We start from the raw sequence: 138062 nt of genomic DNA on the forward strand, positions 1-138062 counted from the left end.
CAGACTTCTCAGAGAAATCCTGCCCTCTATATCACTATATATATATATATATATATATATATATATATTTATATTTATTTATTTATTTTTTTTTTTCTGTAATAAGCAATACATCAGTACTGTTCTTGATTGGCATGTGACTAGAGAGGTACAGTGTGTCCTGTAAGCTTATCAAGATGTGAGCATATACTGTTTAAAAAACTACCATCAACTCCTCCTTATTTGACTTCACATACTGCCATCTAGTGGAATACAATAGAATATTATAAAATGAACAGCTTGGAAATAGAATTAGATGAGTCATGTTTTAAACAATAGCCAAAATACCAAACCTGTCAAATTCTATATTAACTTTTATTTTATTTTTCAGTCACATTAACTAACATAAGAAAAGGCAAAGACAAGGAATGATTGAAATAAATAAATATGTATTTAAATCATTCCTTAGTGAGAAACGCATTCATGAGGGCATTCACATTTTGCTTTGTATCATATAATGTGGCCACTGGAAAAAAATATGTTCATTTACACTGGATGCAAAGTATCCACAGTCTCAGATATCAAGACAAACGTTAACTGTCTTGCCCACATTGCAAAGCTCCAGCTCCTTCAGCATCACTAAGAGTTGGCCCCCGTCCGAGGTCCTTTCACGACGAAGATCTTTGCCTCGTCATCAATCTCGTCCATGATTCTCTCCTGCCTGACTGAGAGAATGGTGTAGCTGACTGATGGAGTGATGTAGTTAAGACCATTACGTCACACAACTGGAGAAGATTAATAATGAATGAATAAACAGACATTTAATAATTGAGTATCTGAAAATGTGCTACTGACATGTTTAACAGAAATATAAATGGATTATGGTGCTGCCATATTTTTTTTTACTGTATGGTACCATGACAATACAATGGTTTTTTGTGTCAAATAAATTTGGGTAAATAATATGGTAATCATTAATTAACATGATATATATCAAAGTACCATAACCATTACTGTCCCCGGGAACTCCTATGAAAAGTCACAATGATAAACAAAGGGCCACCAAAATACCAGTGTTACTGAGGTAAATCATAAATTTATATGGAATGGCCCTCAGGAGTAGGATTAGATATTTTCTGTATTTGTTTTTTTAATTACAGTGTTAGCTAATACTAAGTAAACACGGTTTTACTGTAGTAACGAAGAAACTAAGGTTACCATGTAAAATTTTGTAAGAATACTACAAGTATGACAGTATTCTAAAATAAATAGGAAAGTATGATTGTTATTTTTTATACAGTTTTTTAATTTAATGTGCAAAACGATGTTTATCAACTTATGGAAATAAATCATTTGAGGCTCAGCTGTCATGTTAAGGATACACAGGCCCACAACAAAGGCTCCGATGGTCAGACCCGTGATCAGATTACGGCTTCGGATTTGTTTTGAGTGCCTTTTCCAGTATTCCAGTTCCTGCTGTCTTTTGAGGAGCTGTTTCTGAGCTGCTGTAAGTTGTTTCGGAGCTGTTGAGGACGCGTCCTGAGTCTTTCCCTCCATGTTTGTTCCGTCTTCTGTGACGCTGGACGCTGCACCAATCAAATAATCCATATGCGATACGTCAGGTGTCTCGCTGCGAACAACCAGGAGGTGTCGCTATAACCACGAGGAATGCTAGGACTTTTTAATTCTCTTAGGCCAGCTTTCACCGACAGGGTTTAGATTAAGACAGAAGTAGGCTACTTAAATAGTTAAATTAGGAGATGTAAGTATCTTTTTAAAACGTGCCTTTTAGATTAAAAACAAAACATTACTGGAGTGCATATTGTGACAAAACAATGGCACTGACATATTTTAAGATATGTCAGTGCAAGTTGCTTTCAGTTAAAACAGCTCAAACATGCATTTTAGTCTGGGACTAGCTTAAAGGTTTGAAACAACATGAGGGTGAGTAAATGATGACAGAATTTTCATTTTTGGGTGAGCTATTCCTTTAAGCCTTGTCTGTGAAACTGGGCATTAGTATGACAGAAGTTAAATTAAAACTCCTTAATCTACTACTATTCCATTATGGAGGGCCAAACCCGAAATAAATTATTAATAATTATTTCCTAATGAGAAAATTTAATTATGAGAAAAACAAAATTTAGTTGGAACTTATCCTTCTATTCATTTTCTCTTTCTATGTATTTTATGTGTAAGAATTCCCCTGTATTATTTACTTTTACTACTAGACTATTTAAGACATTTTAGTCCATTAAAAGACTAAATAATTATAAACATAATCATAGATAGTGTAGTGCAGGAAGATATAGGCCCGGTTTCACAGACAGGGCTTAGCCTAAGCCAGGATTAGGCCTTAGTTCAATTAGGGCATTTAAGTAGCTTTTATAAACGTTCACTAGAAAAACACATTACTAGTGTGCATCTTGAGACAAAACAATGGCACTGACATATTTTAAGATATGTAAGTCCGAGTTATTTTACAGCTCAAACATGCATTTTAGTCTAGGACTAGCTTAAGCCTGGTCTGTGAAACTGGGGGATAGTATATTGTAGTGTATATGTAAAAAACAACAACAAAAAAAACTCTTAATGACACATTTTTGACAGTTACAGAAGTACATAACCTTGTTTAAATTCACAAAGTGGTTACTGAAAGCTTGAAAATATTTCAGGGAACAATAAAGAAAGACAGGAGCCGACGAGTGAAAATGAAGGCACCATATTTATTTATAATTTCTCACATTGCATTGATATATAGTCCAGTGATAATATCTGTTCACTATCTTAAATTGATGTACATCTTTTTCATCTGGTTTGCACAATAATTATTGTATATATGCACTCTTGTAATACTAAAAACAACATTTCTTTCTTATATCTTGATATATTTCCTAGATTTCTGTAATTACCAGTGTAACAACTATGCACATATTTGCATAAAATTAAATATGGTGTTTTATTTACAGAATATTTATCTCTGTAATGTAATGAAATTGCCAATTATTTTTTTAACCATATTTTTTTTATAAACATATGTAAAATATGTACAGCTTTAGTCTACATCCACAAACACACAATGCACATCCACATTTTACTTTACTGCATAATGTTCTATTATTCATTATATTCATTTTCATACTTCTGTACATTGTACTGTCAGTACAATGTTTGATCTTAAAGATTAAAGACAGTGAAAAATGTTAGTTCATACAGTTGATCAAAAAAACACTTTTTTTTTTCAGTCTCCTCAGCAATAAGATTCATAGGCCTAGTGCTTCTTCCACATTAGTCATTAAGCACTTTAAAGCCCAGGTTTCATCATCAAGATCTTTGTTCAGAGAAAAATTAAAAATCAAGCAAATGTCCATACCTTAGTAGAGAACCTTTGCTTGTTCATTCAACATCTGCACAGAAATCTCACAGGAAAAAGCTTGTTTGTTTGGCTAATGGAAAAATTTCATTGTTCCACAGGAACCATTTTGGATGAGTAGCAATAATATACAGTATATTATTCAGTAACAAGTACAAGTATGTGCTCTGCTTGTCTAATATCTTCAAAGCAATTGTTGTAAGTTATTTCTTACCGAGGACTCCACAATTGTTTCATCTCAAACATAAAACCTTGACAAATCAGAATTTGTCTTTCTTAATAAGATCGGTTTGATCATATCAACTGATGATCCCTTTGGCTTTCTGTTCTCTTGATTTCAGCAGTACCAAAAACACAGATTGCATTAAGTTTTAAAATGCAGATCCTCTTGATGTTTCACAGGGCACTTATTTGTTGTGATGTTTTGATTAGTTCTAATAAAAAAAATATTGATTGGGACAGTTGATATCGACTCAGTCAGTAACCTAGTTCATTTCTCTGGAGAGATGATGGGAACATCAGAAGATGGTGCTGATGGTTGTATTCTCTTTCCTTTTATTGGGTAATTTCATTTGGTTTTGAAGAGCTCATTGAACTCGTTGAGTACGAGCTCCACAATCTGGTTCTGAAAGACCATGTGCATGGTGATGTTGGACTCCTCCTGCGGTCTCAGCAATGTTGGGCCGAACACGATGGCCATACTTTGGACAGACATGCGGTTCTGCTCACCGTGCTCAATAACCCTGGAGGACAGATGGGTAAATGGATTTAGTACTTCTACAGACTTTCTTGAATTATCTGATCGCTGTTAATACCCGACACGAACAAAACCAACATAAGTGACAAACATGGTCATAATACTACTGACATATACTACAATAAAACTGAGCAAAAAAAAAAAAAAAAAAAAAGGTCCATACTTTCGGAGATGTCTGAAGAGAACCTCCATGGTGTCGTGATTGGGCAAAGGCAAGTTTCTCACCAGATCTCGTATATATGACACTTTCTGGCTGTAGTCACTCATTTCTAGAAAACAAATACAATTCTTGATTTTTATCCTGGTGAATTTTTTTTGTAGATAAAATAATAAAATATTTCAAAAAGAGTCATGAATCATACATTGAGTTCATGATGCAATGCATCATTTAGTAAAGAATCATACCAAATGAAATCGCTGTCAAAGCAAATATACTGTACATCACTAGTTTCCATGTCAAAAATATTATTTTTAGTATCTAACAAAAAACTGATTTATTAGGTATACAATTCATTTGTTCTCTAAAACGGGACAGTTACACTCACGAATGGCAGCGATGAACCTATCAAAAAAGCTGAAGGGGAAAAGAGGCTCAGGAAGTTCACGTAGGAAAAGCTTCAAAGCTCCTGTGATCACATGAATCTCTTCCCACTGCCCATCCTCCAAATCCAGATCCTCTTCTACAGAAAGAAAGGAAAATACAGTTTTGTACTGTCAATAAAACAAAAAACAATACATATACACACACACATATATATATATATAAACTTCATTGTTTGAAGGAGATCTCAAATGAATTTGTTATGATTTTACAGCAGTAACCATTTAAATTTTTACTAATTTATATTTTTACACTTTATTATTTTTTATGTCAGCACATGACTAGAACAGAATAGTTACAGTACAATGACAAACATTTTAAAACAAACTCTTACCACTTCGTAAGAAAACCAACATTTCATCAACATTTGATGAAATTCTTAAACTTTTTAAAAACATTGATTAAATAAAATTAGGAATAAAATCTTTAAAAATATCTGTAGCAATTGTGGTGTTTTGTTTATTTGCAGAGCATTCTATAAATTCACTGTGATATAGTGCACAGCTCAATCCTGAATGGTGGATGTGTTCAGTGAAACGGTTGAAACACAATAAAAGTAATTGCGGTGATCTTTCATGATGTGTCTAGCTCTTGTTTACCATGATCAGCTTTATATCGCAGCTTCTGGATGACAGCCAGGTTCCCGCTCACTCTGTAGATTCCATCTATTTTCAGACCTGTATTTTAACAGACAATGACACTTTAGATGACTTTTCTTAAGGCCCATTTACACCAAGAACGATAATTATATCATATCTTTTTGTTTATTATGAGCGTGCGCTGTAGTTTTATTGTCTGCCTCTTTAAATGCTCGGCCCTTTAAAGCAGAATGGATTCTGATTGGCTGTCAATGTCAATTTATCATTTATCAGCTAGAAAAAAAAGTTGTAAAAAAGTGATTCCAACGATATTGTTTCTCTGTGCTGTAATTGTTATAGTTGTGGTGTGGACTCTGCTGTTCGTTTACATTTAGAACAATTTTTAAAACCATTTCTTTATCGTTATCGTCCTTGGTGTGAACAGGCCTTAACTTAAACTCATTATCAGACACCAAAATGAATGCTTACCCCTTTTCTCAACAGATCTGATGCATTTTTCCATAAACTTGGGCACGGTTGTGTTTTCTCTATGACAGAGGGTGTCTATGTGGCAGCCAAACACATTCTCTGTAAACAAAGTGAAGGAACAAATTGAAAGTTAAAATGATTTACTATATTAAAACAGGAAGTGAATATAAGATAAGATCCAGTCTATGACCGTCAGCTTTTCATTGATACCTGCTTGAATTCTTTGAAACCGAGTCTTCAGTATTCATGGACTGAACAGTATCATTGATTAAATTCATGATGAAAGGCAAACGTTGAAACTAACCTTTGATGTAGCCCTTCTCTTTGACTGACTGCAGGGTGGGCCGCCTCTGGAGGAACTTGCGTAGCTTGGTACGGACACGGCCCTGTTCTATGTCTATGTTACTTGAGGAACTCAGTCTTGTTGCTATAAGAAAAATATGTAAAAACACAAAGATGCTGAATTAAGTCATTTATAACAGTGATGTACTTGATGCTCATCTGATTCAGTTCCTCACATTCAGTCTTCTTCTCTTTATCTGCAGGCAATTTTTCTGGGATGTCTTCCACTTCATCCTCTGAGTAATGGCCATGGTCCTGCTGTGAAAGATAACAACATATTTTAAACATCGTTTTAAGCAAATGTGATTTGGACAACTTCATATTTTCTGTTATACTGTATGTGGCCAGCAGGAGCAGCACTCACCAGCAGTCTGATGGTGTCCAAAATGATCTTGTGCCAGTCATGTATGATGCTGTCTGTGTCATACTGTATCAGATACTCAGAGCCGTGACGTGTCTTGAGCTGCTCAGTGACAGTATTACAGGCTTATTATTAAAAATACTACTACAAGAAAATCTCTAAATGGCAAAAGTCAACAATTATTGCCAGCAAACAATATCAAAGCCACAAATGAACATTTTTGTGCATCAGATAACGTACTTCTTGGCTTTACCACTCCTTACACTGCAGCACATGTTCTTAATAGCGCAAGAGTTTTAGCAGCATTTGTGTTTTATTGCCAAAACAAAGGTAACCAGTCACACTGGCCTATGATGACTAAACTCATCACAATGGAACAGATTTGAATTCAGAGAAACAATTCAGGCAAATTCAGTCTTAATTCGTGGAAAAGCAATGTAATAAATTTCACAGGATGCAAGTCCTTTGTTTATTTATTTTGAGATACTGTACTGCGTCACAGTGATTACCTCTAAAACATTCTTCTTGCTCGACTTTTCTTTAGACGCCCATGATAAAGTCGCTCCTTTCAGTTCCACTGTGTACTCCGGGACAATCTGATTGGACTTGGTCTGCAGGAGTCAACCAATGGCAATCAGTGTATATGAAAGCTGCTTTCTTTAGTAAACTTAATCAAGAAAACGGCCCCTTCCTACATAGGTGCTATGCGATTTCTCTATATCCACATTGTACCAAACTAGGAGTGCCAATAACCAATAAATGGCTGATATTAAATTCTACACTATTTTGTTTAAATAAGCAAATGTTTAAATGGTACAAGTCAATTTAGGCATCACAACATAATAATGTAGAGTATGAAAAATGGATATTCATTTGGAGATCTGATTTCAAGATTTTTTTATTTTTTATTAAATTATCATCTTTTAAAAGATTTAAAGATTATGATAAAGGTAATCTGTATGTGAAAATAGAGTAAATGAGCATGTAGAGATGAATATAAACAAGTATATCCAATATAGTCTAATATGATAATTAAAAAAACAAAAACAATATTAGCTGATAAGTGATATGTTACCGATCTATTGTGTATCCCAAATTATTAAGTAAACAGATTAGGTGAACTTACAGACATCCCAGCAGGTGTAAATTTTGGGTCTTTGTGGAAAGTGAGTATGCCATCATGAAGAACAGTCCACGACTGCGCCCAGTTCTTCCTGCAAAGACAGCAGCAGAGATTTCAGAGCAGAGAGACTTGGTAAAACACTTTAAAGATCACATTCTCTTTAATACTCTATTTACTCTATTCTCAGAATCTGAGCAACATATATGAAAGGGAATCTTTATGTAAACTCTCTGTGGCGTGAAGCAGGGCGGGGCCGAGAGCCGTGGGAGCGGATGTTAATGAGCGACACCTGGTATCGAGTCCCGGGGTGGAGCTCCGGAAGGATAAAAGGAGGAGTGACGACAGTGCAAGACGAGAGAGGACTAGGTCTGGGACTTTTGCTAAATTCGGAACCGCATACTAGCATACTTCTCTTACTATTTTTCCATCTCTTTCTATGGCAGGAGGAGTAAGAGTAGCATGCTAGTATGCGGATCCAAATTCAGCATGTTGTGTTATATGTGGCAGTCGTCCATGAGGGGGTGCCGCTTCCTTTCGTTTTGTTGTTAATGTTTGTTTTGCTATTAAAATTATGCTGAACGTTCACGGGTTACCGCTTCCTCCTTCCCTGAGCCTTGAACATTGTTACACTCTCATTAGCCAGAAGTGCATAAAGAAAAGCATGGTTTCCCAAGCTGGGTTTGTGACTTGATGAGAAGTTAATAATTAATTAAATAATAAAAACGGAAAAAACAACAACAACAAACAAAAAAAAGATGAAATATTTTATTTGTTAACCTGCATGTCAAAGTACCATAAACATGCAAACGTGTTGTCAAATTATTAAAATATTTACTGAAATAAATATTAATATTACTACTGAAATTAATATTAAATATTAAGTAAATACTTTAGGTCAAAGGGGTTCCGTTGACAGAAATGTTTGGGAATTCAAATCTAGGGTAAATCATAAAAACTAAGGATATGTTTACACGACAACGATGTACTAAAAACAGAAACTTTTTTTGCGTTTTTCGCGTACGGACAACAACGTTGTCAAAACTATCCCCGTTCACATGGATCCACAAAAACGACTAAAAACACTGTATTATGCTGCCAGTACAGTATTTGGTGGCCATTTTGTAAAGAAACACTACACGCCTATAGACTAAATACATATGCGCATGACGTCAAAGTTTTCACAAATTCGTGTTTTTGTATCTTACACAGAGACAATATATTTTTCAAAAACTTGCACTTTGAAACCCATTTTCAAAAGTTAGCATTTTCAGGCACCCAAAATGCAGTTTTTGTGTAAATGAACGGCCAATACGCATAAAAAGTTTTCCATTTTTAGATGAAAACGGTGTCGTGTAACGGCAACTAAACAGATGACTGATTTACATGACTGATTTTTTTCCCCCATCAATGCTTAGGTGAAGTATGACTATACTGTTTAACCACAGATAAAAGCTGTGAATTTAAGGCCACACCTCAGCCTCTTTCCATTCTCAGCCACTTTGGTCTTGTTGAGAATCCCAGCCTTCTCCATTGTTGACTGTTGAATGCAAAAGACAAGGAGTTGTTTGTCAGATTTAAAAAAAAAAATAATAATAATTCAAACCATGGACAAACAAAAAGCTCTTTTTGAACATTAAAAATAAACCATTTAATCATTTCATAATGACAAGTAAACAAGAACTAAATTTCAGAGCTTAGAGAGCTGGTAAATGTTGTGTGATGTGAGTGCAACAGTTGTTAAAAAGTGTGTGTTAGTGCAGGTCTGTTGGTAGAAAGTTAAATGAGTAATGACGGAATAGCATGCCACAAAAAAAACATTATTTACAGCTACTGATGAGCGACAAACATTTTAAAGCCAAGAAAGACCATCAAAAAACAAGCAGTGATGTTAGTTTTTGTCTAATGCATGACATGTTAGTTTTGGACCCCAATGCAGACAACTTAACAGGCCTATTATACAAGCTCAGGACGCGTACATGATGAGAATGTGAATCTGTGCTTTGACTGGACAGGTTTCTCCTCCGTCTTAACTTTTTATCCTTGAGAAAGGAAACAAAATCATGGGTTCTCACATAATCTTGGACTTCTTTTTATTGTCATTTTTTTTTTTTCAAAAATATATTGCATATTTTTTTATATTTATATCAAAACACTGATAACTAAACCAGAACATCAGAAAATCATATATTTGAGACTTAAAAACAACTTTTCTTTTATCAAAATGACTGGTTAAAATTGGTTTAAGATCATGCATGCAAATGTGTTCTGTTAGAGAAACTTAACATGAATTAGAGCGAAATTATAATAAAACATGAATGAGACTGTTACACATGAATGAGTTTTGGGGAACTAAATGACATGAGTTACACGCTCCAACGAGGGTTGGAAATAACAGAGGTCACGTTACATACGTAATGCTGCGATTCTGGTGAATTCCCTGTGCTGGATGCATCACTGGCGTTGTCAGAGGCGATCCGCCTGTGTGAGGGGGAAAATTTCTGTTGGAGGAAATGAAGAGAAAGAAAAATAAATGAATATTAGGTGGTGGAAAGAGGTGCAGTGGTGTGTCAGATCAGGTACCAGATGTTTCCTTCCTTCCTGTTGTGGTCACTGTGATGTCAGATGCAGAAAATAGCTGAGAAAGAAATGTCTCGCATGAGAGAGAACAGGCTTTGCTTTAAGGGCATCCCTCACACAATGTGCTGAAACTGTGAAGAATCATTTTGGGTTATGTCCTCTCTAAGGGTTTATAAATCAGATAAATGTTAACTATTATATCTTAAATTATGAGGTTAAAAAGATCTGGGTTAAGAGTATCTAGAGCTGACACTCACCAGGTCTTCCTGAGACATGTTGAACTGGGCCATTGTGAATCTCCAGTTGTTCAAAACAGGTTGAGCATCTTGGTCTATTCCGTTTCCATTCATCGGCTGACCTGACGGGACTGAAGCCTTTACAAAGAGTCAATAAAGGTCTTATGAGTTTATACAGTTCAGGGTGAGACATGCATTTGTAAAGAATATAAAATGCTTTCGATTTTGACAAAAAAAACAAAACAAAAAAAAAACATGCACAAACCTCTGGAAGGGTCCACTGACATTTAGACCCATCTTTTAAGTGGTAATACAACTTCCCTTTGTCATCCTTAGACTGGATCCACTGCAATTGGAAGACAAAAATATTAGGCAGTCATTTTGTGAAATAAATGTCTGGGTTTATTTATTAAGCTATTTATTTTGAACAGCTCCATTTTAAACTTGTTTAAAATGATTTCCCTCATGATTGTCCACCAAATTAAGAATAAATGTTAAAAAGTTTGGAGCTGGATTGTTTATTTTGCAACATGTCCTCTCAGTATGTTGCCATGTGCACAGTTGCAGTATCATGAAGGCACCAAAAGAAGGCGCTAATACACACAAAACAATAGTCATAATTCTGCTATGCTTTATTTACTGTGACAAGTATTAAAAATGTCAAAGAAAATATCTTCTGATATCATTTCAATTAAATATGAATGAGAACTCACATGTATTGACATATATGAGTATTAAAAATAATGATAATTAAGTATTTCACCCACAGCACTGAAGAGGAAAAAACAGGACTATGGATCAGGGTTCCTAAACTAAATATGATAGCTTTTTCACAGCCTGTTTAGTAGTTTATGATCATTGTAGTATATTCGTTAGCAGTCCCAGTCTTATGTGTGTTTTCTGATAAACCCTCATCACCTTTTCTTGTGTGAGATCACTTGTGTAGACAGATTTGCCATCGGCCCCTATAGAGTGAGTCCAGCCCAGAGGGGCATCTTTACGTGGGTCCATAACAGCCCTAGGGATGACGGCACGCTTGACTGGGGGCAACTGAAAATCCTTAGGGAGTTGAAGTAAAATGTGGGAATCCTCACACAGATTTGTTGGGTAGTCCTCATCTGGAAGAGGTGGCTGAGGATGCAAAGAATGAATAAAAGATAAATACACCAAGAGACAGACAGATAGATGGATAGATAGATAGATAGATAGATAGATAGATAGATAGACAGTCTAGAGTGTAAGATTTTTAAAAATGTTTTTGAAAGTAGTCTTATGTTCACCAAAGCTGCATTTATTTGATCAAAAATGCAGTACAAACAGTAAAATAACTGTTTTCTATTTAATTTTAAAATGTAATTTATTCCTGTAATGCAAAGCTGAATTTTTAACATCATTACTCCAGTCTTCAATGTCACATGATCCTTCAGAAATCATTCTAATATAATAATGTGAAGCATTTATGTATTCCCAAGAAATATTTATTCTTATCAATGTTGAACACAGTTGTGCTGCTAAATATTTTTGTGTAAACCATTTTTTTGATGAATATAAAGTTCAAAAGAACAGCATCTATTTGAAACAGAAATCTAGAAAACTGTCAGTTTAAATGTAATTTAAATTTAATACATCCTTGCTGAATAAAAGATTAATTTCTTTAAAAAAAAAAAAATCTTCAAACGGTAGTGTAGATACAGAGACAGGCAGAATCTTACCGGGAAATCTGCCTCCTTGCCATGACTGTGTGCCTCGTCCGTGGAGGACGGAGGTAGCGATGGCTCCGGGGCAGTCCAAGAGGTTTGCTTCAAAGCGTAATTATAATAATAATGTCTCCCAGTGGTCTCATCCAAAAGCTGCACCCAGTCAGAGCCCAGTGAGTGTGCTGAGGATGGGGTGGGCACAGGCATGGGTGAGGTCACAGACTCCATACCAGCTCCTGGGTGGGGGCTACGGGGATCAGACCAACTGCTCTGTCCTGTGGCAGGGTGGTAGTAGTAATCCTTTCCGCTGTCGTGGTCAGTATGGACCTGCCATCCGGCCGAATTGGGTGGGGAGACGGTATCTGGGGCGGGACTGAGGGCGATGCCGGGTGAGGAGCAGGTGGAGGCAGAGGAGTTAGAAGAGCGAGGAACGGTCTTCTTCAGGTCAGAAACGTTAGCATACACTGCAGTGGTGGGGTCATTCTCAGTCTGATGAGAGAGAAGAAAGAAGAAAGGTGCTTTTACAAGACTAAATCTCATCTAAGGATGAAAAATAGAAATTTAGTTATCATCTACCAACCTTTATGGTTACATGAAGGAATGTTATTACATTTAAATTAATTGAAGTCACTTTTTGACTGAATTACAAGGAGATGACAAAAGCAAAGAATTGTTATTTCAGCCAGAAAAAGGTCCCATGTGTTACTTTGGGAGGTCCTGAGATCCAAAATAAGGAAGAATTCTGACATAGTTTGACTTTAGTACACTGTAAAGCCGTATAAGTTGGCAAAACTCAAAAAATTTGAGGCAATCAGTTTAAGTAAGCAGAACCGGCAGATTTTTATTTTGTACTCATACATTTTAATTGTACTTAACTGTTTGGAGTACATTAATTCATACATTTAACTTAAAATTATCATGTAACCTCAACAGTGGCGTGCACAAGGGGCGGGGGGGCTTAAGCCCCTGCCCCTTTGGTCGCATCGCGGTGCCCCCGCATTCCCATTTCTTCCCCCCGGAACGCGATTTCTACTGCGGGAGAAACCCACAACGCCCCCCCTAACAAGTTAATTCAGAAAATGCTAACTTGCTAATTTGTTAATATGTTAGCAATAGCATGGTATCACTTGCTGAATGAGTACAGCAATATAAAGTATTTAACATACTTGCTCTCAAACCAAGCCGCATGCATCACTTGTCACCATGATGGTAACTCTCCAAAAACCCACATTAACAGAAACTCTTCTAAATTAGCATAACAAAACATGAATCACTACTAAACAACTAAATCTCCCACTTAACATTAATCTTTCGCAAAAAAAAACAAACAAACAAACAAAAAAACATTATATAACACTGAATTTTAGCATTTACTCTCCGTTTCGAGTGTCATCGGCAAAGCATGCTGGGAAACAGTAATCCCAGCCCAGTTTCAGTTAAACTTAAGTGTGTCTAAATTAAAAGAAATAAACTCAAAGCAATGAAACAGTTCAGTTAAACTTAAAATATATCAGTTCTGTGAACTTGAAAGTAAAAGAAAGTTCTAAATACTCATAAAAGTTAATTTGACTGAACTAATTTGTTTAATTTAAGTTTGTCCTACTCAAACCAATTAATTAGTTTGAGCGTTAGGGTTTACAATAGCAAAGATTGAACATCTTAACATATCATTGGACTTCTTTAATTTTGTTGTGTACTTAAGCACTGAAAACCACACTCCTAAAACTAAAGGTTCTTTATTGACATTGATGGTTCCGTGAAGAACCTTTAACATCCATGGAACCTTTCCATTGGACAAACAGTTCTTTATAGTGGAAAAAGGTTCTTTAGATTATAAAAATGTTCTTCACCCTAGTTCTTTAAAGAACTGTTAAGTAAAAGGTCCTTTGGGGAACCAAAAATGGTTCTTCTATGGCATCACCTCAAATACCCTCTTTTGGAACCTTTATTTTTATTTAAATGTTTATGGAGTTCCCATGGAACACAGCACTAGCATGACATCATGTCAAAGTGAGGAGTGTATCTGTCTATGTCCCATGCAAGAACTTTCATTATTCATTTGTACAAAGATCTATAGAAACCTGATGAAAACAAAGCTATGGGGAGAAAATCCTGCTGGAACCGCTCCCTCGATTCAGGAAAGACACAAAGATGTTTATGTGGAATCAAATTCTCATCAGCTATCATATTCAGGCCTTCACTTTTTTCTCCCTTTTATGGAGAGCTTCAATCAAACAGAACAGGTCTCTGCACTTAAATGGAAAGTTAGCCCAATACTGTATATCATTCTCCTCATCTTGCTTGAAGCATTAACGAGTTATATAAAAATATATAGTTATATGGACAACTTGCAGTACATATACTTCAGAGTCATAATCACCATTTGTATGGAAAAATGCTACCTGGACATTCTGCTATAGCCAACTCCTCTTGAGGAAAAAAATGCCTTTCAAACATCATGAGGGGTAAATAGATGACATCATTTAAATTTGTGTTAACTATCACAGCATGGCTGCAGACTTTTGACCCGCACACCTGTGAAAGCTCGCTGGAATCCACAATGTGAGGTCTGAAAAACATCAACAACAGGCCCTCTTAATGACAACCTGTGTTTGTTTAGTCCAAGTGAAAGTTTCTCTGGATACCACGTCCTTCCAAAATTTGGATGCATCCAGATAATGTGTTTTCCAAAGCACATCACACTCTCTGGGGAAGGGAAGCCAAGATCAAAACAGAACAACGACCAGAGGTTTCCGCTGCACGCTGGACATTTGAGAAGAGATTGATACACGCATAATGGTGGAGTGTGGACCACTGCCAAAATGTACAGCTGTCTCACAAAAAACTCAATCACATATGCCAGCTAAAAAGAGTTATGTCCAAATAATGTAAAATTAATCAACTCTGTCTCTGTGTGACACCTGAAAGATGTTTATAATGCAGTAAACAGACCATATGTGTTTATGTGTGTGTATTATATTAATATAAATCTGTATATTTCAAGTGCTGTAAAAAGACCCAGAATTTTGAATCACATTTTAGCTTTTTCATGTTCATGCAGTGACTAAGCAGAAATAATTAAAGTATTAATCTCTTAATTAATATAATCATAAAATTGCATGTTAGATACTTGTACAAGAATTAGAAAAATGTTGTTTAAAAAGCTATGACAAGCCATTATTTATCATGATATTCATAATACTGTCATAGTATTAAAATAACAGTAAAAAAAATCAATCTGCAAAAATCTTAAGTGCAAGTAATGGATTTGCATTATCTACAATTCTGGTGTTCCATGCAGGCTATGTTATCATCCAAAATCTCTTTTATGAAATGAAAATAGGAATGAACCAGTAACAATTACAATTTATTTATGGTGTCAGATCAAGGCAGCAAATCAAAAGTAAATCATTTGACCATGTGACACCTCTTCTCTAGCAGTAACAAACTTTGAGTAGAAAATCTTTAATGGGTACACAACAGTTTCTGTTAAGCAAACAATAGTAGTCTCACAAGCACTGATGCAATTAGTGTGTTCACGATATCCTACCTACGTATCTGTCACAGCATTCCCACAAAACCCAGTCTCAGCTTCACAATGCTACCTTGTGTTTACCGCTTACCTTACGAAACCTCAGAAAGGTCTGCAGCCTGGGCATAAGTGTACGGCAAGCCTTAAGGATCACCTCTTTCACTTCCATCCGAACGGTTATCAAAATTAAATTCCTCTCATGAAAAAAGGACCAGAAAGCATATAAAAATTCAATAAATGGAGCAATTCCAGTTGGGTCCTCGCACCATCGGTGCTCGGGGCCTAATTATTGTGTTCAGAGCACATATGGAAGGATCGAGAGTTTCAAAACACCACAAGATCTGGAAACGCTTTTCCTCTGAAATAAAAGCTCAGCTTCTGGCTAAGAGTACATTATCAGCAGTATACAGCGAGTAGAGAGTCACAGAAATTGCGAATTATCATCAGGCTTTAGGGGAGGGGCAATTCAGATTATTTGACAGGAAAGCTAAAGGGGATCTCCTGAGGGTCCAACACGCATGTTTAAGCAAACACAGAAAGCTCAACTGGGAACACAAACTAACTGCTGTGGGTGGAGGGACTATCATTTCCTCTTGAGGTGGAGTAATGCTAATTAAAATAAACAAACAATCATATAAGCTCAGTAAACATCCTGTGATCTGTCAAAAGGTTACTTGGACAACAATCAACCTTTTAAAGTAAAACCAAAACTATAAATGCTGCTTTTTTCAATTTCACGTGCTTAAATTTCAAGTAATAAGCTTTAGTGTATGCAAAGCCCTTTAATTACAATAGGGGAAGTAGTTCTTGCAAACTGAAATCACAAATTTAGTTTCTCCCATTAGGCTACTTCCTCTTTCCTGTTGAACAAGCTATGTGCGAAGAACTGGGTGAGACAGGCTTCTGGTGTAATCAAATCAAGCGGTAAGAGATTACAGGCTGAGTTTTGTCATTCAAATAAAACCTCAAAAGCCTGATTTCACTTTAAAGTTGGCCCTATGGACTCATCTGTATCTCAAACAAAAGTGTTAATGGATGGACCTTTTCTTCCAAACGCAGATCCAGCATTGCAATCAGAGTCAGGTTTACAAAGAGTGAGATTTAACTCAAATCACAAACTATTACTAATGCTCATATTTTAGTAATGTTTCTAAACCTATAACTCAAGATATTAAACTTTGGCGTGTAACTTGTGTATAAAATTGTTTGGCTTGTCGAGGAGAGGTGATATAACTTATCGATGCAAACAATTTTTGGGCCAATTAATGATAAAATGTCCAAAAATATCCCATAGGCTTGCACTGAATGAGGGATCTGAGCCATGATAGTGTGGTGGGATGTTTTGCACAGGCAAGCAATGTAAATGTAAAAATAATTGTTCTGGTAGTTTTATTCAAAGCAGAACAGTCTACCAGAATTGGTGTTGAGGAAACTGCATTTGAGTTTGTTTGTTTGTTTTTTGTGCCATCTCAGTTGCAGAGTTCAAGAAGGACATCAGTTAATTACATTACCGTGATGTTTACATTCATATTTTAGAGAAAAACTAATGTGTAATGACTAACACTTTGATTTTTAAATAACAATCAAAATCCCTCAGGTTACAGGTAATTAAACATATTTAATGTAAACCCATGAACTACTCTCAACATACTTTAAACTGCTGAAAATCAATGTTCACTAAGTGGGATGTTTGGTTAATCATTTACGTTGCATAAAGTCTCAAAATAGTCTTATGACGTGACATTCCGGTGTAATTTGACCCCATTCTTGATTATTCACTTCTCAAACAGTTCTTCCTTATACAAGACAAACAACAACATAAACCAGGAATCCAACAAAGTCCTTTTCCTTTTCTTAGTTCCTTATCACTTAGGTCTTACTAAAAGCAATCCTAATTAAATATATGTGACCCTAGACCACAAAACCAGTCATAAGTCGCACGGGTATATTTGTAGCAATAGCCAATAATACATTGTATGGGTCAGAATTATTGATTTTTCTTTTATGCCAAAAATCATTAGGATATTAAGTAAAGATCATGTTCCATGGAGATAATTTCCTAAATATATGAAACATTTATTTTTGTGAGTGGATATGCATTGTTAAGGACTTCATTTTTTGATTTTTTTTTTTTTTTTTTTTTTTGCACACTCAGATTCCAGATTTTCAAATAGTTGTATCTACTAGTATATAATAGTTGTTCCATCATCAATGGAAAGCTTATTTATTCAGCTTTCAGATGATGTATACATCTCAATTTAAAAAAAATTACCCTTATGACTGTTGATGGTCACATGTATCTGATTAAAAGTAAAGGAATTCATATCAAACCAGATGACACAAATATTAGTCACAACAAAAATCACGTGGACAGTGATTCATTCGGTCAGTTAAAGTTATCAGTGGTGACACCCTATCAAAGTTTAAACGCAGGTAAATAATAACTATCTAATGTTTTGAGGACACAAAACTAAACTTTCATCTGAGAATTTTAAGTTTGCTCATGTTGTAACTGCAAAATATTCATATCCAAAAGAGGCAGCATTAATCAACATGAAATTTAACCTTACAAAAAAAGAAATAATCAGAAGGGCTTTAAAAAAACAAAAAAACAATTTGCACCATATATTATCAATCAATGAAACCTGATTTACAGCTTATCACTGAGCAGATCAGAGAGGAATAGCCTTATCTGCTCACAATAGCTCCACTCCAGTGAGAAGGCAAAACAGACTGCAGAGATTGTGTGTACAAGTGTGAGAGATGGTGAAACAGAAATGAGTAAACACAGGGGAAAGACGCAATAATTCTCAAAGAAAAAAAAAGAAATCAGAAGTTAGAGACAATACGTTTTTTAGTACTTCAGAAAGTGCACACCACAGAACAAAAACAGCCTTAGCCATGCTAGGAGACCAGCTGAAATCAGGTAGATCGGTAAAACAGTTTAAAAGGTTGTTTTAAAAGCATTGTTATACTTTACAGCTACAAGTAACCAAATAGAAGGTATTAAGGCACAGCTGCTTAGAAACAGTATGTACTGTGAAAAGTACAATTTAAACAAAAATGACTTGATTCTTGTGACAACTACAAGCGAGGGAGTGCAGAGTAGCGCGAGGGCTGTGATCATTCGCGCGCAAAGCTGTGGAGTCTCGGGAGCGCTCATTACAATCAACGAAGCCGTCCAAAATTCGCGCGAATCGGTTAAGTTCTACCTTCATCGCTACTAAATAAATGAGTTGTAAAGTATAATAATACCTGTATTTGATTTCCGCTGGACGTCTGCGATAAATCTCACCTGTTTCTCCGACTCCTTAGCAGAGAGTCAAGTCCGCCTCCCTGGAGAGTCGCTCGAGCAGGTAAGCTACCAACAACAGGTTTAAGGGAGCGTCGACCCACCTTCGTTTTTAACTCTTTCTCTACCAAACACATGGGCAGATACGAATAGTACTTGCGGTGTAAAACGAAAGTGGTGTATCCTTTATAAGTTTATTCCTACATTTAGCTCTTCACAGTATTCCGGCCATCTGTCACGCTGAGGGTCAGAGGAGAGGACACGGTTAGCTGGGTATTCACAGTGCCAGTGGTGTTGGTTAGGGTGGGAGTTGTTCTTAACTTGTTTGGGTTTTAAGCAGTAAAATGAGATTTGGAGGCCTTCAGGAAGAACTCCTCCTTTGTTTTGTAAACGTGCTGGTGGCTGAGGGGCATTTTTGCAGGATTGGACCAGCTGTCTGTTCTCATGGTTGTTGCCAGTAGACAAATAGAGGTACAATTGCCTACACGTAGGCTATAATATTGACTCAGTAAAAGTGAGCCCATAGTGATAACAGTTGCTGAATTGAGCTCATAGACATGATTATGGTGACAACCATGTACCTTGACTTTGCAGTCATTAAAAAGACATTTAGCCTAATTAAAAATACGTTTTAAGCCTCTATATAGACAAACTATATAGAAGCATAAAGTCACCTGGGGAGAACATCTAAAGCTTCACACACAGTACTGGTTTTGTGCGAAACATTTGTCATGTACACTGATGTAGACAGACTAACAATGGCTTTGAAACCTGATACAGGTGCACTGAGAGCTCCACTCCCACTGTGCCTCTCCCCTTCATTTCCAAACAAATTCCAAGCTATTCCCAAACAATAGTGGAACCGACAGTCACTGCTTTCATCTATTTCTTGTATTTAATCAAAAGACAAAAAAAAAAAAAAAAGGTTGGAAAAACATCACGTTTTAGTTGAACTTTGTTGGCACTGTCCTCTATAACTCAGATGCTTTGGAATAAGGTAAAGTTCAGAGAAACTGAGAATATGAGAATGAACTTTCCCTGGAATTTTGTAAAAATGCTTTGTGGTGAAACTGAAATGAAAATGAACATCTTATATTAAATATATTTTCTTAGGAAGCTATTTCTTTAAAAGGTAAGCCAAAAGCCTCTCTCTTTCGCTCTCACTCTCCTCCTTGCTAGTTTCAGTGTTTCAGTGGCTTTATGACATATAATTATTTAAATTACCAAAACAGTAGTAGTGAATGAGACAACAATTTGAAAACAAGAACAAAAACCCCTCTCTTTCTTTCATACTCAGTCATTATCACTCTCCCTCCCTCGCTTTCTGGCAAATTTCAATGATCTTCAGGATCATTTACTGTTTTTGAAACTGAGAAGCTGAAAGCATCTGTCCTAATAATAGTAACCTTGCAGCTACAACGCCAAGCCTGACTGAGATCCCAAGATCTGTGCTAACAGTGTCTCAGGAGATTAACATGTTCCCTTTGAAAGTGTACATGCAAAAAGCTAAATTATTATTATTTTTTTTACTCTACCGCCAAAGGCGTGTTCTGAAACAAACAACACAATTAGGAATATTATCTTATTATATTTCAGGTATGAATTTGACTGAAAACATTACTTGCTAGAAGTGAGATGCAAACATGCCTATCCCGTATTCTTTAAGAGACAGCTGTTCATTATCGTACAGTTTACATGCTCTGTTACATCTCTAAAATTTGTTCACACGCATGAAAAAAGGGGATGGGCGACCTGACAACCTGTAAAGAGACATGAGTAAGTGCATTGCAGAATGAATGCAAACAGAAAATGGATTTTAATGTTTTCTTTGGATATAGTTTGTCAGTTTACAGGGTTGTGGCTATCATGGGATATTAATGGCATACGTTTTTATAAGATAAGAGTGTCTCTAAATGTCTTTAAAACACACAAGCTTTACGCTACCTCACTATATCCTTTCCTCGCTGTAGGAAAAGCTGTAATATCCTGTTCTGATGTCATGTAGGAAGGCCGTATTGTGAAACGGCTCTCCTTTATTTCCCATAGTTTTCGGTGCTTTATTTCATCTGTCTTTAAAACAGCTGAGTAACTACTTCTTAATTGAACAAAATGTCACTTTGATGGTGACTTGATCGCATCAAGATCATGGCTGTCTCAAAATTCTGTATGATTTTGGGTGCAAATAATGCTGAAGCTGTACTGTATACTTAGTGATAGATCATTTATAGTGAAACCCAATTCTTAGTCTACACTTGAATTTATGCAGCATGCCAACATCACCTCCCAGTGGCCATTTTGATAACATGCCCAAACATTTCCTTTGATAAATACTTTCTGTCCTACTGTTTTCCCTCATAAGGATTTATGCTCTATTGCTTACCAATCTTACCAAGCAGAGAGAATATATTTCTCAAAAATACACAGTTTAAAGGTCGAAAGTCATTATTTTATCTTTTGTTCTACAATAGAAATGGATCACAAATCTCTATAGTATGAAGATGCTCCATTCAAGCTAACTTTTCTCTAAGGAAGATAGAAAGCACAAATTTGAAATAACATTACAGTATATGCACAAAAGGCAATCCCGTCAATGTGCTTAAAAGATTGTTCACATCTTTTAGCAACAGCACAGGTTGTGTCTACAGAAATAGGTCAGTGTCATTTAAGGAACTGTCAGAAGTGAAATTTTAAAATGGAAACCAATGCTACAAAGAGGATTTGAAAACACACATTCTTATTTCTATCCGCAGAGTAACCAAGGCTGTAAACTGCAAGGCATATATGGTCTTTAAACTTAATTTTAAAGTTAATTCAAAGTTTGACTTTTAAATTAAAATTACACTTACTGCAGTTAAATGTATTTGAATTTCAATTCATTTGAATTCTCAAATTTAAATTTGAATTGGAATCTAAAAGGCATTATCAATTCAATTCTGAATGGGGCACAACACTTATAAACAGGTAAAACTGTACCTTTATTGTTTGAGGTGAGCATGAAGTGTTGGTCTGAGGGTTTGGCAATCCAGCAGGTGCTTTATCTGTCAGTGACAACAGGTCTAGATTCAGGTCTGATATGGATTCATAAATATTCTCAGAGTCTGGTGATGGCAGTGGTTCTGAACTGGAACTTTCACTTTCAGGCTCTATTGGGGGTTCCAGCTCGGGAGACTTCCTGTGAGGCCTGGTCTCATTTAGGTTCTTGATGACGGGGAGCTCCACAGGTTTGGCAGGGGTAGGTCTATGGAGAGGGTCGGCTGGGCTGAAGCTGGGAACTCTAAACTTTTCAGGCACTGTTTCAGCTGGAGCATTGCGAGAGCCGAACAGCAGATTAGTCGCATGATTCACCCTTTTCTTCTGCTGTGATGATTCTGAGGCAGACACAGTGTTTAGGGAGATGAGAGAATCTGAAGGTCCGCCATGTTTGTAAGAAGGGGGCTCATGTAAATCCAAAGGAACTCCAAACGTCGACATGCGGTTTTCTGTTTTGTGGTAATTCCCTTTGGAGCGAAATCTAATTGTCACCTCATCTGGTTTGCGGATCTCTGTGAGGTCAGGCACTGCAAGCCTCACATCAGGGGCTGGAGGCTCTCTGAAGTCTAGAGGTGAAGGGAAGTTGGGTGGAAGCTCTTTTACATATTTAGCAGGGATATAAAATGGCTTGGCTTGTTCATCTTTGCACACATGCCACCAATGATCATTTGTTTTGGATAGGAGGATGTAGCGCTCGTTGGGTTTAATGGACACCATGTGACCATCCCGTCCCTCGTATTCATATTCAAACTCCACCAATACCAGGCCCAGACTGTGTAAGGACGTCATCTTACCCGTCTCACCCATTCACCCCTTAAGGGAATCAAGCTGGAATCAAGGTTCAGGAAAGGCCCTCCTGTGGATAGAAAACAAATGAGAGGATTATAAAAAGCAGTTTGAGCATAAGACACAGATTACTGTTTAGTAGCTGTTCTCACATCTGAGTCATAAGCAAAGAGCACCTGCTCTATAAGTGCAAAAACAACAGCACTTTGGCTGACCTTCCTACTGGTCCAGCTGTTCAGACTTGACAAGCCTGTTTCAATCAAAATGAGATAGATCATACTACTCCTTCCGCAAAGTTATATCTAAAGTTTTATGAACTGTGACTGTCATGTCATGGTGCAGTCACTTCACATTCTGCAGTAAAGCAAGCACAGTATTTCATTACATCACAGTAGCACATTCCCAGAGCTCTGGATCATTTTAAGCTGACAGTGAAGATCATTAACCTCCACCTTTTGTCAACAGCTGATGTTTAACTTAAGAAAATCTAAGGCAGGCAACTGTGATGTAGTGCACTGATATGGACCAATAACTGAGGTTAAATGCCATCGTTATGATCAATGTCCTGAAGCAGTCAATCTAGCGTGGCCTCCACAGCCACTCAAGTAAGATTAGAGCACCCCTGTTTGCGATGCTCTAGTAGTTTCAATAAACAGGATAATGTCGTAGAAAATTGCTAAATTTAAAGAGACACCAGTGGTCTCTACGATTAATTCACGATGCTTTTGGGAAACAGCCCAGATCAATCAGATATATTATTATTATTATTATTATTATTATTATTGCATTGTAAAAAAGAATTGTTGGTTTAACTTAAAAAAAGTAAGTTACCTGGTTGCCTTAATTTAAGGTTCATTGAAATTTAAAAATTTGAGTTAATACAATGAAGTAGATTGGTTTAATCAACAGAAACTCAAATTATTATGTTATCTAAACCACATTAATTATTGAAGATGAGCTGACAGAAGAAAAAATGTGATAAATCATGAAAATAATTTTTTTACAGTGTACATTCATATATGTTTATAGGATTATATTGATTAACAGTTTATCTTGTTTACTCAGTACTCAAAGTACTTGAAAGCAATTCACCCTTGACGCAAAAGTGGTTTAATGTTTGCTAAGCATCGTTTATCAATTGTTAATCTTTTGTATGTGGTTTGACTACTGGAAAGGAAGTTTACTGTAATACGAAAGACAGATAACAGCATAGTGTCAGTAATCAAAGTGCTATTTGGATTCAGCTGCTAGCAAATTATGTAGAAATTAATCTGAGATATTAAGGTATCGACAGGAAATTATGTCATTGTCATTCTAAGGAACATTGTTTGATCTATTGCTAAAGCACTGGAGAGGTGATGCATTTTTGCAATTCTAAAGTAAATATTACAGTGCTGCACCTTTGTTTGTTTTTTCTAATGACCACTATTTCACTTGATCTTTTTAAAATATTAGGTTTTCGTGGTGGCTCTTTTTAAAAGACTTCCTTCCCCTTGCTGAGAAGGAGAGAGGAAGACTGGGTTGCATTGTCAGCAACACAAATTTGCTTTCTACAGATTTGAGATGTGTGTGTGTTCTGGTTATGGCTATGGTCATATATAAGTATATATTTGGTTGTGCTTGGTTAGGGGCCTCAAGATGTCAAGTCCCTCACCCCCAGTGTGCCATGCTCTTTTTAAACATCCAATGTGTAGTAGTTGTTTGAAGCTGCGTCAAATCAAAGCAAGCTTGCTTCTTCAATCAAAAAAATCTCCAAGGATCTTATGTGTAGTTCTTTTATGTCTAACCACAGCAGAGTCTAAACCACAAAGTAAACGCATGTGCTATGGGACTGTTTCATTAGATAAGCAGCATTTCAGACATGATTGGGTCAAAATCAAGTCAAGTCAAATTTTATTTATATAGCACAAATTTAACACAACTGTAGTTGATCCAATGTGCTTTACAATAAATCAAAAGTTAAAATAGAAAAGGAGGGAAAAAATGGAGATAAAAGTCAAATATCAAAGTCAATCAAACAAATTGTATATACATATAACATAGAACACCAACTATATAAAAAATAATATATATATATATATATATATATATACATGCACAGCATCACTCGAATGCTAAAGAGTAAAAATAAGTCTTTAAACTGGTTTTAAAAACATCCAGTGATGGAGAGGCCCTGATACACAAAGGTAGACTGTTCCAGAGCTTTGAGGCGGCTACAGAGAAAGCTCGATCACCTCTAAATTTTATGGGGAGCCAATGCAATGAGGCAAGGAAGGGGAGATATGATCCCTTTTTCTAGTTCCTGAAAGCAATTTGGCTGCCGAGTTCTGAACCATCTGTAAAGCCTGGGATACACTGCACGATTTTTGCAATCCTTTAAGATCATTACAAATCACACTGTGCGACATGGATCCAATTGAACTCGGGCACGACATGCATGTAAACTGTACGATAATGACACCTATCAACTCGTAGGCTACGATGCAAGTTTCTATAGAAGAATAAAACGTCATCAGCATGTGCTAGTGGTTAACAAAAATACCATGTTGAATCACACTTTGTGTGGTGAAAATAAAAAGGAAGTGGCGAAAGAAGAAGGGGAAAAGAGCTTGAGGTAAGCTGTTTTAAGTTTTAGCGCCATGTCGCTTTTATTTCATGTCGCATTTTTATTGGCTGGTCAGTAGACCTAGGTTGTCGCAGCAGACGCACTGTGCGATGATCATGCTGAATTTCTGACACTGTCAGAAAACTACCGTAGGCTATCTTTGGTTGCAAGACCGGGAAAACGGCTGTCTTTGAACCTCTCTCACTGTATGACGTAGGACCAACGATTAAGAGCCACGATCACAGAAATCGCCACGATTGTTTTTTATGATGGCAGTCTTTCGTCTGGGACAGCCAAAAATCGTGTATCCAGGGCTTAACCGAGACAGTGTAGATTGAGGTAGGCCAACAGTTGCAGTAGTCCAATCGAGAAGAAATTAGTGCATGGATCACAATTTCAAGGTCTTTACTAGAAAGAAAGTGTTTCACTTTTGCTACGGATCTAAGTTGAAAAAAGATACTCTTTACAACTGCATTTATGTGCTTGTCAAATTGGAAAAGAGGGTCAAAATAGACACCAAGATTTTTTGCATGATTGTGCAGGTTGTTTCTTAAAGAACCTAACTGTGTTTTAACGGAGTTGTTGATAGCAGCAGGACCCAGTAGAAGCACTTCGGTTTTATTTTCATTCAGTTGCAGTGAGTTATTTGTCATCCAGGACTTGACTTCATTGAGGCATGAGAAGAGATGATCTAATGAAAAGTCATTTCCTTGTTTGATTGGAAGATATAGTTGGAGGTCGTCAGTGTAACAATGATAATTTATGTTATATTTCTGGAATATTGAGCTTAAAGGGAGCATGTAGAGGGAGAATAAAAGAGGGCCGAAAATGGATCCCTGTGGAACACCGCAATGAATAGGCACAGAGGGTGAAGTAAATGACCCGATATTTACAGAGAAAGTCCTCCCCTTTAAGTATGAGGCGAACCACTGTAAAGCTAGGCCCTGGACTCCAACAACACACTGAAGACGTTTCAAAAGAATGTTGTGATCGATAGTGTTAAATGCGGCACTCAAATCTAAAAGAATCAGGATAGCAGAAGACCGCAAAATGTCATTTGTGACCTTCAGCAATGCTGATTCGGTGCTATGCAACGCTGTAAAACCAGATTGAAATGGGTCTAGAATATTAAAAGTATCCAGGTACGAAGTAAACTGTAAAAGTGCAACTTTTTCCAAAAGGTCAAGGTCAAGATGAAAATATATAATTAAATTACGTATTATATGCATTGATTGATTTGATTAATTATATATTTGCTTTTGTTTAATCACTTTACACAGAGATATGTAAAGCTAGCTTTAAAAGGGCGTCTCTTTAGAATTTCTTGTCAGACGTGCGTGAGTGATAGAGTCGGCTGTCATGACTCATGAGACATGGGAGATTTTAAAGTTTAAAAAGCTTTTAAGTTTGAGCTGATTGGTAAATTTATATTTAGTTGCTATATTTCATCATAATTAATAAATTAATCTGTGGATCAGGGTGGAAGAACACTTATTTTCTCAGAATTTGTTGCCTTTCTGCAATTCAGTAAATTTCTTTTCATGTAATTCAAATTACAGCTTCCTTTAAGGGATGGCCAATTAAATTCATGTTCCAACTCATCAACTGAAAGGAAGCCTGTTCTTCAGTTATGAATTTAAAATGTCTGAGAAACTCTCAAAAACAGTTCATTTGTGGGATATGTAAAAACACTCTTTCAGTCGGTTTACTCAATTTGCAGACAGACTGAAGTACCCTTACAGCCACTACTACAGTACACTGGAATGTAAATATAATTTGAGCAATTATATTTTAAAAAATTATTTACCACTCATTTGTCACAAAAAAAGATGAATTTAATAACTATTTTAACTGATTCTGCATCACATCATAGAAATCCAGAAATTGGGCGTCAAAAAATAAGGCAAACTGAAATTATTTGCTCTTAGCAATATGAAAAGGAGAAAAATCCACGTGGTCTACAGAAGACTTTGTCAGCCTCTTGCCAAAACAACATCAGCTGCTTTTTTTTAACAAGTTAAGACATGTCTCCTGAGAGACAAACAAGATGAAGAACACCACCCTTGTACACTTGAAAAAGCTTACAAAGAGAGTTTGTAGACAAACAGAGCAGTTCCTTAAATAAGGGAGTAAACAAAAGGCCTGACCACTTTCTCACTTTATAAACCAGGGGGTGGCAATGGATTGAGATGAGGCCTTGTGGTCTACCAAAGGAGCACATTGCACAATCCAAGGAGGGAATGATAAAAAGCACTGCCATACATTTGATTCTGAGAATATATCTTCATACTCATCTCATCTCAGATTGGATACTTGATGTGTTTCACAAACAGATCACCTTTGAAGGAGAGAGACAGAACCTGCTTGACAACTTTTGAGCCTGGAGTTGAACAGCAGCAAAGCAAAAATGACAGAAGCATCAATGTGTGATTCATTATGTTAGAGCAGTTTAAATAGAAATCAACTTGGAATTTGCACAAGATGTATTTGGGGGGGAGGGGTGTCCTTCCAGTTGAAAATGGCTGTTAGTGCAGAACAATTGGAGGAGGCCGTTCCCATTTAGACACTGTTTAAACACGGAAACTCCTTGTTTTTCTCTAGCCTGACTTGCTTTGACCTTGCTGTGCTGTCTGGATCTCTCACAGGATGTTCATGGCGGGGGGGAAAATGGTTCTCTATGTGATGTGTTCACTCACCCTGCAGCACCCAGTCATTTTTAGAATTGGATTTAGGGCTGTCCTAACACTTCATTTTATCCCCTGCCATATTTTGTCAGTCCAAGGTCTTCAACATCCTCATTATGTTTTGAATAGTCTTTCATAGCCTGTCAGGTGTGGAACATAAAAATACAAGAACAAAAAATGTACAAATATTAAAAGCTATTGTCTTCCCCTCCTCTTCCTTGTTACATTTTTGAGACTGTGCCAGAGACTGTGTACATGCAATAATAAAAGAGATGAGGAACCAAATAGTTCACGATAGCTTTGTTTGATAAACAGACTAACTTGTTATTTGTTGAAAATGATCAAATCTAATTTGTGCAAGTGTGCATTCAAACATGCACCAGGTTTGCTGTCAATAATCCCCAACTTCATTGCCTGCATAAATTGTGATATATATGCTATGAGATGTGAAAGCAATGTCGGACGTGATTTCTCAACATCTTTGGTCAGCTCATCACGCAGAGCTATTTTATAGCTTCAGAAGACTTGGAAATTTTCATATGGTGAGTAAATGACAGAATTTTCATTTTTAAAAGTTAACCAGTAAACCAAACTCACATGTTTACAGTGAAATGCTTGCAAAGTAAAGTATGATTCTAAACAAAACCTGCTGTGCTTTCAGATTTTAACCCAACCAAAGCAGTGGCCTCAGAAAGTCAGAATTATTTTAAGGGTGCGCACAAAGCAAAGACCTGAGGCAGAACCGAGATTCCCTTCGGAATGTGCCGCGTACTCGGATAGCTGTACCAGATCTGTGGTGTTCCAGTTTTCCTCCACACCCACACCCACCAGCCCAGTCACCTCAGGAATGTAGAAAGAGCACTCTTACTCTGAAGTCTACACACTAAAATGTTTAAAACATTTCCCCTCAGAGGGGACAGCTTGATCATGCACACTGTAAATGGATTAAGCATGCATACAAAATGATTCTTCTTATCTTTCTTCACAGGTTCCATTGAGCATATGAAGCTGAATTACTAAGGTCAGAGAATGATGAGATCCAAAGACTGACACTGAATGACAACGTTACTCACATCACAAATAATTTTTATCTCCATTTCACCAATCCGCTTGACAGTTGCAATTGATCAACGTGCCACCAACACAAAGCAAAACTCTGAACACCAAAAATCAAGTGCGTATGCTCTGATTTTTTGGTCTCACATGACAGCGTAAGATGGCTCACTGTGCCTTCTCTATGTAAACTGCAACAAGTTGCTGTTTATGTTGGCAGACAGATGTTTGTCACACAACAAGTCAGAACAAAAGGAAGGTAGGTATCAAACAGATTTTAAGGCTAAGAATAAAATGCAAAGTACTTTAAGAATGAATACAAAGTACATCTAAAGAAACCGAATTCATAGAAGATTACCTGCTCAGGCAGGATCGGAGCACCATCTTCTCCACACCTTTGTTTCCTTCTCTTCTTGCTCAAGTTACATTTGTAGGATCCGTCTCTTGTTTTTCTTCGTCTTTAAATCTCTTTTCCTTTCTCAGAAACTCACTCCGCTTAATGTCTTAGACAGGCTTCGGTCTTTTGCCGCCACCGCTTTGTCGTTCCACCTATAGCTCAAAGTTCTAGTTCTGACAGTTGTTGCTCAGGGCCAGTGTGTGTGTCTGTATGCTTGTATGTGGGTGGGTGTGTATACACGCTAGTGCTTTGTGCCAGTTTCAGCTTGCCTGCCTCCTCTGTCTGCATTCATTTCCTGTTCCAGCACACACATCATAGCTTCAGAAGGTTCAGACAGCAACAGGAAGAGAGAGATGAGGGTATGGTTCAACTGAATCATTTGAAAGAAAAGCCTCCTAACTCATAATAAATTTTTATTCCACAAAAGCAATAAAGCAATACACTGAAAAGATGATGTTCCTTATCAAATAAGCTCAACAGTCTAATGTTCTGTAATGTTACTATGTGTTTCAAGCTGTGTTATGCCTCATCAACAAATCAGGTCACCGGAAAGTTGGTGGGTGAAATCAATCAACAAAACAGTAGACAGGAACACATGACTGAGACTGCAACTGACAGGATGTTTTAACTTTTAAATAGTTTCCTTACCTGCAAACAGAAAGTTCATCTCTTCAGATTTTTTTTTGACATCTTTCAGGTCCCAGTGTGCGTTTAAAGGTATTTTTATGCTACCCTGTACTGTCTCTCTTGTGGTAGTTTCATACACTCCTCATGTCAACTACTGAATGACAAACATCAGCTTATTGCAAGAGTTCTCCATGCAGTTTCTATGAATAACACCCAGTGGTTGATTCACACCCATTTGGGCTCTGGTGGTTTCTTCCCTCCCTTCCAGTTTGCACAACCTCTGATCACTTTTAGGCTGCATGCATAAAACTGAACAACCTCTAAATATAAACACTAAGAAATCTCACAGTGAACACTGAGGGCGAACCAGGAACCGAGAGGAAGGTACTCATCCTCAGATGTGTGAGCAGGTAAACATGCCCCACCCCTGAAGAAAAAAAAGTATGTTTTCTGGGTGGGGCACGTGAAGATTTACTGTTGCCTTTGGACTCTGTACTTTCAGCGATGTCCCATTTTGGCATGCTCTTGGAATGTGTAGTGCTTTCCTGGAACAAAAAGGGTGGAAATTTTTGTTAGGATATTTAAATGAATCAGCTGTAGTTAGATCATAAAACAATATTCTAGTTACTCAACATTGTTTAGTGAACACGTGGTCAAGTGTCACATGGTGCATTTAGCAATGTTGGAAAATGAGTGTCAAATGCTACATCAACGGCTAGTTTATTTTAAATTTTCACAACTGTTATAAACATGTATACATGTTATAGTTTCCTTTGGATTATTTATTTATTTTCAAAATGATGTACTGTGAAACATTTTGCTAAATTAATTTTATAATTAATAATTTTAATTTTATAGATTAGCTTGTACATAATAACAAAATGTGCTGCTACTGCCATTTATAACTTTTCAATTTTTTTTCTAGCCTAAATAAGCAAAATGGTTCACAGGCAGAAAGTGTTTTTTACTTTTCTGATTTGGCTACAATAGTGTGGGCCGCTCCCTTGACACGTTTTTGCACTTTACAGAGCTTAAGGCTTTCACTCACTGAGACAGGTGTGATTTAGTCATGTCTGTCAGGTAGTTGGGACATTTTCTATTCCCTGGAATTAACAACTCCAAGAAGTACATTTTTGGCAAACTAATTGTTGCGCAACCATAAACATTCCATAATGACGTATTTTTGAGTGTCAGTGTTTTTGTGTTTTGGATTGGTGATGATGAATGATTCACATGGCAGGTTTCAGAGAGGACAAACTATTTCTGACTATAGAAGGTGCGTTATGATGTCATTTGTGTCACGATGATATCATTTGTGGGAAAGCATTCAGTTTAGTTCAGTGTATTTATTTTAAACTGATAAAATCATTTGAACTATACAAAATAATTTCTCTATCAAAATGTATGATTACAGTCTAATTAATATAAAAGTAAAAACATGATTCATAAACACCATTTACAAAAGTTAAAAAAGCTCAAATCCATTAAATAGTGATTGGTGATGTTTTTGACACTGTCCCTGTCAAGGTCTAGAAACATTCACATGTCTGTCCGTCTTTCTTTCTCCCTGCAGTCCTCCCTCTTCCTCATCCTCTGGAAGGAACCCCCCTCTTTCCTGTTCAGTAAGCCAGCCACATAAAGTTTCCTCTTCTCAAACTATCTCATTTCCTGTCGAGGATTCACATGTCCTTGCCCCAAACACACACTGTAGTAGAGGACAGGTGGTGCGTGAGTTTGGGACTGTGCATGTATTATGACATACTGAGACATATAGGCTACAATCACATCACAAAGGCAGGTGGTGTGTGCATCTCTTGATCAAGTATGAACATGTCCCATTAGTCTGTCTATAGGCCTATCTGTGAATGTTGTTGTTTTTTTTAATCCCCTTTTGAAGTAGCTAGGCTACATAATATTTTGTAATCTAGCAAAACATCTAACTTTTTTCCAGTCCGAAGTTTTGCCTCTCAATTTTGCACTTCACTGGACACAACATTTTCTTAATTCAGGCAGTTCTCAAATACTCATATACTATTTAATCCAGCCATAAGCACAAACTAGACCAGGCAAGCGGCGCACGACATAAACTTTTATGGTTACCGTTTCTTATTTGTCAATTATATGTACGATAAAAAAAGACAGTTAACAATACAAACAGTTAACAACGCAAAAGGTAAATCGATGGAGATAGGTGTTATGTAACTAGTCTACTTGATTTATTTCCCAAAAACGGTTTCTCAAGAGCAAAATCCTAGCATATAAATGTAAACTGTGAAGCCGCTAATCTCACAGACTTGTTTAATCGTCACGACAGCAATGTTGCGCTGCCCTCTACCGACGGAGCCTTGCAATAACGCTGAGATAACAAATTCTAATCATTTTAGATAGAGGCTACATTAACACTGATTTAGTGCTGTCGCCTGATGGAGCTATACCTCAGAATCAGGTCTCTAATAAATTGAGGTGTACGGTTTATTTTTTAAGACTAGCTTTGTGCTAGCCTTAAAGCAGCATATGCTACAATCCTCTACTTTTAGCTTTTATTTTTTTATACTCAACGTTTTACATTGAATTATTATACATTTCTATTTTTAAATTCATTATTAGCTTTAATTTAGTCATTTTTAATTCATTTTAATAGCTTATACTATATTAAGGTCAAAGGTCCTTCTTAAATTAGGCTATTTATAATTTATCCCTATATAAGCTATAGGCTAATTTTATTGGAATGAGCAACAATGTTTTGGCCCTACAAGATGAATGGTAGCCTACTTTTTATTCTTCTAAATTGAACATAAGAAACTGACTGGGATTTTGGAATGAATTTCCAGACAAAACAAAAGGAGAGAGCCTATAGATAATTAAAAAAAAATTTTCCTTTGAACTGACAGAGACACTTAGCACTATATTTTCCTTTTTTATTTATTTTTTTATGTGGCCAGTATTTACGCTTTGGTGTAAAACAGTTATGTTTCTTTTTACAAGACTTCGTCGTCCATTACCTGTTTTGCATAACATATGGTCCTGGATTAACATCCTTTGATGATTCTTTGAAAGATATATGAAATAAAAAAAATAAAAAAAAGGGAATTTTGCAGACTATTGCAATCGACGATTGTTTTTAACAAAGTAGCTATACGCGCCATTTTAAAATTGCGTCATAATGCAAGCGGGGCTAGGGATTTGCTAAAGTAGGCTACCTCGTCACATTGGAAAGTGAAAGTGAAATGCTCTGTAACAGTGAGGGATTACCACTAGCTCGAACTGTGTCATCACCTCACACAAACGGCTTGATGATGTCACCCTAAACAAGAACGGATACAATTGCTCTTGTTTTAAAAATTATTTTTGCACATTTTGAGTATGATTTAATTATTATTTTTGGTAACACTTTATTTTACAGTATACCTTGTTAAGCATATTACATGTAGTTACTGTAGTAACAACTATAAATTATGCATAATTAAATGCGACTAACCCCAAACCAAACCCTAATTCTTACCCTAACCCTAGTTATAGTGATTATGAAATTCCCAATTTGACTCAGATTAGTGAGATTCCTCTCGCTTTGTTTTCAAGATAAGTAATCTCTATATCTATCTATCTCATTGCGTTTTCCAGCTGAAATAATGAACGCCCACCAAGACGAAAAGAATCACGTGATTCTTTCATTTTCTCCTTCTGAAACTTCCAATTGTAATACCGCTGGGCTTCCCGCGCTATGCACCTGCTAAAAGGAATGCAAATTATTAGGGTATTTTTTTCTCTCTTGGAGAACACTATATAGCCAAGGTCTTACCATGAACTAGTATCCATATCGTAGTAATCATATCATTTGAATTGTAGCTCTCCACTGTACTGCTGTCAATATAAAACCATTATGAGAACTTTTTTGTGTTTTCTGTGGGTTATCGTTTTTACGGCCCTATCTGCAGAATCCTTAAGTCAGGAGAGAAGGAATTTGTCTGAAACAATTAAATTTCTGCGTGAACTGGTGAGTAGTTTATTTATCTATCTATCTATCTTTCTTTCTTTTTTCCTTTTTTTAAATATGTTACGCACACTCTACAACATGCATGGTCCATTACTCTATTAATAAATATTTACTGCATTTATTAGCGAAAAGTTGCTGGATTAACAATATATCACCACAACAAAATTACGTAGACTTACTTTATTAATCTAGGTAATGTTAATTTATACATAGCCTACTGTTGTTCATTGTTCATTTATTTGATTAATGCTCACTTAGCCTACAACTTGTGTTAAATATTAATCAATATGTTAATAAATACTAATCAATGATAAGGACTAGTGTATTGTTTTAATATGGAGCTTACCTTATGTAGACCTAGGCCTACTGCTTTATGAAAACTTATTATTGTTCATTGTTAGTTCATGATACCTGATGGTTCAATGTTAACAAAAGTGTGACCGCAATATTTAATAACCTTCGGGCGAAGAACACATCCTGAACATTAACATGTTTCTCTCTCTCTCTCTCTCTCTCTCTCTCTCTCTCTCTCTCTCTCTCAAAGGGTCCAAAAGAATGCCTAAAAGAGGTGGAAAATGCGACGACTGATCGGTTCACGATTCTTCCCAAAAAGGTAGACAACAAAATATCAAGATACAGTACACAGAAATGTTAAATCCTAGAGATATGTCTTCCTGCGGAGTTTTATTTGCAGCTGCACTCAAATGCAGTTAGGGTTAGGGTAGGGTCTGTATTTTTCAACGAGCCCAAAGAACTTGATTTGCTGGTTCAGGTGTGTCATGATAAAACTCTACAGCGAGGCTGATCGCCGAAATATTTAGCACTGTTGGTGTTAGTCATTGTTTTAGCATCCTGGGGGTTTGACAATGTATTGTCTTTTTTCTTTTTTTTCCCATGTGGATAGGAAATACATCAGGCACTGAAGATATCATATAACTCTATCTTTGAGCTCTTCAAAAAGAAAATAACCCATGGTCACTGGAATAACGCTGCATTCCAAAATCTAATGGAGCACCTCAACCGGCAAGCTAAATCAAATAGCGTAAGTCACGGGCATTGGTTAGGCTGAATCAAATCTACTTTTCATTATCAACAGTTCTAGTGTGTAATACAACATATCGTTAATATCTAGGTCCCGGTGACGAGCTCTGAACTTGAGACGCTGGTCAAGAACTTCAAGCTGCTTGATAATTTTCTTACAGAGCAGGTGAGATATTCATATAAACGATAAGGAAGAAGGTTTAGCAGATGTTTGTACCTTCGTAGTTCAGATCTGCACTGATTAATGTGTGACTGTCTTTCCTCCAGGATTTTAGCCGCTGCGCTTGGGAGATTGCGCGCAATGAGATTTTGGTCGTCATGGACCACTTCAGGAGAATGACATATAGAAAGAGACACAATTAGCCTAATATCGGCTAAATAGTAGTAAAATGTTGTTAGATGTTAAATTAAATTAAATGTTGTTCATAATTTATTAATATGCTATTTTATTGTTTTTCTTTTGCACTTTTCACTTTTCATTTGGTAAAATGAATGAATGAATGTATTTCCATATTTATATTTGCCATTGTCTGAACTGGCTTTAATAACTCTGCACTTATGCTATTTAGAAACATATTTATTAGAACAGAACAACTAATCTAGACTACACTAAAAATGTCTTCATCAAGCAAATAAACATATATTGTCTTATATTGTTTATCCGGGGCATGAATGTTTCGTTTACACGTTGAATGTATTATTCAATGAATTGTTTTTTTAACAAATGTGTGGACACATCACTTCACTAATGTTAATAAAAAAATAAATTCTCAAAAATGTACACTTGTCTCTCATATTATTTCATATTATTCAGTAACATGGGGTAAAGATGCCCGCTTGGGTAAAATGAGCCCCCAACTTAATTTTTCACCTGACCGTAGATGACACAAAATCTCATCTTGGTATTTTGCTGAATATTTTTAATTTTGTCATTTCATCTGAATATCATCATTTGTGAGATTTAGACTGTCGAAACCGTTTTGAGTTTAATTGATCTAATTTTGTGTCTCTGGAAAATACAGGTTGTATTATGTTGAACATCAGTTTTTTGTTAATGAGGGATTTGTGAACACATCAATGTTTTTGGATTTGTGGAGTAAAAGTTTTTATTTTGAAGTAAACACAGAAGGCCCCAAGTGGCATGTTGTTGCTTTATTATTATTTTTAAATTTAATATGTAATTAATGGGGTTATTATATAATATATTCACGAATTTCAGATATCTTCGCTTTCATTAAAACCTTGAGTGAAATCATTCAATTTGAATTCTCGGTGTTTCTATATTATGACATATCTTCAATTAAAATATGGGCAATTAAATATTCATATGCCTGTAGCCTACATAAGTCATAAAATAATTTTACCTTTCAGATAAATCTCTTTAGATACAAGTTAGCATTATCATCCAGGATAATGCATAATGTATAGGAAATAGAAACATTTGCTAATTTTGCTATGTCAAATATTAAGGTGTAAGATGGCCCCTACTGGGAATGAAGTCCCTCCAACCCGAATAAACCTTTATAAAATGTATAAATGACTTTTTATATAATTCTTATTAATATTTTTATATTATTAAAAGTGTCATTAATGTAAAATACTAAATCAACTCTATGTTTAAAATGCTATTTTGACAATTTAATTGATTAATTGAATAACCGATGCCAGACAAAGCAGAATCCCATAAAATATACAGTTTAAAAGTAAATCTACATTCTTCTTAAGGGGGGCTATCAAGGGCATCTTCCCCCATTTTACCCTATGTCTATTCACGCAAGTTGTCACGTTTTTTACTCCAGTAAATAGCTTATTTTTCAGGGTATTTTTGAAAGTTCATTTCGGTACATATGGCATACAGAAAAATCATCAACAACAAAAACTTTGAACATGAACATTTACAAAGAAAAGAAGACAACTAAGAAGTCGTCATTATTGTTATTCAATGTTTGCATTTGGGCTCTGACTTGATGCAATATTCAACAGAAATGGTAAAGCCGACAGCTGTGGTCGAAAGACACCAAAACAGGTATCGATGAGTGAATTGTGAAACCAGGAGCCCACTCTCACGCAAAGACTTTCTCCCCCTAACTTTTTTGTCCTTCCTTCACTTTTATTATACCTAAAACTGGTAAACAAAATGTGTGCTGAGGACTTTCTTTCTTCGCTGTAACTTTTTTCCCTGTCTCACGTCAACAAACTGCGGTCAATGCGGTTTCAATGCGGCTCTTTATGAAAATGATTTTTAGAAACTATTAATTTTGCCATCTACAGGCAAATAGATGCAACATCTTCAAAGGTCCAGTGCTAAATTGTAGGAATAACACATGCGTATATATTGCCTAAAGATGTTTTCATTTAATCTTACAAAAAGTTAATACTGAGTCATCAACTTCGTACCCAGTAATAACCAAGATAAAATCATTTTGACGCGAATATGTGTTAAAAAAAATATCAGAACAAAACACGGATCTTGAAGAATCTTATAGAGTTAGATTTGATTTGGGTGCAATGTTTTAGTGCAGAGGTGAGGGCCATGTCCTGCAGAGTTTATCTCCAACTTGCCTCAACACACCTGCCTGGAGGTTGTTAGCAGGCAATGTATAGTAGCCTAAGACCTTAATTAACCGGTTCAGATGTGTTTAATTGGGGTTGAAGCTAAGCTTTGCAGAATAGTTGCCCTCCAGGAGCAGGATTGGACACCCCTGTTTTAGTGGAATAGCTTATACTTACCTATAGGCAGGGATGGGCATCATTTATGATACATGTATTTCAAATACTTATTTAAAATGTAAAATAGGATTTTGTAATTTGTATTTGATAGGGATGATGAAAATGGCTTCATATTTTGTATCAATATACTTTAGTGTTTTGTATTTTTGTAGTTTTAAAATACTGTAAAATACTGTGTTTGGTGCCTAGTTTGCCCAGACTTGTTGAGATCAGAACAGAAAATTGATCCATATGGAAGAAGGTGGTCAAGGTAAGAAACATGAAGACTCCCAGCTTTCCATCAATTTTTTTTTTTTTTTTTTTGCATAAATTGCTATAATTTATAACAGTTCATGTTAAGTTTACGTAATGTTCTTGAAAACTGTTATACCGAGCGGCAGCCCTGTATATTTATGATTAACAATGAAATGATTCATTAGTTAGAAACTAGTTTCTATGAATACTGGTGCCATCAGTTGTCTTCTTGTGAATGACTTGTTTGTCATTGAGTCAGTGTTGCTGATGCAACGTAGGCCCTTCATTACCAAACACCAAGTAGCCTAACTAACTTAGGATACAATTATGAGTAATTTACAAACTGTTGAATATAAAACTGTTGGTTACTTTAAAACTAACCTTCATCTGGGAGCTCACAGGGATATGTGAATATTTGATCTGTTAACTGGTTGCATATGTCAGATTTATTGCATGACTCCGGCAGAGAAAAGCTGTTGCTATCGAACATTGTTTAGTTAATCAACTGAGTGAAGGGATAGATCAAACAGGCCAAGTGATGGAAGGTTTGCGAAGAAATTTCATGCTCCCTTGTAAAAGTATTTTTTAGTATTTTTAAGAAACAAAAATACAGTAGTTTATTTTGATACATGTGTGGCTGCTGTATTGTGTAGTTTATTTTGATACATTTTGATGTACTATCTTTGCCCAACCCCGCCTGGTTGGTTTTAAAGTAGGCCTAATTGACTTTGACCATTATTCGTTTGATTAAATTGGCACATTCGATTGAGTAATTGATTGTTTTAACAACTGTTTATTACTTTATTATTTTTCTTGTAATTGTCATAGTGAAATTAAGGTGCAAGCTGGTCATTATAGCAAGTTGACCATCATATTCCAGAACCTTTTTTTGTTCACAAGCTCGAAATCAGCTACCCTGTTCCAAAACACAATAGATCTAACTAGCTTAACCTAGATTAATTCTTAATAATAGGCTGAATAGGCTATACTATTTTCTATAAGAAAATGATAAAAAAAAAAAATAATAATAAAACGTTTTAACAACAATCATTTCACTACACCCATTTTTCTTGCGTACTGACAAAAGGTGTGAAATCACATTTCATTGCACCATGAGATAGTGGGGTGAAATCCAATGAAAGTTCGAGGTTACGTCATTACGTTGCGTTACAAAGCGTAGCGCATTACGTCTCAAACAGAAAGTGTCTTTCCATACGCTAGCCCGCATCTCTTCTAGTTTGGAAACGTCAGCGACCTTGAAATACTTTGGAATCAGGTAATTATTTTGGAATCAGGTAATTATTTTGAACCGTGGGATTGCTTTAACTTATACGAATAGCGTTGATTATTGTATCGCGCGTAAGTTTGTGTGCTTTTTGCGTTGGTGTCTAAGCTAAAGACGGTTAAAGAGTGAACTATAGCTACATTATTATTTTTACTTCTTTTCTAAATACAAAATTAATTACTTTTAAAAGTATTTTCTATTAACTAAAGCAGACCAAGTGAATTAGTAGCTAATCAAGTTTGTGTTGTAGCCTGTGCGAAAGTGAAAGTGAGGAGGGTAATGCCCAAACATACTTCGGTTTTGCTTTCCAATTTCCATACTCCCGAATAAATCCAGCACACTTCACCATGTCCCTGCAACATTCTCTCGAGCGACAGTGTAGAAAGCTACTACTACCTGAATACAAAGATGAAAACTCAAATGTGGACGTATATGTTTGTAATGTTTTTAACTCTGCAGGGTCAATGCTCTGCTTGCGAATGGCTCGGCCGATACAGGATGATAAGCAACGAGTCTTTGAGCCTCCTGAAGGAAATGGTAAGTACACTTTAAACCTTTATGCATTATTTGTAAATTGTTATTAGAACAAATAGCCTATAGAGACAATGCTGCTGACTGCTGTGCACAGCTAGCTTCTGCAACTTTCCTTTAAAAGACCTTTTCAATGATTTGTGCAACAGATTTGTTACTTTTTTTCTTAGAAATATCCAATTGTTAATTCAACCTTGCAGAATCATTTCACAACTATTTAGAATAATTAGCAAAACTGTTTTTCTATTGAGAGATGCTGTCACTGATTCGTTTGAAGAAGAAGAAGAAAAAAAACATTTTACAGTACATTATAAAAATGTTTCATCATTATGTTACATCTTTGCTTCTGTTCTTTTATTTTTGTTGTTTATACTCTTTTTTTAATGACTTTTTGTGTGCTCTAATCTTCATTAGTAATTCAATGTGGTTGCCAAAGTGCAGTGAACTAACCACTGTGGGATTGCACCACTTTGATTTTTATAAAACATTTAAGGGAGCAATTAAAGTTTCCAGTTATGTAGGTTGATGCTTGTAACAGATCAAATATGCAGAATGTGGTATCTAAATTACAAATTGTACTCTGTCTTATAGGGTGGAAAATATCCTGAGGATACCAAGGTGTCATTTCCAGGACGCCTGTACAACATGATAGACAATGCCAAGGTTTGCAGAACTTACTTAATCCCATAAATAACACTTATGTTACCTGGGAAAACTTGCATACAATGTTTATAATCTGAAGGACCTAGTTACCTACACAGACATTATGTCTTCTTACAGGTGGAGGACCAGGTGAAGTTTCTTGTCCTGACCTTAGATCATATCATCCGCCTCATGGATGCCAGAGAGCACATGAATTCAGTGCAGTGGAACCTACAGACTGTAGAGCATTTTCTAACTGTCCTGAACAGGCAGTCATCTGATCTTAAAGAATGTGTAAGTCTTGTGTGTGGAAACTGTTTACAGAATCCCATTCTATGAATTGCATATAATCTTACATTTTTAATTTAACGTAATATTGCATTAATCCTACAAATGTTGATGTTCGGATGAAAAGGCCAATTGAATAAGAGCCTAGCCATTCAATAAATGTGTTTAAATGAGATTTAGAGACATAATGTTAAAAACGTAAAAAAGATACAATTGTAGAAGTATATAGAAGCTGTAGAAGTATTTTTCATTGTTAGTTGCTGTTAACTAATTTGTCATTAATGTTATTTTTGCTAATTGTTTACATTTTTCTTACTTTTTTCAGGTGGCCCGATACCAGCCATCACATAAGGAGTCCTACGAGAAAAAGATAAACAGACACTTCAAGATTTTAAAGAAGAATCTAAAGAAAAAAGTAAGTTTTATTGCATAATATTATATCACAGCTTGTTACATTGTTTGCATGTGTGTTTATACTCTTTAATTAGTCAAATGACTTCTGTTATCAGCTTTGTTTTCTTAGTGCCATAAGAGATTTATTTTATTTGTGATGTGATTACTTTGTAAAGAGCAAAAGGAATTATTGGAAACACTTTATTTTAAGGTGATGTGGTTACACATTATTACATGTACTTACTATAGTAATAACAGTATGCATATTACTAAGCTTATACCAAACCCTAACCGTATATAGTAAGTACATGTAGGTAATTAATATTACGACAGTACTTATTTGAGTTATGTAACTATGTAACCTTAAAATAATGTGTAACCAAATTTTTGCAAAGTCAGTTGTACACAGCTAAAGTTGTTCCTCTTGTGTTTTCAGGAATATAGTGCTCAAGCATGGGAGCAGATCCGGAGAGCTGTGAAACATCACCTTCAGAGGATGGACATCATCGCAAGCATTGCCAACAGACGATAAGACATAATGACAGATGAATGACTTGTGACACATTCCATGGAGTGAAGAAAAGTGAATGTAAACAATGCCTTAAAAGCTAAAACTGAATGTAACAAATATTTATTTACATGACTGTATTTTATTTCAACTAGAGTTGAAAGTTTTGCCTAATGTCTGGTGTTTTAATATAGAGTTTACCTTATGTGTTTCCTATGAAAACTTGAAGTAATCTGATCAAGCAAGCTAATTATGTTTCTTACAAAAACCTGTGAAACCTTTTATTTATTTTATTTTGGTGCAAATAGGCCTATGTGCCTAAACTATACTCAGATTTTTTGCTGAATGTGAAAAAAATGTTTAAAAAAACAAGCATGCCATGTATTTCAAGTCATGTATTTATTAACGGTCAGTCAGTTATGTTGTGATGCACATGAATATTAGATATGTTTTGTGATTGTTTCAGATATTTATTATACTTAATTTAATTTATATATTGTTGTGCACAATTTTTGTATCTCTGAATATTTATTGTTTTTATATGTACTGTTATTTATAGTTATTTATTTGCTCTATTTGCTTGCAAAATATTTTTGTACTTTTAAATAAAAAATTGATTTAAACTAAGGTGTTTCGTCCCTATAGTTTACTAAATCCATTGAACTGTCACACACCTTAAGTACTAGATGGTTGACAGTTCCTTATACTTGTACTACTTTTCTAGTGTGGCTCTTCAGAGATTGAAAATGCTTATGGCATCATATGGCAAACCCATTTTTTTAAATTCTACAACCCCAAATCAAGAAAAGTTGGGACATTTTATAAAATGCAATAAAATCAAGAATCTGTAATTTGTTAATTCTCTCAAACCTCTATTTAACTGACAAAAGTACAATGGAAAGTTTTTCAATGTTTTCAATGGCCAACTTGATTGTACAAACAAATTTTGATTTTGATGACTGCAACAAACTCCAAAAAGTTGGGACAGACCCATGTTTCCCACTGTGTGACATCACCTTTCCTTTTAACTCTTCTAAGCTATTCGGGGTCTTTTTGACCCCAAATGACGTTTGCTGAAAAAAAAAAAAAAAGTTCCCTTGATCCAAATGGCATGAGACTTTGTAGTGCTGTCAACACTTTCTGGAACTACAAAAAATAAAATAAATTGGAATGATATCTGTTAGTGTGAGAAAAAAAGTCACGCTCAGGCTGTTTGGAGTCTCTGGAGACCCTTCTGGATAAAATTCATCCTCAAAATCAGAAACAACTCAGAACACACAAAGACAGAAATGAAGTGGCAACACTTTAAAACATCACACACACACACACACACACACACACACACACACACACACACACACACACACACACACACACAGGTTTGTTTTGCTATCTTAGTGGGGACATTCCATAGACGTAATGGTTTTTATACTGTACAAACTGTACATTCTATCCCCCTACACTACCCCTACTCCTAAACCTACCCATCACAGAAAACTGTCTGCATTTTTAAATTTTTAATAAAACATTGATTAGTATGTTTTTAAAGCTATTTTAAATATGAGGACTCATGAAATGTCCTCATATTCCATGTTTACATAGTAATACCAGTGTAATACCCATGTCATTATACAAATTTGTGTCCTCATAAATCACAAAAATGTGTGTGTGTGTGTGTGTGCGCGCGCACACACGCACACACACACACACACACAAAGAGAGAGATGAAACAATGAGACAATACAATTTAGCAAAAACTTCAGTACAAAACTGACTTCAGTACAAAAAAATGCTAAACTTAGACAAAAAGTTATTTTTATTGTTAGGGGTTCAAGTGCGTAGTGCTTAAACCCTATTGTAATTGTTACATTTTCCAAGGATCAGCACTCTCCCCTAAAAGTGATCGGGCAGACCAAACTGTAAGTCATAGAGACTTGAAACTTTGAGGGCTGGTAGTACTCATACCGCCTACAACGTCACCAAGGCTCGCTCTGATTGGCCTGATGGGGGCGCTACAGCAGTCAAAAGTATGAAATGGCTCATAACTCCTGAACCGTTAGGCCTAGGCTCAAGTGTCTTATATCGTTGGAATCCTTGGCTCAAGGTGGACAAGATGCATTTGCTCATCACCCTGGTGAAATATCCGGGTATTTTGGGAAATTTTTTGAAAAACGTACTTTTGTGAACTAGTCCTAGGTTTTTCGCCCGATCGGAACCAAACCAGTGCAGAAATGTTCTCTGGAGTCTGAATATCAATAATTATAAAAATAAAGGTGCAATTTTGATTCACGGTCGCTAAGTGGCGCCAAAACAAACGATGAGGACGGAGCCACTTTTACTAAAATGGCTATAACTCAAGAACAAAATTAGATATTTGCACCAAACTCGGTACACATGTGTAGGGGCTCAATCTTTGGTCACAATAAAAAAATCGCTTGATCGCTTGAAAAAAATCGCCGTTAGTCCTATCGACTTGAAATTTGGCATGCAGTGTCTTGGTCCAAGGGGGCATGATAGTCTATGAGGACATTGGTGTATCTCAAAAAACATATCCGCCATCAGCCAATGAAATTTGAGCACCTATTAGACAAGGTTAACAGAGGCCGATTGGAACGAAGCTCGGTGGGCATGTTCAACTCATGGTCCTAGAGGTCTGTAAGAATTTTGAAAGAAATCAGCTACTAGTTGGCACTAACGAGTTTTACGCCTCTGTACTTACGTGGTGTTTCACAGATCCACACAATATGCATATCATTTGATAGAAAAATAAAAAGCTTTAAAAAACATATATTTTCAATGGTAAATTGCCTGTTTTGGCTGAAAATGGTCTTTACCTTCAGTGATTTAAGTGGTTACATGCTTGCTAAATAAAACTTAATATCTTTTTACACATATGTGCTTAAAGGCCTATAATTGTGACTTCATAATATGTAGATATGAATCCAACTGGAAAAACTTATGAAAAGATGTCTTCAGTTAGTCAAATAGCATATTAAATAGCAATAGCAAATAGTGGAGTTCTGCAGCCATCTACTGATTAAAGTGAAATTTTTTTACTTTTAAAACTATATTTTCCAACAGATAGCAAAAATCTTAACACTAAACCATGGCGAACTGTCCATGTAATCTCCATGAATGAAAGTTAGAAATGTGGGTCTTTTTTAAATTGAATTTTACATACAGTAAATGTGTAGCATCTGGACCAATCAGACACAATTATTCATTATATTTAATGAATTATCCAGAAATTCACTCTCTCAACAAAGTTCTGTGAACCCTTCCCCCTAAACTGCAACTAGCACCCCAAGTGCAGCTAACACCAGGCCTCTGGTTACTGTGGTAACACAGATAAGGTTTATGATCAGAAAGAATTTGCAGAAACTTGTGACTCTGACTTAATTCTTGTTGAGAAGGACAAATAAACTCTTTTTATCATATATAATCACTTGAGAAATGTATAAACATGTATCCAATTTTCCCATCTCATGATTTTCCTTTTATAGGGTTTGGCCTATGTATTAATTCTCTCTTTTGAACTCTTGTGTATTAATGTTTCAGAGTTTCCTTTTTTCTTTTAAAACTAAAATCACATGGTAGCATGTTTGGTCTCTATGGACTCCAATCTTCGCTCTCGATCTGTTAATTTACATTACATTTTGCTAGCTCTGCCACATTAGTATTATAAGAATCTAGAAGGTTCTTATCTCAAACGTCCAATGCAATGTCTTATGCTAATCTCTTGCTAGAGCACAAATAGTCATAAAATTTCCCTCTGAATGAACAACTCCTTATTGGTTTAGTCACCTCAAGGGGGTGTGACATCTTCACACTTTAAAAATCATTGATCACAAGATTACACCAGTTCCTTTACAGAGAAAACGCTGATGTGAAGATGATGCTGAGCTTGAAGTCTTTTAAGGACCCCAACGCTTGTGCCAGGCTGCAGCCAAAGGTCCTCTGAATCCAACAGGTTCTCTCTCATCAAGACAACATCAGCAAAGATCAACGGGAGCCTCCACAAATTGCATCCGGACAGATTAATTTAAATGGGCGAGACATGCAAGTATCAAACTTGGTCTCATTATTTGATAAATTAAGTATCCTTACCCCCCTTTTAAAGAAGGGCGTGTTAGACCTAAACTGATGGTTCCCTCAAGGCTGTTGATCTGCTGAATTTTAAACAATGCTATAACTTCTTGCTTTCCTGTATTCTGCTTCAGCTCTCTCTTTCCCTTGATCAACTGTATGCATGTACAGGTGCTGGTCATATAATTAGAATATCATCAAAAAGTTGATTTATTTCACTAATTCCATTCAAAAAGTGAAACTTGTATATTATATTCATTCATTACACACAGACTGATACATTTCAAATGTTTATTTCTTTTAATTTTGATGATTATAACTGACAACTAAGGAAAATCCCAAATTCAGTATCTCAGAAAATTAGAATATTACTTAAGACCAATACAAAGAAAGGATTTTTAGAAATCTTGGCCAACTGAAAAGTATGAACATGAAAAGTATGAGCATGTACAGCACTCAATACTTAGTTGGGGCTCCTTTTGCCTGAATTACTGCAGCAATGCGGCGTGGCATGGAGTCGATCAGTCTGTGGCACTGCTCAGGTGTTATAAGAGCCCAGGTTGCTCTGATAGTGGCCTTCAGCTCTTCTGCATTGTTGGGTCTGGCATATCGCATCTTCCTCTTCACAATACCCCATAGATTTTCTATGGGGTTAAGGTCAGGCGAGTTTGCTGGCCAATTAAGAACAGGGATACCATGGTCCTTAAACCAGGTACTGGTAGCTTTGGCACTGTGTGCAGGTGCCAAGTCCTGTTGGAAAATGAAATCTGCATCTCCATAAAGTTGGTCAGCAGCAGGAAGCATGAAGTGCTCTAAAACTTCCTGGTATACGGCTGCGTTGACCTTGGACCTCAGAAAACACAGTGGACCAACACCAGCAGATGACATGACACCCCAAACCATCACTGACTGTGTAAACTTCACGCTGGACCTCAAGCAACGTGGATTGTGTGCCTCTCCTCTCTTCCTCCAGACTCTGGGACCCTGATTTACAAAGGAAATGCAAAATTTACTTTCATCAGAGAACATAACTTTGGACCATTCAGCAGCAGTCCAGTCCTTTTTGTCTTTAGCCCAGGCGAGACGCTTCTGACGCTGTCTGTTGTTCAAGAGTGGCTTGACACAAGGAATGCGACAGCTGAAACCCATATCTTGCATACGTCTGTGCGTAGTGGTTCTTGAAGCACTGACTCCAGCTGCAGTCCACTCTTTGTGAATCTCCCCCACATTTTTGAATGGGTTTTGTTTCACAATCCTCTCCAGGGTGCGGTTATCCCTATTGCTTGTACACTTTTTTCTACCACATCTTTTCCTTCCTTTCGCCTCTCTATTAATGTGCTTGGACACAGAGCTCTGTGAACAGCCAGCCTCTTTTGCAATGACCTTTTGTGTCTTGCCCTCCTTGTGCAAGGTGTCAATGGTCGTCTTTTGGACAACTGTCAAGTCAGCAGTCTTCCCCATGATTGTGTAGCCTGCAGAACTAGACTGAAAGACCATTTAAAGGCCTTTGCAGGTGTTTTGAGTTAATTAGCTGATTAGAGTGTGGCACCAGGTGTCTTCAATATTGAACCTTTTCACAATATTCTAATTCTCTGAGATACTGAATTTGGGATTTTCCTTAGTTGTCAGTTATAATCATCAAAATTAAAAGAAATAAACATTTGAAATATATCAGTCTGTGTGTAATGAATGAATATAATATACAAGTTTCACTTTTTGAATGGAATTAGTGAAATCAACTTTTTGATGATATTCTAATTATATGACCAGCACCTGTATATGTGTGAATGTTAGAGTAGTTTAAGTGTTTAGTGTAGTTAATAAAGTCTTGTTCATGTCACACGTAAAGTTGTCCATGTTTCATGCTCATTTACTGGAGTCCCTAATCATGCAGATTCTGACTACATGCTCTGAGTAGTACTGTACAGTGAGAATGTTATTCTCATAACCCGGAAATGAACATTTCTTAAAATTAATAAACAATTAACATTGAGTGTTCATTGGCCAAACGGGTTAATTGATTGTAATATTAATTTTATTACATTAAGTTAATTTTATTAACTGATCCAAATATTTATAATTAATTATAACTAGTTATTATTATTTATTCATATTTCTTTTGAGCTAATTTGCTACAGATTGTTGTCATTTAAAAAAAACTTTTTAAAAATATTTGTTAATTTATTTATATAAATTTAAAACATGCCATAAATAATCAATCATCATTAGTAAAAAAAAAAAAAAAAAAAAAAACATGAATAAAGTAACATTAACTGGTGAAAACATGTATTTTTTTCTTTGTACTTTTGTCAAAGGGGGGCGCCAAAGTCAAATCCGAGCGCCAATCAAACTTTCTTCTGTGAAACACAAAAGAAGATATTTTGTCTCAGTGTTTTTGTCCATACAGTGAAAGTAAAAAAAAACACTGAAACATCTTTTGTGTTACAAAAGAAATAAAGGCATACAGGTTTGAAATGAAATAAGTAGCTGATTACAGAATTTTCATTTTTGAATGAACTGTCCATTTAAAGAGCTGTTGTCGAGTAATGAATAAGTGTTATCAAGAATTATATTTTTTTTATTCGACTGCATACTGTAGAAAAGAGAACATGGCCCCTTTAAGTATTTTAGTTGCCCTTTCTGTGATTTAGTCTCATATTTGTTGTTCAGTTACGCAGTCTTTTATAGCATTAGTTCTGGCAAGTCGAGCTCGCATCAGCTGACACTCAGCTGATTCACATTGACCTAAAGGAATAGGACGCCTATCACCATATATATATATATATATATATATATATATATATATATATATATATATATATATATATATATATATATATATGGTCCATTCAGTATTATCAGCAGCTTTATCGCATTGCTCAGGAGCTAATTACCCTCCTCCATCCCCAGCTCCTCCTTTGTCCAGTCAGGACTTGCCCTTCTCTTTTGATCAAACTCATTCTACAATTATGTTGTTACATTAATTATTGTCATTAAGAAAATTAATGATATTGCAATACTTGGTTCTGTTCTGTTTACCCTAAGGGGGATTATCACTGCTCTCCCTGCTCTTATCCATGCAGGGAGTTTTTGCCCAGAACAGAACTATAGGCCTACCGCCAGTACAAACTGTATGCTAACTGCCAGTCTTCTTTGACTATAGTGATCCTGACAGAATTTTAGTTAGTTTCTGGGGTCGCTCGCATGCTCATCGCACGTCGGAAAAACTGCCGTCCTGTGCCAGAGCAAAAGCGCGCATCAATTTCATATAAAGTGAAATTGTTCATGAACGCTATACTGTTGGTGAGTGCGCTGTGAACTGTGACCCAAATCGGGACATTCTAAAATGCTTAACATGAAAAAGCTTAACGTGGCTTAAATTTACTAAGACAGTGTTATTAACAAACCAAAAGCATACCGTACAGAAAAGCAGATGAACCCAGAATATGAACGCAACACGTTTAATTAAGCATTTTCCTCCCATAAAGAAAACGCTTAAGGTGGCTTAATGCACTAAGACAGTGACATTAAAATACCAAACTTATTAAACACTATACTAATAAAGCATACTATACAAAAAACTTGGTTTGTGCAGAATTTGATCTTTTAATATCACTTAGTATAGGCTACATTAAGTGTAACGGTTTTCTATGGGAGGAAAACACTTAGCGTGCAGCCTAATTAAACACATTGCGTTCATATTCTGGGCTCATCTGCTTTGCTATAGGCTACAGTATGGTTTATTATGATGTTTACGGAGTCTGATCTTTTAATATCACTGTCTTAGTACATTAAGCCACGTTAAGCGTTTTTCACGTTAAGCATTTTAGAATGTCCCACTTACATCTGTGCAGAAGTTCAGTAAACTCTGAACGAATCTCCTTGTCCTGGCTCATTTCACCCGCGTTTCCCACTGCATCGACTCAAATCAGCAGCACGACAATACTATACGAATTTATGTCTATGTTTCACTCTTAATCTTATGATTTACTTTCATGTGCTTTTGTTTTCTTGGTGCTTTAAGATTTATTTGTAAAATGTGTCAGTAAACTATTGTTTTTTTTTGTTTTTTTTTTTAAGATGTACACTTTTTTTTTTTAACCCAGTTTTTACTAAGAGCAGAAAAGAGAGAATGAATTAGTTCCGATGTTATAAATGCAAAATGTGGCAAACACAAAACAAACAAACAAACAAATCGAGTAAGTTTTACGAGAAAATAGTAGTATTTCAAACTTTCTACTTCAAAATTTCACGTTTCAATTCAGTGTGTTACTTGTAGTTTCATTTAATTAATTGTTAAATGTTCTAGCAATTGTTTCTACACCAAATATTTTAGGAAACGTTATAGTCTACTCTTGTCTAAAGTGGTTATCTTGAAGCATTTATAAGCATTTCAGAGCCATTTAAAGATTATTGTCAATTATTTATTTTTATATGCCTATTATTTTTTACAAGTACATTTTTCTTAGATCATAACTAAATTATTCATAGCCTATACAACACTACTATATCCATAGCACAACGCAATCTTTATTTCTTTTGTTTGTCCTTTTAACAATTTCCTGATGATGCATATAAAGGAAACTTTGTTTTGTTTTAAATCAGTTGGTCTCAGGCTCAGTTCCATAATGAAGCACAAGCACATAGGCCTAATGATTTTCTATGTGTGTTTTTTTCCAGATATACTCAACAGCAAAGGCTAACTGAATATAATAGCTAATTTCAAGTAATTACGTTAACAATGGTGAAGATGGAATATTCCGCTAATGAATGATGACGGTGTGGGTATTATTAATAAAGCGCACACTCATTATTAGTTATGCGTGGAACACAACCTGCCACACGCGCTGAATCGGCAGAATTGAATTCATAGAGCGCGAGCTCCTGGGTGTAGTATGCTCGTGTGGTCTGGCGCGTAGGACGTGAACTCTGCATGCGGTGGATCATTGGTAGGTATGATTCGCTGATGTGGGTTGCTAAAGCACCTCATATGGGTGCTTCGCTTTCCCATTATCCGAGAAAATTATTTTTTTTCTCATCAGTTTTATGAAAGAAATCACCCGTTCATTCATTGAAAGAAGTGGGACTTGCCCAGCAGTTTTTTTCGGGTTGAGAGTGAAAAGTGAAAATGCCTCTCGTGGGCAAACACTTTACTACGTATGCTACAACCCTTCGGTCTCCTGTTAAAGATGCAGTTATATTTGCATATAATCAATGTAATAAAAATACCAACTGTAATTAAAAAATGACGCTCGTACATTTTAACTTAAGACAGGGGCGCTGCGGGCTCACTTTTCCTTTTAGTTTTGACTGAACTTTTTTTGTTTATCTTCAAGGTGAAACTCAACAGCTTTTATTACTACAGTTTTCTCCCATTTTACGGTTTGTGGTGTGTTTTTGGTTGACCTATAAGAAAACCCAAGATGGTAATAATCCAAAGAACTAATTGATTCTAAATAGGCTACATTCTGTTTTCTTGATAAGATAAAGAGTATTTTACCTAACAATGAGAACATTAGTGCTATCTATAATTGTCTGAGAGAAAAAACAATGTTTGATAGCCTAGATGTATATAACAAAGATGCATTATATAACAAACTATCAAAACAAGTGGCACTTATTTTAAAGAAATATGGCATAAGCACACTTTTCAATCAAAGCATTACAAAAAGTTTGATAGATTTCAAATATAGAAATATTGTTCAAAATGAAACGTCTTAGACACTTTCAGGTTGTTAATCTTTGTTGAACGTTCTGCGGTTACTCTGATGTCAAACATAAAAGAAAAGTGCATGTGGCCACAGCATAGTTAGATAGATAGATAGATAGATAGATAGATAGATAGATGATAGATAGATAGATAGATAGATGATAGATAGATAGATAGATAGATAGATAGACAGATGATAGATAGATAGATATATGATTGACAGATAGATAGATAAATAAATAGATAGATAGATAGATAGATAGATAGATAGATAGATAGATAGATAGACCACATCCTCTTAGCCACAGCAAGGGAGAGATGCGCAGCGAGAAACAAAAGAGACGCTGTGGTTTACAAAAATTCCAGATATGATTAGCCTTTTCTTTCCATTCATCACACAGTTTTAGTATAAAACGGACCATTTTGCATCCATGTCTTCAGAATTAGATTTTCAAGAGGTTCAGCACCGAGTACTACTTTACAGCTCTTTTAATTTTTTGACTTGGACACTCAGCATCATCTTTCAGATTTTTGTCTCATATTATAGCTACAGAATGGCACTTTGGAAATATATCGCTTTATTGAGTCCATTCCTTTTTTTCTCCCAAATTTGTTCAATGCCAACAAAATGCATCCTGCGGCAGACGCTTGTGAAAGAAACTCACAGTCTACTTGAGAATATGGTAAGCTGAGTTTTCTCCTTTTTTTCTGTTCCCTTTTTTATTTCCTTTTCCTGCCTTATGTATGTGGCTATGTCCTAACTTATGTCTTTCCTTATAGGGAGGTCTTTTTCCTCGTGAATGCTTGGAAGAAAACGTCAAAATAACCTTCCCGAAATCTGCACTGCAATCAAATGACTCCAGTCAGGTGAACTAACAACACACCAAGAATAGTTATTCCAGATTAGCTCCTTAATTGTCTATATGTTTCTGAGGAATACTTGCCAGGGCATGTGTAATATTTTCTAACTTGTTATATGTTTAATTTTCAGAACATTGTTGTGACAAAGGCAGTGTATAAAATCATGGAGCACATTGATTTCCTGTTTGCTAACGACAGTTATCCAGAGTCCTGGAACCAGCTGAAAGTTGAGCATTTTCAAAACATAGTTTCCCGTTTAACTGGCGAGAAAAAATGTGTAAGTTCGAAATACATTTATTGTTATAGGCTATTAAAGATGAATCTATGAATCATGCCTGTAATTATGTCATATTTCTCCTCTGTGTGTAGATTATGGGGAGAAAGCACGGACCCGTGGATGATTTTCCAGCAAGAGACAATGCTCTGAAAACCTTCTTTGATAAACTGGCCACTCTCCTCAGAGACAAGGTAGCCTACTGCAGATTTCAGTATGCATATAACATTAACTACAATGCACTGTTACTTCATCCCATACCCTACTAATAATATATATCTTTTTTCCTCAATCAGGACCACAGTGTCTGCGCATGGGAGGTGGTTCGAAAGGAGCTCCTGTGTGTTCTCCGTGACATTCTCAAGCTTAAATTATTCAAAATGTAGTTCTCTGTAGACTGACTATTTATTTATTTATTTATTTATTTATTATTTATTTATGTATTTATTTATTATTTATTTATTATTTATTTATTTGATTGATTTGTAAACCATTCAATCACTGTACTGAACACTCAATAAAAACTCAATGCAACTGAAGACAAGTTTATCTCTGAGTATAATTTACAAGCTGCGACTTACAACTGAACAATATCACAAAAGCAAGAGTGCCCTTGTTTCAAATATCATGCTATATTGTTGTAAAATTAAAGCTGTGATATTCAGACAGTAGAGTGTAAAATTTTCCAAAACACAAATACACATTTTTTTATCAATTGGCATAGGACTGGTAGTTCAGCTGATTCATTTGGAATTAAAGGGTTAGTTCAGCCAAAAATGAAATTTCTGTCATTAATTACTCACCCTCATGTCGTTTCAAACCCGTAAGACCTTCATTCATCTTCAGAACACAAATTAAGATATTTTTGATAAAATCTGATGGCTCAGTGAGGCCTGCATCGCCAGCAAGATAATTAACTCTTTCAAATGCCCCAAAAAGTACTCAAGACATGTTTAAAACAGTTCATGTGACTACAGTGGTTCAACCTTAATGTTATGAAGTGACGAGAATACTTTTTGTGTGCCAAAAAAACAAAATAACAACTTTATTCAACAATATCTTGTGATGGCTGATTTCAAAACACTGCTTCATGAAGCATCGAAGCGTTTCGAATCAGTGTGTATCAAACTGCCAAAGTCACGTGAACCATTAAAATTTAGAAATGTTTCAAAACCATAGTTTGAAACACTTATGACGTAACGAAGCCTCATTTACTGAAATCATGTGACTTTGGCATTTTGATACATGCTCCGAACCACTGATTCAAAACAAAAGATTCGTAAAGCTTCGAAGCTTCATGAAGCAGTGTTTTGAAATAGCCCATCACTAGATATTGTTGAATAAAGTCATTATTTTGTTACTTTGTCTTTAGTAACTTTCTGGGCATCTGAAAGTGTAAATTATCTTGCTGTCAATGGAGGCCTCACTGAGCCATCAGATTTTATGAAAAAAAATATCTTAATTTGTATTCTGAAGATGAACGAAGGACTTACGGGTGTGGAACGACATGAGGGTGAGTAATTAATGACAGAAATTTAATTTTTACATGAACTAACCCTTTTGGTGGCCACAACTAAAAAAGTGAAACGTTCTAATTAAAGTGACCAGCAGGGGTATGTGCAATCACAAATCGACACTTCCCAATCATTTCATATAATTGTAAACTAGCTTTAGAGGAAATGCCACAAACTATTACAAAGTGACACCTACCATTCTGAAATGCATTATAAAAAACCATTCAGAATGTGCTGGCTCTTTACAATGCAGAGTAGGTCTGTAGATACATTCAATCTGCCTACAGCAAGTCAAATATTTTAACAAAACAAAGGAATGCATGTTCACACTTTAAAAAAAAAAAGAAAAAAAAAAAGTTTTATTTCTTACATGATTCCAATTCATTGTGAAAAATGTAAGTCATATATGAGAACCACTAACCACACATTAAATTCTAGGCCTATCTATATTTATTTAGATCAATATCAGACTCTACTTGTTTTTGTCTTTGCTATACCGTCAATCTCACAAACAAATAACAAATACACCACCCTTGGATCTTCCTCAAGTGTCGTAATTTTTGGTTTATCTTGGGCTGGCCAATGTTACACTTACTTACACTGATACCTACCAGTGTGCACCATCATGCAAAAATTTTTACAGTAAAAAAATTTTTACAGTACAGGTTTACAGTAATAGATGCGACTGTTAATGCAGTATTCCTAATGACCCATGATATATTTATTTTGTGTGTTTCCTAGAATGGGGGGTTTGCATTATCAACAACATACAGTAGGCCTACTGGTATAACATTAACATTCAGTGGCACGTACATGCCACTCAAATAAAGATGTGCCACAACCTGATTACATGTTTGAAAAATAAATATTTGTAAATACGTTTAATTGATATGTTAAAAAACACCCCCACTAAATAAGGCTATTTATTTAGGATTATGTGTCGCAATTACATCAGTATAGCTGCTCAACTCATATGTCAGTCACTACTGGAAGTGCCACAACATATACGGCGACATGTTCCGCAACATTGTCAGTGGCACATGACACACATATGTCACAATTCCACTATCCACTGGCACATGCCAATAAAAACCAGACGTGTCACCGGATGTCACTGTGTCAATGGCTTCTGTGCGAAAAATACCATGCCATTTAATGTTAATACCGCTACTGGACATGGCCATAGTCCAGCACCCCCTCTGTGTACCTATAATGGTTGGAAATTTAGTGTTAGGGTGTAGCTGGACCTTCAAGCCCATTATGTACAGAGAGGGGGATCTGGATGTCAAGCTCCACCTATTGGCTCAACTGTGCGCATTTCCAAGCAACACACAGTAGCGGAGTGTCGTTCTTGAATGAATAAGTGAATTCAGTGAATGATTAAATAACTCATTTAGGGCCTATAAATTTTGTCCATCGGGAATTGATTTTGTTGTTGTTGTTAGAGAAGTGTTTCATTCAGATATGCCTGAGAATGTGAATATGAGCCTGATGCAGGGACGAAAAGACTATCAGAACTTCCGCTTCATGAATTGGTTCAGTGAAAGATTAACCCGTAAACTCATACCTCAGGTCTTTATTGACCCGGGACGTCATTCACTACCCTCCCCCTCATTCAGTTTTTACAGATAGACATTAACTTTTTCAGTATTCCTCAATCTATTAATTATAAACAATATAACAAAAAAAAAAAAAAAAAAAATTAATTATAAAAGAATGTCTGTTTTCTAATTATTTGTTTGTAAAAAGTGTATAGGGTCACCAATGACCCAATGAATGTAATAGTGTGAGTATATTTTTTTCTGCGCAACAATAATTCAACCTCTGATGAGTTTCACCTTTATTCCTCAAGATGGCGATGTCTGATACACAATGATGAAATTATGTTTCACTCATAATTACCCACAGGCATAAAACAAAAGAATACACAATATCATCAGCAAAACTTTAATGGCTTGGCGATTTAGAACAATTTCTGTATACGCAATCAAATATTATTGTCGCTAGATGGTGGATCTGGTGAAGATGCTGTCAGCGAAATATTGAAAATGAAAATATTGAAAATGATAGTTTTGAGAATATGGCTGAGATTGTGAATATGAGCCAGATGCTAAATGTACTGGAGAAATGAGCAATGATAATAGTAAAAAAAAAAAATCTGCTAAAATTGAACCTTCAAAGATTGAAAAGGTAACGAAAACGCTTTATTTTGTTCATTTGTAATTGTTATTAAAATATCAGGAGAATTTTATACTATTGTGGCAGTTAGAGATTCATCCGTGTTAGAAATAGATCTGTCTCGCTAAAGACCTGAATATGTAATAATGATTGGTGAAACATTCACGCATTTAAGGGTTAAATGACTAAAAAGTCACTTTTCGCTGGTGTAACTTGCAAAAAGGGTCACTGAAAAATTCCCACCCCCGTCACAAAAGGATAATTTGTAATGCTCTGACCAAAAGCCTGTCAGGAAGACAAAAACCCAAACAAACGGCTAAAAAGTCCCTAACCAGATAGCAATAACTTTTGGGCCAAATGTGGAAGATAGCTGTCACATTTGGCCTAGATATGGCATGGATTCGGCACATGTGGGCCGAATTTTCACTATGTTTTGCCATGGCTTCAGAATTGGAGGGAATTTTCTTTTGCATCACCATTTTTATTGAGGTTGGTATATGGAAAACGCTTATTAGCTTCAGTTAAGTGTCGTTTTAAAAGTTTTTAATAATATAAAGTAGCTATATTAATAAAGGGTTAGTTCACCCAAAAATGAAAATAATGTCATTTATTACTCACCCTCATGCCGTTCCACACCCGTAAGACCTTCGTTCATTTTTGGAACATAAATTAAGATATTTTTGATGAAATCCGATGGCTCAGTGAGGCCTCCATTGACAGCAAGTTAATTTACACATTCAAACGTCCAGAAAAGTACTCAAAACATATTTAAAACAGTTCATGTGACTACAGTGGCTCAACCTTAATATTATAAAGTGACGAGAATACTTTTTGTGCATCAAAAAAACAAAATAACGACTTTTCAACAATATCTAGTGATGGCCGATTTCAAAACAGTGCTTTGAAGCTTTACAAATCTTTTGTTTCGAATCAGTGATTCGGATCGCGTATCAAACTGCCAAACTGCTGAAATCACATGACTTTGGCGCTCCGAACAACTGATTCGAAACAAAAGATTCATAAAGCTTCGAAGCAGTGTTTTGAAATTGGCCATGACTAGAAAAGTCTTTATTTTGTTTTTTTTTGGTGCACAAAAAGTATTCTCGTCACTTTATAATATTAAGGTTGAACCACTGTAGTCACATGAACTGTTTTAAATATGTCTTTAGTACCTTTATGGATCTTGAGAAGTTCGGTGACATTGCTGTCAATGTAGGCCTCACTGAGCCATCGGATTTCAACAAAAATATCTAAATTTGTGTTCTGAAGATGAACGAAGGTCTTACGGGTGTGGAACGACATGAGGGTGAGTAATTAATGACATAATTTTCATTTTTTGGGTGAACTAACCCTTTAAGTATATATAAAATAGCCTGATACTAAATTGTGAATGATGAGGATAGCAATTCAGCTAATGTTTTAAAAATGGCTACACAGCTGTTAGAAACACACAATTTATGTATGTTAAATTGCAATCATTAGTAACTCGCAACAGAAGAGCACACAAGTTCTCACATTCAGCAAAATTAAGGATCTCTCAAAACACAAGTGGGGAGAAGTGAAACTCTCTCCAACACTTCTGCTCTCATCCGGTTCTCAGTGATGAGCATCAGCTGTGGCCAGTAAGCGAGTGCTAAGCAAGCAGAGTGAGAGAGAGGCTGCATCTGAAAACCTAGGCAGACAATCAGGAAATGACTTGTAAGGCAGCGTTTGTGCATGAAGGCACCTCACGAAACTGATTTTGGACAGACTTCTGAGGCAGCGTAACAGTTTAATGATCTACAGCAAAATAGCACGAGCTTTGGTGAGGACTAAGCAAATATTTAATTACTACAGTAGAAATTTCTCACTAGAAATGACATCAAAAGTGGAAAATGTTGGTCTGAAACGTACATTTACACACAAACTGACCAGCAAACGCAACTTTCAGATGCCATCTTTTTTTTTTTTAGCTCAGCTGTCACAGAATGGAATGCACAGGATTGTGGGATATCAAAGGCAGCGAAGGATACATCTATGCTGCCTTCAGAAACCGATCAGATGACGGTATCTCAGGAAACAGGAAGTGAAGCTAACATTGGTTTCGGACGTGACTTGATGCCTTCCTACCTTGAAATGTTTCCTCCAAAGGCAGCATTTTCCAGTTTTTGGGCACAGCTAGAGACAGAGAGGGAAATCAAAACAAAACATTAAAAAAACAAAACAAAAAAAACCCTTGGCAACATACTGTAAACACCCCCATGCAGGGAGGAACACATAGGCTTGTTTGAGATGCTCCTCGCCTGAAATGTAGGTGAGAGCAGGGGTTCCACTGGGGTTTCTGGGCCCCCTGGCTAGTTTGTACTCCAGGCCCCAAGACTCCACCCAGGGCCATAGCTTGACAAGGGGTATTGTGAAATTATGTTTACTGCAGAACTTTTTCACTTGCTAATTTAAAAAAAAACATTATAAAAACCTATAGGAAAATCTGGAGAGGACCAGTGTTTCACAGTTCCCTTGTCTCCCGGACTCCATTTCCCATGATCCTCTTGTCTCCACACCTGCACTCACTTCCCTCGTCATCTCCCCTTCAGCACTCATCACCTGCACCTGGACTTCATCATCAGCACTCCCTACATTATGGTCTCACTCCTTGTCTGTCCTATTGTTAATCTTATGTGTAATGGTTGTATGTTTGCTCCTTCGTTCAGTAAAAGACCCTTTGTTGTGGATATCCGTGTATTGCCTCATCTCTACTACACCATACCGTAACAGAAGGACAGACCCAACCGCTGGAGATCCACGTATCAGCTATGGGTATCTTCCTTGTTCCTGTTCCCCCAAACGATTGTGGACGTAAGCTCACAGTGGAGGGCCGGCTCTGGACTGCCAGGCAGGACGGCCGCCCGCTGGAGGAATACGTGGAGGAATTCGCTGAGCTGTCTTCTCAGGTGAGTTGGCCAGATGCGATTTTAAATTCCTGGGAATCCCCCAAGAAAATTTTGGGGGGGGGCCAGGTACCCGTGGGTGGGGAACTCCTGGGCGGGCTTTTAGGGTCGCCAGAGCCTGCCAAGGCTCCTGACCCGCCATGGCCTGCCAAAGCTCCTGACCCTCCATGGCCAGCCAAGGCTCCTGATCCTCCATGGCCAGCCAAGGCTCCTGATCCTCCATGGCCAGCCAAGGCTCCTGACCCTCCATGGCCAGCCAAGGCTCCTGACCCTCCATGGCCAGCCAAGGCTCCTGACCCTCCATGGCCAGCCAAGGCTCCTGACCCTCCATGGCCAGCCAAGGCTCCTGACCCTCCATGGCCAGCCAAGGCTCCTGACCCGCCATGGCCGCCCACAGCCCCTGACCCGCCATGGCTCATGGATCCGCCCTGGAGACCTCCGTTCCAGTCCGCTCCTCTCCCTGCACCTGGACTTCATCATCAGCACTCCCTACATTATGGTCTCACTCCTTGTCTGTCCTATTGTTAATCTTATGTGTAATGGTTGTATGTTTGCTCCTTCGTTCAGTAAAAGACCCTTTGTTGTGGATATCCGTGTATTGCCTCATCTCTACTACACCATACCGTAACAGAAGGACAGACCCAACCGCCGGAGATCCACGTATCAGCTATGGGTATCTTCCTTGTTCCCGTTCCCCCAAACGATTGTGGACGTAAGCTCACAGTGGAGGGCCGGCTCTGGACTGCCAGGCAGGACGGCCGCCCGCTGGAGGAATACGTGGAGGAATTCGCTGAGCTGTCTTCTCAGGTGAGTTGGCCAGATGCGATTTTAAATTCCTGTTTTCTGAGGGGTCTGGACAAGGATACGATCCGCTTCTATGAACCTGAATGCCTCTATTCCTTAGTCGAATCTATTAATCTGGTTCTATTCCTCAATGGTTCTGAATTTGAAATTGAAGAGGTTCATGGGCGGTCGTATTCACCTCGTCCAGCTCCCTCAGAAACAACGGTGGCCTGGCCAGCTCACCAGCCGCCGACCTCCTCCACCTATCGCTCCAGTGGGTGTGCACCAGGGGTTCAACCTAACACCACGCCCAAGCCGTCAAAGAGAAGGGCCAACAAGAGGTCCAGACGGGCCAAGAGGCCAGCCATTCTCGAGCCCACTCCAGCCTTCGCCGAGCCCGCTCCAGCCCTCGCCGAGCCCGCTCCAGCCTTCGCCGAACCGCCAAGGGATGCTGTCTGGTTAATAGACTTTTGGACAGAGCCAGTAGCTCCAGCCGCCGAGACAGCCGCTCCTGCCGCCGCCGCCGAGCCAGCCACTCCAGCCGCCGCCGTCGAGCCAGCCGCTCCAGCCACCGCTGCCGAGCCACCCACATCACCAGCCCCCGAGGAATCCCCCAAGAAAATTTTGGGGGGGGGGCCAGGTACCCGTGGGTGGGGAACTCCTGGGCGGGCTTTTAGGGTCGCCAGAGCCTGCCAAGGCTCCTGACCCGCCATGGCCAGCCAAGGCTCCTGACCCTCCATGGCCAGCCAAGGCTCCTGACCCTCCATGGCCAGCCAAGGCTCCTGACCCTCCATGGCCAGCCAAGGCTCCTGACCCTCCATGGCCAGCCAAGGCTCCTGACCCGCCATGGCCAGCCAAGGCTCCTGACCCGCCATGGCCAGCCAAGGCTCCTGACCCGCCATGGCCGCCCACGGCCCCTGACCCGCCATGGCTCATGGATCCGCCCTGGAGACCTCCGTTCCAGTCCGCTCCTCTCCCTGCACCTGCATGAGGTCTCCAGGGCGCCCACCCCCCCTCCCCGTTGTTCCTTCTACGGCGCGAGGTCGCGCCTACCGGGAAGGGGAGGTACTGTCACAGTTCCCTTGTCTCCCGGACTCCATTTCCCATGATCCTCTTGTCTCCACACCTGCACTCACTTCCCTCGTCATCTCCCCTTCAGCACTCATCACCTGCACCTGGACTTCATCATCAGCACTCCCTACATTATGGTCTCACTCCCTTCACTCCTTGTCTCTCCTATTGTTAATCTTATGCGTAATGGTTGTATGTTTGCTCCTTCGTTCAGTAAAAGACCCTTTGTTGTGGATATCCGTGTATTGCCTCATCTCTACTACACCATACCGTAACACAGTGGCGATCCCTGCATATAACAAAAATCATTATCAATAAGCATAACAATACTGCATATTCCATAAGAGAGGCAATAAAGCAATACATTTGAACAATTTAATGAATAAACTGAAATTATGCATTTATAACTATATGCAATTAACTACATATAGTTCAAGTAATTAACACCATTGCACTTTCTCTTTCAAACACAGACACTATTGAAACTCTGTCTGGATGTCTTTGCACAATAATAAGTTTCACACATTAGCAGCTCCAGAAAGAAGCATGGACATGAGCTAAATCAGTGACAGGATTGAATCAGTGAGTTGAACTCGGGAACCAAATAAGTTCTATTCTCAAATGAATCATTCAGACTGGTTTTATCAACAGGATCCTCAAATTCATTGAACTGAATCCACTCAAACAAGTGATTCACTCACGAATCAGACATCATTACAATGCTTACATATATCATAAACTCACCCAAGACAATTAATTCATATTAAATTTCAGTCGATTCCTCAGAGAAAGCTGTTGCAAGGCTTCGGAAATAGCCTACATCACAGGACTAGTTTTATTGTAACTTGGTAATTTTTTGAAACTCAATGCTCCATTACTATTGCTGGATTGCATGGAAAAACATACATTCTTGGAAATATTATTACAACTTGTAATAATACTTGTAATAGTGGTTGATGGAATTTCTGTTTTATAAATGTTAATTATAACAGCTTCATACGGGCTAGCTTCAGAATCATAGCACAAAACAGGGAACATAAATGACCCTTTTTGAAAAAACACCTAGACAGCTTGTGGCCTAATGGTTAGAGAGTCGGTCTTGTAACCTGAAGGTCACGGGTTCGACTCTCAGTACCAAAAATGTAGGTGGGGGGAGTGAATGAGCAGCACTTTTTTCTACTCTCATTACCCACAACTGAGCTGCCCTCAGCAAAAATGGCTGCCTGCTGCTCTGGGTGTGTGTTCAACACTCACTGCTGTGTGTGTGTGCACTTGGATGGGTGAAATGCAGAGAACAAATTCCAAGTATGTGACACCATACTTGTTTACATGTCACTTAACTTTCCTCTTTTGGTATCCCAATTTTGTCTGTCATCTCTTGCTATCTACTTGACGTGCAACAAGTCAGAACTTTGAAGTGCCGCGTTTCTGAATAACCCGCGAACGTCTTAAGGGGACACACACGCACTTGCCACAGTCTGAGGGCATTCATTATAGCATGCTTAATAGATTATTGTGCGAAGAGACCACTTAAATACCACAATTATACAGGAAAGTATGGGGTTCTGCTGGGCCCCCTGTGTCCAGACTCCAGGGCCCTTAGAATTGTCAGCGATCAGATAATTGACCAGCTCAGTTGGTGGAGAGCAACTGACCAACTGACCAATGCCTGATTGCAGAATCCGACATGGCCGCCTCGCCATTGCGAGAGTTTTTTGACATGTCAGCATGATATTAGAGCAAGCTGGACCACACTTAGACACATAACCAGCATGCATCTCGCAGTGATCACCGGTGATCAGTTTTGTGCAGATTTTGCTCATCTCATATGAGCCTATTTATAAAAACAGTCTCTGAAGTGGAAAAGTGCTTAGCGCCAAGTCAGGGTCTAAGCAGACGTATGCAATTTTCCTTGTGGCAGAGAGGAGTACTGCAGGTATTTGTAAATCTAAGCAATTCTCGCCGCTCTCATTCTCAAGTAAAGGATTTGGATGTTGATCTTACGACATTAGGCGTAGTTAAGGCAGAGATCTGAAACCATTCAGCTGCGCACAAATCATTTGCGATTCATAAATTTCACATCTGGAAGAGTGTAAGCCTACGCACGTTTTTTGAGAAATGATCGTAAGATGTAGGACAGTTTATAAATGAGGCCCTATGAGTTGCTGTATTCTCAGAACAATTGCATTTTCATGAATGCCAAGTTAAGGCAAGATGTCACTTTTTTATTTCTTTTATTTATAATTTGATATATCTTTATATTTGATATTAACAATTTGATATTTTTGTTCTTTAAAAGTGACATATAGCTATGTTTCCCTCATTTCACAGCCATTTAAACAATATATGCTCACCTGTTACAACCATGTAAGCTTGATATTTACATTCCTGTTCTTTGGCACTCTGAGTTTACTGATCTCAAAACATTCATGTTTAACCAGAACTACCACTGCTGTGTAAAAAGAACAATGTTTAAAGGATTTAAATTCAGTGTCTGTTAACATTCATTCTTTAGCTATTCCTTTTCTGTCCAAGTTTGCTCAATGATAACAGTTAAACAATAAAACTGGTTAAATAAGTCTCATAGACTCCAGTCTTAGGTTCATCTTAACTGACATCTTGGTGCTTACAGAAATCAGAAATGTAAGTGTAAAGGGCAAAAGAGCTGAAATATATGAAACAGAAGAGGCTATAAAGCATTTTATATCTATGACCATGCAGCGCAGTGCAGCGCATGATATCATGCTGTGACTTATACAGTACAACAAATTTGCATTTGCTCTAGACATAGAAACAGACAAAAACAGGATGTTATTTTGCAACAATGTTGCAAACACAGGATATGTGGTTAAAGTGTGATCGCTAGAATAGGTCTATTTGGATCTCGTATAGCATAATGTAAATCTAGAAATAACTTCTGCTGGAACAAACAGCTACATAGATGCACAAATGTATAAGGTCACATCATTAAAGTGTAAGGTCACACACACACACACACACACACAAACACAGAGAGAGAGATAGAGAGAGAACGAGAGATATGTAGTTTAAATATCAACCTTAATATTTCGCAGGTGTATCTTATTTCACATTTACTTATCCACCTTCCTTCCTTTTTTCATAACACTTTTTTTTATTGTTCTGCATTGATCTCTTTCATTCAGATATTTAAGCTAATTTCACTAGGTGTGATACTGTGATAACACAAGATTCTGAGAGGTCAGTGTATTCAAAATGTATCTTTTATTAAGTAATTACAAAAAACATACAAAAATACAACATTCTGAATGTATGAATAAAGAGGTGTTCAAATTGTGAACTGTCCAGTGCTGAATGGAAATGATGTAACAATCAAAATCAAAAGTGAAAGTGACAGTTATTTCCGTTACAGTGATCAGGCATAGAAAGCGAATACACCTCTATAGTCACAAAGACAATAAATAAATAAATAAATAAATAAATGAATAAATAAATAAATAAATAAATAAATAAATAAATAAGCATGCAGGCAAGCATCTAGGGTTGTGGAGATTCATACATGATGTCAGAGTTGTGCTTCAATATGAAGTTCAGGGTGCGGAGAATCTCACTTCTCACGATTTCCCATGCGCAGAAACTGAAATCCTGCACAGAAAAAAAGCATTCAACATAATATATATATATAATATATAATGTTCATAATATAACACAAGAGATATGACTAAAGTTATAAGTTGGGGACACAAGCATACCTTTTCTTTCAGAGTTGAGGATATAGCTTCGAAGTAAACCTTAAGAGAGGCTTCTCTGCTGGGAAAATCCTCTTCCGCTCCAGACTTGCTCATGATCTACATTTGACAAGATGCAGAAAACATGAAATATTAAATGCAAATAAATTAAAAGTCATTTACATACATAATTTTTTTTACTTGACCATAAATTACATAAAACCTTATCTAAAACCCTTTTATGATTGGCTATGGTATTTTTAATTTTGTCATTTCAGAATATCAACATTTATGAGATTTAGTCAGTTGAAACTAAATTGAGGTTAACTGATCTAATTTTGTTTCTATAGAAAATAGGATCTTTGACATTGTATTACGTTGAACATCAACGTTTTTGTGTCTATTTGTTAATGAGGGATTTGTAGACACATTGACGATTTTAGATTTGTGGAGTAAAGATACGTAAAAGTAAATAAGTAAAATTCGATTCCCCAGGTAAGGGGGCCATCTTACCCCAGTACTAGTGTTAATTGCATTTACAATTTAAAAGTAAATGCACATTGTTCTTAAAGGGGCATCTCCCCCCATCTCTATAACATACATGTTACACAGCTCTCTGAAAATACTTGATTCTGATTCGTCAGTTGAGGCACCACACGGTCAAATATTTTTTGCGTAACGGCCGGTTCTACTTCCACGTCTCTTGGCGCTTCATGTGTCTTAAAACGTCATTGAAGCTGTTCAGAGAACTTCATTATTAATTTTATGTTGAATATAAAGCTTTTGATACTAAAAGTTCAGGAATATAGGCCTACAATTAAAGAAAAATGAAAAGGGACGATTATTTTCTACTTTGCAAAGGACTATTTTTCGTTGCGGCAGCTTTAAGACAACATGCAACATAACTTATTTCAGGTCCACGGATTGCTTTTATAATTTAATATAATTATAATTTACTTATAAATTAATCACATATAGCCTAATTTGAACGAAGTCGAGATTTCTGAATTTTAAGACATTAAAACTTACGCATTTGCTCTCCTCAATCTGCCGGTATAAGATGCCTTGAAAGTCAGTCATTTTTTCTTCATCCCACTGGTCTGGAGCACTGTAGTTCTCAAACAGTGCGTCAATTTTCTGGAGTGTCTGGTAAACAGCCTTTTCAACACCAGTAACCTTCAGAAACAGTAAGAGTTGAAGAGTAAACTCATGTTCACAAATACAACCTAATAGTGCAAATTAAAAAGGGCAATCCAAGTTTTTACCTGAAGCGTGTTACTGGACTCAAACACATTTTTGGGGAAAGATATGGAAACGTGGTCGTCCAGGCATTGCGAAGGGAAAAGGCCACCCTAAAACAAAATTTCATTTAGTTAAAGAATATATATTTGCCTTCAGTTGAACCTGGCAAAATTATCTGCAACAATTCTTACCGCAGTCTCTATAAATGTACGGGTTTTCTCCATCAAGTCCTTCCTAAGGATGCAGTTTGTTGGCAAAGACCAGACCTGCGCAAAGCAGAAAAAGGTGCACAGCCAAGCCACACGATGAAGGTCCATTCTGAGAGATGCCTTTAAAGGAACGGAGAGCGTATGAGTTTAAAGCAACGTGATTCATCAATTTCAAGCAATATAGTATAATTTGATTAATTATAAGCCACTAATTTGACTGCTTACCTTGCTGAATTATTGTGTATCCTTTACAAGTTGTGTTTGTTGGTAAGTGATATTCTACTCACAGTAGGTCTGCAGTTTATATACTGCATTTTAAAACGAAAAGTGTGATTTCAAGGCGTGATTTCAAACGTTGCATCCGAATAGAAATAGGGGACTAATGACTTTACGTTTTCGAGACGTCTTTAACTTCAACCGTCTTAGTGGTTTATGAAATTTTCTAATTATGCTGACTTGTCTTTCATTCTAGTGTATCCCACATGAGATTTTCCCTTATGAATGAAGCTACAAGACGTGTTATAAACTCTTAAAAAGATTGATATGGTATCTAAGTGCCCAAGGTAAAACGAAACCCAGTAAAATAAACGAATACATTCCTTTGTATTTGTAATTATGAGTAGTGATATTTTTGAGCTAAAACAAGCACATTGTGGCATGTTGACACATGTCTTTGTTCACCATAACTTGTTGACAACTTAAATTACTCTACATGAAGGCTTAGTCACAGATGAGCTGTCCGACACAAACATTTTCAAATGTATCTAATCTAAATAATAATTCGAAACCAGTTCACCGAATCGTAAAATAGGCTATAATTGTCGTGAGATTGTGTTGTCAGATCATGTGTTCATAATTAGGCTTATATTTTACAGTCTCTCAATGTGATGAGAATTACTTTTTTATTCACATTTTCCCTTGCGTCAAGTGTCAAACACTCAAAACCCTCAAAAAGACTCTAGCATAGAAAGAGTGAAAAGAGGAAAGTTAAGTAAGAAATTAGGAGGTTAACCATAACCATAAGAATATGTTCATAACACTGTACTGTATATTTGTGACATATGTACGGTCAATACCAAATGTACCTGAAATCACAGATCCTTTCTTTGGTTTTTCTGGTCTCAGGACTCTTGGCTCTGGTTTTGGTATTGGTCTCGGCCTGTGGTATTAAACCATACCACAGTCACAAATGCTCTCAGATTTTAAATTTTTAGCTTTTTTAACAATTAATCTGTTGACTGATGTTGATTTTAGGCTTCTTTTTAGATCAACATTTATTGTGAAAATTATTAATAATAAATATTTTAATAATTCTTCCCCCGCCCCCCCCAGATAATATTATAAAAATTTCTTGTAGCTTTTATTTAGTCAAATTTATAACATAAATGCCAGTTATTTAATTTAATTTTGAGAGCTGAACAAAAGAATTACGCAACAGTAGCAGACTGGGATTGCCCGAGATGGCATGTGGCCCTTGTGGTTGTGGTTTTACTTGCAGAAGAAAAGAAAAGAAAGAAAAAAAGATTTATCGTTACACTTGGTTTGTTTCTAGTGAAATACAATGACTGGTATATTTCAACCTCGTGGGTATAGAACCCCACTGGCATTACCTTGGAAAGTGAAAATGAGGATAGGGAACTGAAAGAGTGTGAATCAAGCTGTAATCACGAAAAATCACATTCGCCCCTCCCTAACTGGTAAAAATAGAACTGTATGAGGTTGTTTGAGGGCAAGAGGAATCAAGCACTGTGCTGGTGGTTCTGCCAAGCGCCTCAGGGAGACTTAAGATCAGAAAGAGATACAATCAGACATTCCTGATTCCTGAATAAACCTCTCAGAACCAATAACATACTCATCAACACGAGTTTCTGACTTAGACCAAACAAGAGGTTATAGTGTCACGCCCTGTAAAAGTCAAACACACAGACCTTAACAAATCCAGTAGAACTGTGTTAACACTAGAACATTCGACTTTCTTAATTTGCCAAAATGTGGAAATTCTCTGCTTTAATCAACTAAATTCTATCTTCTAATTTCTATGCTTTCGATTTGATAACAACTTTCCTTAAAGGGACATTAACTAACATTCTTAAAGGGTTAGAAGTTTAAGTAAATAAATATGAAGTATTGTAATTTGCAGGCATTTCTATTTATTATGTTCATTTAGTACATCAAAATTGTGCTCCTAAGTCAACTTACAAATTTAAGGCAGCAATTGAGCTTAAGTTTTTGAATATAATCAAACTGGCTGTATAAGTCATTCTAACTCTTTTTTTTTTTTCCCCCAAATCTTGCCTTGTTAAATCTTGTATAACTTTAAAAAATGAAGTTGAAATTGGTTAAATTATTGTTGCTATGACTTATTGATCATATCATTTTTACAGATCTCTTACTCATTACATAATGCAGGAATGTTGTGACACTGGCATGAAAAAGACAAATACATACAGTACATGCATGTTTAAGCCTTGTAGGAGAATTTTACAGTTAAAGACCCAAAAGACCAGATATGATGAATGAAGACCCGGAGTCAGAGTTTAAAAAATAAACTGAAGAAAATTTTACTGAAAAATAGTTTGCAGTTTCATCAGCAGAAGCCAGCTTCAAGTCTCACAAGGAGTTTGTAGGCTGCTCTGCGTACATTCACATTTTCACAGCAATTATACTCTAACAGAGTCCATTAACTACGTCATTACTTAGCTTAAAATTATTCTGATCGGCTAAGAAAAATAGACAAAATTGGTAATCTTCCACACATGGACAGATAGTCAGAAGCATATATCCATCCATCATTATGCTGACAATTGGTCCCTGAACTTAGGCACAGGAAGTCATGAAAAGGCATCTGCAGGTCTCAAGCAGAGTGCCAGTTGTCCATTGACACCAATACAGGACCGAACATTAGCGCACAAAGATGCATGATTCACAGCTTCTTCAAGGCTGAAGTTGGCCCGGCTTTAACTATAACAGGAAAGATTCCCAAAATTGTACTTTTCTCCCAGTGAGAGGTACAGACAATATACTGTACATCATTATTCTCTATAGTGAAAAGGAAAATAAATGCTTTAACATAAGTTGAAGAAGTCATTCAAATAATTTAATATTTAGAAAGATAAATGTTGATTAAGAACTTGATTGTAAATCACTCAATATATATATATATATATATATTGAAGCGGCAGTGGATTCCAGAATCCACCCCCTTCAGTCTCAAAATAAAACACCTGTAATATCATGACAACAAAAGAAAAATCTTTATCCCTTTTAAAATAATCCTATTTAAAACTGTCACTGCCTTTGGAATAATGGATTTTTGTAGTACACATTTTCAGTTCATGCAGATTGAAGTATCTTATGCAGAATGAAATGTGTGTTTGTGTTCTTGTGGTTAAAGAGGATACAAATGTGTATAATAACATGGGTATTACACTTCCAGTGTCCTCGTAAACCAAAAGGCTTAAAAACATACTAAAACATTTTTTTTTTTTTTGGAAATTCAAAAAATGCCAAAGGTTTCCTGTGATGAGTAGATTTAGTGTAAGGGGATACAGTTTGTTTACTATAAAAACTATTACGTCTATGGAGAGTCCCTGTAAACCACATATACAATGTTTATGTGTGTGGTTGAGCACCGTCATTTAGCTTTTTGCCTGCTTGACATACATACATTTTTACTCGACATAATCAGTCAATATTATCATAAATACATAAATGTGTGCCAGTTTGAGAAGGTGTTTCCAGCTGAGTTTTGTTTCTCCCTCAACCATCTAACTAAGGGTCTTTTTTCTACGGGTCTTCCACTTGCCCATGGCTTGCTGAGTATTATTTTTTTGGAACTGCATGTGTTTACTAAAAAAGTCCCTGCACAATTCCATTGAATTGAAGCAGACACTGCCACCTAAAGGCACATCAGCTCTAATCACACCAACAAATAGACAAGAAAGAATAGGTAAACAGAGTAACCTGATTTTATGAATATAATCTACTGATATTATTCTTCATCCTGGATTATTCCATTTCTAAGACCCAAAACACATGATAAACATCTATTCTACAAAGAAAAGGCAGCCAACTGAACAACAGCAGCAAAGCAAAAGCAATGATGGGGAGGCACATAATATGATTAAGATACACTGTATATATATATTTTATTTAACACTGCAGAAAAATCATAACCACAACACACAAAACCCCTTTTAAAGACAACATACTACAGCAACCTGTCTTAATGTATTATAAGGTGACGCAAATTTTAATTAATTTTAAGTTCACAGTATAAGTTTATTAAATTATAGAGTGATGCATTTGGGCTTCCCTCAATTGAAATGACATGACTTTCTTTGGCTTGACATCTGACCTGACCTTCAAACCTCAAACTATGTGGCCTCGGTGTATCAGCCACATAAAAAAACAGAGAATTGCTTTGGAAATAGGAATAGGTAAAAGAGGAATCTGGGGTCAGATGCACTGAAATCAAGAGGTTAACCACAGAGTATGACCGTAACGCTGCACACGTTTGACATTATGGTCAATACCACAATTTAAAGAGAAAACGTGTATCATTTTCAATGGTCACTTTTCTGGAAATTATCGGCACTGTGTGGGTTGAGAAAGTTGAGTGGGTGTCAATGAGGGAGGTCCACAGTGAGGTCCCATGGGAAATCCTCCTCAGTATTACTGTCAGCACCTTCAAACTCATTCCAGGAGATGTCATTTACCTGGCAAATAAAGTAATTATTAGTTAGCTTTCTGATTAGCTTTTGCTAAACCACTGACCTTATAGTTCCTTATAGCAATTGTTCCTCATAGCAAAACTTATGAACTGATTTCAGTAGACTTAAATTAGAGTAATATGGTACGCATGGGACAAAATTTAATACATTTAATACACAATGCAAGCTTTTCTAATAAAAAGGCAAAATGATGACTTAAGTTTAAAATTTAGTTCTCTGTAAATGGAATAAATTTGATAAGTCAAAGTTCGAACAACTTGAATGAACACTTACTTTTATGACTCCTTCTGAGTTCTCCTCTGGAAGGATTTCATCTGGATCATACTTGATTTCAATTGCTACTTTTCCATTTCCTATAAGACATTAACTACATGAAATGGATATTACCACAGACTGCAATGTATTGTATAATGGCTGTATAGGTTGTGTGATACTTACCCAATATCAAGAGAAGCACTTTTTCAAAGGCAACCACCACAGCTTTGTCTTTGGCTCGTTTCATTAGTATCCCTCTTTTTCTCAGCTTTTCTTCTGGGTCTAAAAGATTTTTGCAGATACTGTGAACTTATAACATGTTTAACATAATTATATATATATATATATATATATATATACATACATACACACACACAGAAACTATATTGTGTTTATTTGGCCATATCATCATGTAGGGCTATTACATGGCAAGAACAAAGTAAAATAAATGAAAAAAAAAAAAAAAAAAAAAAAGATAAATAAACAAATTCACAAAGAAGATAAATATTTTAAATATTATTTTAATTATGAATTTAATTTAAATATTATGATTATTATTAGTATTATTATATTTATTATTATTATAAACAGTGTCGTGGTAATACATTACAAGAAATGAGAGTTATGTACATAATCAGATTTACTTTTTTCAAGTAACTAGTAAAGTAATGCATTACTTTCAAATGTACAACAAAATATTGGAGTTACTTTTTCAAATAATCAACACAAATTTTGCCATTCATTGACTGACACCTCTCCTGTACCCATGTTGAGAGAAATATGGAGTAAGAGGCAGAGGTGTTGTGTGCGCTGTGTGAACATGATGGTTATTGTAATTCTAGACTAAATGTGAGCATGCATTTACTCATCTCACTTCGCACAAAAACAGATTCAGTATTCCTCAAAATGAATAAAAACAGTGAAATTCAAACTCAGATTATTACACAAACCTGAAATAATTAAATATGTTAAATAATGCAAATATACTTTATGTATTTAATCTCACTTTATCTTTGCTGCTGACTTTTGACAATCCAATTCAACCATACGAATAAGCAAAAATGACATTTGCGCCTCTTTTTTTTATCACTGAAGTAAGAGTGTTGAACTTCCTTCTCCGTCCTATTCTTCTGGAATCCAGAATTGGCAGCACAGCTGAAAGGTTTGTTTGAGCACCATTATTAATTTGCATTTCCTTCAGCCTGAGGCTTAATCATGTCACTTTTGGTGTGAAAGGGCCTTTAGATTTGCCAAAACAGAACTTTTGTTTGTTTGTTATTAAAAAACAAACAAGCAAGCCCAGCCCAGCTGAGAAAACGTAATAGCAAGGTATGTAGCGCATTACTTTCCATATAAAGTAACTAAGTAACGCAATTCATTACTTTTAAAAGTAACTTTCCCCAACACTAATTATAACTATGTATTATTATGATGTTAAGATATATTTAGGTGTACTCAAAAAAAAACAAAACAAAAAAACAAAAAAAACAAACACGTTGCTTCAAGCCAAATCACCTCGATCGTTGTCAATGATCTTCCTCTGCCACACCGACCCCCCGACAGCTCACTCCATGCTGTGGGAAGGTCAACTCTGCTATACAGCCATATTTCAAAAGTACACCCTGGTCATCTGCTTCTTCTTGACACCCGGCATCCACACACTTAGAGATGTCCTTCAACTGTTGAAACCCAAAAAAATATTTGTTTACAAAGCAGCCATAAACAGATGCACACTTAGCCTTGGGGGAAAAAATGAAGAGTCTGTTCAGTGCATATCACCCATATTGATGCATTGCTTACAGTGATAATGCGAGTAGACCAGCCGCCGAAGCCCAGATAGTGATTAGCCAGGTTGTGACATTTGGAAAGGCTAAGAGGTTTAGTGCTATAGAAGGACAAATTCTGCTTTGTGCTCAATCGGACCTGCGGGGTTGGTAAAAGAGAGAATAGTAAATATATATGCAAAATAAACTTTTAATTTAAACACTCAAACCCTCTGTGAAATTTTAAAAATCACATCACAGCTTTATCTGTCGCTGTAATACATTAGGCTACCTTTAAAGGAGAGCTTTGGAAAAGACACTGTTTATCAGTGGCCCGCTGAGCTTTGGATGCCTGTACTGATGAATAGAACTTCACCATCGCGTAGAAGCCAGGTTCTGCCACCGTGGCATTAGGACACACCTTCAAAAGGTAAAGAGCTCCAAATGCTGAATACACGCTCCACAGGGACTCCTAAGAAGTCAGGTTATACAGTGAGAAGTTTAATAAACAGTAATTAAGATTAAAGTTGGGCACATTTATGCTATTGCTGGGGATTTTGCATTAAAAATCCCTAAAGTCCAAAGTTGAGCAATTCAGGTCTTGTTAAAATATAATGCTTATGTACATCTCTGGGCAAAAATTAAACATAACCTGACTCAAAGAGCAGGTGAATGGTCTAGAAAATCAAAAGGTATTATTATTATTATTATTATTAAGAAGAAGAAATTTAATAATATAATATGTTTTAACTTACATAAATGTGGGCCTCTGAAAATGTTGGCTGAATGTCCCAAATAAAAATAGTTTTGTTGTTTTCGAGAGGGACTTTAAACTCAATTATATCGACCTCAATATCCATTGGGATATAGCTTTAAATAAAGCTACCACTCGATAACGGTGTTGTTTCCTCAAAAAACATTTAAATGAATTTAAAACGCTAGTAATCAGTTGACACGGCTCTCCTCTACGACTTCCGTAAACAGAATTGCATTTCGCGCTCTTAGACGTCATATTACGTAATGCGCTGTGATTGGATCAGTGAAAGGATTCCGGAAGGATTTAACAAATGAGAATTTCCCGCTATGTTTCAGTATCTACGAACGTTCCAAACGTTCTAGAAGCGTTCAAAATAATAAACAACGTAATTTATAAACATTTAAAAATGTAATCTTGTCTCATCATCTTAATATGTAGAGACCTGTAGCACTGCATCGTAGAACAATATTGCTTTAAAAAAATTATTTATTATTTTTGCAAAACTTTTGCATTTTATTTATTAAACTAAAGGTAAAAGTTTAGCCTATTCAGATCCTGGTCATTTTTTTCGGTCCATTTTGAACTCGTTCATTGTGGACGGATGATAGGACTGATTTTGATGAATATCCGAGCAGTGAAAATGTAAGGTACGTGTAATGTTGAGACGGGTAGAAAAAAATAAACCACACAGGTCATACAGCAGACACATTGGATGCAGTTTAGAAATTTAATGGATAAAGACACACAGCTTCAAGAGAACAGCATGAGCTAATAATATGGACATAATCTATCAGACAGACAAATGTTTACATTCATACACTTGGTTGAGAGTGAACCCATCCATCCAAATGACAGTTTCGACAAAAGGCATCTTTAGCCATTTTTGGAGCCATAAAATACTAGAGTCAAAGCGATTTGGGCACATTTGAAAATATATTGCCATATATTGCTTAGCACCACTGTGAAATGTTAAATCAGATCTTAATATCTTTAATTTACGAGCACTCCCCAATGAGAAGAATAAATACAATAGTGTTGGGTTTAGATATGGGAGGGAACTAGAGAACAGACCTAGCCATGCCTGGTTGACATTTCCTGCATATATAAGACCAGATAATAATTATATTAGGAGATTTTGAGGACTTAAATTGGTTTTAGATTTGCAGCAAAGTGTGTCACAGGCTTTGGCTAGCAATACATTGGCGCCATCTACAGGGTGCAGTTTGAATCCAGGGATCTCCTGCAATTCGCAACCCTCAGGTAAGTTTCCACCTTGTGCATGTCCTTCTTGAAGCAAGCCAGAAGACGAAAGCTCTCTCTGAGGCTGCTCTCCCCCATGGTCAAGTAGAAATCCTCAAAAGGCAGTGGCAGGGAGTCGTTATCATCCATGTTTGGTTGACCATCCAGACATCCCTGTGCAGATACAAGTGGCAAAAAATTATGTCATAGCTATCCAAATAAGCCCTGAAGATGTAAAGATGTCCTCACACCTCCAGGTATGACCACTAGACACATTGTATGAAAAAACAGAGTAGACTAGAATAAATCTGGTCTCTCTCACCTTGATGAGCACGCTGATGCCCACTTTCAAGTCGGCCAGCTTCTCAGTGATCTGGTTGGGGTTCCCGACGGTCAGACTGTTTGAGACGGCTCCGCTCAGGGTCTGGCTGGGGAACTCCCAGGACTCAATGAGGCGGAAAGAGATGCGAAGGAGCTTCAACATCTGAAGAAAGAAAAAATAATACCGGAGGCTTCAGAAAACTACCATTTTTGATGCTTATGCTGCCCATGTTTGGTCTGTTTTCCAAACTACACTGTAAAAAAGATTTGTTGGTTTAACTTAAAAAATAAGATACCTGGTTGCCTTAAAATTTTGAGTTCATTGGTGATTGGTTTAATCAACAGAAACTCACAATATTATGTTATCTGAACCACATTAATTAAGTTGATTTGACAAAGGAAAAAATGTGATAATTAGTGAAAATATTTTTTTTTACAGTGTAGTGATGATGGAACTTTTAATCTGATTTTTGAGCAATTGTGAAAACAACAAAAATATTTCACTTGCATCATGCATGTACTATACTACTATTTGTTTCATAGTTCTATATTTTGTTGACTAAAACATAAGAGGTTGGGGTTTCATTTTTAACGACATCGTGTACTTACAGAGCTCTTCTGCGTTTCATCTTTTCCAGTGGGCGCCTCAATTGAGTCAGAGTTGCAGAAAGACAGAGGAAAGATTTTACTCAGCTGTCTGCGTTCCTCAGGCAACAGGTTGTCCTCCTTGATAACAAAAAGAAAATAGTATTTACTCACTCAAATAACATAATCAAGAAATAGATCTGATAGAAATGCAAAGAACACTTATTAAAGGGATAATTCACCCAAAAATGAAACTTCTGTCATCATTTACTCACCCTCAAGTTGTTCCAAACCTGTTTGAGTTTCTTTCTTCTGCTGATCACAAAAGACGATATTTTGAAGAATGTCGGTGTATTTTTTTCCATACTATGGAAGTCAGTGGGGACCATCAACTGTTTGGCTACCCATGTTCTTTAAAATGTCTTATTTTGTGTTCAGCAGAAGAAAGAAACTCATATAGGTTTGGAACAAATTGAGGGTGAATAAATGATGACAGAATTTTAATTTAAGTCCTAAACTCATATTTCACTTGAATAGGTGTGATTGATCGTTTATGCTCTAAATGACAGGTTAGAATCTGCTAGTTTTGAATAGATTTTAATGGGAATCTTACAAAGTCGTTAATCATTTTTGCAGCCAGCTGGTGCAGGTGTTGAACACGTATGACTGCGTTGTTGAAGAGCCGCTGGTTCTCTGAGGCCGTCCCCTGGTTCACCAACAAACTAACCAGCACCACCGACAACAGCACTAATGCTAGGAGAAGAAAAGAAAGAGGTTTGTTTACCATCTACAACATCGTTCCTAATAAAATAACCAATGAAATCAAGATTTTGGATTAATCAAAACAGATTTTGGAGATCAAATACATTTGTTTTGTTTTCCATGCTCCAATAAACTCTTTTACAACTACGAAATTAGTTTTACAAGTAAGAGGAAAGCACAAAAAAACATCTAAACGAAATAAGGAGTTGTCAAAAAGTCTTAAATCCACAAATAACATTCAACAGAAAGCATCATATCCATACCTCTAGCCATTTCGCTCAGGGTAGATTCTTACAGTCTTAGTTGAAGGCTTGTGAACGTTTGTTTTCCTGGCTCAGGTATACTGATATTTATATGTGGCATGAACATGTTTTGATGCATCCTAATCAGAAACATGATAGTTTCCTTGCTTTAATATGCATGCTACATGTATTTAGACAAAAACATTAGTGTTGTGGTTCGAGTCATTTATATCAATTTCCATGATGTTGTTGGCACTAAGAAAAAGCCAAAAGGTCATCATTTTATTTATTGAATATGAATGAAATCTTTTGTATCATTTGAAAGAAATATGAAAGAAACACTTAAGCAATATTCTTTCCATGTAAAAATCTGGTGAAATTATGGAAAATATTGTGGTTTATATATTTTGAAAATGTTCTACAAACAACTCATAAGCAACTATAAGCTAGTTGTGTTTATTTTTAATTTAATTTATTTATTTGACAGGGTGCTATGCTATGCTAATCAAATGAATCAACAGAAAGAAGAACTGTAAATAAGCCAGAGTTTAGGCTAAATGTTTCAATCACTATAGTGGTTGTCATTCACACAGCGCTATAGGATGTGTGTAGCATCGCCACGTAACCTGTAAATGGTGTCATTTCCTTCCAAAAGGACACGTTGTCAATAATTATGAGAGTGAATCAGGTCATATACGTGTCACTGTGGGGATGTGTGAGGATTTTCCTATGCAGACGTGTTGTTTCCCTTTGTGTAATATTCAGCAGTAGTGGGGTTGTGAAATGTCAGCGTGACATTAATAGTTTAATCCCTTTTCAGGGAAAAACAGAATACAATCAGTTACCTGACCCTTATAGCTGTTTTGGGTGTCACTTTAGGTTAGCGGTATAAGGACCAAAGAGTAGCAATGTGTCCTGGACAGTTAAAGTTAGATAATTCATTAACTATATGTGACCCTGGACCACAAAACCAGTCATAAGTGACACGGGTATATTTGTAGCAATAGCCAACAATACATTATATGGGTCAAAATTATCGATTTTTCTTTTATGCCAAAAATCATTAGGAAATTAAGTAAAGATCATGTTCCATGAAGATATTTTGTACATTTCCTACTGTAAATATATCAAAAATGTATTTTTGTGAGTGGATATGCATTGCTAAGGACTTCATTTAGACAACTTTAAAGGCGATTTTCTCAATATTTAGATTTTTTGTGCACCCTCAGATTCCAGATTTTCAAATAGTTGTATCTCAGCCAAATATTGTCCTATCCTAAGAAACATCAATGGAAAGCTTATTTATTCAGCTTTCAGATGATGTATAAATATCAATTTAAAAAAATTGACCTTGTGGTCCAGGGTCACATATAAAAGATTAGACCCATATTGAAAGAACAAAATAGTGAATGGTGAATCTCACAAATCTGTCAAAAAACATCTGGGCCATATTTTACTCCCAAATTAAAGGGAATAATAATAATAATAATAATAATAATAATAATAAAGAGGAAAAACTATACATTAAAAAAAGCCTAATGAATTTTTAATATCATTATTATTATTATTTTATTTTTTTGCATTGTGACCTATATGTTAATGACAAATAGGCATATTTGTCATTAACATATAAGTTGCCATGAAATCAAAATTGAGCATTCTTATTTTTTATGGAATATTTCAGTATTTATTATAAATGATTTATCCTTGCACATCATTTTTTTTTTTTTTTAATTCATGTGCCCTCGTAAGCTTTAATCAAAATAACTCCTCTCTCTTGCAGCGACATCTCTTCTCTGATGACATGTTTACTGATGACGTGTTTACACAACCATCCAATCAATTCCCGATAGACAAAATCGAGTCCTGCCCTAATTTATTTATTTTTTCTTGTTCAAGAAGTTGTTTCACTCGGATATACTTCATAATAAGGAAACGATTGTCGCAACTTCTGTTTCATTCTGTTTTTCGCAACAATTTTTGCTGATTATAATTTTATGTATACAGATATGATTTCATTAAAGTAATGAGAGTGAGATTAAAGTAATGAGAATAATATTTTGTTGCAGTAAACAAATGAAAATTTTGGAGGGTTCTTAATTATCATAAAAATAAAGTCACAATCTTAAATGTCCTAAAATATTGCTTAACTTTATATGCCAAATATGGGGCTATATTATTTTCTTGGAGTTAAATATGACCTCTTTGTGAGATTCACACATCATTCAAGTAATATAATTTAAAGACTGTAACTTACTTCCACCCTGTGGTTACAATCGGAATGGAAGCAGGTGCCAGAGGTAAATCCCCCATGATGCCTCAGCTGTTCATACTGGGCATTCTGATGACTGTCTACTGCCTGAACTTGGCACCTGTCAGTCAAGTGTGGGAAACCAATACTCCCTGAAGAAAGCCCTGTCAGGTGCATTTAGGAACAGCATCCTTTCTCTAAATATCAACTTAATAATTATGAATAGAAAGAGATTTGTGTGAGAATAAGTTGCCAATATAATTACTAATAGGCCTATTACAAGATTTTGTTTGTCATTTCATTTCTTGCCACAAGAACTAAATTCAAGATCTTTTTTTTTTTTTTAAAGAGTCTGTATTCACGATTTTATTTGAGCTTGAAGGGAATTTCATGTTTTAAAGTACCCCTGAAATCAAGTTTTTTAGCTTTTAGTATGAATATGTTAGCCTTAAGGTTATGAATAAGCTGGTGTGTTCCAAAACAATGACAAAATTCGCATTTAGGAGATATAAGCATTCAAAACTTACAGTCTCTCACTTCTGCTAAAATGGATCATAGATTTTCATGACATCACAACGCACTTCAGCTTCTCATCAGATCCTCTGTCCAATCAAATGCTCTCTAGAATCTAATTAATACATTATAAATAGACAAATCGGTCACTTGTTCACACTTTTACTATTTTCTACATGGTAAATGGCAAATAGTGAACCATATATGGGACTGGGAACGATTCAGACAGTGTAAATATGCTTTCCATTGATGCAAATGAATCATGGTTTCATTTTAGTGTCAGGCGAACCGCAGCGCACACAGTCTACTCCGGTCCAGACACACCATAGCACAGAGTCGGCGCAGACCACAAAACGTATCTGACCCATTTGAATTCTGCACAGAATGCTGTATTTTAAAGCAATATGGAGGAGATTATGAAGAGAAATGGTTAGAGATTAGAACGAAACTGAGGTTTTACAAGCTCAACGGCTCTGGCTGAGCTGTGACATAAACAAAACGCTATTGGCTATTTTAAAAAAGGGGAGGAGCTGTTTGATATGTCCTGCCCTGTCTTCATGTAATTTTATTTGAAATTACATCAACACATTGAATAATGGCAGTGTTGCCAAGTCTGCGGTTTTCCTGCGGAATTGGGCTACTTTAACACTGTTGCCACTGGTTGTTTTTCATGTCCACGGGTTGAAGCAACCCCAAATAACATGATATTTAGCCCCTTGAATGTGAATTTTACCAGGGGAACCCTGCCAAAAACGCGGATTTTACACCCCGGAACACGATTTTTACTGGGGGGTCCCCCCCTGAAACAGGGCTAGTTTTAAGTAGCAATTGGGCGGGTTTTGTTGTGAAAACCTGGCAACCCTGATAATGCTGTGCATTCCAAGGCATTTCAGTGGGCCTTTAAAGCTGCTTCCAGTTATTTTAGTTTTAGGAAAAAAACAGTCCGTTAACAGCTAATGAATTGGGAGTCTCGCACATTACAGGAAAAAGCTTATTCTATTTCTAATGTGTAGCACTTTAAGCCCCTTGAAATGTTGATCAAAGCATTAAAGATCTTACAATTAAGAGAATGCTTGCAATAAGCTTAGCTAGTATCATATCACTGATTCTAATGGAGTAAACAGAGATCTCAAGTTAAGGTGAGTTGGCGCAACGCTGCTATGATCCTATATTCAAGTAGACAGCTTTACATACCAGACACATTTAAATGACAAGTTCTATATAGAGAACACCGCTTCCGCTTTACTGGATGGATCTGGGATATCATCCCAGATGTGTGTGTGTGTGTTTTATTTATAAATAGAATGATTAGAGAATATATCCATTATGTGCTTCAATGGAAGCATAAAAGTCTTGGCCACTGGTCTGCATAAAGAGTAAGATTGAACCCATAATATTGCTAGCATCATAATATATAAACTTGACAACCTTTAGGCAAAGAAGAGGCACCTGCCCCTGACGCCACCTGGTACATGTTCACAATAACCTTTGACCCTTTCGTTGTAAACTGTTCTTGAACTTTTGACATCGTTGATGCACTTGCAGCAATAACTTTTCTGCACATAGACAAGACCTGTCTTTCTGTGTCCTTAAACGATTTAGAGACCTATATAAGCTGTGCTCAGGAAACTCTTTTCTTTTTAAGGCAAACTCCACCTTGTTCCTACTTCTCGTCAACTCTTGTTTCACAGGGGGGCAATGTTACACATCTCCCCTGGAATGCACTGACTCCATCCCACCCACTCTCCGGTTCCACAAGCTGCTCATCGCAGTTCTCCAGTCGTCTCATGTTGCATCTCTCCGGGCAGCTGCGGCTTCTTTGCTTTGGAGGCACCACTCGGCATGGGACAAGCTTCTCCAGTGCTTCCTTAGCTTACATAAAGGCTGAATCCCAGGACAGGCCTTTCACATTCCCATTCAGCCTGTAAAAGTAGCAAACAAAGGTTGTTCAGGTCACGTGTGCCATCCTGACAGTGCTAAGCACTATGTAATGTATTCATTATTACAGTTAATGAAACAACTCTAACATTTTTGTTGTGAAAAGTTACCTAACATAAGTCAGATCTGTGTTTCTGCACATGGTCCAGACAAATCGGTTCTAGCCTATGTTTCGTGGTAATCTTTTCTCCATAATATTGTCCTGTCCCACACACCCAAAAAAAAAAAAAAAAAAAAAATCAGTAAAAATAGGGCACAATGTACTGTATTAATTTAACAGAATTTTCCGTATTTATTTTTTACAGGTGTTTTACCTGTATTTAGAATTTTGTGCTTCATTGCGTTGTGTTTTTGGGTTAGCGGAAATTTTACTGTATAATGTTCAAGTAATGAGCTGCTGTCCGGGTAATTTTCTGTTATTTTACGGATTTATTTTTTACAGTGCATGTTTCTACCGATAAACAGCCTTAAAAATAAATAAATGTATAATTTAAATAAATAATAAAAAATGTATAAAATAAATAAATACATTTGAAAACTTAAATAAATAAAAAATAATACAAATATATAAATATAATATAATATAAATAAAATGAATACAATATAAATAAAAAATACTAATGTATTCAGATTTTGACTTTAAAAAAGTTATAGGAAAACAACATAAGTGGACAAATCAAAATAAAATATGTGTATGATTAATATTTATTAAATACGAATAAAATTAAATAGAAAGAAAAATAAAGCAAGCAAATATTAAATAGGCTATTGTAAGAGTATTATGATTCTAGTTATTACTTTCCAGATGCTGCAACTTTGATTACCGTGACACAAAACTCTAAACATACATTAAGTCACAACTGGTTTAAAACATCTAGTTTTAGTGATGATGAGAATTTATTTCAAGAATATTCTTTCCAGTAATAAACCCTCAGCACCAAGAGTGTCACTCAGACGGCAGTGAGAATGAATGAGCATATTCACACCACTCGGCTTCCACTCATCAGTGAAAGAGATGCACTGAGAACGCACTGACCGTCTGTCCTGAGGTCACCCTTCACAGCTGACCCCTGACCTGATTTGCATGCACGGAACTTGGGCGGCTGTGATCCAGGGGATGCCGCAGTAGTTATACTACGTCCAGAGAGCGGCATGTGTTGAGTATAAGTGTATGAGTTTGAATGTGTATGAGATATACCTTGACTAGGGTATTTAGTGCGCTGGAAGCCAGGGCCGTAACCACCATAGGCATTGAGGGAGACAAGTCTCCCCCAATAATAGAAATGGCCAAATTGTCCCCCCTAATATTTGATATTTCTTAATGCTGCTCTCCATTATGCGCTGCTCTGTTTGTTGTTAGGATGACAGACAGTTTAAAAAGTAACATTTTTAGGTTGGTCTAACAGCCTCAGCGGTCTAACAGTGCTCACCAACATCAAAATGATGGCCAATCAGATAAAAGAAGGCGGGGCTTACTATTCACTGAAGACGAGTGTAAATTCAAATATGACACTTAGTTTTTACAGTGAAAGAGTGTGTCCGTGGTAAGATACAAGTGGCATTTAATATTTGATCCCTTTTTATACTTTATTTTATTTCTTTAAATAAACAGGCAGTATAAAGTGTATCCTGCAGTAAGACTATCCAAATGAATTTTGTAATCTGTATAAAATAATGTATTAATAAACCATTGCTGTTTAAAGTCAGCTCAGTACTATAAATAATAAGTACCTTGACCACAGGGTGGCGCATGTTTGCCGTATTAGCTGGACAATTCAGCAATAGAAAAAAAAAGTATTAAAAAAAGCTTTTTTAATATTCAGTTTTTGGTAATGCAATTCTTAACTTTACTCTCTCTGCATTTAATAAAACTAATGAAATTAAAACAAATATTTTAAAGACAAATGAAAACTTGTATTTTTTGTCATTGCATATTGTTAGAACAACTCAAAGACTCAAAAAACAAGTTTATTTCAGTCATGTAAACAGAGAAAGAATATACAATAAAATTTACAAATATTTCAGTACTTTAAAAATATTACATAATCCATAACATGCATTCAGCAAGTGACAGATACTGTGAGGTGTCAATACATTCAGTAAACAGCGTGTTAGTACTTGTAAGCTGAACATTAAAGACCATCTAAAAAAAAAGATTCAACTAAAATTTCTTAATTGTGACAATTATAAAATTAAATAATAAATCAACAAGGATTTTATCAATGCAAAACATTAAGTGGATTCTGATTCGTATTCTATTACTATTCATTTGTCTTAGTTTAATTAATAAAATCAATGATAAATGAAAAGGTTTTCTGAAAAGTATTCAGTTATTCCGCTATGTGCATTCCTATTATAATCTTGTAATCGCGCTTGTAATCCTCATCTCTCTACTTGCACCCTCACTCATGGTTTGCATTTCACAAATATAAAAAAAAAGTGATAGAAATGCCATAAATAAAGAGTTTGTAAGCAACCGAAGCTTCATGCTTAATTAAGTGCGTATTCTAACACTTTCAGCTTGGGGGCCTAATTAAACTGGTTGCTTCAACAGCCAGTGCATGTTACAAAATGTTTAACCAATTCAATTAAAAAATGATGTGAAATGAAAATACTTCCTAAAACATTTAAACCTCTTTACCTGGCAGCAAAAAAACAAAACAAAAAAACAAAACAAAGAAAAACTGTCATATTTTAAATGCTGTTAAATTGGTTATGTGAAAAAAAGATAAATTGTTAACTTTGCAATTAAATGTCGATCATCACAATTTAACTGTAAATACTGGATGAATATAGATACAGTGAAACACGATGGGGATGCCAACAGCCTGATAAGGCACATTTGGTCAGTCTTGTTGAGTCTGACTCTCTGGAGGCATTATAGCAGACTGTGTCCATTTAACATCATAGACAGTCTCCACAGAATGCTAATAAAAAGTAGGATGCAATATGCTAAGCTGGCTAGTCCTTCTGACCCTGATACATCCATTCATACATGTAGTTTTTCCAACATACAATGACCTGTACAAAGCATACTCCTTTGCATAGTTTATCATCTACAGAACATTCTCTATTCTCTGTATATTGTGTCATCATGCCCATTATCATGCACCACATGGCTGGGCTGAACAACCTGACATTCAGGACACAATGGCACATCTGGCTCAAAATAAAGTAAAAATGACCTACATACATAAGCCAAGGATTTCACAGACATATATATATATATACTTGCAATTAACAATTTGCAAGTACACCCTCCACACGAAAAAGGCTCATTAGGCAAGTTAAACATTACAGAATCCACATTTACAGCATGTTCTGTTTGTTTTATGGTCTGAGTTATAACCTTGGTTAATTTAATCTTATAGTGACATTTCTGTCTTTGGGCAAACTAGAGATTCTGCTTTTATTTGATTAAAGGTTTACCAAATGTACTGCTGTTAGTAAAGTCTGTATAAAGACATAATATTACATGTCTTTACAGTGAACTATTAAGACTAATATGCTATAAATTCTGAATAACAGGTTGCCAGTGTTAATTTTATTTAACTGTTAGTGCAAAATCAGAACAATATGTTTATTTTGAATGCTACAGTTGAAAGCAAGTAAAATAAGTCTAAATCTCAAATATGTGTTAAATGCAATTAAGTCAGATACTACAAAAACAATCTGTAATATACACAGGATTTATTTTAGTCTGTTCTGGCTATCATGACAAGTCATGGAGTTTCCTTTCCTGTGAAATTAGTTTTTAATGATTAGTAATCATTACCATTGACAAAATTTTTCTTTAAAAAAATGTTGTCATTTCAGGTTCTGTGCGTCTAAATCATTGATGTCTGCACTAAGAGCCCAATCATTTCCAGTGCCATTAGACAAAACAGTCGGCAGTACTGAGAGGAGCCATCGATTGCATCGACATTATTGATTACAACTCTTAGCCATACACAAAGAATCTTCGCCATACTAACTCAATGAATTTCTTTCATACTGGCTGTTGTGTGCCAAAGTATAACTCTGAAGAAACCCTCTCCTGAAGGGTCTCAGTGTTGTTGGGCTTTCCAAAGGTTGAGTGTACACCATGGCTTGAACCTGCTACACCATGGACTCCTTCAACTTATCCTCAGCGGTTGAGGAGTCAGGAAGGGGAAATGGGGCAGAGTGCAAGACCACGTCGCTCTGAACCTTCACCGGGGGACGCTTAGCCAAGGGCTGTGTTTTCCCACGTTGAGAGAAAGAGAAAACCACAGGTTTGTATTCCTCAATGGTCTGATCTCCATAAAGATACGTCATTTTCTTAGCAATCATTCCCTCTTTCTCCGGAGCCTCTTCTTCTTTTCCCTTTGAGTCCGTCTTCTCTCTGTACATATGCGAGGCGTGTTTGAGGCAGCGTTTGAGAACGTGTGCGCGGTAGGCTTTTTGAATGGTCGAAGCGGCCACTTCTTCTTGCTTACGTCTGAGAGTGCTGGTGATGGGCTCGTACGAAACCTTCGAGGGGTTGTTCGCCATGAACTTCTCCTCCATAGTTGCTTTCATGGCATCCATCTGGCCAGAATCACCCAGCACCTCTGTAGTGAGGGCCAGGAGGATGTCCAGACAGTGGATCTTATCACCAGGAACCATGGGAAGGTCCATTGTGATCAACTTCAATGTGTTCGGTTTCGGGATTCTCAGGGGGTCTTTCAGCGTGTCGCAGAATTCAGACAGTCTACTGTAATTGATGAACTGAGAAGCGTCGGGGTCAAATTTCTCCCAGGTTTCGTAGAACATCTCGAAGTCGTCCTCGCACAAGGGGTCGCTGCTTTCTTCCGTCGCTACGTTGAAGTTTTCCAGGATAATGGCTATGTACATGTTGACTACGACGAGGAAGGACATGACAATGTAGCTGCAGAAAAAGACGATGCCCACCGCGGCATTCCCGCAGTTTCCCCGGACAGGCGATCCCGGGTTCACCACATCCGGGTCGCAGTCTGGTGGATTGTTGAGAATAGGCGACAACAGTCCATCCCAGCCTGCAGACGTCGTGATCATGAACAAACATATGATACTGTTCCCGAAGGTCTCGAAATTAAACATGTCATCGATGCCTGCTTCTTTTTTCACATACGCAAAGTTGGACATGCCGAATATGGAGAAAATGAACATGATTAAGAACAGGAGGAGGCCAATGTTGAAGAGGGCAGGAAGTGACATCATCAGTGCAAACAGTAACGTCCTGATTCCTTTCGCACCCCGGATAAGACGCAGGACGCGGCCAATTCTGGCCAGTCGGATGACGCGAAACAGCGTAGGTGACACAAAGTACTTCTCGATGAGGTCTGCCAGCAAAAGACCTGTGAGACGACAAAGAATTAACAAGGAAATATTATGGTCCATTATAATCAATTAGATAATTATATAATCTAATCTACAATAATAATAAACACATTAATGGCATTTCCAAGCCTCTAAAAATGTCATGTAAATCAAATCAAAAGTAATAACATATTTACCTTCCACCCTTAAAGGGTTAGTTTACCCAAAAATGGAAATTCTGTCATTTATTACTCACCCTCATGTCGTTCCACACCCGTAAGACCTTCGTTCATCTTCAGAACACAAATTAAGATATTTTTGATAAAATCCGATGGCTCAGTGAGGCCTGCATTGCCAGCAAGATAATTAACACTTTCAAACGCCCAGAAAGCTACTAAAGACATATTTAAAACAGTTCATGTGACTACAGTGGTTCAACCTTAATGTTATGAAGCGACGAGAATACTTTTTGTATGCCAAAAAAACAAAATAATGACTTTATTCAACAATATCTAGTGATTGGCGATTTCAAAACACTGCTTCATGAAGCTTCGAAGCTTTACAAATCTTTTGTTTAGAATCAGTGGTTCGGAGTGTGTATCAAACTGCCAAAGTCACGTGATTTCAGTAAAACACTTATGTCATAAGTGTTTCGAAATTTCAATGGTTCACATGACTTTGGGAGTTTGAGATCATTTGATACGCGCTCCGAACCACTGATTTGAAACAAAAGCTTCGAAGCTACGTGAAGCAGTGTTTTGAAATCGCCAATCACTAGATATTGTTGAATAAAGTCATTATTTTGTTTACAATTTGTTTACGTTATTTTGTTTACAAAAAGTATTTTCTTTGCTTCATAACATTAAGGTTGAACCACTGTAGTCACATGAACTGTTTTAAATATGTCTTTAGTAGCTTTCTGGGCGTTTGAAAGTGTTAATTATCTTGCTGGCAATGCAGGCCTCACCGAGCCATCGGATTTCATCAAAAATATCTTAATTTGTGTTCTGAAGATGAACGAAGGTCTTACGGGTGTGGAACGACATGAGGGTGAGTAATTAATAACAGAATTTTCATTTTTGCGTGAACTAACCCTTTAATATTTTGAGTGTAATATTTTAATAAATCGTTAAAAAAAAAGAAACTATATATATATTCACATTTTTGGGAAGTTACACCATATGGCATTGTACAATCTGAACTAACCTTGTCTTGTCATAAAAAGTCAAATTAAGAGGCTTACAGACCTCGACACTCAGTCATGTTGGTCCGCTCAATGATATAATTTACTGTTTTAACCTTTATTGTTTTTCACAAATGTTAATACCTACTTAAAAAAGCTTTAAAAAATTACCTACTAATGTTTTATTTTCAAAAATTGAAATTCCTTTAATGGGGCTTTTGTCTTCAATATGATATTAAAAAGAATTAAAAAAAAAAAAAAAAATTAAAAATCATAGAAGGTGAATTCCGTTTGAATTTAAATTAATATATAGGACAAAAAAAATTGCATCCTGTCATTGACCCATTAACATTTTTCTACTTTATGATTTCTTAGTGATTACTATTAATAAAGCAGTCTTACCTAAGATTGAAAGAATGACCACCACAAAATCAAAAATGTTCCACCCAATGGAGAAGTAGTGATAGCGCAGGGCTATGATCTTGAGAATGCACTCCCCGGTGAAGAGCACGATGAAGACGAAGTTGATCATGAACAGAATATATTCCACCTCTTCACTCTGGTCATCCGTCTCCACCATCATGGTGATCATGTTCAGGCAGATCAACACCATAATAAAGATGTCAAAGAATTGCTTGGTGACCAGGTCGAATACCAAGCCTTGGAAGCAGTTCTTCAGACATCAGATATATCCAGGCAGCATATAAGGGAGAAGAGCATCCCGAGGAAGAGAAGATGCAGTTAGTACTTTAAAAATAATAACATATCTGTTCATTTCAAGGATTAATCTGAGGAAAAAGTTTATATTACCGTAGGCCTTGGAATTGGTTTCTGTGGCTTTTTGGAGCCAAGTTTCTTCATAGCATTATAGTATTTTTTCTGCTCTTCTGTCATGAAGATGTCCGTTCCTCCTAAGTGTAGGCACAGAGACAATTATTCCAGGGCACAAAGCGTTTTAGTGTCACTAAAGATGAAGAAGACCCATTTCCGACACTTATCTTTGCTTTTTGTTGGTTGAAATTGTCAATGATGACACCAATGAATAGATTGAGGGTGAAGAAAGAGCCAAAAATGATGAAGATCACAAAGTAAATGTACATGTAGAGGTTTGACTCATAGTCTGGCTGCATTTCAACCTGCACAGAGAACAATGTTAAGGAATCACACATGTATTACAGGAAAACAATATTGCACATAAGACTCATTCACTTGAACCAACTAGTCATGATTCTCTTATTTAATGGTTAAAATCAACATTACGTCACGGGAATCCACAGCACTATACATGATGTCCATCCATCCCTTAAATGTTGCCTGAAAAGCAAAGTGTACTTTTAAGCGTATTTGACATTGCAGATCAGTACACATCTGTTTACAGAGGACAGAAATTTGACGACTAATATCAATGCTCACCACTTGCAGTAAGGAGAGGTAGCCCATGCCTACATTATCAAAGGTGACCTTCATATTCATCCATCGCACATTTGGATCAGCCTCAGAGAGCTCCAGGCAATCACTCTTATTGTTGACCTCAGTGGGAAGGAAAGCTGATTCGGATGTTTCATTGAAGCAATAGTAGAACTTTCCAGCAAAAAGGTTGACTCCCATGATGCTGAAGATGAGCCAAAAGATTAGGCACACCAGGAGAACGTTGAAGATGGAGGGGATGGCCCCCACCAGGGCGTTCACCACGACCTATGCATATTGACAGCGTGACAGCTTGGAACCCAACCTTAAATCGTTAACATTTACTAGGATTTAATAGCCAACTTTAACTTTTTTAACTTTCAAAATTATTCATAGTTTTTAGTCATGTGACTGATGTGGACACCTGGAAGGCAAAGAACTGCAACACAGGTGTCTCAAACCTCAAATATTTAGATCACCTCTCAAAGGAAGAAAAACAAAAATATGTGAGCAAAATGCAAGTTTTGGGCACTTGTGATCCATATACAGCACCTGCTGCAGTATTTCAACCACTAAAACAGCGGGTCATTCTAAAACGCTTAACGTGAAAAGTGGTTTCATATGTTAAAGTGATATTAAAAGATCAAAATCAGTATACAACTTATTGATGATGCATATTATATACAGGTGAGCAGATGAGCCTGGAATATGAATGTCACATGAAAGCTACGAATAAGACAAATAGTCAATAGGAGAATAAACCAGAAGAAATATGAGAATAAGGAGGGCTAACAATAGGTATTATGGATTGCTAATTAACGAATGATGTTAAGCTAAGGGTGGACAGCAGAAAACTTACTACACACACACTTACCTTCATTCCTTCAAACCTGGAGAGAGCTCGAAGAGGTCTAAGCGCTCTCAAAGTCCTGAGAGACTTAATGGCCCCCAGTTCAGAGTAGCCTAAGATATTTGCAGTCAAGCTGATCAGGGACACCTACAGAAGTAATCATTAAAAAGTGTAAGTATAATGTATATTACTGGTTATTTTCATATCAATAACACATCTTGAAGCCCTAATTTTCAAAATAGTAAATTAACCCTTCGGTTGTCTTTAAATACATATTACTTACCAAAAATTTGTTCAGAATTATCTGATTCATTTTCAGAAAATAATATGCATTTAAAGGAACATTCCACTTTTTTTGAAAATAGGCTCATTTTCCAACTCCCCTAGAGTTAAACAGTTGAGTTTTACCGTTTTCGAATCCATTCAGCCGATCTCCGGGTCTGGCGGTAACACTTTTAGCATAGCTTAGCATAGTTCATTAAATCTGATTAGACTGTTAGCATCTCGCTCAAAAATGACCAAAGAGTTTCAATATTTTTTCTATTTAAAACTTGACTCTTCTGTAGTTACATCGTGTACTAAAAGAATGGATTCGAAAATGGTAAAACTCAACTGTTTAACTCTAGGGGAGTTGGAAAATGAGCCTATTTTCAAAAAAAGTGGAGTGTTCCTTTAAATATCACATAAATAGGACATTGTTAAGAAAGACATTTTCTCATTTTCTAAGAAAATGGGTAAATATTTTACACATTTTTTTACACATACTTTTGGATATTCTTAATGTCATATTTATGTGGGCTGGGTAAAATATCAATTTTCTGATAACTGTGACCTTCATTTGAATGATTTCAGTAGTGATTCTTAAAATCCCACCATTCATCTTTTACTCTATTTCAATTTTCAGGGGCTTTTAAAATGCTTCTGTACAGCGCTGTCCATCCTGCAGATATCACTGCGTTCTGAGACACTATCTTTTGATAATCTTTAAAAAAAGATTAAGCGCTATATAATGAAAAATATCATATTTTCATTATATAGTGCTCCGCAGCTGCTAAATCTTCAGCGACACAGCAAAAGAAAACATATTTAACCTGAGTTGTGAATGTGAGTTCACAGTCTGTATTGAATGGAATACAATAAAAAGACAAGAGTACTGCAAAATAACATGAAATGTCTTTATATTGACTACATCAAACATACACTGCAGCAAATTGTTTTATATAAGTGGAGAGAAGTGGATTTGTTGTAACATATTGACTACTCCAGTCACAATGATTGAAATTTAAAATTTTAGCTTCAAGATCTACATTTACATTGCAGATTAATGCTGAAGCTGTTATAAAATATGAGATATTACATAAATAAACTGTAATGTAACTGTACATTAAGAATTCCTTAATTTATAATGGCTTTCAGTTTGAGTCAAATTTGACTCAAGGATCACAGATGGATGAAGTTTTTTAGGAAGGTAAAACAATAGTGTGAATTTTATTTGTACTATAATATGAAATTAACTGTTGAAGTGGAATGGACTAATACTTACATCAACGATGAGAAAGTCCAGCCAACACCATGCGTTTGTGAAATAGACCTTGAAACCATAGGCTATCCATTTCAGAAGCATCTCAATGACAAACACATAGGTGAAGACCTGATCTGCATATTCAAGAATGATTTTAATCATTCTCCGTTGTTCGATATATATGTCCTCAAATGCCTAATTAAAAAAAAGCATACATGTAAAAAAAAAAGTACATTTCTCTGGTTAAACAAATAAATATCGTTTGTTGATTGACTCACCAAAGCTCCACTGCTGAGGAGAATCATGAAGATGATGAAGGTTTCAAAATAGCTGTGCTCCACAATGGCGTAGCAGGTTTTACGGAAGTTCCACCATGCCCTCCCTTTACCCAGGGTAACATCAAGCTCCAAGCAAGGACATCGCCTGATGCAGTCTGGGAATGCAGACAAACAAAAATTTTAATAACAAGAATATAACTCACTACTATACAGTACATAGTCATTGTTCATGTCTCACTCTCTGTGTAGCAGTCCTCAGGGATGGTGGAGTCCACTTCTTCCACCTCTTCTACCAGTTCTACCTCAGGAGGTTTGTCCACAGTGCTGCAGTATGACGATTCATCTCCATCTGTCTTCTGTACAGATGAAAACACTGCAGATCAATTCAGTCTCAAGGATGAATGTAACCTTTACAACTTTTACAAACAAATCATTATTCTTCCCTGACAGCAACATAGTGTCGGGCCAGATCTGGCCCACATCTGGTCCGCATGTAAACCAGATGTGGACCGGATCTGGGCCACACTATGTTATTGTCTGGGTCTGCTTATCTGGACACTGGCAAAAAGGTGTCTCAAACAGCTTGAGGAAGGTTCACACTTGCTTCACAAGTGCCCAAATCAAGTAAAATTTAATTTGGTGATTAAAGCCGCAGTCACAATAGCCTCACAAATGATCAGTTAATGCAGTCCCTGGTAATCTAAACCATGACCTTGGTATTGTTAGAGCCATGGTATACAGTTTAAGCTACATGAATCATGCAGATTTAAAGTTTGCCTTCTTTTAATTCAGCTAAGAGGTCACACTGTGACATACTGATCTTCTGTTGCTCAACCATCTTCATGTGATCCGAATTCACAGGTCAAATTTCACTAAAACTGAACTTTGGAATTCGCATGAGTTTGCGTTTCCTGCCTCTTGCATTCGCATGTGTATGAATGGAAGTCAATGGAATGAAAAATCTAGTGTGATTGCCAATTCAATTTAAAAGAAGTGACTTGAAATTTCAACTTTTTTTGATAATTATTGACAATCAGACTCCAGAGGATCTTGCTGCACTGGTTTGGTTCTGATCGGGCCAAAAATCTAGGACTAGTTCGCAAAAAATCCAAAATACCCAAAAAACACTTAAGTCTACACCTAACGGTTTAGGAGTTATGAGCAATTTCATACTTTTCACCGCTGTAGCGCCCCCGTCAGGCCGATTGGGGCGAGACTTGGTGGACACTGTAGAAGGTGTGAGTACTACCAGCCCTCAGAGTTTCAAGTCTCTACGACATTTTATGATGCTATTATGCAGTTTGGTCTGCCCGATCACAGTTTATAGGAGAATGCTGATCTCTGGAAATTTTAACAATTACAATAGGGTTTCAACGCTATGCACTAATAAAAATAACACAAAAACAGTTTCAAATCTGTAAGGGACATTTTTTCTAAATTTACCCATCACTGGCAGGTGTGTTAAAAGTAATTAATGTGACTAAAAGTTCCAAGATTAGGCTTTATGAAGAAAAAACTAACATTAGATCATGTTTTCGATTACCTTACAGCTCTGATTTGACTACAGATCTTATTCGATTGTTCACACGAGACTTGAGTACAACTTTGCGTTCATGTTCCCTCTCTCTGATACATAGCTGGATGTGAAATGCAGGGCTGTGTGACACATGAGGGCATGACATATGAACTGTGTTACCTGATCCAGTGGCATGCCAACAAGCAGTTGCCAAATGACTTAGGGCCAGCGCGTTTCAACGAAACAAATATGAAATAAAATGTATGACTTGAATTGGTAAGACATACATTTTACATAGCATTGGGATGTAGTGCAAATAGAGATTCATTTTAGAAAGTTTGTTAGGCATGGATGTGCTTTATGCAGGTTGTTCTTCTGGAAGTTGTTCAGCAAGGTAACTAATCATGCTGTGCCGGTTCTCTTTCCCACGCCCGTCACTGTGTCACATGGTCTCTGCCATTCCTTAGACATACTCTCTAAACAAGATGACCCATGGGGCTCCAGATGGACTTTGCAGGTGTCACAGTATTTGGGACACATGTCTAGGTGTTAAGAGGTGTTGATGGACGGATGTCAGTGATACTCTGGTGACCGGTTTTGAATTTGTGTGAACTTTCACATTAGATTTTAGGAACACAATTAGTTTTTCACTGAACAAAACTCACTTTAGTATTTTTATCAGCGCCTTCTTTGTCTTCATCCTCAGAAGAGCTGTTGCCATCATCATAATCCGATTCACCATTGGCTATTGGCACTTTGATAACGGACAGACTGGAATCCATGTTGGCCATTTTAGAATCACCCTCCTCGTTTGCGTTCGCACCCTCTTCCTTTGGCTTCAGGCCCAGACACTGTCTCACATGACTGATAACGAAGGCCTTTACCCAGTCAATGCCTCTTGTGATTCTAGAAATGGCAATCTGCAGATTGTTCATCTCCCCATCATCATCAGATGCTGCCAGGTTGTCCCCGCTGAAAGAGCTGAGCAGCAAAGCCAGGAAGAGATTCAACACCTTCAGGAAGAGAATGAGGAAAAACTGTAATAATGCAAAGATGAAATATAATGACATACTAAAATTGTACAGCAGGGATGGGGATATGTGGCATTAAAGGGTTAGTTCACCCAAAAATGAAAATTCTGTCATTAAGTACTCACCCTCATGTCGTTCCACACCCGTAAGACCTTCGTTCATCTTCAGAACACAAATTAAGATATTTTTGATAAAATCCGATGGCTCAGTGAGGCCTCTATTGACAGCAACATAATTAAAACTTTCAAATGCCCAGAAAGCTACTAAAGACGTATTTAAAACAGTTTATGTGACTACAGTGGTTCAATCTTAATGGTATGAAGCGACGAGAATACTTTTTGTGCGCCAAAAAACAAAATAACGACTTTATTCAACAATATCTAGTGATGGGCGATTTCAAAACACTGCTTCATGAAGCTTTGAAGCTTTACGAATCTTTTGTTTTGAATCAGTGGTTCGGAGCGTGTATCAAACTGCCAAAGTCACGTGAACCATTGAAATTTCTAAACACTTGACGTAACGAAGCCTCGTTTACTGAAATCACGTGATTTTGGCAATTTGATACACGCTCCGAACCACTGATTCAAAACAAAAGATTTGTAAAGCTTCGAAGCTTCATGAAGCAGTGTTTTGAAATCGCCCATTACTAGATATTGTTGAATAAAGTCGTTATTTTGTTTTTTTGGTGCACAAAAAGAATTCTTGTCGCTTCATAACATTAAGTTTGAACCTGTAATGATGGGTCAACAGAATGGGGATCCATTTGCAGCTTTTATTAAGAATAGTATATACACAGGTAAGGGCAGAGGCAGAGACGTAAACGGGGACAGGCAATGGTCGAGGCAGGCGGCAGACAAAGGTATCAGGAAGCAGGCAGAGATCAGGGCAGGCAGCAAACAAACACAGTCCAGTAACCAGGCAAGGATCAAGGCAGGCAGCAGAGAATCACAGGAGATAAACAGTCCAATCGGCAACAGTATAAACAATCCACAGAAAACGCTTAGAAATGATCACCGGGGCAAATCAAGACTTCGCAAAGGGTGTGTGTGTGTGTGTGTGTCTTAAATAGTCCAGGTAATGATCTGCAGGTGTGTGTGGCAATTGGTGATTGGTGCATGTGATTGGAAGGGAGGATTATGGGAAGTGGAGTCCAGGAACTGACAGGAACAGACAGTGATCGTGACATAACGCCCCCCTTCCGGAAGGCGCGTCCTCGCGGCGTAAATGGCACAGATAGGGAGGGGGGGTGGGTACATTGGAGACCTGTTGGCAGACGGGAACGGGGTCTCCAATGCAGGTCCAGGAACTCGGGCAGCCACGGCGGGTCAGGTGCCACGGGCAGCCACGGCGGGTCAGGTGCCACGGGCAGCCACGGCGGGTCAGGTGCCACGGGCAGCCACGGCGGGTCAGGTGCCACGGGCAGCCACGGCGGGTCAGGTGCCACGGGCAGCCACGGCGGGTCAGGTGCCACGGGCAGCCACGGCGGGTCAGGTGCCACGGGCAGCCACGGCGGGTCAGGTGCCACGGGCAGCCACGGCGGGTCAGGTGCCACGGGCAGCCACGGCGGGTCAGGTGCCACGGGCAGCCACGGCGGGTCAGGTGCCACGGGCAGCCACGGCGGGTCAGGTGCCACGGGCAGCCACGGCGGGTCAGGTGCCACGGGCAGCCACGGCGGGTCAGGTGCCACGGGCAGCCACGGCGGGTCAGGTGCCACGGGCAGCCACGGCGGGTCAGGTGCCACGGGCAGCCACGGCGGGTCAGGTGCCACGGGCAGCCACGGCGGGTCAGGTGCCACGGGCAGCCACGGCGGGTCAGGTGCCACGGGCAGCCACGGCGGGTCAGGTGCCACGGGCAGCCACGGCGGGTCAGGTGCCACGGGCAGCCACGGCGGGTCAGGTGCCACGGGCAGCCACGGCGGGTCAGGTGCCACGGGCAGCCACGGCGGGTCAGGTGCCACGGGCAGCCACGGCGGGTCAGGTGCCACGGGCAGCCACGGCGGGTCAGGTGCCACGGGCAGCCACGGCGGGTCAGGTGCCACGGGCAGCCACGGCGGGTCAGGTGCCACGGGCAGCCACGGCGGGTCAGGTGCCACGGGCAGCCACGGCGGGTCAGGTGCCACGGGCAGCCACGGCGGGTCAGGTGCCACGGGCAGCCACGGCGGGTCAGGTGCCACGGGCAGCCACGGCGGGTCAGGTGCCACGGGCAGCCACGGCGGGTCAGGTGCCACGGGCAGCCACGGCGGGTCAGGTGCCACGGGCAGCCACGGCGGGTCAGGTGGCTTGGGCAACCACGGCGGGTCAGGTGGCTTGGGCACCCACGGCGGGTCAGGTGGCTTGGGCAACCACGGCGGGTCAGGTGGCTTGGGCAACCACGGCAGGTCAGGTGGCTTGGGCAACCACGGCAGGTCAGGTGGCTTGGGCACCCACGGCAGGTCAGGTGGCTTAGGCGGCCACGGTAGGTCAGGTAGCTTGGGCGCCCACGGCAGGTCAGGATCCGTAGCCGGCCACAGCAGTTCACAGGCAGTTGAAGGCCGTGGTCGTGTAAGGTCCCCACCCGCAAGCTCAAGCAGTTCGGAGGCCGCTGATGATCGCGGCTGTGCAGGGTCCCCACCCGCAGGTATATGGCCCCCCCCCAAAAAGTTCTTGGGGAATTCAACGGAAGCCGTGGTGGTTTCGTGGGTAAGGAGCTCGGGTGGCGCCGGCAGGGCGAGGAGCTCGGGTGGCGCCGGCAGGGCGAGGAGCTCGGGTGGCGCCGGCAGGGCGAGGAGCTCGGCGACGGCCTCCGTGGCCGTATCAGAAAGAGCGGACTGCTCTGGGACGGCAGCGGGCTGCTCTGGGACGGACTCACGGACTGGAGCGGGCTCTGGGACGGCCTCCGGGCCTACAGCGGGCCCTGGGACGGCCTCCGGGCCTACAGCGGGCCCTGGGACGGCCTCCGGGCCTACAGCGGGCCCTGGGACGGCCTCCGGGCCTACAGCGGGCCCTGGGACGGCCTCCGGGCCTACAGCGGGCCCTGGGACGGCCTCCGGGCCTACAGCGGGCCCTGGGACGGCCTCCGGGCCTACAGCGGGCCCTGGGACGGCCTCCGGGCCTACAGCGGGCCCTGGGACGGCCTCCGGGCCTACAGCGGGCCCTGGGAAGGCCTCCGGGCCTACAGCGGGCTCTGGGAAGGCCTCCGGGCCTTGAGGGATGGAGGAAGCCTTCTTCCTCCTCCTCCTCCGTTTACGTGGTTGAGGCGGTGGCTCTGTGCCTACCTCCTCTGTGGGCGCTGCAGCGGGCTCACGGGTTGGAGTGGACTCACGGGCTGGAGCTGGTTCCGGAGTGGACTCACTGGCTGGAACGACCCCTATGTTCCCAGACACTGGCGGGACGCCCATCTTGCCCGTAGCATCCGGCGAGCTTGAGTGCGTAGCCGCCGGCGGGCTTGAGTGCGTAGCCGCCGGCGGAGGCTTAGGAATGCCAGCCGCTCGTGCTGAAGTCAGCGGTGGATCATCCACACTGGACAGCAACCCTCTCCGTTCTCGAACAGATCCAGAGACGGAACGTGACTCTAGAAGAACAGCGGGGACGTGACGTTGTTCTGGAAGATCAGAGGAGACGTGACTTGGCTCACGGAGGTCAACTGTGACTTGACTTGGTTCAGGATAGTCAGTGCTGACTTGACTTGGTGTTGTTATTATGGTGGCCGCCATTTTGTGAGTGTCATCTGGCGCGGCGGCCATTACATGATTCAGCGAGGAGTCATATTTCCCCACGACACCCACAGTAAACGGAGAGCCAACAGTCAATAAAGCATAATCCAGAAACTGACTTAGAGATGAACGGGGTCCCTCACGAATGAGTTGTGATTTGAGTGGCTGATTAATGCCCTCACAGAAAAAGTCTATCAGCGCACAGTCCGGCAAGTCTGAATAATAAGCAATGTCTAAATATTCCACAACATATTCCTCCAGCGATCGTGGGCCCTGCTTGAGCCCTAATAACAATAATGCAAAGTTCCTACCAGACCAGTGTTCATCAGGAAAGCTGCTGGATCGTTGTTTCGGCGAAGTCTTCTGTAATGATGGGTCAACAGAATGGGGATCCATTTGCAGCTTTTATTAAGAATAGTATATACACAGGTAAGGGCAGAGGCAGAGACGTAAACGGGGACAGGCAATGGTCGAGGCAGGCGGCAGACAAAGGTATCAGGAAGCAGGCAGAGATCAGGGCAGGCAGCAAACAAACACAGTCCAGTAACCAGGCAAGGATCAAGGCAGGCAGCAGAGAATCACAGGAGATAAACAGTCCAATCGGCAACAGTATAAACAATCCACAGAAAACGCTTAGAAATGATCACCGGGGCAAATCAAGACTTCGCAAAGGGTGTGTGTGTGTGTGTGTCTTAAATAGTCCAGGTAATGATCTGCAGGTGTGTGTGGCAATTGGTGATTGGTGCATGTGATTGGAAGGGAGGATTATGGGAAGTGGAGTCCAGGAACTGACAGGAACAGACAGTGATCGTGACAGAACCACTGTAGTCACATGAGCTGTTTTAAATATGTTTTTAGTAGTTTTCTGAGCATTTGAAAGTGTTAATTAACTTGCTGTCAATGGAGGCCTTACTGAGCCATCGGATTTGATCAAAAATATCTTAATTTGTGTTCTGAAGATGAACGAAAGTCTTACGGGTGTGGAATGACATGAGGGTGAGTAATTAATGACAGAATTTTCATTTTTGGGTGAACTAACCCTTTGAAGAACACAATAATATGAAATAAGCCCTGATTTAGTTTATTGTCATTGAAAAAAACAAATAAAAAATATGAATGTCCCTTTTGTTAATTTGAGTTTTTTTTCTTTTCAATTTAAAATTACAATTCAATTTTAAAATGGTTACTACAAAATAAAAAAAAATACAGATAGAAATTTTCAAGAGAAATTGACAATTTAATTGTTTATTATTTGAGTATTTCTAGTTTGTGGGTTGATATCACACAACTTCCAAAACAAGCTGTTTCAGCCATCACATTAAATGTAAGTTTATGTTTTATATGTTTTAATAACATTTTGATGTAAGCAATGTATTGTAAACAACTGTATGTCCTGCAAATAATTGATAGGAAGAACGGTAGGAAAAAATGTGCTGTAATCAAACTATATTTTGACTCCTGCTAAACTGATATTTCACTTCTTGAAAAGGTTTATGCTACTGTACACTGCAACTGAAAGCATTATTTGCATAGATAATTTTAAAGGTATTTTAAATATAAGCACTATGTTCAGATAATCATCTTTTTTATGTCTGTCACCTCATACCTGTGATTAGAAACTACTGCAAGAAATGTGAATGTTTACAGGTGTGAACAGATATAGATGGGTTGTTGTTGTTGTTGTTGTTGTTTAACAATGCAGACTTTTTGGGATTCAAAACAAAAAGCCATTGCTGGTTGCCCCTCTTAGTTTGACACCCAGCTTTTGTTACCTCATCAGTTAAGCCCTTTGGTCTAAGAATAAGTGTAACGGAAATCCCACTGGTGGCTGTTTGATACTTGTATAAATATGGAGTAAATAAAATTAACCTCAAGTTCAAATTGCATGGTCTTAATCTATACAACTCGATATCGCACATCTCACTCTAAAGCATCTATCTATCTATCTATCTATCTATCTGTCTATCTGTCTGTCTGTCAAAGATGGAGATAATCCACTCACCACGAGGTTTCCTATAACCATGACCATCATGAAGACGATGATGCACATTCCTTGGCCAGCCACCTCCATGCAGTCCCACATTGTTTCGATCCATTCCCCACATAGAACACGAAAAATGATGAGGAACGAGTGAAAGAAATCTGTCATGTGCCAGCGAGGGAGGACGCAACTCTCAGAAATCTTACACACACACTCCTTGTAGCTCTTTCCAAAAAGCTGCATCCCCACCACAGCAAAGATGAAGACAATAATGGCCAGGACAAGGGTCAGGTTTCCAAGAGCACCCACAGAATTACCGATTATCTTTATCAGCATGTTTAGGGTTGGCCAAGACTTTGCCAGCTTGAACACACGCATCTGTAACCGACAAAGTCAAGATTTAAATTGAGAGTTTGGTCCAGTAAACAGCTTTTGTGCATAAAATGTATTTAAATTTATTATATTTCTTTATTATAATGCAAAATCAACAATGTTTTTAGCAACAATGTATTTTCAGACATTTCAGTCTACATATTTTTCATTATATATATATATATATATATATATATATATATATATACCTACTACCATTCAAGTTTGGGGTCAGTAAATATTATTTGTGAAAGGAAAGACATTAATACTTTTATTCAGCAAGGATACATTAAATTGATCAAAAGTGACAGTAGTAAGCAGCACAATTGTTTTACATTATTAATATGAAATGTTTCTTGAGCAGGAAATCGTCATATTACAATGATTTCTGAAGGATCATGTGACACTGAAGACTGCAATAATGATGCTGAAAATTCAGCTTTACCAGAACAGGAATACAATTTTTCAAATATATTAAAATAGAAAACAGTTATTTGAAATTGATTTGAAATTTGAAACTGAAAATAATTTTTACTTTACTGCAATACTACAATATCAGATTACTACTACAATATCAATAACTGATTTTTACAAAACTACCAAAAAATTATAATTCATTTTATCAATGAAATTTTATTCAGTTTATTCAATGAAAGTGAATGGTGACCACTACTGTCAAGCGGTAAAAGTCATTTCCATAAAAAAACTATCATATGGCTTTAGAATACTTGGGATTTAGTTCATGAGTCACATTTTATGATACTTTTATGGTGCTTTTTTGTCCTTTTTTAAACTTGAGCTTGACAGCCATTGGTCCCCATCCACTTTTCCATGTGTCTTCCACAGAAGAAAGTTTTATGGTTGGATCAACATGAGGGTGAGTAAATGATGACAGAATTTTTGGGTGAACTATCCCCATTAATATTTGGCTATACAATCAAGGTTCACCTACCAGACGGAAGGACCTCAGCACAGACAAGCCCTCAACATTGGCTAAGCCCAACTCCACCAGGCTCATGGTCACAATTATGCTGTCAAAAATGTTCCAGCCAACCTGGAAGTAATAATATGGGTCCAGTGCAATAAGTTTTAGCACCATCTCTGCTGTAAAGATACCTGTGAAAACCTGCATGGGAAAGAACATGATTCAAGGAAACCATCAGCTACTGCAAAAGATATTCTCAGAAAATATACAGTTTTCAATATACATTTGTTGGTTCAAGTTAACATTGATAGGTAGATGTACTTACCAGGTTTCCAACCGCCAAAATGTGATCGAAATCTTGAGTCATGGGATAGTGCTCCATAGCCATGAACACTGTGTTGAGCACAATGCAGATGGTGATGCCCAGATCCACAAAAGGGTCCATTACAATTAGGTACATTAATTTCTTAAATTTCACCCATGGCACGCAGCAATCCCATTTCAGGAATATGTCCGCAAACTTGTACCAGCAGGGAGGACATGGCCTTTGAATATCGTCCATCTCTGTTGATTAAAGTATATATATATATAATTTGCTCCTATATTTGTTCTTGACCTCACCTTTTAAACTACAACTGTGAACTTACCATCTAAAGCATTGTCTGTAGCGCTCACTGCACTCTGTTTTCTCATCTGCGATTCAGGGACTTCCAAGTAATTCATGCTGCCGTTGGATCCATTCGATTTTGAGAGGGGTTTCAATGCGATCCCATCATGGTCACTCTGCATTTGGTCATCATCGCCTTTCTTTTTGGTGGATAGTGACGTCCTGCTGCCATTTACCATCCCATTCTTCTGCTGCTTGACAGGAAAAAAACAGTCAGATAAAAAATCAGTATTAGTATTTTACGAACCAAATGATCCACGGCTCAGGCTTAGTCAAACCTCAGCTTGTTTCTTGAGCAGTTCCAGGATTTTTGCATACTCTTCCTCCTTTTCTTTAGCTTCTGCAATGGTGGCTTCATTCTGTTCAGCATACGCCATGGCCACCACAGCCAGAATCAGATTGATGAGGTAGAATGAACCCAAGAAGATGATGACTACAAAGAAGATCATGTATGTCTTCCCTGCTGCACGGAGCGTCTGAAACATTTAAGACACTGTTCAGTGATGCCTTTTTGCACACATATGACTTTTTATGCTTCATTTATGTTCTTGCTCAAGCCTCAAAAGCATAGAGGACTAAAGATTACTTCCATAAAAACTGCCACGCAACTAAAGAGTTAGTTCACCCAAAAATGAAAGTTCTGTCATCATTTACTTACAGTCATGTCATTCCAAACCTGTAAGACTTTTGTTCATCTTTGGAACACAAATGAAGATCTTTTTGATGAAATCTGAGAGCTTTCTGTCCCTCCATAGACCACAGCAACTGACAATTTAACGCTTAAAAAGTTAAAGATAAAGATATCGGAAAACTAATCCATATATGAACTGATTGGTCCAAATTTTCTGAAGAGACATAATCACTTTATGATGAACAGACTGAATTTAGGCTTTTATTCACATATAAACATTCATCAACAGTTGTGGTAAACGGACGCTCAAGCATTTTTGCTTGACACATGTGAGAACCAATGAGGTTCATTCTTATGTTACACAGCACGTTTGAGCTTCCGCAAAAGGTTTGTTCTTGCACGTCAAGCAGGTTCGGTTGAGCTTCTAATAAATAAAAAAGTGAATAAAAGCCTAAATTAAAGTGATGGAGTCTCTTCAGAAATTGTGGACTAAACCACTAAATTTATATTAGTTTTACGATTTCTTTATGAACTTTTTGAAGCGTCAAAGTGTCAGTTGTGTAGCTGTCTATGGAGGGACAGAAATCTCTCAGGTTTCATCAAAAATATCTTAATTTGTGTTCCGAAAATGAACGTAAGAGTTACGGGTTTGGAATGACATGAGGGTGAGTAATTAATGACAGAATTTTAATTTTTGGGTGAACTAACCCTTTAAAAGTTTGGGGTCAGTAAGAATTTTTAACATTTTTGAAAAAAAGTCTCGTTTTCAACAAGGATGCATTTATTTGCTGCTTAATATCTTTATGGAAACCATGATACATATTTTTCAAGATTCTTTGCAAAGTTTAAATTAACAGAATTGATTTGAATTATATTTGTTTATTTAATATGTCCTTATTAGTAATAATTTCTTTAAAAAGTATTAATTATTAATTAATAATTAGTATTAAATTCTTAAAAAAAAAAAAAAAAAAAACTGTCCCCAAGCTTTTAAACAGCAGTGAACCTAAAACAAGCATCCGCTTCATGTTAAGCTGTGTTTGTTAATGGAATGAATTGTAAGAATCTCACAATCACAGGCTTTTGTTATGGATTAATTCATGTAAATTTGTTAATAATAATAAATATTATAACAGTATGCCATTTTATTAGCACATGCAAGAAGACGAAGATCGATGTGACTTTAACAGGATGCATATACCCACCAACTGGAACAAGTTCTCCCAGAAGTCTTGAGTCATTAGACGGAAAAGGGCTAAGAAAGCCCAAGCAAAGGTGTCATAACTAGTGTAGCCATAATTTGGGTTTTGGCCAGCTTTCAGGCATAAGAACCCCTCAGGGCACCTCCTGTAAACATCAACGGCGAACAGGTAATTTAATATATATTCATAGATTGCTGAAAACTGCTTTGAATAAATTTCTTTTAAATTTCTCCATGTTGGTAATGCACAACACCAATTTAAAGTTCATTCTTTAGATGATTACTTAAAATCATTAAGTTGGCAAATCTCATATTTGAAAAATATACCCTGCATCAGAGTTGTTCCCACAAAGTAATGGATCCATATGGCCAGGCACATAGTAGTAGTTTCCTATGGAAAATGAATGGAGATCTGATTACGAAAACGTTTAAAATTACTGTAACTGCAGTAAGTGACAAGTTCTCATTCATTTTGAGCAACTTTACCTCTATCCAAGTCCATAATAATTCCCATATGCAGCAATTGAAGGCTAGATTTCACATTACTGATGTAATAAGTCACAAGTCACCTGTATTTTCAATATATTCCTGGTAGTTGAAAGTGCTGTTGGCAGCTTCAGTGCCATTGACGTCTGTGTGATCGAAGAGCGTGGTCAGGTTGTCGCTCCAGCCAAATGGAGGCCATCTGACACACTTTTGCCGCAAATTACCCATGAACAGTTGCAGGCCAATGAGAGCAAACACGCTGAGACAGAAGACGGTGAGGATCATGACATCTGCCAGTTTCTTCACCGACTGAATCAGGGCGCCAACAATGGTTTTTAGACCTGGAATTTGAAGTTAAATAAAATCTCGGCTGATGGATCCCCAAACTGTACAAAACATTTTCATTTCAAATGAGTTGCCATGTTAAATTACATCCTGTATTTACCTGGAATTACAGTAATTGTTTTCAGGGCACGGAGAACACGGAAAGTCCTCAGAGCGGATACATTCCCCAAGTCCACAAACTCTGTGAGGTACCTGTGGATGAAGTGAAAAGACTCACAAATCTTATTATTTTAAAAACTCACAACTGACACTGACACTGTATAGACCTTATGTAGCCACTTAATCTGGATATTTCTGGTCTTGGTCAATGAACATGATTCATGTAGTCCCAATGCATATTGATTAAGTATATATATATATATATTTTTTCAAATCTAAATTGATTGGACGTATTGATATTAAGTTGTGACAAAATGTTCATGTGTTAATGGTGTTGTATTTTAGCTCATTTAATTAATTAAATATAACAAGCAGCAAAAATCCACTTTTTAATGTGCCGAATACTATCATCCCAACCATTAAATCATTAATCAAGAACAAAAACTCTTTTTTTGTGGATAAATCCTTGAAAATATGTGCAAAATTTGGAGTATTTATGGCTCAAGAAAGTGTACATTCAAATCTCTTTTATAGACGTGATCTTTCTTAAACCATATTTTTGTAGAGTCAATTTTGTAGAGTCTTCTGAGGAGTGTCGAAATTGCTGGGGTAAGAGATATGTTCAGTGTAGACTATATTTAGCTTGAGTGCAACAGTCGATCACAGAAGCCAAATGGCATCATTATGTGTATAATGGACCAATAGCAAGTGAGATGCCTGTTGGGCAGTTGGATCACAGCATTAAATTATGATGTCTGTGAACTTCTGGCGACTGAATTCGTGTAAAAGCAGTACAGGAGCCATGAGAAACACATTATACGGCTACTAAAGTACTGTGAGAAAGTATTGAGACTCCTGTACCTCAATCAGTAGAGCACGGTGCTAACAATGCCAAGGTCATGGGTTCAATTCCCAGGGAAAGCAAGAACTATTAAATAATGTGTATCTTGAATGCAATGTAAGTTGATTTGGATAAAACTACATACATATAAAATACTTGGTATTAGTACCAATGAATACTATGGATGACAGCAGAGGAAAACATTTAGAGAGGGAATAATAATAACTGTCTATCAGAACAATATCAGGACCTCAAAAGTTCTTGTACACCTTCAGTGTTACAATCAAACGCAACCTTTAATGTCCTGAGGAGGGCCAAAGTGTGAAGCTGCTAAAAATAGGCCTGGTAAGTGATCTCGATTTACAAGTGGATAAACATTTTCATTCAGCCAGGCTGTGATTGTAAAGGGAGATGTGGGTGGACCTTGGGGTGGCGTATGGAGAAGCTTCCGAGGACCAGGACCTGCGGCCAGCTTCATTACACTTTTGGTGATGCTGTAAACACACTGACCTTTGACCTCTCACATCTGAGTGGGTATTTTCACAATGCTTCTGTGTCTAATGTGGTTGCCACATACCCCGACGGAGCAAAAACTGATTAGTCGCACACTATGCTGACTATTTGGAATGGCATCTGATTACGGAAACTACTGTTAAAAATAAAGCTCCAATCCTCTTCTGAACAATCCATTTGCAACCACAACAATCCACAATGCTAATTGAAGGATTTATAATTTATAACACTTTGGATTTAACACCCATTTTTCACAAATTTAGAGCCATAACAAATGTTTGCACTGGCTTGTTTAGCCACTGATTTTACATTCAGGTTGTATTCATTCAGGGTCATACTTACGCCATGCTGATGACCATGAAATCCAGCCAATTCCACGGGTCTCGTAGGAATGTGAAATCACCAATGCAGAAGCCTCTGGAAAGGACCTTTACCAATGCCTCAAAGGTGTAGATGCCAGTGAAAACGTACCTACGAGGATCCAAATTGAACAATAAACAATCAAGGTCTATAAATGTGTCTCTATAACATTCACTTTATGTTGTAGGTTGTAGGTTTTGTGTGCATTTTATGTTATGTCAAGACCATAAAGGTAGGGTAGGCAATTTCGGAGAGGCTAGCAATAGCAAGCTAGCTTTAAAAGCATAAGATCCCACCCTTCAGAGGCCCTGTCCCAAATGGCATTTCCCGTACAACGACGTAAGTTGCTGCTTAACTACCATAGTATAATGCATCGTTGAAGAAATCAACTAGCTAGTCACGACTGTTTCCCGAAACCGTATTGTCGCAAATTTGCTGTTCAATCAAAATTGTTGGTTAATGATGTAATGTAATGAGTAATAACTTCTTTTAATGAATCCATTTGAAATTGAATTAACGCTAGATTTTTTGCTGTAAATTACAGACATGGCATCTGAGGACTAATTCTCATTTTTCTCAGTTATTTGGCTTTATTTCCAGATTCAATCATAGGCTCGTTCTTACGTACTAGAACATGAACGCATATGCGCACTCTTCAAATATGCCGCTTTAAATCTTTTGACAAACTATAACATTTGTATATATTCGAAATGAAAGATACAGATTGCACTGAATGTCAGCTTGCTAATTTTGCTCAAGATAAGGGTTTAAGTCCACATGTCATAAAAACAAGAAACTATGCTTCTAACCACGTAGAGTATTGTTGATCCAACCACATAACTTTGCGATGCTGTTTGCAAATGTTCGTTGGAACTATGGTTTCACGAAACACAGACTCGTTGAACTATGCTGATAATGACGAAACTTGCGACCATAGTTGGCTAACGATGCTTTTGGGAAACACACCCCTGAGCAGAGTCTGCAAAGTGTCACGAGAGACGGCATTAAATTACCTCATGTCTCAAAGCACATATAATGAACATAAACAACTTACAGAACTATAGTTGTACCACCTGACTGCTGCAGATTCATTTCGGCGTTGATAGTGTTCAGTGGTGTAAAGTATTTGAGTAAATGTAATTAAGTAAGTATCTTAATTAAGTATCTTTTTGGCTACTTTGTAGTTGTACTGAGTATCAAAGATATTAGCAACTTTTACTCTCTACTTGACTACATGTCTGAACAAGTAAATGTATTTTTTACTCCAATACAGATGAGTAATGCAATTGTACATTACATTTTGCATGGCACCTAACTTTTTCTGCAGCAGTTTGTTTCTCATATAAAGAAGCGATATCACCATCTAAGGGCATTGAAGATACTATATCATGTGCATTTTGCTTTTACTCACCCAAACTTGTCAACAAGCCCGAAACCAGCACATCCAGTGCAACTAGACTTTGACTAGTTAATTTTACTTAACATTATTTTATTTATACGCCATATTGACAAGACCTTTTTGAAGGATATTGGTTTACTTATGGCTTTTTTGTGCACTTGAGCTTAACTGAGATTTAAGAGTTTGTAGACGTTTAAGAGGCTGTTGTGTCGACCTTGATTTATTGTAATATTGAGGTTCAGTTTCATTTAGATTTTAGAAAATAAACATGATTTTAACGCGTTCTGATGACGGAAGTGATGTCTCGCGCTTATACTTCAATGAGTGCGACATCACTTCCATTGTCAGAGCTTGTTCAGATCATTGGACATAGTGGTGTTTTAGAGGTAAAAAATTATATAAATACTGTTCGGTTTCTCGCACAAACCGATCGTTTCGTGTCTTAGGACATCAATATGTTGTCACCAGCCACAGGGTTTAATTTGGATTTGTCTGTGCATGTTTTTTTGACTCTTATAGATGGAGTTACCATTGACAAGCATTATACGACTGACAGACCGCAACGGTTGGAGTTAAAAATCATCAAAAATCATGTGTTCTACTGAAGAAACAAAGTCACCTACATCTTGGATGCCCTGGGGGTAAGCAGATAAACATCAAATTTTCATTTTTGGGTGAACTATCCCTTTAAGTATTCTTAAAATCAGATACTCTGAGACTTTTAATCAAGTTGTTTTGTAATTGGTGACTTGTAATGGAGTCATTTTTGCTGCAAGGTATCTTTTACTCAAGTATGGTTTTCTATGGTACACTTTACACCTATGATAGTGTTGCCTTAGAAACGCATAAATCCGAGTCTAAGGAAATGAACAGTTCTGAGTAGAATGTCACGGGTTTCCATCTTTTAATTATGGAAATTACAACATGGCGTGAAGTCGTGAACGGAGCATAAGCTCGTTGTTTTAGTTAAGGAGGAACTGTAAAAGGCAGCTGCAGTTTGTTTTTGGTGATCTGTGGCTGTCTATCTATAACTGCACAGCCTTACGCAACGCGCTGATGATATGTGATGTCTGATCGAGCAGGGTGAGCGGAGGTATGAAAATACATGTTGACAGGCAGGTAGGACATCGTATCGTTGCATTAAGACAGATTTTTGGTCCTGAGACTTCCACAGAAGATATATGTTCATTTTTAAACATTTAGACCACTTCTATTATTGATTGCTATCATGATGTGAAAAGAGTTTCAATCAGTGTAACCAAAAGTGCTTATGAAAAACACTGCCTACCCTACCTTTATGTTCCAAATCCAGAATTTAAATTAAATTTGAATTGAGGTACCAAACAGGATGCAGAACTGCAATTCAAATGTAAGGAAATAGAATTAAAATTAATTGATATTCAACAAAAATTATATAACTAATTTGACAGAACGACAGACAAAAAAAATGATAGAATGATAGACAGAAAATTAGAATGACAGAGAGAACGATAGATAGATAATAAATTATATAATATAATGGTTATATATGGATGAGATAGAGCGATAGGTAAGTACGTAGGAACAATAGATGTGTCATTGGTGGGGTTGTGTATTAGAGAAATGTTGGGATAGATTGTGGAGATTTGGTGCAACTCTTACTCTACTGTTTTGCTCCAGGGTGGAGGGTCACTCATCGTCATGAACACACAGTTTGACAAGATGGTTAACATGATGAACATGCTAAACAATTTGTTGTGAGTAAAGGAGAACTTAGAAGGAATGATTTGTGTCTCTAAACTAAAAACTCTGAGATGTCAACTTAAAACATATGGAAATCAAAGAACAAATGGAGAACATTTGTGACCCTGGACCACAAAACCAGTCATAAGTCGCACGGGTATATTTGTAGAAATAACCAACAACACATTGTGTGGGTCAGATTATCGATTTTTCTTTTATACCAAAAATCATTAGGAAATTAAGTAAAGATCATGTTCTATGAAGATATTTTGTAAATTTTTCTACCGTAAATATATCAAAAATTTATTTTTGTGAGTGGATATGCGTTGCTAATGACTTCATTTGGACAACTTTAAAGGCGATTTTCTCAATATTTTGATTTTTTTGCACCCTCAGATTCCAGATTTTTAAATAGCAGTATATCGGCTAAATGTTGTCCTAACATCAATGGAAAGCTTATTTATTCAGCTTTCAGATGATGTATAAATCTCAATTTCAAAGAATTGACCCTTATGACTGGTTCCCTTTCAGTCGGTCACGTTCGACGTACGTCAGTAGTGACCGACGAATTGGGATATCGCTAGAGAGCCCTATCAGCTTCGAGTGAACTACAACAGGCCAATGGAGTTGGCGTGCGATATTTGCATAATGCGCACCGCCCCCGCCAGGTGGTATAAATAGGGGAGCAGATGCCATCGCACTCTGTCTTTCGCTTTGGAGCCATCTAATGTGTTCCAGCTTTCAGACTTTGAGTGAATTCTTCAAGCCAAAGGAAAAAAAAGGAAAATTACTTCTTGTGTTGGTGTGACAGCACTTCAGCGAGGTCGCAAGCTTCCCGAGGAGCCTGAGCTTAAGCTCTCAACTGCTGTTTTTACAGCACAGAATTTCCAATTCCCAGCTTGTGTCTGTTGCGATTTGGGCCGGTTCCTCCGTTGTGTTCGGGGAGTGGTGTACCCGAACACATCGTGACACTCCCTGTGTGCTTTAGCACAAGAGAGCTGAATTTTCCCCTCCTAAAAGAGCTTCACAGACGAACCCTGCGTCTTTTTCAAGATGTCATTTCGTCTGTGCGTTACTGGATGCGGTCGTTCATTGGTCCCCGCTGACGGCCACAATCGCTGCATTACGTGCCTGGGCGTTCAGCACGCTAAAGCAGCCTTTGTGGATAGTTCATGTTCTCACTGTGGGAACATGACTATTGCAGTGTTGAGATCGAGACTCTCGTTCCTTGGTTCTCAGGGAGCAGGGGTCCCCTCCCCTATGCCCCGTGCCGCCGTTTTCTCTGGCTTCGGCCGGGGTGACGGTGCGTCGGCGTGTAGGCAGGGTGATCTGAGGATCACGGTCAGGGCTTCCCCGCCGAGCGCCGCTCCGCGGGCCCCTGTCCCCTCTACCTCACTGCAACCGGTGGTGTTGCCGACTGAGCGTGCTGGTCCCTCTACGGAGCGACCAGCCGTTTCTTTCAGAGCACCGGCGGATGACCGCATGTCGATCGCGGCATCGGAAGGTGAGCAAGAGTCCTCGGGAGATGAGGACTCGGCTGCGTTACCTCCCTCCGGGACCGTAGCGTTGTCCGAGCCCGATCCTGAGTTGACGGCTATGCTTTCCCGGGCTGCCGAGAAGGTCGGGCTCGTCTGGAACCCTCCACCATGTCCCGAACCTTCTCGGCTCGATGATTGGTACCTCGGGGCGGCCCGCGCTGGTCCCCACTGGTCCGATGCCATTCTTCCCGGAGGTGCATGATGAGGTGACCAGGTCCTTGCGGACGCCCTATAGCGTTCGTGCGAGACCTGGTCCCTCGTCCGCCTTCACCAACCTGGATGGCGGGGAGGCTAGGGGATATACGCGGATTCCCCCAGTTGAGAGGTCTGTTGCGATGCAACTGTGTCCAACAGCCTCCGGCTGGCGCAGTGAGCCGCGTCTCCCATCCCGGGCCTGTAAATTCTCGTCAGGCTAGACAGAGAAAGCTTACAGAGCCTGCGGACAGGCTGCCTCCGCCCTGCATGCCATGGCCCTTTTGCAAGTTCATCAGGCAAAAGCGTTGATGGAAATGCCCCAGGGAGGTCTTGACCAGCAGCTGCTTGGGGAGCTGCGTGCCGGCACGGACCTCGCCCTCCGTGCGACTAAGGTGACGGCACGTTCTGTTGGTTAGGCGATGGCCACGCTTGTGGTCTAGCAACGCCACCTGTGGCTGACCCTTGCTGATATGAGGGATACCGACAAATATCGGTTCCTGGACTCCCCCATATCACAGGTCGGCCTTTTCGGCGACGCGGTAGAGAGCTTCGCCCAGCAGTTCTCTGCTGCCCAGAAGCAGGCTGAGGCTAATAAACACGTCCTGCCCCGGCGGTCCGCTGCTGCCTCCACCCCGCCGCCGGCCGCACAGCCTCAGCCCGCTCGTTGCTGAGGGCGCCCGCCTGCGTCGTCCTCCGCCCCTGCTAAGATGGCAAAGCAGCAGCCAACACCAGCCAAACAGCAGGGTGCCGGTCGCGGACGCGGCGCCCAGCCCGCTCAGGCCAAGCCAGGTGGCAAGAGGTCGAGGAAGACGCGACCCTGAGACGGGCGACCTGGAGGGGAAGGTTCCTGCTCTTCGGGAGAGGACTCCATCGTCTCTCCCACCCCTGGAGGAGGGCCGGGGGGAATTTGTGAAATTGTCTGTCCCGCCGCTGGCTCTCTGGAGTCCAGCGGTACCCACTTCATCACAAAAAGAGCAGTTTCCCAATCCTTCAGGTCACAAGAGACTGTGGCTGTCAGCGCGCGAGGCTCCGCCTTGCCACTCGCAGCCCACTCTCACTTCGCCAGCAGGTTCCAGTGTGATGGTCGAGGCCGCCCCCCAGCCGTCTCCTATTCACACTGTCACCTTGCAGAGTCTGATCCCACTTCGGGCCGCTGCGCCGTCCGAGTCGGGTTCCAGCACTCTGCTTTGCTGCCCCACCCCCGGTGCGTCTGTGGTGCCTTTGGTCCCACTGGCTCGGTGTCTGGAAGCCTGGATAGCACTCCCCAGCCCGTCCCGCTGGCTCATTCGCACTATCAGACTTGACTATGCGATTCAGTTCGCCCGGCGTCCCCTGGTCTTCAGGGGTGTCCACTACACTCAGGTGTCCCTGGGCAATGCACCTGTTCTCCGGGCGGAGATTGCTGTCCTCCTGGCGAAGGATGCAATCGAGCCGGTCCCTCCAGTCGATATGAAGTCAGGGTTCTACAGCCCCTACTTCATTGTACCAAAGAAGGGCGGTGGGCTACGGTCAATCCTGGATCTGCGTGTCCTGAACCGGTCCCTTCACAGGCTGCCGTTCAAGATGCCTATGCAGAAGCGCATTTTCGAATGCGTCCGTCCCCAGGATTGGTTTGCAGCGATCGACCTGAAGGACGCGTACTTTCATGTCTCGATTCTGCCTCGTCACAGACCCTTCCTACGGTTTGCGTTCGAGGGTCGGGCATATCAGTACAAAGTCCTACCCTTCGGGCTGGCCCTGTCGCCCCGCGTCTTCACGAAGGTTGCGGAGGCGGCCATTGTTCCGCTCAAGGAACAGGGCATTCGCATCCTCAACTACCTCGACGACTGGCTCATCCTGGCCAGCTCGCGGGAGCAGTTGTGCGAACACAGGGACATGGTGTTAGCTCACCTCAGTCGGTTGGGTCTTCGGGTCAACTGGGACAAGAGCAAACTCTCCCCGTGGGCAGAGGATCTCTTATCTCAGTATGGAACTGGATTCGGTCGCCCGGACTGCGTGCCTCACAGAGGAGCGCGTCCAGTCAGTGTTGACCTGCCTGAGTACGCTCAAGCGCAGGACAGCGGCCCCACTGAAACTCTTTCAGAGGCTCCTGGGGCATATGACATCCGCAGCCGCAGTCACGCCGCTCGGATTGCTTCATATGAGGCCGCTTCAACACTGGCTCCGCGGCCGGGTCCCGAGATGGGCGTGGCAGCGCGGTACGTTCCGTGTCCCCGTGACACCGAACTGCCGTCGCACCCTCACCAAGTGGTCGGACCCTTCGTTCCTGCGGGTGGGAGTTCCCCTCGAACAAGTGTCCAGGCATGCTGTGGTCCACACAGATGCCTCCTCCACGGGGTGGGGAGCCACGTACAACGGGCATGCAGCCTTGGGTTGCTAGCAGTACGTCTTGCACTGGGCCGCTTCCAGGAGTTGTTGACAGACAAGCACGTACTGGTCCGCTCAGACAGCACTGCGGCCGTTGCGTACATCAACCATCAGGGTGGTCTACGTTCCCGCTGTATGTCGCAACTCGCCCGCCATCTCTTGCTATGGAGTCAGAAGCATCTGAGGTCGCTTCGTGCCATTCACGTCCCAGGCGTGCTCAACCGTGCAGCCGACGAGCTCTCACGGCAGCCTCCGCTTCCGGGCGAATGGAGACTCCATCCCCAGGTGGTCCAGCTGATCTGGCAGCGCTTCGGCGAGGCACAGATAAATCTGTTCGCCTCCCCGGAGACTGCCCACTGCCAGTTGTTCTATTCCCTGACCGGCGGCACGCTCGGCACGGATGCCCTGGCAATCAGCTGGCCCCGGGGCCTACGCAAATATGCGTTTCCCCCAGTGAGCCTTCTCACACAGCTCCTGTGCAAAGTCAGGGAGGACGAGGAGCAGGTCTTGTTAGTGGCTCCATACTGGCCCACTCGGACCTGGTTCTCGGACCTCACGCTCCTCGCGACAGCACCTCCCTGGCCCATTCCTCTGAGGAAGGACCTCCTGACTCAGACGGGGCACCCTCTGGCACCCGCATCCCAACCTGTGGAAACTCCATGTGTGGTCCCTGGACGGGACGCGGAGGTTCTGAGTGATCTCCCGCAAGCGGTCGCAGACACTATCACTTCCGCTAGAGCTCCTTCTACGAGAAACCTCTACGCGCTGAAGTGGAACCTGTTCGTCGAATGGTGTTCCTCTCAACAAGAGCGAGAGGACCCCCGATCATGTTCGGTCAGAACCGTGCTTTCCTTTCTGCAAGAGGGCCTGGAGCGAAGGCTGTCTCCCTCCACCCTCAAGGTGCATGTTGCCGCTATCGCCGCACATCACTATGCAGTTGATGGTAAATCGCTAGGGAAGCACGATCTGATCGTCAGGTTCTTAAGGGGGGCGAGGAGACTGAATCCTCCCCGGCCCCCCTCTGTACCCTCTTGGGATCTGACCCTGGTTCTTACATCTCTCCGGGGTCGTCCCTTCGAGCCTTTGCAATCAGTCAAGTTAAAAGTACTGTCCCTAAAGACCGTCCTCCTGGTTGCATTGGCCTCGCTCAAGAGGGTAGGGGACCTGCACGCATTTTCGGTTGACAAATCGTGCCTGGAATTCGGGCCCGGTGACTCTCACGTTATCCTGAGACCCCGACCTGGATTTGTGCCCAAGGTTCCTACCACTCCCTTTCGAGATCAGGTAGTGAACCTGCAAGCGCTGCCTTCGGAGGAGGCAGACCCAGCCCTAGCTTTGCTCTGTCCCGTCCGCGCTCTGCGCCTGTACGTGTACAATTCGTCGGTCACTACTGACGTACGTCGAACGTGACCGACTGAAAGGGAACGTCTTGGTTACGTATGTAACCCTCGTTCCCTGAAGGAGGGAACGGAGACTTACGTCCCGTCGCCACAGTTGCTGTACCCTCGCTGTAGTGCGGACTAGATTGTCTCCTCAGCGAAAAACAGAGTGCGATGGCATCTGCTCCCCTATTTATACCACCTGGCGGGGGCGGTGCGCATTATGCAAATATCGCACGCCAACTCCATTGGCCTGTTGTAGTTCACTCGAAGCTGATAGGGCTCTCTAGCGATATCCTAATTCGTCGGTCACTACTGACGTACGTCTCCGTTCCCTCCTTCAGGGAACGAGGGTTACATACGTAACCGAGACGTTTTGTGGTCCAGGGTCACATTTATAAAATATATGACTATATATAGTATATATATGTGTATATATAGTATATACACATATAAATTGCTATTTTCATGGGTTAAATTGAATATGAAGGATATGAATGTATGAGTATTCTTATGGCTACTCGTCGAACAGGGTTGAAGGGACTTAGAATGTAGCAGGCAGGTTCAGCATTGAATCTGTATATGGTATTCCCTTTGGTGATCACGATGAACGTCTGCAAAACAGAAAAAGGGACTCAACACCTCTTGTGGAATACCTATTATTTTGATAAGCCAGACCTGTAAATATTTGTTAACAACACTTTGGTATTTTGCTTTTGCCACTGACTTTTTTTGCTTTGTAGAACGGATCTAACTCTTCAAGAGGAACATTGAGGAGCTTTGGTGGAGGGTCTCCGTAGATGAACGGTAGGGCTTTTCCTGCTTCCAAATCACTGGTGGGTTTGGGCAGATCCTCCTCAGCCACCTCAATATTCTGGGCCTTCATCTGTTCCTGCTCGGCGGCTTCTTCTGCCATTCGCCGCTCGATCTCGGCGAGCGACTCCAAAGTGAAGGGGTGGAACACATCGGTGCCTGTGGGAGGGAGTAGGCGTGCCATCTTGACATTCTGCTGAACGAGGGCTGCCACCACTTCGGGGTCTCTCAATTGTGCCCTGCGGGGATAGAGAAAACAGAAAAAGAAAAAGTTTGTGGTACAGTAAAAACCTTCTCTGAAAGACATTAGACCATCTGTAATTCTTTGTACATTATTCATATTTAGTCATGCTAAGCAGGTGTTTAACAATTGATTAAATTTCCATCAATTAGAAAATGAAATTATGAAATTACAACTTATTATAACTTAACGTATTATAATTTATTTTATAAATGGCATTGGTCATCACATCTTAATTTTCTGCAAAAGTTTTTGTATGCCTTTTTGTATTAAAAAATAGAACAGGATATTCTGAAACTGTTTAAATAATGAGTTAAATAAAGTGACATTTTATATACTGTTCAAAATTTCAGTAAGATTGGCGTCGGTAAGATTTAAAAAAAAAAGAAATTAATACTTTTATACCTAAATGTATTAAACTGATCAAAATTGATAAAATTGACATTAAAGACATATACATTGTTAAAAAAAAAAAATCTATTTTAAATAAATGCTGTTCTTTTGAACTTTATATTCATAAAAGAATCACACACACATAAACAGTCTCTTATACATCTTGATTTTTTTTTTGCTATGTAGATCCAACTTTTTTTATAGTGAGGTGACTTTATTTCTCGTAATTTTAATATAAAGTCAAAATTATGAGAAATAAAATCTTACATACTTGTATCTTTTTTTTAGAACACAGAAAAGTGTAAATTGAGACAACAATAAAAACCTTCATTAAAACATAAATCAAAGCATTATATTCCACAATTTTATTAAACTGTACATCACTATTAAAGTGGAAATTGTTCCTTTTATTCGCACAGCACCGTCACAACAAACAACTATGATTGAGCTACACAAAAATGAGTATCTGTCGCAATTAAGTTACATATATTGACACAACAAGTAACCTGTTTTAACAGTTTTCAAACTTACAGTTGACGAGGCCATAGTTTTAGGTTCTTAGCTCTGTTTGGGTGAGCAGCACGGTTCCTACGCCAAACCTCCAACAGGTTTATCTTTCGCTTAGGCATGGCTGCTGTGTCCCCAGTTTCAGCATACAGTTAAAAGCTCTCGACAAATTGAAGAATGCTTCTCAGACAGTGTGCTGAAGTTTGTGGGTCAGTTTTTTACTTTTGGGTCCAGCTGGACCAGGATGAGACCCTGCCCCCTCAGTGTAACAAAACAATTCGGCACACAAAGATTCGATTGAATGCAAGTTCAAATGGTTGTCTACAATTGAACATGTTTCCACCAGATTTGCCCCAGACAACCCTCACTGTCAAATGTGATCACTACATTTAGAAGAAACACTACGCAGTGTTGAGAAGTGTCATTTATCTGTCATGTATGTATCTAATTCTACAACAAAGTTCTGATTTTAATACTTCACCACATTGTAATTACAAAACAACATTTATCATATATTTTTCATGCTATTATATGTGACAGCTTACATTTCTGCACCTGTTCACAGAAATCATTGGGTTGTTTTATGTGAAAAGTCAATTAAATTGCATCACTGCTGTTTAAGTGGCCCCATTCAAGTCTTTTTGCAGACTCCATTCACCGGCTAAACTCAGCGAGGCAGTGACTCACTGCACATGAACGTACATAGAGTGAAGAGCACTGGTAACTTCCAAGAAGTTGTGTTTTGGTGCCAAATCCACCCAGCAGGGAGCTGCTTAACAAAAAAGCCTTTCTTACATGTTCCAATTTACTATTTTTGTGATCAAATACAACATTTGATCACAGATAACTCACTGACCATCTGATAAATACTTCACACAAAAATATTATAAGAATCCGATTGCCTGTCTCTACAGAAGTGAAAGCCAAAAAGTCACTTTTGCAGTGTCCTTGCCATCATACAAAGATTGAGAGAATATTCCGGAGCACACCTTTATTTTCTGCCTTGATCCAAGAAACATATTTGATTTCATATTTAAATATTAAATGTGATCTAAATATTTTGGTCGATACCAATCATTATTTATATTTTGAAGCCAAAATCTGATATTAGGTAGTAATGTGAGACTACCTACAGTTAAATAAACAAAACTTTTCACATAATTTTCATATAACAAAGAATATCCATGCATAAAAAAAAAGTCATACAAAATCTGAGTAAATATTTTATTAGTATAATAGATAGGTCGACTACAAATAATGTCCCCCACATGATCACGTGGCTGTTATTTATCATCATATTTCACTCAAATTGAAGATTTATTGGCTGATATTGAAATGGGCGCCCATATATTATGCATTCCTAGTCATTATGTTGTAAATCAACAATCTGACCTAATCTACAGTATGAGATTACATGTTAAAAAATAATATTGAACCCAAAAAAAAGAACCAAAAAACATTTTTTAAAAATATTAAATAAACTGTAAATTCAATAATTGCAAAATGCATAATTGTGACCATGGACCACAAAACCAGTCATAAGTCGCACAGGTATATTTGTAGCAATAGCCAACAACACATTGTATGGGTCAAAGTGATCGATTTTTCTTTTATGCCAAAAATCATTAGGATATTAAGTAAAAATCATGTTCCATGAAGATATTTTGTAAATTTCGTACCGTAAATATATCAAAAATGTATTCTTGTGAGTGGATATGCATTTCTAAGGAATTAATTTGGACAACTTTAAAGGCGTTTTTCTCAATTTTTTGATTTTTTTTGCAGTCTCAGATTCCAGATTTTCAAATAGTTGTATCTCGGCCAAATATTGTCCTATCCTAACAAAAAAAAAAAAAAAAATGGAAAGCTTATTTATTCAGTTTTCAGATGATGTATAAATCTCAATTTCAAAAAAATTACCCTTATGACTGGTTTTGTGGTCCAGGGTCACAATTCTCATAAAAATAGAATTTAAACCTATATTTCATATAGCATAATGTGTGACTAAGACATAATGTCCAATGTTTGGTGATGTCAAAATCGTTTAGTCATTAAATGTACTTTTATGGATCTCTTTTGACACACTTTGGAATCTGCCCACTGATCCATGTGCTGGGTGTTGAGACCTGTGTTTATGCCGCTCCTTAAAGCACTGATCAGGGTCATTCCACTGTTACATAACACAGACTCACCTGTTCTGACAGGAATGTGATACGACCTACAGTCTCTAATGAGGCCTATTATGTTCGCAATGCATGCCGGTGATTCATGTAGCTGTCACCCTTTGGCAAACAGGTGTTTGGGATCTTCAGATTGTGCTATAGTGAATTTAATGAATTTGTTATGATTTAGAGTGTCGTTCTGTGAAGTTGGGAGGAACCAATGTCAAAGACTCATGCGCTACCTCAACAGCTGCTGTAGACCATCACCCCATATGGCGTCGGGTTACTGGTGACTCTACTCATTCCTGCCGTGTGTTTGCTCGCTTACATTGTGCTGATAAACAAGTCCCGCCTCCTGTTAAATTCCTCCCCGCCCACTGCTCGATCATTCTGTGGGATCACTCTGGCTTTTTACTCAGGCCCAATTAAAAAAAAAATTACAGCCTTCCTCTGTCCCATTTTCTTTCTTTCTATCTATCTATCTATCTATGAATTTTTCCAAGGTGTATATAATAAACCTTGTGAAATAATTGCCTAATATTAAGTCTACTTTGGTGCTGCACGGATACATCGCACAACGTCAAAATTATCAACATTCTCATCTGAGCTGTCAGCAGTCAAACACCGCTCATTAATGTCAAAATGTTTAAAACGACCAATCAAATCAAAGTAGGCGGGCTTTAGGTTCTCAGAAGCTGCTGAATGCTGATCATGAATTCCAATTGTCTGCTGTTTTACTATAGAAATGTTACACTGTCAGAAAAAAGGTATGGTGCTTGTCACTGGGGCAGTATCCTAAGGTACAAAAGTGAAAAGGTACATCTTTAAACCTACTTACCCCTACTTATATTTGTACCTTAAAGGTACATATTAGTATTTTAAAAGTACATATTATTACCTTTTTACCTTGGAACTGCCCCAGTGATAAGCACCGTACCTTTTTTTCTGACAGTGTAAACGACCGACAGAAACATTTAGGGATTTAGCTACAGTGCTCAGCGTAAATGAGTACACCCCTTTGAAAAGTAACATTTTAAACAATATCTCAATGAACACAAAAACAATTTCCAAAATGTTGACAAGACCAAGTTTTATATAACATCTGTTTAACTTACAACATGAAAGTAAGGTTAATAATATAACTTAGATTACACATTTTTTAGTTTTACTCAAATAAGGGTGATGCAAAAATGAGTACACCCCACTGAAAGTCTCTGGAGCAAAGCTAAATTTTAGACTACAAATGTCTAATTTAACAAGAATTCAACCACAGGTGAGTCTAATTCTTCATTACACAGGTGTCCAGCAGACAGTTGACTATGAAAGGGTGTTAAAACCTCTTCCCATTTCATGCTGTCAGCAATGGCACCACATGGAAGAGAAATGTCACAAGACCTGAGAAAGAAAATAATTTCTTTACACCAGAAAGGTGAAGACTACAAGAAGATCAGCAAAGCTTTACTTATCAGTCAGAATACTGTAGCAAAAGTGGTACAAAAATGTAAAAAATATGGGACTGCAACCATCTCACAGAGACGTCCAGGTCGTCCACGGAAGTTAACACGTCGACAGGAGCGTCTTCTGATGAGAAGGGTTGAAGAAAATCGGCATGCAAGTTCACTGCAGTTATCTAGAGTTTGCCAGGGCCCATGCTGACAAAGATGAAGATTACTGGGACTCTATACTCTGGAGTGATGAGACCAAGATAAATGTTTTTGGAACTGATGGCTTCAAAACTGTATGGCGTCGCAAAGGTGAGGAATACAAAGAAAAATGCATGGTGCCTACAGTGAAACATGGTGGTGGCAGTGTCCTTATGTGGGGCTGCATGAGTGCTGCTGGTGTCGGGGAGCTGCATTTCATTGATGGCATCATGAATTCACAGATGTACTGCTCTATACTGAAAGAGAAGATGCTACCATCACTCCGTGCCCTTGGTCGTCGTGCACTTTTACATCATGACAATGATCCTAAACACACATTTAAGGCCACTGTTGGATTTCTGAAGAAGAACAGGGTGAAAGTGATTCAGTGGCTCCTGATCTGAACCCAATCGAACACCTTTGGGGAATTCTGAAGAGACAAGTTGAGCATCACTCTCCATCCAGCATCCAGTCTCTAAAAGAGGTCATTCTTGAAGAATGGAAAAAGATAGATGTTGCAAAATGTCGCCAACTTGTTCATTTCATGCCTAGAAGACTTGGTGCTGTCATTAAAAATCATGGAGGCCATACAAAGTACTAGATGTAGTAGTTTTTGTTGTGGGGTGTACTCATTTTTGCAACACCCTAATTTGAGTAAAACTGAAAAATGTGTAATCAAAGTTATATTATTAACCTTACTTTCATGTTATAAGTTAAACAGGTGTTATATTAAACTTAGTCTTGTCAACATTTTGGAAATTGTTTTTGTGTTCATTAAGATATTGTTTAAAATGTTACTTTTCAAAGGGGGTGTACTCATTTATGCTGAGCACTGTATTATTTAGTTGAAAATATAGCCTAGGCTATGTGATTCATTGTATTTCATAACTGTCAATGTGACGAGATAAGAAACATTAAAGAAGCCGTTTATCAGGCATAAAATTAATAATGAATGTGCCTGTGCAGTTGCGGACTCTGAAAAAAGCCCAATAGCAACGGAACAAAGAGCATTTGTTAATCTTAGTTGCTGTTAATTTAAACATTTACTAATGCATTATTAAAAGTTAAAAGTTGTTTCTGTTAATATTATTTAATGGACCTAAGCTGACATGAAATAACAATGAACAGCTGCAATTTTTATTAACTAATATTAACAAAGAATAATAACTACTGTAAAAATGTATTGCTCATTGTTATTGTAAGTTAATACATTAACAAACATTAACTAATGGGACCTTATTGTAAAGTGTTACTAATTGGTCATTGTAGCTCCAAGAACGCTGATATTTCAATTGTCTCTTCTGTATTTCTAGTTTGTATTGTGGATCATTCATTACAACATTTAACCTGATTCTCATGTTAAAGTATCTGTTATTGGGCTGTGCTGGATAAATAATGCATGCTATACTGACATGGTTTTTAAGGTATTATTATCCAAATTTAAAATGCACATGTACACCAGGGGAATCAAAACGTTCTCCCCCTAGCAAACTCTGTGACCTCGGTATTATGAGTCCCTGCATACGGCCATGTGTGTATCTATGTACAGTGTGTGTGTGTGTGTGTGTGTGCAGAATTAATTGAGAATGAATGGGAAAAATTCACATGAGAGGAGGCAATGCTTCTATCGCAATATGATTGGCTGTTCGCACAATAAATCTGGCCTTATTTTCATGCACATTCCACATCCGCGAATCAGTCTGAATGAACAAATAATGATGTTAATGGGAAGACTAAATAAAAAAGTAAACAACTCACCCGCTTAGATATCACCGCTTTATGTCATGTCAAAATCACCTGAGATGACCTGAGGGTTTTTAGTGAGCAATCAGGTTGGTGAAATTAAAGGTATGTCTCTGTGTCTGTTAAACTCATGACACCTGCAGTGTTTACAGAGCTTTGATGACTGATTATCTAAAAATAAGTTGACTATTAAAAAGAACAGCTGAACATTAGTTCACGAATAAAACAGATGTAATCTGAAATGTGTTACTTTTTTTATAGTGTGAGTAATATGATTAATTGTAACATTAATTGTAACTGGAACATGAATTTATACTGGATAAAAAAACAATGAGGACTTTGCCTTCTCATTTCACTTTTCTGTACACTTTTGTCCAGGACAAACTCCAGCTCATAATGTCTCTTTTAACATTCTGTTCGTGTTCTTCCTCTGATATATCAAGACCTCACATTGTAAACAACAGATTCACTACACAAGCTGAGCTTTAGTTTGGCCCATCCTCAAATGCCACCCTGAGCCCTTTGGGTCCTGCTACGAGTGCACACTTCGTCTGCATCAGTGTGGGCTCAGTAAAAGGCCACATCAAGGATACATAACGCCCTTCTGAAACCTAAAATGTCAAATGGGACACACTACAGTGTTGTGGACTTCTCAGACCTGCGGCGGCCTTTGCAAAACTGCAAATGCACATCAAGTGCTCCATTTGGGACAGGGCCTTCGAGGGGACTGTAAACCCGTTAGATTGAGTTACATGTACTGGACTGCAAGCCACCTAAACTGTTCCCTCCTCCAAACACGCTCCTGTCAGGTTATTTTTCATCTCAGGCTGCCAGAGATGGATGATGACTGATATTTTCCCACAACTATTGGGCTTCACTGCGCCAATCTGGTCTCCTTCTGACACGCACACTTGGGTTTGTGCTTTCTCCCTCTCTTCATCTGTCTCTCTCTCTCAAAAGAGAGATCGACAGTCACTGGGGCAATAACTGAGTCTGTGAGGTGGTCAATCCTGTTATACAGTACAGCTAGAACAACAACTAGAAGACTTTCTGAATGTATATAAGTGATATGCATTTTAGAAAGGAAAATTTAAAACACGAATCAGTCAAAAATATAAGAAAGATTTACTGCCATCGTAAGAATTATATGTAATCAAGTAATCAAAAAAGTAACTGTAGTCTGATTACAAGTATTTTAAAATGTAATATAATCTAATTACACACTGTAAAAAAAATTATTTTCATTATTTATCACAACATTTTTTTTTGTCAAATCAACTTCAATAATTAATGTGGTTCAGATAACATAATATTTTGAGTTTCTGTTGATTAAACCAAATGCCTTCATTGTGTTAACTCAAATTTTTAATTTCAATGAACTGAAAATATTAAAGGGTTAGTGAAATGAAATTTTAAAAATGAAAATTCTGTCATTTATTACTCACCCTCATGTCGTTCCACACTCGTAAGACCTTCATTCATCTTCAGAACACAAATTAAGATATTTTTGATGAAATCTGATGGCTCAGTGTGGCCTCCATTGACAGCAAGATAATTAACACTTTTTAAGACACCCAGAAAAGTACTAAAGACATATTTAAAACAGTTCATGTGACTACAGTGGTTTAACCTTAATGTTATGAAGTGACGAGAATACTTTTTGTGCGCCAAAAAAAATGTCTTTATTCAAATCAGTGGTTCGGAGTGTGTATCAAACTGCCAAAGTCACGTGAACCATTGAAATTTCAAAACGTTTCGAAACCCTTATGACGTAACAAAGCCTCGTTTACTGAAATCACATGACTTTGGCAGTTTGATACACGCTCTGAACCACTGATTCGAAACAAAAGATTCTTAAAGCTTCGAAGCTTCATGAAGCAGTGTTTTGAAATCGCCCATCACTAGATATTGTTGAATAAAGTCGTTATTTTGTTTTTTTGGCGCACAAAAGTATTCTCGTAACTTTATAATATTAAGGTAGAACCACTGTAGTCACATGAACATTAAATATGTCTTTAGTAGCTTTTTTTTTTTTATCAATTTAATGCATCCTGAGTGAAAGTACTACACATACACACATATTCAAAAACCTCAGTATTCAGATTCTTAGATGCATACACCAGACCACACACATTATAATTAACAATATTAAAAAAAATTACAGATGGCAATCATGTTATAGCAGTTTCCTTTTATCTCTTTTAAAGGAACAACATAAACAGAATGTCCCATCAACGGTTTTTAAAGGATTGTGTCACTGTCAGACTTGGTGACAGCCAACCGGGCCACCAGAGCTCACAGTCAGCAGATCAGAGACATGATTTCTACTTGTGCAGAATTGCTATGCACCATATACTGTGAAGCCAGGGGGCCCGAGGTGAGACCTGAGAACTAGCGTCTCCCTGACACAGACGCAATCCAAACAGGCCATTAAAGTCTGATACATCCAACCTAACAATAAACAGACAGGAGTGAAGATCCAGATGGCGACATGTTCAACAAGTGTTTTCATCCGGTAGAACAAGGTATCAGTCATGAAGGGCCAGTGTAGGGTCAATGAGGATTTACACTAGCAACTATGCTGACAATGCCACAGGAGCACCAGGTCTAAACTTGGTCAGTAACAGCTAGTGTTGTGCCGTGTGACATGGCCTTCCAATTCCAAAAGCTGTTGGAGATCATACTGGTCTCAACACAACATTTAGATTTTAGTCAAACATACTGTAAAGGCTCGAAATGCCATCTTCACTAGGATGGAGCAAGTGTAACCAGAGGATAGCGATGGATGGGAAAAAACCCCAAAATGAAACAGGGATGAAATGGATAAAATGTAGGTTGGAAAGCTCAGACATTGGAATTCTACTGTTAAAGAATTTAGGCCAATCAAACATCAGCTCATAGAACATAAAAGCTAAAAAAACACCCATTTGTCTTCATCTGCATGCATCACAGCAGAACTTCAATGAACATACAGTACAGTAGATAAGCAAAACATATAAATGAGTTAAGGAGATACCAAATGTAGTCTACAAAATATGCAGAAGTTCATACACATTGACAGATCTGCAGTGACACATGAGGGAGGGCAGATCAGGGCAGCGGGGTGGAGGTCTACAACACAAGACTGTCTCAAAGAAACAGGTGTCACTGTAGCATCAGGCTATTCTGTTCCGGAAACAAAGTTGCATGGCTTTAGGCCTTTGGCTCCATTGCAAGGATCATTTGAGAAGCACTGAAGGAAACCACAGGCATGTACCATTTCAAAGGGAGGTGGGGGTGGGGGGAAGAGGGGAGATTTAAAAACAGGATGTTTGTGAAGAGGTGCCGATGTACCGTATCATGTGGAGGACTGATGGCAGACCATATTTCTGAGCCTCTCATTCTCAGTCTTTCACAAATAAAAGACATTACATAAACAAAAGGGAGAAGCAGTCTACTAGCAATACTGCAAAGCTCTGTTAGCACAGTCAAATGTTTGATTGCATAGATATCATATCTGTTTCCTCTACAAGGCTATTTTTAACAACACAGCAGTGAATGACAGAATAAACGGAATAAAATCTGCATTTACATTTATGCATTTAGCACACACTTATCTAAAGCACATTAAAAAGAAATAATGCTACATAAAAAATAAAAAATCATAAAAAAACGCTATAAAAAGTGCAAGAAAGTTCACCATTACTGATAAAAAATAGCTGTCCTCGTTTCTCTAAAGTGAGCTGCAATTACTTCTAAGCAAAATAAAATAAAATAAAGTAAAAAAAAATAAAAAAATACCCTTGCTTTGTCAGGGAAAATACTCAGGTAGCTCTTGCATTTTACCTGGCTAATGTTAGCCAAGAAAAAGACTGCATGAAAGACTGCACAGTATTTTTATTTTATTTTATTTTTTTTTAAGAAATTAATACTTTTATGGAGCAAGGACACATCAAATTGATCAATTTGACAGTAAAAAAAAAAAAAAAATATATATATATATATTTAAAAATATATAATATATATAATATATAATATATTTAAAATATAATATATAATTTGATTTTTTATATAAAATATATACATATGTTAAATTTTATAAATAATAGATAGCTCAAAAGAACAGATTTTATTAATAAATAGAAATCTTTTGTCACATTATAAATATTTTTACTCACACTTTTTTTTATCAATTTAATGCGTCCTGAGTAAAAGTACTACACATACACACATATTCAAAAACCTTAGTATTCATATTCTTAGATGCATACACCAGACCACACACATTATAATTAAGTAGAAATAATGCTACAACACAAGGCTAAAATCCTAAAAAACTGCTATAAAAAAGTGCAATAAAGTTCACCATTACTGATACAAATAGCTGTCCTCGTTTCTCTAAAAAAAAAATAATAATAATCTATTTCAAATAAATGCTGTTCTTTTGAACTTTCCATTCATCAAAGATTCCTGAACAAATGTATCGCATTTTCAAGAAAAATATTAAGCACAACTTTTTTTTAACATTGTTTCAACAGTTTTTAAACAACTCGTCCCCAATTATAAGGTTCTATCTGCGTTCTGAGCAGTTTTGAGATATTGAGCTTCAAAGTTTTTGCATTCCATATAGCAAAAATTATATGGGGAACAAGTTTCTTTCAAACATGAAAATGACTGAGACCCTAAATGTATTCTAACTGTACAATATCAAAATCCTCTCAAATTTGGAAATAGGGATTTTTGGAATGTGTCAAAAGCCGATAGAACCTTCTAATTCTAAAAAAAAACACTTTTCGCTTGGAATTATAAGGTTCTATCTGCCAAAAAATTAATTGAAGCAATAATTTTCAAGACACACAAACAGTTTATTTATAATTTGTTTTAAAACATAAAATTAGTGTTGTAACAATGTGTTGAGAAAGTTACATTTTGCATGAGTTAACATGCATGACAAAGTTAAATTTAATGGTTATGATGACATTTATTTCATATTTTAAATGAATATTTTTTTTCTTGTTCAAGTTAAGCATAAAAGGCAGTGCTAAATATTTTGTCCAGTGCAGATGTTAAGTTTAGGGTAATTTATGGGTAATTTAACACATTATTGCAGGAACCATTTAAGTTTAAGTTTCCTTTTGTTTAGACAGAAAGCAGCTACTGTAATACATCCGAGCAGGACTTTATTCCACAGAAAGTGGGACAGATAAAATAGCTTTCTCTCTAGACATCAGTATGGCTGAAATAACATGCTAAAGTTTATTGTTGTAATTAAGACCCCATCAATTAAACTGTTGACTATTTGACCTTTAAGGCTTAATATTGTAAAATTTAAGACATTCTAAGACTAAAAAAAACTGCAAGAAAACAGACAATGCTTCAGCATAGGTGTTTAACAAAGTTTAATAAACATTGAAAAATGTTTCACTGACTACATATAATTACAAATATTTCACATGTAAAATATTTAAACTGCTTCAACTATGCACAACTCAGTTTTTACCAACAATGTAAAATTTAACATTTCATCTCACTTAATGTCATAGTTTATACACTTTAATCCAGTGTGCCATAGCGTAGAGCTTTACATACAGCTCAATACAAGCACACAGGATGGATCAAGGTTAAAACATAACCTAATATATAAATAACCTCCCTCGTATGACAATGACATTACTGGAATAAAGCAAATAGACTACAAAACCTGAACCTATCCTCTTAATAGGACTGCTGGCTAGCGTGGTGTCTGACTATAAATAACTCCTCAGCAATCAGATACAACAAAACACAAGAAAAGACTGGGCTGCTGTCATTGACAAGATCATAAATAAAATATTCCATCATGGGGTTTCTAATAAACATTGCATTGCGTGGAATTGTGTAGTCTTCACTGATTTAGCATTTTCTGTGATCTCTTCCGCTATCACGGAGCAGTCCGTCGACATGAAAAAGAAAGCTGATCCTGATTGGTCCTTGTGTGTGCATTTGAAGTGCTGATTGGCTCACAGATAGAACCTTATAGAACCAAGTTAGAGTTTGACTTTTTGTTTTCTAAAAAAAGAAACTTAAAAAAAGAAACATCACAATGTAAATAAGTTGTCAGAGAATAATAATATGTGAATAACTCAATTTTGACAAAAATGTCAGATAGAACCTTATAATTCCAAGTGGACAAAATGTTTCTTGAGCATCAGATCTTCATATCAGAATGATTTCTGAAGGATCATATGACACTGAAGACTGGAGTAATGATGCTGAAAATTCAGCTTTACCATCACATGAATAATATACATTTGAAAATATATTCAAATAGAAAAGTTATTTTAAATTTTAATAATAGCTCACAATTTTAATCTTACAGTTTTTACTGTATTTTTTAATAAATAAATGCAGCTTTGGTGAGACTTCTTTCAAAAACAAAATCTTACCAACCTCACACTTTTGAACAGTAGTGTTTTTTTTTTTGTGTTTTTTTTCTTTTGATTAACAATAGGCTTTCATTTTTATCTGCTATTTGCTAGTCAGTTGCTGGAGGAGGGACATTCTCACTATTGAAAGCATGTGATTGGACAAAAATCTGTGTAGTGCAACATGAGTCATCAATATTTTTGGTCAAGAGAAAGACATTTTGAACACAAAAGGGAACCGTCATCAACTTTTAAGAGTACACTAGCATAGCCTCAAAGCTAAAAAACAAGGATCAAGACTCTCAAAACTGTCTTTAATGGATAACAAGTGGAAAATAAAAGAGAAGTAACCAAAAACTGACTAAAATAATACTAAAGATCACACAACTGGACCTACGAATCAGCTCAATCAGTGTTCAAGGACTTACAATGAATAATGTCTCCGCTTGTTCAAGTCATGACGATGGGAGCTTTTTTGAGCAAGCATTACAACAGTGTTCATGACAACACTTTGTCACAGCTACAAGTGGGCACTATACTACCCCATCACCCCGCCGCCGCTGGGTCGCGCAGCCTCGACCGTTCTCTCAGATATGAAATACAGTACCGTTCATCCATCAGCGGCCTGTCATAAAACCACTCGTAGCTCTGATAAAGGGACGCCATAATGTGGTTTTAAAGGGCCTTGGACACAGACAGCTTTTACTAAAGTCTCTCTCTATCTTCTGGTTCTCTTTCACATGCACACATTGTGTTCTCATTTCTTTTTTCCCTCTCTCGTGGAGTCATATCTCACATCTACTCCAGCACACTTCAACACCCTGACACTTCCCGATCGCCTCTTGTCTAGCGTCCTCACCCTGTGTGATTGCAACGTGATGGAGCGGAATACTCCACGTACATATTCTGATCTATAGCCGCTGTCCTCAAATCCTATTCTTGAACATTTAATGAGGAAAGCAAAACCATTTCAAGATCAACAGCGTCAGGCAAATTCTGCTAACGCTGCACTGATACTAAGAAGGGACTCCAGCAATGTTATGGACATGGCAGTATCCCCGCTCTCCTCTCCTGTGACCTCTGACATTACTAACCACCCTTAACAACAGCTATTCTGCTCTTTCTGATAATGTGAAATCACACTTGTGTAGACACTTTATGATGTGACGGACCTATGCAACTACACTACACTTAGGGTGACCTCCTGACTATTGATCTGTTGCAGGGCAGTAGATGTGATTTTGCGGGACACGTGTGAGACACGTGTGAAATTTATAACTACTACGCTATGTTGATTTACATTTTTTGGCAAACTTGGCATATGCGCCGATTAATGTTTCTCGCGGTGGGTGCCCACACTATAATGTTGCGCTTCTGGCAAACATTAAATTCTGGAGAGAAGACAATTCTAGATTCATGGCTGCACATGCAGGAGGACAACGCACATGTAATATCTGAGCGAGAGCGCGCGCCCAAAATCCGTCTGCGAGCGGAGAGATTCCTGCTCGCGCATTTGATGTGCTCGTGTTACAATCATGCGCTCTCAACATTTTTCATTATAATAACGCCATAGGACCCAGATTAAATGAACTATTAACGTGAGAAGACAGTCGTGTCTGAAAGTCGCAATCAATTTTTTATTGGTTAAAACGAATGGAGATGTTTTTCCGTAGGTGCTCAACCATTTCCGTGGGTGGCGCCTGAGCATCCACGGGATCGGCGCATGTTCGTTGGAAATATTTAACATCAGGATGGATGATTACATGCTTTAAATCATCAGTTTTGGCAGCTTTGAGCAGCTGTTGAGGTTCTTATCCAGTATGTGAGATGAAATTCCTACTGGTGTAGTTGTGTTTACTGACTCTGCTGAGACCCGCACTTAGTTATTCCTTTGCGCTGTCCACTCAGTTGTCATCAGAAGAAAACCTCTCTCTATGATTGCGTTGGTTGGTTATTTTCACAGCTAGAATATGACGGCTACACAAATGGATTTTTAAATGCCAGTCACAGTTTTTATTATATTTCTTATTGTGGTATTGTAATTCCAAGGATGAAGAAAAATTATAATACAGACATAAATGAAATGCGGGACACTATTTCAATCTAACTACACTACATTGCCAATCTTTCTCTGTGGCAAGGCAACGCTAAAGCATCAATAACACACCAAAACATGCACACCTTTGCTCTTCGTTTTGTAACAGTAGCTCTAAATATCTTTAAAATATCAAAATTTAGTTGCAATTGCAGCTAATCACAGTTAAAAACTTTTAAACATTTTTGAACAGTCATTATTTCAAAAGAACAACAAATCACTGACCAGCTGAACATTTTTATCTAGTCATAAAACTCACATCTCTATTTTTTTTATTATTATTATTTCTTAATGAATTTTATACAGTTTGGTTGTGTTGATCACACAGGAAGTAATAAATAAAATAAAATAAAATAAATTCTAATCCTACCCATAAAAAACTACATCACAAAAAACTTTCAGCATTTTTACATTTTAATTTTATATAATTTATAAGCTTTTTTCCTCATGGGGACCAAAAAAAATGTCCCCACAAGGTCAAAAATTACTGATATTATCCTTGCGGGGACATTTGAGGACACACACACACAAGTTCTCACAACATTTCTCCTTGTCTCTTCAGAAATGTTATCAGCGTTAGGCACTCGAATGTCTCAATGGCTTATCATTCTGATAGACCCGTCGGGACTGTATTTCTCCAATTTCAATTCTAGCAGCCAAGCAAGCATGAGAATCAAGAACTTGCCCAAGCAGCCAAGAACACACTAAACTCTAAGGCTAAACTCTACTGCTGTGACAAGCAGGGATCACTTTACATCCAATGATGCGGTCTAGTGCGACCCAGAGTTTTATTTTCCAATGACGGAAAGGAGAAAACATCTCAAACATACGGCCATCACACAGTCACAGACGATGGCGCACAGGTACACGCACTGCAAACAGACCTGCAGTTTTTTCACAAACTAAGAAGTCTCTTATGCTCACCAAGGCTGCATTTATTTAATCAAAAATATTAAATATTATTACAATTTAAAATAAACAATTTGAATATATTTTAAAATATAATTTATTTCTGTGATGTCAAAGCTGTCACATGATTCTTCAGAAATCATTCTAATATAATGATTTGCTGCTCAAGAAACATTATGTATCAATGTTACACACTGTATCACTGTTGAAAACAGTTGCTACTCAATATGTTTGTGGAAATCTTGATATATTTTTTTCATGATTCTTTGATGAATAGAAAGTTCAAAATAACAGTATTCGTTTGAAATAGAAATCTTTTGTAGCATTATAAATGTTTTTCCTGTCACTTTTGATCAATTTAAAGGGATAGTTCACCCAAAAATGAAAATTCTGTCATTTACTCAACGTCAAGTTGCTCTTAACCTGTATGAGTTTCTTTCTTCTGCTGAACACAAAAGAAGATATTTTGAAGAATAACCAAACAGTTGATGGTCCCCATTGACTTCCATAGTATTTTTTTCCCATACTATGGAAGTCAACGAGGACCATCAACTGTTTGGTTACAAACATTCTTCAAAAGATCTTCTTTTGTGTTTAACAGAACAAAGAAATTCATACAGGTTAAGAACAACTTGAGTAAATGATGGCAGAATTTTCATTTTTGGGTGAACTATCCTGTTTAATTCATTCTTGATGAGTAAAGTATTAAAATTTATCTTATAAAAATCTTACTGATCCCAAACTTATGAATGATAGTGTATATGTTTTTACATTCAACTTAAATCATCAGGTTTTACACAAACTTGTGGAATTCATGCAACTCTAATTTTGTTGTTATTAAACTAGAAGAGGGACAAATCAACTACATACTTAAATTCATGTTCATTTTTTTAAATTAAAGGTAGGGTTAGGCAATTTTTGATAACACTTTAGTATAGGGAACACATATTCACTATTAACTATGACTTTTTCCTCAATAAACTCCTAATTTTCTGCTTATTAATAGTAAGCTAGTTGTTAAGTTTAGGTATTGGGTAGGATTAAGAATATAGAATATGGTCATGCAGAATAAAGTATTAATATGTGCTTAATAAGTACTAATAAACAGCCAATATTCTAGTAATATGCAAGTTAATTAGCAACTAGTTAAAAGACCCTAAAATAAAGTGTTACCCACATTTTTTTTTATAAACATTTTTTGTTACACAGCTCTCTTCACATCCTAATAGCAACCAATAATAGAAGTGGTATAAATATTTAAACATGTACATATATCTTCTGTGGAAGCCTCAGGACTGAAAATTGTTCGTCCAATCATTGCATTCAGTTCGAATTCAATGATCCGATGTCCTACCTGCCTGTCAACATGTATTTCCATACCTTTGCTCACCCTGCTCGATCAGACATCACATATCATCAGCGTGTTGCGTAAGGCTGTGCAGAGTTATAGATAGATAGATAGTTGTAGATAGCCACAGATCGCCAAAAACAAATAGCAGCCGCCTTTTACAGTTCCTCCTGAACCAAAACAACAAGTTTATGTTCCATTCATGCCATGTCGTAATTACCGTAATTAAGAGATGGCAACCCGTGATGTTCTATTTAGAGCTGTTCACGTCCTCAGACACAGATTTATGCGTTTCTATGTCAACACTATCAATGGCGAATTGAATCTGCAGCAGTCAGGTGGTACAACTAGAGCTCTGTAAGTTTTTTACATTCATTATTATTGTAATGTTATGTGCTATGTGACATGAGGTAATTGAATGCCGTCTCTCGTGATGCTTTGCAGAATCTGCTTTTGGTGTGTGAATTTCTGAAGGAAGGGTGAGATCTTATGCTTTCAAAGCTAGCTTGCTATTACTAGTCTTTCTGAAATTGCCTACCCAACCTTTAACTTTTCACTCAAATCGTTAGGCTGATAACATAATTAATAATAAAATTTTAAAAAATTGTGTTAGATTAGAAAATATTTGCACTTGCACAAGTGATCTCTGCCTTTGGGACCCCACTTTACATTTATACCACTATAAAAACATCTCCCTGCAAAGACAACCAAACTAGATGAATGTGTCTTCAGTGTCAACACAGGCAGAAATTTGTGGGCATAAGATCTAAAGGCTTCCAAGTGGGAAATGTATACCATTAATGCGTCTTTATTAAGTAATCATGGTATACATTTCCAGTGCTGAAGGGCAGCGTGGGAAGTGATGATCTGCCTTGTGCTAGGCATGCGTCTGAGTTGAACAGGCAAACTAATTAAATCCAGAGGTGAGAAACTTCATCGCCCCTGTGCCCCAGTCTCAAGATGCCCATGTATTGGCGTCATCTCGTGACCCACTGTCCCTGACATGCTTTAGTGCTCCCAAACTGAGAAAACTCAAATACTGGACATCTTTAAATGTCACAAAGAGCCGATGGCCTGGCTTTTTTACGTCTCTACACAATGAATCTGTTGTCAAACCTTCCATTCCCATGCACAACCCAGCCTGACAAGCTGCCATGCTCTTTCAGAGTCAACGCAGAGGTCCAGCGAGCCTGCAGTCTGACGGTAGCGCAGGCGTCTCTTCTAGGAAGCAGAGTCGGGACTTAAATGGAGTTTGGGCTGCTGACAGGTATTAATACGAGACAGAGACTCCAACCTGATCTGTGTGTCTAATGAAGGCCCGCGGGACAGGGGGTGACCTGGCCCCCCGAGATGTCTTGCTCTCTTACTTATGGCATAAGCCTGGCAGAGATGTCGCAAGCTTTGGTGGTGCCTGGCAATGAGTATCAGGAGAGTAGTTGATCTGGGATTGAAGGGCCTAGAGGTTCAAGAGCATGCATTTGATCCTCTCAGTTCCAAAGAGCAGCAGATGAAGCCATCGACAGCCTAAAGACAGCCCTCCATTTTACTTGCAAGATAGCAGGTGACAATTTAGCAGATGCTTGCAGAGTAGGATTGTTACGATATCAGAATTTCAGTAGTCAAATGGAACTCAATGATTCTTGATTCTAGTTTCAATACCATAGCAAACAGTAAAATTGCATTCCATGTACTGTAACTCCTGACCTTTTTGTTCCCAATGAGCATTTTCAAGTTCAGTTGCACAATCATACTATTATGAGGGCTTGACTCATGAATACTAACGGCACAATATGTAAAATTTTTGGATTTAAATATCCAAAAACCACTAGAACAATGTTATATATTTTGTTGACCTGTGTACTTACATCATAAATCCAGAGAAATAATCAATTTTAACCAATAGAATATAGATAACATATTAAATGTTGAAAGTGAGACATTTTGAAATGTCATGCCAAATATTGGCTCATTTTGGATTTCATGAGAGCTACACATTCCAAAAAAGTTGGGACAGGTAGCAATAAGAGGCCGGAAAAGTTAAATGTACATATAAGGAACAGCTGGAGGACCAATTTGCAACTTATTAGGTCAACTGGCAACATGATTGGGTATAAAAGGAGCCTCTCAGAGTAGCAGTGTCTCTCAGAAGTCAAGATGGGCAGAGGATCACCAATTCCCCCAATGCTGCGGTGAAAAATAGTGGAGCAATATCAGAAAGGACTTTCTCAGAGAAAAATTGCAAAGAGTTTGAAGTTATCGTCATCTATAGTGCATAATATCATCCAAAGATTCAGAGAATCTGGAACAATCTCTGTGCGTAAGGGTCAAGGCCGGAAAACCATACTGGATGCCCGTGATCTTCGGGCCCTTAGACGGCATTGCATCACATACAGGAATGCTACTGTAATGGAAATCACAACATGGGCTCAGGAATACTTCCAGAAAACATTGTCTGTGAACACAATCCACCGTGCCATTCGCCGTTGCCGGCTAAAACTCTATAGGTCAAAAAAGAAGCCATATCTAAACATGATCCAGAAGCGCAGGCGTTTTCTCTGGGCCAAGGCTCATTTATAATGGACTGTGGCAAAGTGGAAAACTGTTCTGTGGTCAGACGAATCAAAATTTGAAGTTCTTTTTGGAAAACTGGGACGCCATGTCATCCGGACTAAAGAGGACAAGGACAACCCAAGTTGTTATCAGCGCTCAGTTCAGAAGCCTGCATCTCTGATTTGCATGAGTGCATGTGGCATGGGCAGCTTACACATCTGGAAAGGCACCATCAATGCTGAAAGGTATATCCAAGTTCTAGAACAACATATGCTCCCATCCAGACGTCGTCTCTTTCAGGGAAGACAGCATTTTCCAACTTGACAATGCCAGACCACATACTGCATCAATTACAACATCATGGCTGCGTAGAAGAAGGATCCGGGTACTAAAATGGCCAGCCTGCAGTCCAGATCTTTCACCCATATAAAAAATTTGGCGCATCATAAAGAGGAAGATGCAACAAAGAAGACCTAAGACAGTTGAGCAACTAGAAGCCTGTATTAGACAAGAATGGGACAACATTCCTATTCCTAAACTTGAGCAACTTGTCTCCTCAGTCTCCAGACGTTTGCAGACTGTTATAAAAAGAAGAAGGGATGCCACACAGTGGTAAACATGGCCTTGTCCCAACTTTTTTGAGATGTGTTGATGCCATGAAATTTAAAATCAACTTATTTTTCCCTTAAAATCATACATTTTCTCAGTTTAAACATTTGATATGTCATCTATGTTGTATTTCGAATAAAATATTGAAATTTGAAACTTCCACATCATTGCATTCCTTTTTTATTCACAATTTGTACAGTGTCCCAACTTTTTTGGAATCGGGTTTGTAGAAACCATGGAAACACCAAAGACGCTTTAATATATTATGTGTTTTATTAGACAGGTGAGCAACTGTTTGGATGAATACATTCATCGACAGAAAACTAATCATGTTATATAGCTAAACACAGTAAGTCTTATTATTGTTTAAATCTCGTTTTCTTGATTTACAGCGAGTACCATGTTTTACCATGCCTAATATCGATCTAGCTTACTGCAGTGTGCAACAAGTGTCTCAAGGCAGCTGCCGAATGAACGCACTATAACAGCACTATAACATATATAACATATATAGTAGCACTATAACAACTTTCAACACACAAATATATCTAATATGATAAAACAGCGCTGCTTTACCCAGGGTTGCCAGGGTTTCACAACAAAACCCACCCAACTGCTACTCAAAACTAGCCCAAAACCAGCCCAAATGCGTTTTGGGGGGTCCCCTGGTAAAAATCACGTTCCAGGGAGTAAAATCCACGTTTTTGGCAAGGTTCCCCTGGTAAAATTCCCATTCCAGGGGCTAAATATCATGTTATTTGGGGTCGCTTGAACCCGCGGATATGAAAAACAACCCACAGCAACAGTGGCTTTACCCCACATACAAATGGCCGGAAGAAGCAGAAGCGGTGACCGGCATAATAAAAGCTCCAATGCTCTTGAGATGTGTGTCGAACTCTTCTCTCATTAGCAATCGCTCTAGCGGCCTCGTTCAGCTCTCACAGCACTCGGCCCTGCTCTGCCTCATACTACAGTAACATTAATAATCTCATCCATGAACATGATTTCTGCCCGAGTCCCATCCCGATTTTTTTCCACCGGCTCTAGACGTGAAGACAACACCTCCCATGATTCTGTGACATCAAGCTACGCCTTTGTTTTGAATGAGCGACCTCTAGCGGTAAAAAATGTACATATTGTAGCTTTAATTAAATGAATATTAACAACTTGAACCAAACCCTTG

General features: G+C 38.1%; 8 protein-coding genes and 1 long non-coding RNA gene across 12 annotated transcripts; 3 read left to right on the top strand and 6 right to left on the bottom strand.

The window, feature by feature from the left end:
- Window positions 1-335: 335 nt before the first annotated feature.
- Window positions 336-1606, bottom strand: LOC127509075 (cytochrome c oxidase assembly factor 3 homolog, mitochondrial). The gene is made up of 2 exons (XM_051887545.1): window positions 1362-1606; window positions 336-725 (listed from the first exon to the last, which is right to left on the bottom strand). The coding sequence occupies exons 1-2, from the start codon at window positions 1585-1587 to the stop codon at window positions 619-621; spliced, it is 333 nt and encodes a 110-aa protein (XP_051743505.1). The 5' UTR covers window positions 1588-1606; the 3' UTR covers window positions 336-618.
- Window positions 1607-2685: 1079 nt separating this feature from the next.
- arhgap27l (Rho GTPase activating protein 27, like) lies at window positions 2686-30429 on the bottom strand. Of its 4 annotated transcripts, XM_051887748.1 has the most exons (20): window positions 30141-30427; window positions 29454-29810; window positions 21911-22823; window positions 12129-12602; window positions 11335-11547; window positions 10682-10762; window positions 10438-10554; window positions 10015-10101; window positions 9580-9642; window positions 9076-9140; window positions 7607-7694; window positions 6990-7091; window positions 6484-6582; window positions 6296-6377; window positions 6082-6204; window positions 5778-5876; window positions 5310-5387; window positions 4655-4789; window positions 4273-4378; window positions 2686-4095 (listed from the first exon to the last, which is right to left on the bottom strand). In XM_051887748.1, the coding sequence occupies exons 3-20, from the start codon at window positions 22772-22774 to the stop codon at window positions 3921-3923; spliced, it is 3051 nt and encodes a 1016-aa protein (XP_051743708.1). In that variant the 5' UTR covers window positions 22775-22823; window positions 29454-29810; window positions 30141-30427; the 3' UTR covers window positions 2686-3920. The 4 variants fall into 4 exon arrangements, with proteins under 4 accessions (XP_051743708.1, XP_051743709.1, XP_051743710.1 ...); XM_051887749.1 differs by lacking the exon at window positions 29454-29810 and having other exon boundaries at window positions 30141-30429; XM_051887750.1 differs by lacking the exon at window positions 9580-9642 and having other exon boundaries at window positions 30141-30428.
- Window positions 30430-33915: 3486 nt separating this feature from the next.
- LOC127509150 (uncharacterized) lies at window positions 33916-35935 on the top strand. The gene is made up of 5 exons (XR_007929157.1): window positions 33916-34113; window positions 34658-34726; window positions 35018-35155; window positions 35246-35320; window positions 35422-35935. It is a non-coding gene; the product is annotated as an uncharacterized LOC127509150 (long non-coding RNA).
- Window positions 35936-35972: 37 nt separating this feature from the next.
- On the top strand, window positions 35973-42392 carry ifnphi1 (interferon phi 1). The gene is given in 7 exon segments (XM_051884416.1): window positions 35973-35977; window positions 39863-39902; window positions 39905-39940; window positions 40526-40597; window positions 40715-40870; window positions 41190-41279; window positions 41694-42392. Coding segments are annotated over 7 exon segments (495 nt in total). The 3' UTR covers window positions 41790-42392.
- A 9628-nt stretch (window positions 42393-52020) lies between these two features.
- Window positions 52021-53240, top strand: ifnphi2 (interferon phi 2). Its single transcript, XM_051887535.1, has 5 exons — window positions 52021-52244; window positions 52342-52428; window positions 52553-52699; window positions 52792-52890; window positions 52993-53240. Exons 1-5 carry the CDS (start codon window positions 52116-52118, stop codon window positions 53080-53082), a joined length of 552 nt encoding a protein of 183 aa, XP_051743495.1. The 5' UTR covers window positions 52021-52115; the 3' UTR covers window positions 53083-53240.
- An 11162-nt stretch (window positions 53241-64402) lies between these two features.
- Window positions 64403-66658, bottom strand: ifnphi3 (interferon phi 3). Its single transcript, XM_051887536.1, has 6 exons — window positions 66553-66658; window positions 66310-66447; window positions 66142-66228; window positions 65906-66052; window positions 64901-64996; window positions 64403-64793 (listed from the first exon to the last, which is right to left on the bottom strand). Exons 2-6 carry the CDS (start codon window positions 66433-66435, stop codon window positions 64686-64688), a joined length of 564 nt encoding a protein of 187 aa, XP_051743496.1. The 5' UTR covers window positions 66436-66447; window positions 66553-66658; the 3' UTR covers window positions 64403-64685.
- Window positions 66659-70450: 3792 nt separating this feature from the next.
- On the bottom strand, window positions 70451-74087 carry rdm1 (RAD52 motif containing 1). Its single transcript, XM_051887538.1, is given in 8 exon segments — window positions 70451-71045; window positions 71334-71413; window positions 71499-71597; window positions 72831-72849; window positions 72851-72994; window positions 73116-73238; window positions 73371-73550; window positions 73834-74087. Coding segments are annotated over 8 exon segments (843 nt in total). The 5' UTR covers window positions 73939-74087; the 3' UTR covers window positions 70451-70952.
- A 461-nt stretch (window positions 74088-74548) lies between these two features.
- Window positions 74549-77171, bottom strand: gh1 (growth hormone 1). Its single transcript, XM_051887539.1, has 5 exons — window positions 77006-77171; window positions 76594-76733; window positions 76005-76121; window positions 75397-75558; window positions 74549-75248 (listed from the first exon to the last, which is right to left on the bottom strand). Exons 1-5 carry the CDS (start codon window positions 77013-77015, stop codon window positions 75045-75047), a joined length of 633 nt encoding a protein of 210 aa, XP_051743499.1. The 5' UTR covers window positions 77016-77171; the 3' UTR covers window positions 74549-75044.
- A 6462-nt stretch (window positions 77172-83633) lies between these two features.
- scn4ab (sodium channel, voltage-gated, type IV, alpha, b) lies at window positions 83634-117651 on the bottom strand. Its single transcript, XM_051887537.1, has 25 exons — window positions 117462-117651; window positions 116211-116535; window positions 115977-116097; window positions 109924-110011; window positions 106866-106994; window positions 105171-105262; window positions 104809-105066; window positions 104567-104630; window positions 104244-104385; window positions 102686-102883; window positions 102388-102598; window positions 102066-102304; window positions 101768-101941; window positions 100465-100821; window positions 94406-94753; window positions 92463-92580; window positions 92225-92379; window positions 91968-92141; window positions 90449-90571; window positions 89581-89862; window positions 89428-89481; window positions 89166-89303; window positions 88978-89082; window positions 88570-88840; window positions 83634-87022 (listed from the first exon to the last, which is right to left on the bottom strand). Exons 1-25 carry the CDS (start codon window positions 117557-117559, stop codon window positions 85785-85787), a joined length of 5502 nt encoding a protein of 1833 aa, XP_051743497.1. The 5' UTR covers window positions 117560-117651; the 3' UTR covers window positions 83634-85784.
- Between the last annotated feature and the right edge of the window lie 20411 nt (window positions 117652-138062).

The sequence above is a fragment of the Ctenopharyngodon idella genome, chromosome 3 (genome assembly GCF_019924925.1).
Source record: "Ctenopharyngodon idella isolate HZGC_01 chromosome 3, HZGC01, whole genome shotgun sequence".
Lineage (NCBI taxonomy): Eukaryota > Metazoa > Chordata > Actinopteri > Cypriniformes > Xenocyprididae > Ctenopharyngodon > Ctenopharyngodon idella.

Coding starts and splice junctions, on each gene's coding strand:
- LOC127509075 (XM_051887545.1), bottom strand. CDS start 1,587: ATGGATTATTTGATTGGTGCAGCGTCCAGCGTCACAGAAGACGGAACA. Junction 726..1,361: donor AGCCTTTGTTGTGGGCCTGT/GTATCCTTAACA, acceptor TCACTCCATCAG/TCAGCTACACCATTCTCTCA.
- arhgap27l (XM_051887749.1), bottom strand. CDS start 22,774: ATGGGTGAGACGGGTAAGATGACGTCCTTACACAGTCTGGGCCTGGTA. Junction 6,378..6,483: donor TGGACACCATCAGACTGCTG/GTGAGTGCTGCT, acceptor TATCTTTCACAG/CAGGACCATGGCCATTACTC. Junction 4,790..5,309: donor GCGATATAAAGCTGATCATG/GTAAACAAGAGC, acceptor TTCTTTCTGTAG/AAGAGGATCTGGATTTGGAG.
- ifnphi2 (XM_051887535.1), top strand. CDS start 52,116: ATGGCACTTTGGAAATATATCGCTTTATTGAGTCCATTCCTTTTTTTC. Junction 52,429..52,552: donor AATCAAATGACTCCAGTCAG/GTGAACTAACAA, acceptor TTTAATTTTCAG/AACATTGTTGTGACAAAGGC. Junction 52,700..52,791: donor TAACTGGCGAGAAAAAATGT/GTAAGTTCGAAA, acceptor CTCTGTGTGTAG/ATTATGGGGAGAAAGCACGG.
- ifnphi3 (XM_051887536.1), bottom strand. CDS start 66,435: ATGGACCTTCATCGTGTGGCTTGGCTGTGCACCTTTTTCTGCTTTGCG. Junction 66,229..66,309: donor GTACATTTATAGAGACTGCG/GTAAGAATTGTT, acceptor ATTTTGTTTTAG/GGTGGCCTTTTCCCTTCGCA. Junction 64,794..64,900: donor CCTCAACTCTGAAAGAAAAG/GTATGCTTGTGT, acceptor TTTTCTGTGCAG/GATTTCAGTTTCTGCGCATG.
- gh1 (XM_051887539.1), bottom strand. Junction 76,122..76,593: donor CAAAAATGATTAACGACTTT/GTAAGATTCCCA, acceptor TTTGTTATCAAG/GAGGACAACCTGTTGCCTGA. Junction 75,249..75,396: donor GCATCAGCGTGCTCATCAAG/GTGAGAGAGACC, acceptor GTATCTGCACAG/GGATGTCTGGATGGTCAACC.
- scn4ab (XM_051887537.1), bottom strand. CDS start 117,559: ATGCCTAAGCGAAAGATAAACCTGTTGGAGGTTTGGCGTAGGAACCGT. Junction 92,380..92,462: donor TGAGGACTGCTACACAGAGA/GTGAGACATGAA, acceptor CTGCATTCCCAG/ACTGCATCAGGCGATGTCCT. Junction 89,863..90,448: donor CCAGGTTTGAAGGAATGAAG/GTAAGTGTGTGT, acceptor CAATATGCATAG/GTCGTGGTGAACGCCCTGGT.